Below are 144179 nucleotides of genomic sequence, written 5' to 3'. Positions count from 1 at the left end.
TTTCGCTGGATTTTTTAGAGACTAGAATATGTGAAAGCATTCAGAATTCAACACACCCACACATATATACAGAAAAGTCAGCAAATAGCATGTTTGTGTAAAGTTTGTGCAAATTTAAATCATCTTGTGAGACCTCCTATTAACTTGGCATTTCTAGGCAGATCCTGTGCCATTGTACGATTTTGAAAAAATCATAAATTCTTTTGTAGTACTTGAGTTTATTTTCTAGATTATTTTCAGTGTGTTCTTCTTCAAGCGGCAGACATCTAATAAATCTCTTTGACCATCAGGGAGAAACATGTGAACACTGGGGAAAGCATCTGAAGTGTAAATGTATCATTTTTGAAGGTGTAAAGGGCAACGTCAGACACTACTCCGGCAGCATTTTAAAATGATACTGCTTGACTCAGGTTTTCTGTCTCCTCTCAATTTCTCTCTCTCTCTGTACTGATAACTATATAGCCCCGTGGTTCCTCCGGTATAAACTTCAACCAATTCACACCAATCTGCTGAACTCAGCAGGCTCTGGCAGGGGAAAATGGACCACAACTGTGCACCTGCAGGCTACTCAATGGCAGAGGTTGGAGGACTTTATCCCATTCAGGCTGTTCAAACTCTCTTTGTTACACTTGTTCCTTAACTTACTTTTTTACACTTTACAAGAAGCATTTCATTTAATCCCAGATATATGATTTATGGAGAGCGAAGCTCAGGTGGGGGCATTCGCATTGGATTGCTTAGAAATGAAGATTTCCTAAAAAGAAACTGCAACATAACGACTAGCTGAAATCTTTCCTGTGTTTCCCATTGCTGAGTCATCTGTGTTATCACAGCCAAAAGAAACAAAGAAGCCCAGAGAGAGGAAAACAAGCTAAGCAATAAATATGCTGAATAAAGTGAAGATATCATAGGTAATCAATTGTACATTTTAGAGCTTCCATGTCTCATCGCTATTAATCTTACAGTGTCACACCCGGGGAATTAGTTAACACTTCTGCGGAAAATTAACAAATCAAATGAAAAAGGCTAATCCATTATAGATGTCGATAAATAAAGTTCAGGCTTTAGCCTCCTGTCTGAGTAATAAGACACATTATTCATTTTATGAAAATGCATGTAGTTTTCCAGTAAAATCAGACATTTCCACTGGTTTCTGATTGTGATCAGCTATCATCGCTCCACTTCTTGAATCCCACACTGTGGCACAACCTAGCAGAGGGGACTCGGTCTTTGCCAGAGAAATGGGCCACAGATACTAAGCAAATGGAGATGGATGGGGCTCCATGTGCAGAGCAGCAGACAAGCTGTCCCTGATAAATGGGTTTTCACCAGGACACTTGATCTCTCTCGCTCTCAGCCTAAAAAGCAATCTCACACTTTGCATGTCTGTGAATATTAACAAACCCTCAAACCCTGCACTCAAATGTCATCTATTGTGTCGCACATGGTGCCAGGCAAGAGAGCCAATTTGATGGAGAGGACTGTTCCTCTGTGTGTTTGAAATAGAGTCAGAGGGGAAAAAAAGAGAAATCCTGCTCTCTTTTCAGACATCCATCAACACAGAACAGGTATAGTATGGCTCTGGTTCCAAAACCCCATGAAATATTACTGCTGCCAAAATTCATACTAGACTCTGGCATGGTCCTTCATTGCTATATTCTTCGGTCTCCATTGCTGTAATTATTCCATTTTACTTCAACCTTTACTATTGTCATTCTAGTTTTGATTGTGTGCATGTTAACACGCTTCTATATTAATGCATTTCTGTGAGTGAAAAGTGGATAGAGAACTTTATTTCACTTGGGAAGTCTGAGCACTCTGTAGTAATTGAGTAATGTAATAAATCTAGGCTGGCCTGAGCACACTTAAGCTTATCTAATATCCAACATTTCAACTGACACTTTATCAGCTAGCAGCTGTGGCTGTCACCATGCAACACGGCACGGGGGTTAATCCCACACTACTGTCCAACATTGACAGATATGACATTCATCAAATGGAGTCATTTCCTTGTGATCTGCAGCCAGCAGCTTTGTGAATGAAAGCATGGAGGAGGGTCAGGTGCGGGTCCATTCCTCCCTCCATCCTTCTCTTTATCCCCTCCGCCTCCTCTCTCCTCCAGTCAAAGCGACAGGTTGACCCATATGAACCATCTGTCATTGATGCAGTGCCTCACACCTCTTAGTCTGGCCCCTGAGATTAACGGCATATGCTACTGCTGCTGTGGGCAGCAGGCTGATGTGGGAATGATAACCTGGGACAAACCCAAGGTGTGCAGCCCGGGGTGTGAAGACTGGGGACAGGTCATGGGCTCCACCCAGTCTGGATGTCGAAATAAGACGTCTGGATTAAGGAAGAAGAAAATCTCACACGCTACTTTGATGCTGCACCTTTGTTCAGACCCGTAAAATTTTATTGCATGAGTGTCTAAAAGAAAATACACAGCTTTATCGCTGTTTAAACCGCCTCATCCAAAAAGAGTTTTAGTGATCTGGGACACATTCCTAAATGAAGAAGGTTTTGGTGACATCTAAAACTCATTTTGGCAAATGCAGGCAGATGAAAATTACCCGCTGATCAAAACAACAGATGAAACAGATGCACACTCCATTATGTTGCCATAGTTTATTATAGCTTCCACATTTTAACCAAATTTGAAAATAAGGTACCAAATTATTTCAAAAGTCAAGTCAAAGTTGTGTATGCTTTGCACAGACAGAAACAGCTGTTGTCACTTACACTAATTACACGCAACTATTAAAGACCTGCTTATTCCTTTTTTTTTTTTGAAACCTCTATTAGGCATGGATCTCTGCATGGTTGATTAGGTTGCTACAGCTTAATAAAAAATATATAAACATGACGAAGCATGCAACTGAAGAAAAAAAGCATCTACTCTTAAAAAGGCAAAAATATAAAAATGATACAATAATACTAACAAGACAATAACTGGGTGACCAAAGTGTCCACAATGTGTAGGTGAAATTAAACCACCCCCATTTTGGACATTTCCAGCAAGTTCTGGAGAAGATGGTGCTGCCAAAATCTATTAATATTTCCATCCAACTCACCACTGCACAGAATCTGCAAGTACTGCGTGTGCCCCTTGTAGTCCGCAAGAACATCCACCTCCTACGTAATCGCCCACGTCTCCTGATAAAGAGCCATGAGAAGCTGCCATGCAAGACTAAATGTGCATCTCTGGTGTGTATTCTTCTGCTCCCTTTTTTCACAGCCATGTGGAAGAAAACAAAACCAAAGCCTCATCATCAAAGATTTAGGCTCAGTTCACAAGTAATGAGCCCTTTCTTTTCCCCACCTTTGGCCTTTAGTATAAGGCTAATCCTTGCACCATGTCCAGATCCAAATCAGAGCACCGACCAGAGATTAATACAAACCAAACCAATCATTTTTATGATCATCCTAAAAAAACAGAGCTGCACGTGTATCTGCTACCACAGGATAGAGTCACATCACCATAATGACATGACGTATATATGAAAAAACCTCAGGAATGTAAATCACAGCAGCTTGAGAAAGCAAACTCTCCTGCTTATCGTCACTATCAAAACACAAAGCCACAGCAACACCAGTAGCGAGGCAATGAAAGTGGGTTTACACTCTTGTACACAATCATTTACAAAGTGCTAAAATTTGCCTACAGCATGCAGTGGAGTCTCTGTGGCTATATATTCCAATAACAAAGAGAAAAATAGTTTACAGAGCCGCCAGAGTAATGTAAATCAGGCAGCTCATTACTTTGCCATTAGGGCCTTCTTGATTAATTTAAAATTGTGCAGTATACAACACATCCCACCTTTGTGTCATTCCTCTGATGTTACACACAGGCAGACAGAAACTGCGACAATGAGCTGGCTTTGTTGCTTTTTCCAAACAACAAATATGTCTATGAAACTGTGACAGGTACGTCTTGGAATGCCTGTGACGTGAAAATCAGGAATTCCGATCTAAAAAGCTCATTGTACATACTGTAACACTCACGTGGGTGAGTGTTCAAAATACTTAAACTATTCCTGGACTCTGAGGAGGGAGTTTTTCTAAACGGAATGAATGCCTTCATACTTTTCAGAAGAAAGGAATATTCACATTGTTGACTTGATAAATCCCTCAGAGAAATGTCTTGGCGCTGCATGACTTTTCCACTGCACGATGCCAAATCCCAGGGGTCCAGGGTGTCGTATAGTGCCATATGAGAGTGCCCACTGTGATGATAATTTTATTGGGCTGCCAGATCCTGCCTTCTGGTGTGGCATTGCTATGTGTGATTTCTGGCCTTTTATTGAGCAAGACAAAGTGAGAAAGATACAAGGTATGATGAAAGAGTGGGTGGTTTGGGACAGGACCCATCTGTCCCTGCCCTCCGTCCCACAGAGCCATGGGCCCGGACCGGGCCAGAACGGGCAAAGTCCAACCGGACATGGTCAGCTGACACACCAGGGCTTGGATGGCGAAATGCCGTATGCTCTAATTAAGCTTATGCTGTTTGTCGACTTTCTCTGCATGGATGCCAGCATCGCAGCATGCCAAAGGGTTGTGAGTCATGCTTCCTGAGTGGAGAGCCATGGACACTTGCTACAGGGGTGCTCTAAGAGGGGCGTGTCCTGTCCTGAGAGTACTGGGCCCGAAGCATGGCGATACGGTGATAAGAAAAACAACATGAACCCTGGACATGCAGGCCTCATGGACAGAAACAGCACCGCCACAGGGCTCTGACATTTCGGGATAGTGATGGTGCTAACACTCGTTTTCTTCTAGAAATCGACATTATGAACAGAAGCCTGTCTGGTAGTGTGAAATTGCTGTGTCATTGAACTGAAATGAACACATCAGGAGAGACATTGTCCATTTAACATGGTGACACTAATAAATTCATCACCAAATATCCTCAACTCTCGGACTCTAATATAAAATGAGGGGTGATTCAATACGCCAGGTGTAATTACCATGTGCAATAACGAGCAATGGAGAGAGTGACGGCAGAGCTTTTCTCTGCCAGAGTAGATTATAGATTGTAGTAATTGCAATTCTGCCTGAATTATGGATGTAGCACTTCATGCAACAAGCAGAGACAATGTCTCAGACGCCATATTTCTTGTATCTTCTTAGCTGTGGTGGCAAACATCAATCGATATGTAATTACATTTTGGGGCTTTTTATTATACAAATTAATTATAGAAAGATTTCATTGATAATTATGCTACTAATTTATTTCCAGCTTCCTCAAAATGTGTGATGTGTGAAATGAAAGTTTGGTGTAGTTTCAGTGCCAAATTGTGAGCTTCACATTCCTTAAATACCTGTTTCAACAAGTCCTGAGTTGCCACTAAAAACAGAATCATTGCTCGAGATTGTTTTACTGACTGTGGCCAAACTGTTAAGCAACACCAGAAGGTGATGGGTGGAGTTGGTGTGAATTCACAGGTCCTACCCCTCTCTGTTGTCCTCTTCATCCGGGTTGGAGATGAGTTGGGATCCAGCAAGGGATATGTCCAGGGCAGCTAAAGGCAAGTCTCGATAGGCAAAACTGACCAGCTGGACAGGGGCCACGCACTGGTTGTCCTCCTCCACCTGCTGGGAGATCACCTCTAGCTCGGAGGCTCCGGCCTGGGGAGGAGCCCTATGGCAAACACACACACACACACGCACCACAAGAGCAGCATTAGAGTCAGAGGATAGACGTGTTGTGAGCGTCATGGATGTTTTTGCATCATTTATCGCGTTATACAGAAGCTTAAATGTCAACCTGTGCAGTTGGGTGAGGTCAAGTTGCAGAGCAAGCTTGTGTGGAAGTGTGCTGTTTGTTTGAATTACTCAGTGCACCTACTTGCAAAATGCTCCAGGTAGCAAAGTGTTATAATAACAACTGGGACTGTGCTTAATGTTGATGAATGAAAACACAAACATGGTGTGAAATTCCTTGTTTCCAGTGTTTTCTGGCAGCCTCTACAAGGACACATCTACCGGGCAAGTGATACTGATCTATATTTTTCATTAGCTGAGTATGTAGTAAAATACATTAGGTTTCGTACCACATTAAACTTGGTCATTTGCATTCCACACATATGGAAATATTTATCGTTTCTTGATGAAAAAGATTACAGATATTAGCTTGAACTACAAATCACATATAATTTACATTCTTTCAGACTACTTCCCTCATTAATAATGACAATGATTTTCCACTTTCAAAGCAGGGATAGGTTTCCATTTATCACCACACTTTTTCTGTTTAAATTAAAATTATACTGCCAGCAGATGGACTCAACGATGTTCTGATATTTAAGAATGTGTTGCTAACCAAACTGATGACTAAAAAAAAGGTTGTTCCAGCTTTGTTTGTTTTGTTTTTTTCTTTTGGCCCCTTTTTGATTTATTCACCGTATTTCTTCTGTGACATTGTGATATCCGTGATATTTGGCAGAACCAGAAAGTGTAATTTTATCTGCCTCTGAAGTCCTAAAACTTAAACGTGTAGAGGGGGGCTGTGTTTGAGCCTGCGAGCTCAGCCAATAGCGGACAAGGAGAAGTCACCCTGGAACAGGAGTCTCACACGGCTTGGCAGCCATCCCAGTGCAGCCGGTGTGGAGACATCAATAACTCCAGTGCTTAACAGTAGAGGAAGGCATTGATTACAAGACAGAGGGAACAAAGGCCATTGGGTTGGTGAGTTCTACAACCTCTGTGCTGGAGGTGAAACAGAGTGGGAGGAAACAGTTAGTAGAAGATCACTGAGCAGACCCACCTTCCTGTTAAATGTTAATGTAGGCAGGGCTGGAAAGGAAAGTAGGTCTTCCTTTTCCTGACTTTCTTCTTGACTAATCGCTGTTTAATGAACTCCCTTGAAAGGTTATTTTGTTATTCTCATAGGAAACCAAGAATCACTTGAACTATATTGTCTTAACATGCCACAATATGAGCTCTGAAACACATAAAAACATAAAATCCCTTGCCCTTCCACCCTTTAGTTATGTGTGTCCTGCTAGATGTGTTATTTAGCTTCAGGGTCAAACGCCCATATATTAACAGGCTTGCCACGAAACACGCTTGCGCATCCCACCGTGGACTTGGCACCTCTGACAAACCGCAACAAGGACGCTAATCAGTCATGACAGACACAAACTGTTTAGTGCATCAAAATCACATTTCCAGACAATCACAGAGCAGGCCAGGAGCCATTATGTGCAGAGACCAGTGGAGTGGCTGGTTGCCATCATAGGGAGGGAGTGGAGGCTTCACATCTGAACACTTTGCTCCCTTCAACAATGCAGGCAAGGACAGCCAGCAGCACACTAAAGGCTGGGATCTTTGCAGAGGCATGTGATATTAGCAACTGCCACGAGGACGCAAAAAGGTTAACATAGAGCATGCATGGCTAGAGGGAAAATCTTGCACCCATACAGGGTATGACCAGCACAAAATGTGCAAAATGCATGCTTTTCCACTTGGTAATATTTCTAAATGCTGATCTGGTATTATATTAGAAAGCACTAAAATAAAAGTTTAAAAGCTTTCTTTATTATCATCTGTTTATTAATTATACTGGTATTACACAAAAACAGCAGCTTCCACTAGTGATTAATTGGTATAATATGTTGTTGAGAATTTGTATTTGTGTGTTATTATAAATTATAAATAGTTTTAAAACCCAGTTTGTGTTTAAAGGAGGTTTTTCGCTCCCTCCCCCCCCCCCTGGCGTGTTTACATGACAATAAGTCAGGCAGTGATCAATAGATATATAAAAATATAATAAACTGTTGACATCTCTTATTTCCAGTTCTAACTAATCGATTAGACACGCTAGTGCTGTTTGTCACAACATGACAGTCGTAATAATTATTTACCTCGAATACAAAACTAAGAGAATATTTCATTACGTAGTTTCATTATTAATATTCTTGATAATGTGACTACTCATTTGTCGCCACCATTTTCATTTAGAACAAGATATAACCAAGTGACACCCTCCATACATACACACTCCACAGTAACTCATTTCCTGGAAACATGTACAACAATGCCCTTTTTTCGCTTGGACAATTTCAATAGAAGAATTTTCTTGGCAATACTAAGATGTTCCATAGTTCTGGAGTTTGTAATTGAATTTCACTTGTAATATATTCTGGTCTCAGTTTTCTGCAGCTTTCTTTGAGAAAGGTAGAAATCTTTTCTTTTTTTTTCCTCCAACACCAGTGGACATTAAGAAGGTTCAAACACTGACATAAGATACACCAGGAGGGAATATTTTAAACTTCCAACTTTTTGTAGTAACATCTAAAGTTAAAACCAGTTTGAGACGAGGCCTATAGATATATTATTATGAGTCTTACTTATCGATGTCATTTCATTCTAACTTTTCTCTCTGTCTGTATTGGCAGATAATAGCCTCTTGTTGGAAGAAGCAGTTATGGCTGAGTGGTCTTTACTTCAGATTCCTAGTAGCTGTGAAACTGTAGCTAACATGTCCTATAGCTCTGCACTCAACCATCACCACCCATGTGTGACTACACATCAAGGCAGAGGAACGTGTGCGAGAGTCAACGTCCCATGGGTAAATAACTGTCAACATTAAAGTAAAGTCAAATTAAACATTGCCACCAGCTTATGATCATTATAATACTAAGTCATTGCCTCACAGAACAACAAAAACAATGATTAAATACAGTATAATATAGGTATTCTATCAAGGTGATAAGAGGTGAGATTGATGCCTTTCACATCATATTTTAAAACACCTATTCTGAGCAATAAATTTCCTGCCTCTGTCACTTCAGTGGGTTTTAAAGTGCTGCCTCAGCATGAACTGGTGGTTTGCAGAGGGCATTGGTATCATTGTCATTCTGAGAGCTCACTGCCACGGTATTTCTGGCCAGCTGTCTACAACACAGCCGCTCTGTCTTACCCAATAAGTTTGTATACGGACACTTGGCTACCCCTCGGTGCATAGCAATTCACTGTCCTGATATCATCAGAAAAGCGGGACCAATGTGCCAAATCACTTATATGGGCACCAGCCAGATTTCCCAGCAGCAGCAGCAGCAGCAGCAGCAGCAGCAGCAGCAGCAGCAGCCCTGACAGAAGCTCCTGACACAGTGGTACATTTGTAAGATCAGATCTTTTCAGCAATGCCTGCTCTTTCAAGGTCCAAGGGGAAATTACAGCAGTTGACAATTCCACTGCATCAATGAAGACCGAATGTGTTTTGTTTGTCTTTGGAGTCTTTACTGTTGATAGAGAAAATGCTTTAACTCTATATCACCTCAATTAGCAGGCAGAGAAGCTGACGCCTGAAACATTGAGATTTACTCTGCAGACATCACAGCAGCAGCCGCTTGATCTTTAAAAGCAAGTGTCAGACGCAAGCATTAAAGTAACCGGCTGTAAGGATGTTAGATATAGACACACCGTTAACACTTTAAAGGCTAAGCAAGTCATTATTGTTTTCACCTTGTGAGTCTGTGTGTGTGTCCTAATGGCAAAACGTGCTCCTGTGGAGACATGACACCTGCTGTAGCGAGAACTTCCATTCAGTTGATTTTCAGTACTTTGGCAGGTGTTTATATGCCTGGTATGGCTGATGTGATCCCATTGCATAATAAACAACAGCAATGTTGCAGGGTACAATGATGCCATATATATATATATATATATATATATATATATATATATATCTCTATATATATTATATATAATAAAAAACTAATTATATATTATGTATATATATATATATATGCATGCTGTCTGTTTAAAGAAAATGGCATTATTGTGGCCGGAGCTAACTCTGAATTGCGCTTGGTCAGGTTTTCATCCAGATTACAGAGTCACTGGTTTGTATGTGGGTGCAGTTTGCTATTATTATTACTACTATTGTTATTGTTGGCAATAATGTGTTAGTTTGTTTCTCCGTTCTACTTTCCAATCCTGTCTGTGGCACTCATTACATATATCCATTCTCACTGAAGATGTAAGGTTTTAAATGAAATGAAGATGTTTTTTTTTCTTCTAAAAAAGCTGGCCACTGTAGTGTTCAGCAAAAGTTAATCAAACATCAGAAATGGTGCTTTTGTAAGGGACTATTTTACACGTTTGTAAACTATAAACTACAGTGCCTATAGGTTCATGATAAAAGAGAAACATGTCATCTGGTGTAACAGTGTGGCTTATTAATTGATGTGTTTTTAGGAGTTGACAACAATAGAAGCCTATGGCACAGAGAAAAAAGAATAAATTACATCATTATTATTACATAAGGTTTTGGCTAAAGAGATAATATTTTAGATATTTTTTGTCTTTTTATGGGATTTGTTAACACTTAACACAATATTAGAATATTTCCAAACTTTGTTTTTTCTGTTTTATCTTAAAGGTGTTTGGGATTATATTTAAGTCCCAAACACCTTTAAGATAAAAGAAAAAACAAAGATGTTAGTAGGAAAAATCATAAAATTTTACTTTTAGAAGAACTGACATTCATTACCAAATGTAGGGCATGGCATTCAGAGCCTCTTATTAGTCTCAAAACTCTGTTTGAGCAAAGTTAGCATCCATAGAATCGTTTCAAGAAAAGCTTCTCAATAAATATCTTCAACTAGTTCATAAACATAGTGTATGAGCACAAAACTAAGAACCACAATTGTAGATTTTGGACACCAAAATGAGAATGATGACATAAACATAAACATAAAGACAATAGTTGCTTAGCAGTGACCTGCTAATCAGCAGATGTTATTCTAGTGACTGGAGAGAGAGCTTCAATATCCCGAGAACTTAAACTCAGTGTGGTGCAGGGTCGCGTGACACTGAGGTTAGTTACAGTAAATGTTAGCTGACCTGTTTCAAAGCCACTGGGTTCCTCGGGGTGTGTGATGTTCCCTCTTTGTGTACTGAATAAGAAAAATATGTACAAACAGCTCTATGTGTGAACAAAAGGAGCACTAACTCATCAGTGTTACAGCATCCTTTGTGTTATAATTCATACTTTTTTTTTTTGCACACACTGTGTTTTGAATGTAAACCACATCATTTTCCCATCTTGTCGGCCTCCCACTGTTTCCATAGCAGAGAAGTCAACACATTCTTTATATTATGTGGTTTGATTGTTTGAACTTACATTCAAATAGACTTATAATCAACCATCAACTGCACTAATTGCTGGTCTGATGTCCAGACAGAGATCTCTGTTGGTCGGAAGCAGCATCCTGTGCCTTTAATCAGAAGATGCAGCTGACTGAACCCATTTTGCATTCACCCTTCACTCCACTCCACTCTACTCCACTCCACCTCCTCCCACTCCACTCCATTCCCCTGCTCCCTCTCTTTTTCCCTTCTCTTAGCCCCAACCCTGGCTGTCATCAGCATGCAGGCTCTGTCTGGAGGACCACACACAGAGTAATTATTAATAAGAGAAGATGACAAGTGAACATCCCTCCTGAATGCTAAGAGATGCCAGTGGAGGCTGGAGATGGCCGGCCACTCTCTAATTCTCTGAGAGATGCCGGACAAGTCCGAGCTCGCTTTCGCGTTGATCTCTTCTCAAAGTCATTCACAGGAAGGGCATGAGAATATGCAGGTCCCATTCTGCTAATGATATCCCACCACGCTGAGATGCCCTTTGCGTAAGACTGCGTGTTCATAAATAGAGATTTAAGATTTCATGCTCTCACAGACACGGTTTCAAACAAGACTCTGGCGGGTTTAATACTTACTGGGGGTTGCTCATGTCGAGGTCTTGTTGCTGCAAATAGACATCCACACTAAATGACCCCAAGTGCAAAATGTGATTTCACCACTGCAGAGACCTGGCTCCTACCACACCTACAGAAAACACAAAATAATAAAGAATTACTACAGAAAAAGGAAATCATGAAGCAAATCATGGGCAAACTCCATCTGTTTGAGAAAGATTGTGTGATTGTGTGAGCTCCAAAACAGCAATCAATAGACACTGAGGGGGGACTGTTTTGCGTGTTCCAAGGTCAAAAATTAACATTTAATCACAAAATATATACAGATGAGTAGGGTAACACAAATGCATGAAAAATTATCAATGAAGTATCAGTGCTTTCCGTTTTCCTGAAGGCGCTCTGTCCTAACTTCAGCTTTAGCTATGCTCCGTTCAACTATTTTCCTGGGGAGCACTAAACTGTAATGGATTTTAAATCTCCTCCAATATATGCTCCGCTCTGTGAATCAGGGGCTGAGGAACATCACACCTCTTGCATAGCAAGTACAGCAGGATGCTAGCTCTTTGTGCCACAGGATAGAGAGCCATTGATGTCCGAGTCCAGTTCAGTGAAAGCCCACTCCAGCTGCTTTGCAGGGAACAGACATGACATGTCCAGACAGGAAAGTCAAAACACACAGCTTTAACATGAAACGTCCACAGTTACCAAATCTCCACCAAGTGCTTATGAATTATAACTGCAACGATTACACCTTAATCATTTACACAACATTTCATGGAACTGGGGTTGTGTGTAACACACGGATACACGGCAAATAAATAAAATAAACAATCCTCGGACATGGAGAGGTGAGGAGTCAGCATTCACAGCCGCAGGAGACCACAGCAGAGTAATGTAGTGATGCACGGCAGATTAAATGCTACTCAGAATAAATCAACCCAGGTCATCCAAGGGCTGAAAGTGACACTGTTTCACTGCAGCACCCAAAAAAAAAGTGCTTATTAGCATAAACCTTTGAAAACACAAAGATAATGCTCTGACCATAAGATAAGCAAAAAAATAAATAAATAATCAAAAACATTTAACAAGGTGCATCGCTTTCTGTGTGGAGAAATCACTATAGAGGTGACCAGAAAGGCAAGTGGGATCAAAGGTGTGTGTATGTGTGTTTGGTAATTTACTGCAGAGCAAAGTATATCTGGACTTCATATGTGAAAATCACAGCATCAGAGAGCTCCAATTTCACAATCGGCATCTTGAATTGCCACTTATTACTTTAAGCACAGTCCACAGTAAGTGCTTCATCAGCGGAGGTGGTTGTCCACAAGGCAGCAATTTTTATTTATATATTTATTTTTTTTACTATTTCATTTCACCAAACGAGTAATGTGGGCTATTTCTGTCCATGGTTTTCTGCGTTTAACCTAATCATGCATTTGCAATCATTTCAAATGGAGCTACATAAACAGATATGGTGCTGTTAACATTTCCCCACTGTGCTTAGAGGCCACACAGTCTCACGCTTGTTTAAAGCAACACAAATACATCAGCTACCCCCAGCGCAGCAGAGTTAAATCATCACCGAGTCGAAATTCAGCACAAAGGCACACTAACCTCTTGTGTTTTGGTGCTCTACATTGTCTAAAGTGTGGTCGTGACTCCTTTGCCCTCGCAGTGATGATGGTAATATCTCCCTCCTCGCCGATGATGATGATCAGTGTGAGGGATGCTCGGATCTTGCTGTGTGTAGGCTGCGATTCCCCTTAAATTTGCGTTGGCCGAGCACCCGTATCGCCTCTCAGAAGACAGTGCACGACGAAAACACCTACTCTGGACCGAAAGCACCATCCTTTAGCGGAGACGACGAGGCTGTCACTGAATCAGGATGATAACGACATCTTCGGAAGGAGGCATAGATGTGCTTGCAGGGGCTTCCCCCACAATCACACAGGGGACTCCATGTGCCCGATAATAAAGAAGAAGAGGGTTCACGACCGGGGGGAGCTGTCCAGGTGCTGAAAACGGGATTCCAGCGGCGACAGATGTGTGACAAGCAGCGCCGTCAACGCGGAGGAAACCGGACTAGATGTATTGAAAAAAAACAAACAAACCCCAAAACAAATAACAACAGCAACCCCCCGCCCCCACAACAAAACAGACTATAGATGAAATAATATATGTAGTCTATATTCCCTATTAAACCACAAGTCCCCGTCCCTCTTTTACAACCCTCTTTTCTATGCCACCCTGGATGCGTCGACGTAGAAAAACACTCTCGCTTCACTTCACCTCTTCAGAGTTCCTCGCGATAACAACCCACCCGCACGAAAAAAAGAAATAAATAAAAAAATCACTAATAACTCTTACAGTGACTTCAAGTGTTTTTTTGTGGCGCTCAGCATTGAGTTTAAATGATGATTGAAGTGTGCTGTATTTCATGTCATTTATCAGTCTGCACTGTCACTGTAATATTCACAGACAGACCTGTTGAGATATACAGAAATGCAATATCTGTAGTTGCCATTGCTATGAGATAAGTATAAGGTAATAAATAAGATAATAAATAAATAAGTTGTAACTTATAATAAATAATCGGTGGGTTACACTACTTAAAACAGGGAATATTTCCCTTCTGTTCTGTTTGGTAACAATGCAGTAAGAAAAGTTAGTAACCCATCAATAAATGCTCATGGGATACTCGATTTCCAATAAATCATCAAGTTGATATATCTGAAATAAAGGGTGTGCACAATCATTTAGCAAGTCTGCAGGAGATAAAATGATGTATGAACTTTGTCCAGCGTTTCTGGTCCTAATGGACATTGGTGACTTTAGATTTTCTATTGATCATTACAAAAAAATGAGGGGGTCCAAATAGAAAGTGACATTAATAGCTATCTTAAATATAACTATGATAGGCCTTTTGAAGTGAGGTAGCCTACACATAACACACTATCAAATGATCAGACACTAAACAGAAATGTCCTCAAAATCAATTTTGCACCTCCACAATGTTGCATGATTCAAGAACTGTGTAATCCACAAAAAGCCTGGCCCCGGTTACACAATCACCCCATGGTTCAAGACAACACAATTTCTTAATAGGAAAGCTGCAAACAATTTAAAAAAAGGCCAGTTGATGAGTCAGCTAACGGTTCTTAGCATACAGTAGTAATTATAAGTCTGAAAGAAGTGGTGTGATCTGTTTTTAGACTACAAGTCCCTGTGATTCCATTCATGCCTTCTTTGCATACCGACCATTCACTTGTTTCTTACCAAACCCAGACACGCTGAGCTCACGTGCACAACAGGTGATTTCCTCACCTACCCTCAGCCTCATGACGTAAGGCAACTAAACCTCTGAGAACAAAAACAAAATGTTATTTAATCTAAGACTTTATCTTTGTCAAAGTGACTCCTGTGTCAGTACACACAGACCTCTCTTAGCTCTGTGTGTATTGCTCACATACCATTAAATGACACCATGACACACATAGAAATTACCCTACAATCAGTCGGTAGAATGCAGAGGGTTTAGCTTGCCATTTACAATGTGGACAAACTGCAATCACAACATTTTTTTTAGGCCAAAGGGAGGAACACGCCTACGTGTGTCTCCTCTAACAAAAAGCAGTTCCGAGTTACTTAGAAGTGTCACTATGACTCACCTTGGGAACCTACACTAACTAGCAAAAGCTGGGAACTCACAGGCTGGTAAGGACAAAATCTTTCTTTACTACATTCAGGGTGATGATATGTTCCTATTACAACCCCATATGAGTGATTATTACACCTTTAAGATTCATACGTGTAGTTTGTTTTCATTATTGACATTTTAAACCTCTTCCTGTGACATTCTTTCTTGGTGGTGAGATTATTTCCTTTTTGTGAGACAAAAATTCCTCTTGTGTTCTCAGGACACAGCAAGAAAAACAAGAAAATGATGGCAGGTAATTCAAATCTAATCATTTTATAAACTGATTAGTCAGTCCTGGAACTATTCTTCCTAAAACGTTGTTATGTCAATGTGTGTAGATCATGGAGACCTTTGTGATGGGCAGGACGCCACCTTTTGCATGAATGGAGGGACCTGCTATAGAATAACTTCCATGAACGCACTCTCCTGTGTGTAAGTTAAACCTAAAACCTCATTTTCAAATCGTCTTGCATATGTCCCATGGCAATACTGTGGACATTTCTTCACATTATATTTTACTTCAGGTGCAATGAAAATTACAAAGGCAGCAGATGTGAGCAGTACCAGCTCTCCAGCATTTCCGCCAATGCAGGGGAGGCAGGGTTAATTGCAGCCATGGTCATTGTTGCCCTCCTCATCGTTGTGATGGTGACGGTTGTTATCTATTACATATGCAAGTAAGTACATTGTGGATTTGGGATTATCAACATTCTCAAGGCATAAAAATAGCATTAGGATATGAAAGTGTTTGTGTTATACAACCCTACTGTAGCCAGAATACATTCTTTTAAAGCTAATAATCATTACTTGTGTCCTCATGCAGGATGCGGAAAGCCAAGCAGCAGAGCCAACAGAACAATCAGCAACAATATTGGAGAGTAAAACCAAGAGTATGAGCTTTCTTCTGCTATGCATTTGTTTCTCTTTTGATTGGGAGAGAGGGGTGTCACTCGCCTTATTGTGACTCGGATACTGTTTTGGATATGCTGCACGGATCTTAACTCAAGTCAGGGCAGGTGAAGAGCTTGATTCATTGTCTCATGAGATTTCTGGATTCCAGTTTTAAGAAAGGTGTAACTCATTAACACACACAAACAAGGTGTGAAACAAGTGTGAGTGGGTGGGAATTGAATCACACCTTGCACAGTAGCCTTTTTAAAACAGCTACGAAGCAGGCAATGGTGTTACTCGTGTTAAATCACATTTCAATCTATGTGCTTTGTCCGAAATGTATTTAAGTATAGTATATAATATATATATATGTGAAATAAATAATATAATAAATATTTAACTGGTGATATGGAATTATGAAATAATAAAAATTGTGTAAATACATGCAATGATTCCCAGTGAATGATTTGACTGTGTGATTTATGGTTGGACACACATGCACAAACACCTAGACACCCACACACATATTTGTATTTGTGAGGATCCTGATGAACTAGCCATTCCCGATCCTCTATGCCTAACCATCCTAACCTCAACCTTTAGCCTATTCTTAATCTAATCCTAAATCTAATCTTAACCCTAAACCATAATTGAAGTAGTCAGGACTGGTCAGGATGACCTCACTTTTTAAAAATGTCACACACACACACACACACACACATAGAACTTGGTGATACACTGTGTGTGGGAGTCTGTATAATTAGAGTATCCCAGGCCATTCATCAGTCTCCTTAAAGCTAAAAACAGGGGCACAGGAGATCCCAGGAGTTTCATAATGAGAATAGTGGCATCAGATATGATTCAATTCAGCGAGCTTGGGAGAGAATTAAAACTCGTTGGACTGCTTTGCCAACAGTTTGTTAGTCTCTCTATTTTGACAAACTTCCAGAATTCTCCAACAGATGCCAACAACCAACTGTGGAAAAAAATGTGTTGACAACTCCCTAAAATTCTTGTCATCATTAATCACACAGTTTTGCACTCATTCACTCATTCAGGCATTACAATCTGGAATTGTTTTTGTTTTGTTCAATTCAAAGACTTTTAACACAGGTATTATATGAAAATGATCACAAAGAATGGCTGAGCTCTGATTGTGTTGCAAAAATGCATGTTGCTATGAGGAAATATCTGTACAGGGTGGGCCCTAAACATCACTACATGTGAAGTAGAAACTTTGGACGTGTACCATGCTGCTTTAAATAGGAACTGACAACTTTCCAGTGTGTGTGAAATGTTTTTATTTCTCTTAAATACAGAAACATAGAAATTAAAATGTTCTTGTGCTTGCTTTTAAAAAAGGGTAAAAATGGATGAAGCCAACAAATTTCAAAAAGACAGTGGCCTTCCTTTGGTGGCTGAAATGCAGTTATTTGCTTCCACCTAGTGGCAGTATAGCTTCCTTGCCAAGTGTAATGAAAAATGTAAACAAATTTATTTTAAAACATCCTCTGGACTGATTTAAAATATATATATATATTTAAAAAATACTTAAGATCACAGGGTTTATCTGAAATGTAAAGGCATTTCTGTAAACAACTTACTCTTACAGACTTCTGGCTTTGTCAAACTCATGTGCAATTTTGAGTGCTGTGCTGTTGAGTCCTACAGACTGCATGTTAGTGATGATGGTGACCACCACCCCCTGTGGGAGGATGGGGGTCTGTCCTCGGTGCTGGTCTACCTCCTCCACTGGTAACACCAGGAGGACACTGCTAGCCCCCACAGCTCCTCCGGTGTGTGACACGTAGTGTCTGCGCTTCCTGCACTGGCCATATTTCTGTAGTTTCTCTACTACCAGCCAACCTTGGGCGTACAGTCCATCTTTATCCCAGCTGGCCTCTGTCCTGTCAACGGGTGCCCACAGGTCTATGACGGTCTGGGGTTTGAGGAAGCCAGGGAGCAAGCCCTCGGTGTCCTTTAGGTGGGCCACCTGGTAGCTGTACAGCAGAGCATTACCGAAAAGCAGCAGGTCACCCACAGTGGAAAGGAAGCCGCCTCCTGCCCACTTGTACGAGTTGTCTACGTATGGACAGTTCACAACACGTCCTCTCTTGTTGAGATGATAAAATCTGTGGAGGAGCATTAATGATTAAAGGGGTATATTACAGCAGGAAATATTTATAAGCTGGGCTGTCTGCGTAGTAGACAGACAGAAATACTTTTGAATCTGGTGCAACAAGACCAAAGGAAGCTGTGGTAGGGGCTGTGGTAGACCCTTTTGCTCAGAAAGGTAGAAAATCTACAAGAAGCAGAACGCACTGGGCCACACTGAACCACTAAACTCGCCAGCTAGTGGCTGACATACTGTGAGCTGGGCGGTGGTTGTGGATTACGGCTCATTCGAGGAAGTGCCATGTATAGTTCCAACAACAGCTTTATGAGCGAAGAGCTCTGGGTGCAGGCGACATGCTTATTTGCATGTACTTGTTCATTTGCATACAGTATCCACATTGTAATGATACAAAGCTGGTTGGAAATTTCCTGTAAATGTGGACTCACTCGTGGATTTTTAATTAATACCAGATCTATACAAAGTTCTGACATCACTGATACACCTCCACTGTACTCAAGCGTGACACACCACAGTAATTTGAACATAACTTGACACTTGTGGTTATAGATTACCTGGAGCGGTGGTAAATAATAGGGTCATTCTCATCTGGCACAGTGTTGAGCATTCCTAGCTCACGGAACATGTTCATCATGAGATCCAGGAAGCGATGTCCAGCAGCTCGCTCTACAACAGCACTGAGCAGGGTGAAGGCGTGGGTGGAATACAGGAAAGTGGTGCCTGCGAGTAGGAAAGGAATTTAATCTTACTCATCAAGAGATGTGCAATTAAAAGATGTACCATTTCAATGGATTAACAAGTGAATATGTGCTTTACCAGGTTTGAAAATGAGCGGGTCATCCTTAAAGAGGTCCAAGGCCTGAGTAACACTTTCAAAGCTGTTCTTCAAGTAATATTCCTCGTGCTCAAACTCTTTTTTCTTCTGAGCCTGAGTGACTTCTTTGCCCTTGGTGTTGTGTCCTGCTGCAGGTTTGTCTTTGTTTTCAGATGAGCCCTTTTCATCCTCTTTCTCTTTCACCAGCGGCTTTAAAAGTCGCTTAGCTTTCTCCTTGTCCTCCTTCACTTTCTTTGCGTCTTTTTCATAATGACGTATGCCACTCAGGTGGGACAGAATCATACGAGGGGTTATTGTGACCTTAAAAGAAGAGAATAAAATGAGCCGAACACATAAAAAGGAACAGCATGATATTATTACTGATAATTAGAAAACTGTGACATTTTGTTCAGGTTACTTACATCCTGTCCATCAAATTGTTTCTGGGGAAATTCTGGGACATATTTCTGGACTGGGACATCAAGATCTAGTTTCCCCTCCTCGCACAATCGTGCAGCAGCTGCAGATGTGAGGGGCTTACTGATGCTGGCGATTCGCAATACCGTTTCTGGGCTGCACGGCACACGATTCTCCAAATCAGCATAACCGAGCCCTGAATTAAATGAAGGATTTAAATGCATCGCATAAGAATATTTATGTATTCAATATGTTTCTTGTCTTGTGTTTTATACTAATTTACAGACTATCACTTCTGTTTTTTTAAGACATTTCAGTGAAGGAAAGAGGGTTATGCTTCATTTCACTTGCTGTGCTGTTTGGTCAAGATGGCTTGGTCCACGACACAAACAAAAGGCCATTTTAGTTTACAACTGGAAGTGGGTCACTTGTTTTGCAAAGCAAACAGAGCTAAAGCTTAAAAGCTATTTACTTTTTAATAATTGATTTGTCTCGTGGTTTTTTTTTTCTTACTTAGTAAGCCACTGCTGAGGCACGGTTAATTTGATCTGAAATCTTAATTTTTCTCCAAAGTGACATGACATCAGCAAGAATGGCAGATCTGGGATATTGGCCAATTTTGTGCCCAAATCACAAAAGGCACAACATTGGCAACCATGCCAGTATTGATATAAAGCATTTATGTGCCTCGTGGTTACACACTGGTCCAGCCAGAGTGGAGACGTGTAGGCCACAATACAAAACATTATGCAAATGTTGGCATGTCATGGCAAGAGTGGCAACTGTAACAACAACATTGTGAGAAAACAGAAAACATTAAAGCAACATTATGCAACTTTTCCACCTTCAAAAACAGCTTCACTGTCATTTTGATGCTACAATGACTGAACAGTGCCTTCATCATTCCCACGCTGGGCTTTGTACACCTGTTACTGCACTGCAATGACTTCTCACTTTTGCATTTGTAAGTAATATTAGCTGGCTTGCTTTGTGTTGTGCTGCTGCACTATGAATACTTAAATCAATACAAATGCATGTATACAGCTGTTGACATTTAGAACAGTGGAGTATAGATGAATCGTACTCTGAAACTGCGGTGGCCAAATTGCCAGTTCTTACATAATGTTGCTTTTATCAGCAGTTTTTTTTTTTTTTTTGAGAATTAATTAATCATTTAGTCATAAAAGCAGAAATTAAACGATAAATATTCTTCAACTCAAACTCCTCAAACATTTGGGATTTGCTGCTTTCCACTTTGGGTTCAGTAATTTGAAAACACACCCCAGAGTCTAGGAAATTATGAGGGGATTTTAAAAAAAAAATCAACAATTACTAATAAATCAATTAAAATAGTTGCCCACTAAATATATGATGCGATAGGATAAGATGAGGTAGACAGCTGCTCATAATACACAAGGAGGTTTACGCAAAGTACTTATCAATCATATAAAAATAATCTAAGATATACTAGAGATGGAAACAATAAAATAAAAGTTAGACACATTATATACATGTCTATCTTTTTAGGTCACTTAATAATTGTACCACTGCTGGCTCAAGTTTGTTTGCTTTGATACAAAGTGTTATCACACATTCACACTTTAGACCAGCATTAGTCGTGTTGTTGTGTTGTGGGCCATTGTTGCACCAGTCCAGTATTGTCTCCAAAAACACAGACTGCTGGTGAACAAACCTGACTAGTCACACTGCTTTCATTGTATTTTTGTTGTTGTTGTGTGTGTAAATGCTTTGAAGTGGACTTTGTATGCACCAACCTTCACACCAGACATGAGCACCATCCACAGAGACCCCAACCACCAGCCCTGGAGCCCCGACCTCAGCCTGAGTGACAACAGATGCACACACTGAAGTTAAGCAGGGAATATAAACAGAAACAGAGAGAGTGGTTGAAGGTGTTTCCACATGCCTACCTCTGTGCCTACCTGTATCCGCTCCAGAAGCTCCCTGCTGACCTTTATGGCCTCACTGTATCTGTGGGTCAGCTGTGTTTCTGTTTGTTTACCACCGCAGGAGCTGTCCGCTGAGTCTCTCTGATATTTCAACCCCACAGCTAACGCAACCCCCACACCGAGCCCACATATCCACAGCGTGGACTTTGCCCTGTGTGCATTAAAGCCTGTGTTTGTTCCTCGGACGTGTTGTCTCTGTTGTTGAATAAAAACACTCCGCTTGGCTCGCGCTCCGGCTCCTCGCGGTGTGAACAAAACAGACTCACGTGCTGTTTGCAGTGTAAATTTGGCACAAAAACTATTTTGCAAAAACAACCGGGACATTGTTGAATATCCTGCTGCTGCTGCTGCTGCCTGTGTTTCCTTTTGTTGATGAGCTTCCTGTTTGCATCGTCGAGCCAGACCAAGTTAATCAAACCACGTTTCGGATCAAATCGAGCTGCGTTCATGGCTCCACTAAAAGCACAACAATGGTGCAGTGTAATGTAGAAAGAGTGTTTTTAGTGAACAAGATTTTGTTTGTGCATTCAACAAATTGCACACACAGCTAATAACTGAAGAAAAAAAAAAATCAATGCACATCAAGTCTTACTGTCTTTGAGGGTTGGTTTCAAACAGGAAACTCGTTGTAATTAAATTAAACTTGTTCTTCCAGAAATGGGATGGTGATCATGTTTTATAACTCTACCTTAAAACGGTCCTTTTTTTTTTTTTTAAATAATGTGTTTTATGTATTTTTAATTATGAGTATTATTATTATTATCTATTTATTTTTCTTTTCTTATGGACTTAATTACCTTTTTTCCTCCGAGAGAACTGTTGGTTAAGAGAGGGTGGGAAGGGATTGGAAGGTTTGTTATTGTTTGTTGTGTTCATCATGTATTGTTTATTGAAAACGACCAAAATACAATAAATAAAGTTTTGAAAAAAAACTTGTTCTTCCACATGCTACTGAGGCTCCACATGCCAATATGTTTTGTTTCTTCAGATTTCAATCATCCGATCCACCAAACAACCCCAAACAAGAGTCAGCACCAAAGAAAAGCTTTTCTTTTCTTTTTTTTTTGGCATTGTGAGAGAGAGGATTTGGCAGATTTTCCATGGATGCAATCCACATACTCATCCCACAAATGCATGTCCCTTACAAATGTGGCACCGTTTAAAAGGGAAATGAACATGCTTTCCAATGGTATAAGTTTTTATTGCCAAAAAGCACTGTTATACAACAAATATATAATGTACCAAACACAAATTTCCTTAGTTTTTGTGCATTTAGAAAGCGGGACTAGAAACAGAAGAGAGATGAAGAGTTCTTAACTGAAGTATTTTGTTTGGATCAGTCAAATTTTTCATCATTTATTATGACAGAGGTGCTGTGGTCACACATATTTACTGAATATTTACTGAAGACCACAAAGACAGTTCATCTTCTGACACCTTTGCAGCTAAATGAAGATATTAACCAAAGGTCTGATCAATAAGTGTGAGGATCACCACCAGCATGATGATGATGTGCACAGAGGACAATTTAACATACATAATTCTGTATTTTAATGAGGAAGATGCTTTGAGGGCTTCCCCTTTATCTGGCATGAGATTTGTAACGTGCAGTTATGTCATAATACAATACTTCAGCATTGAGGAACAATCAGGTTACATTCATGATTTTACTGAGAATCATTAAAAAGTTTCAGAGCGTCCCTGTAAACCACACTAACACACAGTGCCAGAGGGGAGAGAGAGACGCTGTGCTGCTGCCAGAAGAGCCGCTCAGTGAAGGCTGAATGGAGGGCCTTTTGCATTTTTTGTGCGTTTTTGAAGCCATTTCAGTTTCTACTTTATGCTAGGAAGGGGAGGATGATGTGAGGGGGTCGCAATCAGCAACTACACAGCTAGATGCCACTAAATTCTACTTATATATATATATATATATACCGTACCTTGAGGGTCTGAGTCACTGGAATTTTGTTTTTAAAATTGTGTTGATGAGTAAAGTGATGTGATTTTCATTAACACATTTGTGGTAATTCTGACATCTCACTGACTAATTCTCAGGATGCCAACTTATCCTTAACCAGAAGACACACACATACAAATTTCTCTCTCTCTCTCTCTCTCTCTCACACACACACACACACACACACACACACACAGGTCACTGGTGCAACAAAAAACCAACAACATACTGATAACATACTGATAAGTTACAATAACTCAAACGAAAGGCACCTTGACGAAGAAGTAGGCTTGCCTTGATAAATACTATAAACTTAAACTGTATGCAATACTTCTAAGTTACTGTACTGTTGCTTTTATTAAACCGAAAACATTTAGTAAGTTTTCCACAATTGCTACATCTTGTTTATTTTGAAACTGAACTGATAAGGTCCAGTAGTGCCTAGTAAACTCCAGAGAACCGAAGAATCACATGACAATGTTTTTCCCCCAGCTGGAAGTTAAACTGAGGGTCAAGCTAGAAAAAAAATGAGCCAGGAGTAATGTAATAAAGCTGCAAAATGGACAGATCTTCATTTGTGCTGCACATTTAACAGATTTTACATGTCTGCGGAGAAAATGAATTCTATTAAATAAGTTTTCTTTTCCTTTGCAGAAAGTTTTATTCAATCACGGCAGAATTTAGGTTACCTATGTGATGGATTTTAAAAAAAGCGATGCATGAACCACAAATAAAGTTAGAAAACTTTCAAAACGTGCTTTTATTTATATTCATATTCTGTACATTTCAGATATGATAAACACTTGAAACATCTACATTAATACAATGCACAACCAGATGACTGAAATCATACTTTATAGACAAGATGAACAAATTTTGAACCAAATTACTGAAATGCATTTGCATTTTCAGCCATTGTTTAACTGAATAGTAGCACCAGTATACATAATGACAGGCATAGCCAATGTATACTTACAGTTGTGAGGAAACTTTGTGTCTTTTTAAACATAGTTTGTCTTACAGACTGCAAAATGTGCGCAATGTTGAGGTTTAACTAAGTGCAAAATTTCTCCACTTTGTCCTTTAGTATGTGCATAATCAGGGTGGAATGGAACGTATCAGATCAGCTTTAATGCAGATGTAGAAAAACAATCTTTGTAACCAATGGCACATGTCATTTCACCAGATGACTTGTCAAAAGAAAAAGGAGAAAATAAAAACTTAATCTTAAGGATTGCAAAATGCAGAAAACATTACAAGATAAAAACTGGCTTGTGAAAACAATCTTGTTTCTCTGTTTAGGCTTCATCAAAGGGAATGGTTTAGCTTTATTTCCCCTTAGCTTTGCTCCTAGGTTGACTTCCAATGAAGGCAGGACGGTGCAATCGGAAAAGCATCTGACTGTTTGATCTCCACCATGGGCAAGGTACGAGAAGAGGGGTTTATGGTAAGCAAGGTGCAAGTACAAAAAGCCAAAACGACAGTGCGTGTGGGGTCAGACCGAGCTTTCACAAATTATTCAGTTCCATTAGAGTCTGGTCCAGCATCTGGTGCATATCGAGGTTCTCTTCTTTAGCATGTGACAGTTTCTCTGTTAGAACATCAAATGAAGAAGTTTTAATCTCACACACAAGCAAGCATAAGTAAGTCAATTGGTTAGCTTGCATTAATAATGAAGCTGGCTACATCATTCAGGTCAGGTATTAAACTCGAGTACTTTTAAACCTAACCTACACTTCACTGACAAAAAGCACATTGAGTAAACACGATTGTATTATGATATGCAAGCAACCATGCAAACAGGTTACAACAAAGTTCTCATTAATACACATGAATACAAAAACAATCCATAAAAAGCATCTATGTAATGTTGTAATGCTAGGTTGTAAGACTTGCAAATGATATATTTAAAATAATCCCTGATTTCCACTGTATTTGAATTACATTTCCACAAACAGCAACACAAATTTCAAGCAGTGCAGGATCATATGTGGACAATGCAAATGGAAGAGCTTTTGATGTTAACACTGGATTAGATTGTCATACACACATTAAAAACAAAACCGTAACCAACATTCACACAATTTAGTCCTCATTCAAGGCCACGCGTAGTTCATTAGTGAGAAGGCGGTTTTTCTCAAGTTGCTGGTAGAGGCGATCTTTGCAGTCAGAAAGCAAGTTGAAAAACAGAGAGAGGACAGGAAATCAGAGGAAAATAGGAGAAGTGGAAGTGCCATGCCTGTTCACACCTACCTTCTCCAGAACAGATCACCGAAGCCTTTTTTTTAATCTTTATGAAACATACTGATCTGAATAGCCTTTAAATAACATGATCAAACAGTGTTGTGATGTTCTTTTATTGACATGGGGCTTTAGATTGTTTGCCTGCAACAGGTAAAGCAAGGCAGAACAGTAAATAGTGTGAAAACATAGGATGAGCAGATTTAACCAAGAAAGGTTGAAAAGAACCACGGCAGCAAACCTTAACTTTAAAATAAAGTCTGTAAAATTTGAGAGCAACATGGAAGAAATAATATCTGTCATTGCAACTAATAAAATGCGGTGGATCAACATCAGAACTGGATAAACTGTTCCTCAGAATCAACCATTTTTAGCCTCAGTCTGGTCTGACATTCGTAACAGTTTAAGGATGCGGCTCAACTATTGTTCTGCAGTCCTATTTGAATCATGAAGTCTTCTTATCTTTCTGTGTTTTAATGTATGGGAACAACTTTAATGAAAACACTCAGGATGTGTGATTGTATATTTATTGAAATATATGACAGGATACTGTGTATCATACAAAGCCCATGTGTCGTAATCACTGATAGCAGTTTCATCCATTTTTTCCAGCAACCAGATGAGGCTCAACAAATCTTACATTCTCTTCTGTATTCTACCATTACACCCCATACTGCTCTACTATACCACAATCTTCCTGATAACAATCCAACACTAATTCCCTCCAATTCTCAAATCCGTCCAGTCAGTCAATCCTTCTCTCCTGTCACAGTCGTAACTGTTGAAAAGTGCTTGATGCATCATCTCAAATGCTAAGAGAGAAGACAACTTGGCTCAGCTTTCAGTCAAGTAGTGTACCTGTAGATGTTCTAGGCTTCTGTGCTTATAGCACAACTGTGATATTCCTAAATATCTTAGCTTCAACAAAACAATCTTTGAAGACAATAAAAAGAACAATGAAATCTATAAAACTACACCAAGGAAAAGCAGGATGAAGCTCAATTAATGGTTTGTGGAGGTGAAGAAACAAAATCAAAAACATTACGTAAAATCAAGGCTTCCTGGTTTTATTAGAGCCACTTGAAAATAAATAGAAATTAAAAAGAAAAAGAAAGGACAGAGTAAAGAGATACAGCTTACATAGAAGGAAGGGTGTTTATTTTTTACACAACGCAGAAAGTTTCTAGGATTCTGTACAAGAGATGGGATGCGATTAACGTTGGTGTGAGGATGAAGACATGAGGAGGAAAGGAAAGCAAAGACAGAGAGGGAAAGGAAAATGGCGAGAAGGCTGGAGAGAGCAAACAGATATTGCTCAGCCGGCAGGAGACATCTTTGATGAGGTGTAAAATATTTATCTGTGTGGGAGAGAGAAAGTAAAGTGAACCGGTGGGGTTGGAGCCGCAGCTACGCAAATTTTAGATGTGTGCCACAATACGCCAGAATCACACGTCTCACGTCACAACACTACAAAACCATAATGCAAAATGGAAAGGAGGTTTGACCGATTCCTCCCTCTAAATTACAACAAGATCTTTCTGCTAAAGTGCGAGGAGCAGCGCTGGACCAGACAGATGGTGGTGTATCTCGTCAATCTCCCACAGTAAAACCAAATGGTAAGGAACTAATTTAGCAACCACAGTGATGCTAAATTTGTCTGTTAACCTTCAACAAAGGGGGATCTCACAAACACACAGAGGGCCTTTCTTCTAGACAGAAGTAGACCATGTTAGTAGAAAATAACAACACTCAATATATCTTGTGAAAATCGCTCAATAATTCGTTTTCCCCAAAAAAAGTAATACAATTCACAGTTGATTCAGCGAAAATAATGTCAACTCATGCTGAGCCTTCATGCATTACTTCAGTTATGTTTACAGTAGTCTCAAACAACAATGATACTGATACAAAGGTATCGTACAAGTATCATCATACACGCACCAGGGAAGTGTGAGTAGAAACCACTTAGAGTGAGTTATAATTATTGCATCAATTATTATTATTGCTTCAATTACACAGACACAGAATACAATGTCTGTTTTAAGACACTAAACTTTAAGACTATAGAGAAACATAGCTGTATAATCATTTTAAATGTAGGTACAGATACAAGGGTTGGATGTCGTAGTTATGGTGGATACAAGGAAACGTAAAGGAGATGATGGAGGTGAGGCAGTTGGTGTACGGAGATGTAAGGTGTAAGGAGGACAGGTGCAGGGAGAAACAAACAGGTGCAGTGAGTTGAAAATTACATGGAAGTCATGTCGTTGAGGGCGTGGTCCAGCTCCTCGCTGATGGCCTTGTACTTCAGTTTCTGGGCATACAACTCATCTATTGGTGGGGTGGGTCAGGAGTGCAGGGGGGAAGGGAGGTGCAAGGAAGGTGAGCAAAGGTGAAGAAGCACATAACAAGGAGATGGAGGGTGAAGCATCCGGACCATGACAGACAAGAGAAGGTGACAGAAAGATTGAAAAAAAAAGAGGAAAACAAAGTTACACCAGAAAATGATAGAATAAGCAACAAAAGTCAGGGAAAAATCATCAGCGCCTGAAGAAATGAAAATCTTCCACTGCCATACGGCTCTCAGCCTTTAGCCCTCACTATGACTCCGTGAACACTAAGTCAACATTTAGCCCTGATATGTCTGATAAACATCAAAGCCATTCTTTCCTACCTTGAAACTCTAAAACAAATTAACAAGACTTAAATGAGGATAAATGTCCCCACAACAAAAGTATGATGCTGACTGGAAAAGAAACCATGATGAGATTAAGAGGGAAGCAGAAATAAGAGTTCAAAAGCAAAAGCAAAGAATGGGCTTAGAAAAGCACTGAGCACTTACCCAAATACCACTGACACAATAACAATTTCTAAATAACCAGAGAAAAAAAAACATACCTTCCAAGTCATCAATGGTCTTCTCAAGCTTGGCTACTGATCTCTCAGCGAACTCAGCACGAGTCTCAGCCTGTGTTACAGAGACAGATTTATGAGTTAGTGTGTGTGATACAGCACCCGTGACTGTAAAATTATCCTGGACTCAGCCTGCAACTCCAGATAAGGCCTTCGGAAACTTTACCTCCTTCAGCTTGTCGGTGAGGACCTTGATCTCCTCCTCGTACTTGTCCTCCTTCTGTGAGTACTGTGGGATGAAAACAATGATAGGTGTCAAACAGGTGGCCACGGAGTTGAATGTCCTAGTGCATTCAAACTGATATGACACATTTTACTACATATATATGAAATAAAACTGAAGTGAAGAGATTCCTCAGGCTCTTCTGCTCCCCTTCCACACAAGCTGAGGTGTCTGACAGCATGCAATTGCCAGAATGTCACGCTTACCTTCTCAGCCTGGGCCTCCAGTGACTTCAGGTTGTTGGTCACAGTTTTCAACTCTTCCTCAAGCTCAGAGCATTTGCTGGGGTTTTAGACAAGGGGATAAAGTTGCAAAGGAGAAGAAGAGGAGGAGGAGGAGGAGGAAAGCAAGGGTGGACAGGACCAGAAGTGAACACAAAACAGAAGGAAAGTAAGAAAGAGGGGGGAAGGAAACAAAAATAAATAAGACCTACAGGGTTTAAAACAAGGAGGGAACCCAAAGTATCTTAAAAGTACCCTTAACAGAGCAGAAATGTGAGAACAGCAATGTGACTCGCACAAGAGTAGTGTGTTACAGTGAGGTCAGTAATTTGGTAAAATAAATAAATATCATGCTTTTTTTTTTTTTTTTTTAAATGTGACGTGTTATTCTTGCACAGTCTTTGCCATGTTAAAGGCGAGGAAGAGTTTGATTTACCCCAAATAAAAGAGCATTAAAAAAAAAAAAAAGGAAACGAACAAGCATGCAAGCAAGGCAGAGACTCAGCAGCATAAACGACAGTGGGAAGAGCCACTCATCAAAGAAGTGTAAGTGTCAGATTTTGTTTGTAGTACCTTTGTGACTGAGGAGTTTAGTGATTTCATGCTTTGCTCCGTAACCCTTAGCTCTTCCTCCAGTCTCCGACATGCTCTGTTAGTGGGCGTGACATATGCGCAAAAGCCATAACCGTTCAAACCATGGAGAGCATGCAAATAATCAACAACATACAATGAGAACACAGGACACAATGTTCACATGAAAAGTGTCCCACACTTTTGTATATAAGTGCTCAAAGCTCCAACTGTTGAAATGCAAGTGTACATGCAAGTGTACGTGCGGATTTGGTGCATGTAAAGGTTGAAACCTCTTACCCTTCATTCAGCTCAGCGCGCTCCTCTGCACGCTCGAGGTCACCCTCAATGATGACGAGCTTACGAGCAACCTTTAGGTGCAGCACAACAAAGTGTTACAACATGAAAAATACCGCGTTAAGATGATGAAACTACACTCAACATTTAGCATTTACTGTATAAACGTGACATAAACCTTAATTAAATGGTTTATAACTCAAAACTGTGTCGTTGTAAGTAGGTGTAAGGACATTTTTGGCATCAATGTACAGTATTTGTCATTTTGTATTCAGATCCTTAAGTCCTTAATAAAAATGTATTTTTTTTTCCAATTAATTTTCTGTTGACTAATCTTGTAATGTTGTTTTAATTGTATTTCAAATTCAATTATATTTACTGTTAGTTAATGTAATCCATATATCTAAAACATAAAATGGATGTACTTATGTAAACTACAAGTACTTAGATACATCACTTAAATAAATGTACTTAGTTACATTCTACAACTAATTACAACTGTGTTTCACTATATTGTCATTTATTATTAATGTATACACCATTTAGAGGTGCCCACAACAGTTATAGTAGCTGACAAATAGTTAATAAATGCTCATATCTTCTTACAAATACATTCTAGGGTATTATGACCCATCTTTTAAAGGTTTATATACTTGAAAATTAAATACTGAAAATTAAAGTGTTGTCTTTTGAATGTATTAACAAATTGGTCATAAATGGTCATAAAAGGGTAAAAATGCTACTAGATTAAGATATTATTAAACAAATAATAATATCTATGAATATCTACTTATTATCAATAACTTTAACAAGTCTGTCTGATTGCAGTAATCGAGCTACTGCATGTTTGGTGTTGCACAATTGTTTTGGTGTGGCTGCCAGTGGCTGAAAAACTCGCCTCCTCATATTTGCGGTCAGCCTCCTCAGCGATGTGCTTGGCCTCTTTGAGCTGGATCTCCTGCAGCTCCATCTTCTCCTCGTCCTTCATGGCCCTGTTCTCAATAACCTTCATTCCTCTGTGTGATGGAACAAACAATCATGGGATGTTAGAAATCAAGAGATGAGACCTGGCAAACGGCCTACAGTCTCCCTAAGGACACAGTAGTCTTTCTTTAATCTTTAAAACATTCTAATAAGGTGAACATTTGATAGTTTTATGTCATTAAAGAGGGAGAAAATACATAATTTGGGATGTTGACAGCACTTTCTGACACAACTTGTATGACAGTGAACTGTATGAGGCTCTGCTTGTACCCCACACAAAGGGATAGTATGCAGTCCAGCCACCTGGTCTCTGCAGCGAGAGAGCGGCAGAGATCAGAGCTCTGAGTCCACGCTGTTCATAAGAACCCACCTCTCGCTCTCATCAGCAGCCTTCTCAGCCTCCTCCAGCTTGGTCAGGGCAGTGGCCAGACGCTCCTGAGCACGATCCAACTCCTCCTCAACCAGCTGGATACGTCTGTTAAGGGAAGCGACATCTCCCTCAGCCTAGGGAGAGAAGAGGAGCGTGTCAGGACAATTTGGAGGTCACCATCTTTAACACACTGTACAACCTGGAAATCACACAAGTGCACACGTACGTACACGTCTGCCCAAAGAACGCACAGTAGGTTGTTTTGTGTGGTGCACGCCAGCATTGTTTTATGCCAGGCGGGTGAGTGTAATCACAGTCAGTTCAGAAGTGTTTTTGTGGGACACCTGTTGGGAAAAGCCCTCCCAGGAGGCTCACCTGTGCTCCTCATTGACACTGTATATAATGATAACAATGCCCCAAGCTGACAGAAGGTTGAATACCCTGCCTTATTACTAGGCCCTGTGGAGAATATTAATAAGTCTCAAGCCAAAGGCCCTGAGACTATTATACTGTAACTGGCTGCTCACATGGTACACGTACAACCACAGAGGAGACTCCCTGGATAGCTCACATCCGTCAGAGACATTTAAATGAAAACAAACTGGTCACATTCGCAACATATCGGACCCACATTAGAGGATCTGAATAGGCTGATGTTTCGATGGTTATTCAAACCTGTAGCTAGTTCTGCTTTCTAAAATGTATTCATCGGTTACGAGAGTTGCTTTGTCTTAGAAATGCTCAGTGAAAACAGGCTACTAGAACACCTGTTTCCCCCCTTGTAGTTCATGTGCAAGTGTACACTGCTGGACCAAAGTGCATCTGAAGTTGCAGAAGCGTGACAAGGAAGTTGGTAATAATCTCTAAAGTGAAGCAATGGATTGCCAGCTGCATTTCAAAATAACCTCATGCTTGATGAACATGAATTAAAATGAGCTTAGGCTCAGACTTCTACAAGCACCTGCACCACCACCACTATGGTTTATTTCCCGTCTAGATAACTGCTGTTATGTTCACACAGGGAGGGAAATCACTCTGTGTAGCTGTGAGAACCTGTTGGCCTTATAAGGGCAAGTTAAAGAGGAGAAACTCACAGTGCAGTGGCACCTTAAAAAAAAAAAATGTTGCCACAGTTTACTTGCAACTTCCTGGTTGCTGAAAATAATTCTATCAAATGTTACTACACGTCTGCAAAAACACATAACAAACGGAACTTCCTGGAATGCAGGTTGCTGCAAAGTGCATCAAAGGAGGAAGATGAGGCAACAGAGCTGACACGATGTGCACACGGTTTGCTCCAACTGCTTTGACTTGTGCATCAGCGGCCTAACGTTACCAATTATATGCGCTTAGCCAGGGCGCAGCAGAGCTTACCAAACCCCCCCACCCTTCAGCAAAAAGACTACTTTGTGGTGGCAGTGCACGGAGCCATGTAAGGCTCAGTTTGCAGCACTGCGGTGCATCAGGAGAAATCCCGCTATCTCACTGTGCATCAATTCACCCATGACCCATGATCGGAACACATTTACGCAGGAAAGGCTATTACAGGATTGATGCCGAATATATATTTGCGTTTTTTTTTTAATTATTATTATAAGAAGTTACTGTCTGTCTGGACGCGCGATAAACATGCTTACTTGTTCCCTTGCTTTCCTCTCCGCAAGCAACTCCTTCTGTAATCTCTCGGCTTTCTCTTCTGCACCGTCTGCCTGCTCTTGCAAGAATTTGATCTTTCGTTTGACGGCCTCCAGCGATGTAGCCCCGGCCATTGTTTACTGTATAACTATTTTCTTTTTTCTGTTATCTGTCAAAACAAAAACAAAAAAAGAAAAAAGGGGGGACTGTACTATGAGCTGCAGCACAATTTCCGAGAAATTGTCAAGCAGCGAGATGACGTCCCTGATTGTGCCGAAAGCTGCGTGCCGAGGCTGGACGGTGCGCAAGCTTTCTGGAGGCGCACTGTGCAATACCTCCTTATTCGTCCAGGAAGTACCGCTCATTTCAAAATTGGCCAAAAAAATAAATAAATAAATAAATTGAATTATTCTGCAGGATTGTGTGACACATTGCTGCCACATGAAATAATAAAAATGTGATATTGAATTGATAGAAAATAAGAATGCATTTTAATGATAGAGCCAGTTATCACACGCTGTAAAGGATCACGTTTGTGACAGAGCCACAGCGCCATCTGCGGGCGGATTGTGAGCAGTACACATGGCTTTTAAAATACTACAGGCCATCCAATAAGTCTTCACTGAATACAGTAATTACAGGCTACCTTTTAGACTGTGCAAATATCACAGGAAACCCTCCATGGACATGAAAAAGATAGAGAGAGGGGGAAAAAAAACAAGACCATAAAACACTAAGTAGTAGTTAAATTCAATTCAGCACTAGAGACATATTTAAATATTCCTATAGGAATGTCGAGGGGGGAAAAAAGCATACAACAGTATCCAGGTCTATAGGGAATAAACTACAGCATCAAGAATGGTAGGCTATAATTCATTAGACTCTAAGGTAGTCACACTATGCTTAACTCTTCAGGGGAATCCAATTAAAGGATTATTTTCCTGAGGATAACTGATAAGCCACGCTATAAATTGATTCCTCTGGTTGACTCTTGTCGACAAAGATGACAGTGACCTTAATTCGGAATTAAAGGGATTGTTTGTCGTAAAAAAAAGTTTATTATGAGGATCCAAAGTGTTTTTTTTTTTAGTTTTTCTGCAATCATATAAGTGCACTGCGAGCAGCATGTTTTAAAAAAAGGTTTGTTTCATTTAACTAAGCTAAATGTATGCTTTTAAAATTAGTACGCAGCCTTGGACGTTTTGTTGGGGAAGTGTGTTTTTTCCTGTGGTAAGCAAAGAGCGCAGCCCGCAGATGTGAGCTCTATCTTGACCATATAAAGAAGTGGGCTATATTTATCCAGGCGCTTGCTCTCTGTGCGCTCCTTGGAAGACTGGTTGGCATTAGGTTACTACACTTTTCATTCTGAAGAAGACTTCTCTTCAAGACCTATAAGACTTAAGGGTAAAAAAATAAAGCACATTGAGGTAAATAAGGTAAATAATGAGTGTGTCAGTTAAACAGACAACCTGTTTTTCTTTGGGCAGACTTGTAAGTGATTGTGCATGTGATCATTGACAAATTATAAAGCGACAGTTCAACAATATTTGGATTATTTGTACTTCGAGGGGCCAATTTTAGAGGATGGGTGGGTGTGCAGAAACCCACCCACATAAAGATCAAATCATTTCAGTGACAACAGATGGGGCCAATTTGCTGTTGAACAGTCGTTTTCCCGCACTCAACCGTGATGAGAAAATGAAGATGTGAGGAAGCATGGTGCAGGAATGGTGCCAACTGTGAATCCCTTCCTTACTTACATCGGCAGCTTTCTTCTCAGCCAGCTCAAGTTTCTCCTGGGCATCTTTAAGAGCCTCGGAGTACTTGTCCAACTCATCCTCAGTTCCCTTCAGCTTCTTCTGCAGAGCTACCAAATCGTCCTCAAGCTGAGGCGAGTTTCAGTGCGCAGGCAAGTTTCAGAGGTGATCAACAGGGAGTTGCGTGAACGCGCACAAGGCGCAAGAGCGCACACACACACACACACACAGAGACAACACGGGACAGGAGAGGACAGGACAGGACAGGGGAAAAGAGAGGAGAGAAAAGTTAGGAGAGCTCATGCACGTCAGGATCAGATACCTTGGTGGCGGTCTCCTCGGCGATCAGCAGCTTTTCCTCAGCAGTTTGGAACTCCTCAAACACTTTATCTCTTTCGTCTTCAGTAACACGCAATTTCTTTTCCAACTCTCTTATTTCGTCGTCTAACTATATACATGCATATGAAAGACATTGTTGAGTTAAGTTAAACAGAATATGAAACAGACATGCAACTATCCAATCTTTTGTTAAGCGATCTCTCCAATTTAGATTATCAAAAATGGTAATTACCAACACTTTCTAGTCTATATTTACATCACCAATTACCAAACAGTTGAGAGGAGGATTTGTAAAAATCCAAGAAAATAAAAAATAAAAAATCAAGAAAGATGAGTTATTCTTAATTTAATCCTTATTTGGGATTATCCGTGAAAGTAATTAATCCGTTTTTAGGAGGCGATCCATTTAAAAGGGAGCAGCTTTAAAGCTACTGGTGTTCCTGTTTTTTTTTTTTTTCTATGGGATTTTCCACAAAAGAGAAAAAGAAAAAAAAAAACTCAGCCGACCTGTTTGCTTTTGTCCTCTGATGCTTTCTTGTCTGACTCAGCCTGCTCAGCTCTGTCCAAGGCATTCTCCTTGTCGAGCTTGAGCATCTGCATCTTCTTCTTGATGGCATCCATGGCTGCTTATTGCTTTTCGGCTGCACCGACAAAACGTCCAAATGAAAACCAAGGAGAGGAGACGGGCTAGGGCGTCTGTGCCTAACTGAACGCTAAGCTGGAGTGCAGGCTCTGCCTCACTGTGCCCTGTCAAATATGTACTTTCAAAGGGGGGGTGACTGGATTCTTTTGGACATCCAATACTTTTTTGGAGGAGGCGTGTGTGGGTGCCCGGGCGTCCTTTAAGGATCTGCTCGGCGATTCGTTCCTCCCAAACATTTGACTTTTGATACGCCTTTATATGGGGTGTGATGGACAAGCAGGCAGTTCCCAAAGGAAGGACTTCCTAATGATGATGTAACAGAAGCCATTTAATGTACAGAGAAGATGCAGATGACCATGTCTCACTGCATGAGCAGATCATCAAATATCTGCATGTTACTTTGTGTGCAGTTTATTTTACCACTGTGGCAACACAGTTAAAAGCAGCACCTGTGTGTCTTTGCTGTCTTTTGTTACATTTCCAGTATTACTCAAACACGTTGTCTTGATTAATTTTGTAAATGATCTTTTCTGATTTCACAGTGACACTATTCTTCTGTTCCTCTGGCCCTGTGACAAGCTGGGACTAAGACCAAAGGCAGCTGCCATAACAGTTTGACCAGGCTTTTGTCAGCTTGCAGCCACTGTGTCTGTATTGTATGACTGTCTGTGAGGGCGGGTAGGTAGAGTGTAAGTTCCTCTGGGATAAGTTTTAGTCATTCATGGCGAGCGGGCTGTCTGAGAAGGGATGCTTTCGGTAAGCCTAGCAAGCCCCAGAGGCATTGTTCAAAGTCTGAAGGGCTCAAGACAGGGAAGTGTTTACCTGATAATGTATCTGATATCCATCATGTAAACTGTTGATATGGCATGACTGTGACAGCACAGCACCCAGGAGCAGCCAGACAGGATGGGTTTTAATACAGCAGCTGAGCCGCTAATTGAGTTGACATTTGAGAAATGATAACTGTTTTACAAACCGTTATTAATTAATAATATTATATATTCTTCTGTTAGATATAGTATATATTATATATTATGTCTAATACATTGATTATATGATTTCAATCTGAAGGGGTAATACTGTGTTATGTTATATTCTATAGAATTGTATATATTCTTTAATTACAGGGTATGATTAATAAGTGAATTAAGTAATCCCTTTTTGAGATCTTTTTTAAATTACTAAGCCAGTGAGAAGCTCAACTATGCAACTGTAGCAAGTGGGGACACACCAAGTGTCTTCAAGTCTCCGCAAAGATTCTTAGGGATATTTTTAGGATCGCCTTCTCTTTCATGCACCTGCCTTAGTCAGTAATATAGATCCAAGACTCTGTGCCAAGAGTCCAAGGTCTAATGCCATTAGATATGTTCCCTAAAATAAGCCTTGTCCTGCTCAGGCTTTGGTCTGTTTTATACATTATTGTTGCTAAGCCTGGTCAGTTTGTTAATGCTTGTAGAATAGAACTGACTGCTCAGTCTTCACTCAATTAGTAATAAATGTGACCAAGAAAATACCAGAGAATGGTCATATCAGGAAGGGTTTTTATTGTATTGCTTTGCTATAACTGAAGGTATTGTCCTGGAAATTCAGCCATCATCAGCCTTGTCTTAGACTTTGACTGACAGGCACAGTAATAGAAAAAATATTTTGGTAATCTCAAGCAAGCCCAAGTTCTAATAGACTGGCATGTGTAGCATAATTGCGAGTGGCATTAAGAACATTGGTCACCCAGATCTGGCCTTATTTCTGTCTGTTTTCATCTTGCATCAGAAACAGTCTTAGGTAATACATATAATTTTAGGATCACATGTCTGGGAGAGCATAAGGGTGCATAAGGGTAAAAGATTTAACCTCTTTTTAAGGTTGTTGCTGTACAGAAATACCTCTGAATATCCCAACATACTGTATTGCCTTTATGTGCTTTATTTAAATGGTTAGTGTGTATATGAATGTGCTTCAAACATTTTACATAGAAAACTTGCTGCTGTATACATATAGTTGTAAATAATGTATACACACGGTATTTTACGCTTTTTATTGCCAGTGATAATTAATATTTTCAGAGCCATTTGTCTTCATAATGCCCTTAGCACTGGCAGTAAAGCACTGGTTTAAATCTCAGTTTGCAATTTGATCTTAATTATTATCAACGGCATTTTGCCCTTAATGGACTCAGGGGAGGTTCGTGATGGCACACTGGATTTGCTCTGGCATGCTGGGAATGAAAATAGGCTCCATTATGGTGTTTTCCTTTAACATATTGCCACAGTAAAAATAGCCAGGGGTCCAATGCGCTTGCTTTGACTAAAGCGGTCACAAATCTCTGGTTCTGTCCAGACATTATCGACAGCTTCTACATTCTGACTTACTTTACACTGGAAAATTAAAGGCCCTCACACAGAGAAAAAAAAAAAGCAATAACAATTCAATATGTGAGGCAGTTTTTGGGCTGTGGTAGCGTTCTGAAGACACCACAGCTCCAGAAAGAGTTTCTTTTTCATGGCTGCTGAAGTGAAAAATCTCCAGACATATAATTTTGTACTCCTTGGAAAAAATCCGCTTCTCAAGGCCTCTGAAGACTCCCATCAAAACAGCTGATGAAAGCCTAACTTAACATTTACATTTTGTAGCATTTGAATCGAGACTGGAACATGAAAACTCATTATATCTTAGTAGGGTACATACTTGTAAGAACCATATGAGCCATGAACAAACAAATGAATGTGAATTTATTCTTGCTATACTTTCTTCTGTCCCAAATCTTTGCCAGCAAGAATTTATTACGTACAGAAGGCTGGGTCTGCGTTGAAAACAGCTATTGCAAACAGCTGAGGGGATGTAGTCTGACTTTACTGAATGAGGACTTCATACATACAGTGACTCATTGCCATCAGACAACTGCTGCCCATTTTCAGGTCAGATCTTCTCATGTCATGTTGGAATCCATCTCTGTCCTGATTCAGACATCGTACATGAGAAGACAGCTGAGTGAGACAGGTGCAGCAATGAAAAGAATTCATATTCACATATACTCCGCTATCATCTTTACTTTCCTACCATGTCAGATTTTTACGGTGGCCGGTGGTTATAAACAGGGTTGTAAAAATTACAGAGAAAGAACCACATGAAAGCATTAGACAATTCTATGGGCCACAATAGTGTTTAAAGTGATACAAGGAGTAAATATAGACATAAAAGGGGAAAGAAAAAAATTCGGCAGACAAGGTGTCAAATAACCAAATTTCACACGGATATTCAGGAAATTCACAGCCTTCCACAAAAGAGCCCCTGAACTCTCACACTTTTAACTCTGAGGTCTTGAAGTGGTAGTGTAGTTTATTGCCTTGCCAACAGAAATGAAATAACAGCCTGTCCAAGTGTCTTAATGCTAATACTGTGATGCTGCGTTGGTTAATCTTTTAGGCCAACAGTGACAACCCACTATGTATATGGAATGTCCGGTTCTCCTTACTTGCCGCTCAGGGAGGAGTTGAGCTTTACTTGCCTGTTGTGACTGAAATCATGTTTGTATAAGAAGACCCTCGGGAGAAACATTTAGAGTTCTCTCATGGATACAATGTTACTGCATTTAAGAAAGTATGTCTCTGCCTCTGTTGAAGCTCAGTCACAAAGAAAGAAAGAAGTAAAAAAAACAACAACCTTAAACTATGTGCTCTTTACTAAAGATATGTTGCATGTTGTGAAACTAGTATTCTAGTATTCTCACATGTGTATGGTTATTTTCTGATAATTACAACTGACACATAACAGCAAGGAAACACTGAGGGTAGCTCTCCCTCAGTGTTGAGTGCACAGCCACTGGGTGAAACTCTGAGAAGCACAGTGCTGGCATGCTCCTTGTCAAATACCATCTGAAGATTTCTGCAGACATCATCCAGATATATATATGGAGAGAACTCCTTGGCTCCTTCAGACGGCACCCCTGAGACTAGATAGCTCCATGCAGGGGCAAAATCATTTAGCATAGCAGAAACGGAGAGGAGGTAGTGGGAGGTTGCAACCCAAGCTGTAACCCAAGCTTAGGCGATGGCCTACTGCCGCTGGGTTTATTCACTGTAATGTTCCACTGACATATACTGGTAGTCGTAATACTCAAACTAGGATATTAGAAAGCACAGGTGGACACATTACCACAGATACTGTACAGAGTCTGCCACAGTATTTTACTTGATGGATAGTTGCAATAAGGTTGTGACACTTGGACTCACATAATTTTGTGTGGTGATAAATCTGTCATTAAGGTTGTAATTCACACAGAAGTTCTGCTGGTTCCGTTGTAATTCCATTATAACTTTCTGTTTAGACGAAGACTGCAACACAGTGTAACTGCTTAAAAGTCACGATTTTCACCAGACAGATCATTTCAGCAGACAAATTCCAGAGGTATGAAGGGCAAATATTTCAGGTGCAGGTGCTTGATTGAAGATGGGTAGCATTCCTCTTGTGCCAAGTTTTTGCTACTGTACAAGTAGCTGCTGTTAAATGAAAGGATCTGTCATCTCTCAGACTGTAAAGACTTGTAATAAACTTTACAGGCCAGGAAGGGGGCTCAAACCTTTTCAGTCCTATATGATTTTAGAGAAACCCCATGATTGGAGTGCTTTAAAAGTTCTGCTGGGACTGACCTTAGGGAAAACTGTAAGAAATATACTCTTTGATATTACTAAGTGAATGTCTAAAGGGAAGTTGTGATGCTCATATGTTGTTCTTGTAATTAGATGTAATTAAGTTTAAGAGAGGAAAAGCCTCAGTGACAACATGCAAGCAGCTCAGCTCATTGAGAGGAAACGAGCTGAGCTATGAAGTAAAAAAAAAAAAATCCAAAGTGAAGGGTTCCAGCACTGCAAACACAAATGTGGGATAATGGAAGAATATTTGTGGCCTCGGCAGGGCTCCTCCCAGACTGTTTGTTTGTGTTCCCCCTCTACAGATGGAGACGCACAGAGAGGCGAGAATGTCAGCCATATCTGATGCTGCTCAGTCAGCTCAGACTAAAAGAGGGGAGGAGAAAAAAGCATTCGGGGGGAACTGTCATGATTCATTTGAAACTCATGCGGGATGCCATGCTAGAATTGTGGTGTGAAATTAAATTTTCAAAAAGGCCAGACATGTCATAGCATGAATACTGGAACCAAAAAAAATCAATCTGTCTGACATTCTGCAATGCATATATGTCTTCAATTTAAGACAACATCACTTTTATCACTTTTTCTGTGTTTATTTGTACACACTAAAGGGCAAGTCCAAAGGGAAGTGAGGGGTAAATGATTGTTTACAGGCAGCTTGAATGTCTCCCCGGTCCAGATAAGAGATTTCTTCCAAAGCATCAGGATTGTATCCTGCCCAGAAGTCCTTCCCTCAGGGTTTAGAGAACGTTGAAATCGCTTTCTAAATTGTTGCTTGCTGATATCTTCACCGTCTTACAGCATAATAATGATCGCTTGCTGATTTTGTATCTCAGTCCCCAGCTGGCCAGCATCTTGTTGATAGCCCTCTTTAAATATTTGCCTTCAGTCTTTTGCCCCTTGTGTCACAGGGGTAGAAGTTTCCGTGTTTGCACACGAAGGGAGAATCTTTCATATATGTGTCCATATATGGGCCCTCTAGTGTAAGCGAGTAGAGGAGACAGAAGAGAGGGCTAAGTTGTGGGGGCTTTTTGTGAGGTCCAAAGACGTACTTGATATTTCTTTCCATTCCACACGACTATAAAACTTCTTGGTATGCACTTCTAGCTCAGCCACTGTTCTCCCTGTTACAGTCTTGCCTGTCAAAACTCCCTGGCACAGAGAAATGAAACAATGGCAAGAGGAGGAGGAGGATGCTGGACTTCTATGGTAGTATGTTAGTTTCCCTTTCTTTGTTTGTACAAACAAACTTCTCTTAATACATCCAAAATCCAACTAGGCTCTCCTTGAGGGAGAATAAACATCATCTAAATCTTCACAGTTTCCATTTCTGGTAAACAAATAGTCCAGTTTTCTATCTCTGACAGAGAAAGTGAAGGTCTATATCAAACTATGTTAACTTCAAACCACAAAATAACCATAGCTCGGCTGAAGAAAAGCCATTATGTGGAGCGTGTGTGAGAATCTGAGGTGATGAAACATTCCAGTGTGGTTTTGAGCTGCTGAAAAGCTCGCAGACTATGTTCACTGTGACTGGGTCACAGTGGTCTCTCTACAGTGAGGAATGCCACAGGAACCCACAGCACAGCAGCACCTGCATTCTTATACCAAAGCCTGTCTGCACGTTTGATCAGATGCCGTGACTGTTTTCCAGTCAGGCTCAGACTCACCACACAACTAGGCAGCTAGATAAAACAGTTGTACAAAGTCAGTCATGAAACAACTGAGACACTTTAAAAAAATAGACATCCACCTGGTGCGGTCTGGTTAGATCCTGCCCTGAGGCCTGGGAGGTCTGAGATAACAATGTAGAGTATGATAAAAGGGTAATTGTGCTGTGAAGCTGCCCAAAGAATACATCATTCCCATCAAAAGACTGTAGTAGAAGAAGATCCTTTTATTAGGTAAACACAGCAGTATATTAATCTAAAAGGCCTGCATTTACATCCTACATAAGTGAAAGTATAGAAGTATTTTATTCCATTTCATTAAAAGTAAAAAAATACCCTGTAAGTAATATATTATTATATGTGACATTATTAAATTTAATCAGCGAGTCCTTTTGTTATAGCTATGGAGCTACTTTTAACAATTTACAGTTGGGTAGTTTAGTCTACTGGTTTCCAGTCTCAAGGGAAACAAGATAAATGTGAGGGATGGAGATGAATTAGTGCAAAAACAAAAACACAGTTCTCCAGTCTTTGCTTTGAACTGAGCTATCTGAGAAGTTTAGAGGGGAAAAACATTTTTCATTTGGTGGAAGTGTCAAACAACTGAAATGTGTAAAATCTTGTAAAGGGTCACAAGCTTTAACAAGGCATTGTATTTAATAAAAACATTTATTTTTATTTTTTAGATTAAATCTTCATCTGTATGAACTACAGCTGTCAAATAAATGTAGCTGAAATGGAGAAAGTGCAGAATAAAGTAACAAAAGATAGAAAAACTCAAGTAAAGTACACAAGCATCAAAACTATCCTTAAGTGCAGTTCTTGTGCAAATGTGCATAGTTACTCTCCACCGTTGGGAAAGACTGTGAAGAATGTTTTTTTTTTATCACTGCCTGGAGCCATCAAAGGTAATCAGCTGAGCCTTTAGCTGAATAAATACAGCAGAAGAAGGTCAGTCTGCAGTCATAGCCCATGTAGGACATAATAGTATGCATAAAGTCACACTAATTAATCATTTTGGCTGTCCCTACACCAAATCCTCTCATGAAAACTGGCATCGGTGTTAAGAAAAATTCTGCTGAGCACTGAGTGGAGTGTTTATTCAGCTTTAATACAGGGCGGGGAGGCCGCAGGACTGTGAGGAGAAAAGGAGCCAAGGACTTTTTTTCTTCTCTGCATAAATGCGGCCTGTCATCTAACGAGTGTTGAGCAAAGTTTCCTTATTAAGACTGAGGGCTTGGATGGACGAGTGTTACATTTCACTCTAGACAGCTTAAATCCCAGGAGACACTGCAGATCAGTTCCAGTCGGCAGCACAGTCTGAGACAGACGGTTCCCCTGTTCCCCCAGCTCACTCTCAACACTGTTTAGGGATTGAACAATACCGAGAAAATTCACCGTAGATCAATGGAAAACATCTGACTTAGGAAGAGCGTGTGTTGGAGTCAGGCGAGATATCCTTTGATAGATCTTCCTAATGTAACTTGTGGTGTTGTCCAAAATTAGCACCAAAGGTTTAAGTCTCAGCTGAGACCCAATATAGCCCTGGTGTCACTGCTGACTGAGAAATACTGTGCCTTCCTTACATGATGGTTAAAGGAGCTGCTGTATCGTCATCAGAGAGAAATAGACAGCAAACACTGTCACTCAGCAGTGGATGGACACTTTAAAGGTGACTACAACTAACTTGCATACTTTGCATACAGTAAAAGCACCATCCACCTGTTATCTCTTGGAAATTGGGTGAGTTCTGTCATGGCATTGCATAAAAGGCAGTTCCTGCAATCTGACACTCTAAGTATCACCCTCATGACATTTGGCTGTCACATGGAATATGTGAGCCAACTCTGTTTGTCATTTTACAAAGAAAGCATGGTTTTCATTTAATCCAATCTACCCCAGTTGGTCTCAGGCGGCTTCCATGTAATGAAAACCTGTCAGATATAAAACGATAAAATCAACTACATCATTTAGAGCAATATTACTGTAACCTCTTGGTTTTTAACTCTATAAAATCACAGCACATAGACAATAATCAGTTCTGAGTTATGTAAGCACAGAAGTCATCAGACTCTGTTTACTATTCTCATTAAATCAGCAGCTGTACAGTGGATACATTATGGAGCCAGCATGTTGAGAGATGACCTAAAATAGTCATGTGTTCCAGACGTGAGTAAAAGGCTCTCTTAGATCCATCAGCTGCTGTCTCCCTGGTTTGTGTTAAGGAACACTGTTTCCCAGAGCAGGCAGAGGGGAGGTATGTGAGTATGAGTAAACAACAGGTAACCTTTTAACATGACGATCAAATCACTCCACCGTGTTTCTTTTCTTCAGCCTTTTTAGACCATTGGAGTGCCAACACAGTGCACAATGTGTTTACACAAAGTCCATGCGCTACATGTACACTTTGCACTGCCAGCATCCCTCCAACATGGAGCGCCTCAGAGTCTCGTTGAAGGAAACTTGGATGAAGAGGGATACAATAGCTGCTCAGTCATGTTCACGTACAGAAAAGTTAACATAGAGAAAAAGAAAAAAGGAAGCTGGGTGGAAATTTCTGGAAGGTTTTGGTAATTAATACCCTGCAGTTTGTTAAATTCCGTCTACCTTCTCACTACCATACCTTTTTTGGGTCTGAGTTATGTGAAACCTCCTGACAAAATGGACTGAAGCCAAACATTAACTACATCCATTCAAACCATGAACAATGCTGCTTTCCACTGTTTTATCAGTTTGGACAAGCAGAACATTTCTTGGCTTGACATGGCTGCCGAAAGACTGAATAAAGAATAAGAATAAGTCATTTGCTTAGCTTTCACTGAACTGTCAGTCAATCTTTATAAGAATATTAGTACAGAAAATGTCAGGAAACTTTTATAAAACTCTTGACGAACAAGTGTGCTTGGGAGGTGGCCAGAGAAAAAAAACAAGTATGAAAACATTTCACACTTTTTATTCCAGTTGAGAATGAAAGACATTGTCCATAAAAAAAATATTAAAGTTTCAGTAGCTTTGGACAGATAGTCCAGCCCACAACCCAAAAGCATTTCCTGGTGTGCATTTTTTTCCCAGACCTCACTTCCTCTTTCATCACTTTTTTTTCTAAGTGAAATAAAACTGGCTAGGGGCAGTTTCCTGTCGTCTTTGCTGTAAACGATCATGATGCCCTCTCAATCTCTTTTAGAATTTTAACTTTATAAGAAAAAACAAACAAACAAAAAATACCCTCCCTAAAAAAACAAAAAACAAACTAGTCAAGTCAGTTCACATACAGGTTTTTTTTCTATAGTGAAATGTACTTGCATTTTTTCTTTTATATATATATATATATATATCTTATATTTATTATATATAAAACATATACCACTCTTTAGTGTAGTAATATAATATTAAAGGCAAATTAGGAAACACAGAAATTTCAAGGAGTATTATTAACATGCTATAACTGGCTACATAACTCTCCAGTGTGACAACTCTCAATTTCACTGAGGCTGTTCTTAGCACAGGCCATGACTCCATTCCTGCACAGTAACACTTCTGAGCATACAGTAACTGGCCTGTTGTCCACACTGGAAAATACACAAATTTATGGATTTTTTGGATTTTTTTGCTGTGTCATGGTTTATTTTGATATTCTATATTGAAACGGGTTTAGCCACGGGTTAACATGGCTTCATTTTTGAGAACTTGAGCGTGGAACAAAGCCTGAACCCAATGGCTGCCAGGCTGTAGGGATTAGCCACAGCACAAGTCACAGTGACTGCAAAACAACCTTTCAACACAGCAAATATAAGACGTTGAGGACATAAGGGATATACACTGTTGGTGCTAAGGATTACTATGTGTTACGAAAAATAGAAATACCGCCAAAGGTCTTTGAAGTTGAGGAGGTTAATGACATGACAAATGAGGCCTAGTTGAAACCCAGTGATAAGTCCAGGAAAATTATGTGACAGGAAGTCTGTTTAATGCCAACCAATAGAAAAAAAAGAGAGAGCTTAAAAAATAGATAAAGCTCGATGTGAATAGAGGGGTATAAGAAGTGCATTGGAGAAGGCTTGTAGTTTTTTATTGCATCCCCAATGCCCGACCATGGTGCTTCCTCTGCCAAATGGAAATGGTGCAGAAAAAAAGCTATAAATGCAGGACCTTTGTGGAAACTTGACAACAGCCTTAACAGAGTGGTTTCACTAATTAGTCTGAAATCATGAAGCCAAAGAGAATAAGAGGGCAAACTCAACCAGACCACATCTCTGCTTTATATCATTCGTGTACTGAGGTTTTGATAGCTCCATACAAATACCAAAGTTAACCAGACAAACATCCTCCTGGTCCATAGGACTGAAGGGAGAGAGAATGTAGTAGATGGGCACTCCCAGTTAAACACATGGCTTCAGTTTCCCCTCTTCACTGTGTGGCCTAGCCTTGCATGAGACCAAAACACTCAAACAACCAAATATGGTGTTCATTAAGACAACTCTGTGTATTGAGCTGGCCACTTCTAACCATCCTTTACACACTCTGTCCTCATATACTATTGAAAGGATCAGCTTCAGAGTGAAATAGGTTTTGTGGGAGAAAAGGCCAAACTCAAGTTCAAGTCTATTTTATCGCCAGTAGCAAACCAACAAAAAGTCAACATGTGGCTACTTCTAAACAGCCCCACAAAAGCTTTCAGCTGTGCAACTGTGTAACCCAGAGTGCAAAATTAATGTGGACCAAAATATCTAAATGGGAATCACTGCATACTTCAAGGGCTGGTCTGTGAACCAGGAGAAAAAAGAAAGCACATCCACTATGTCCATATTTGGTCTGGCTAACTTTGCCAATCCTTCCACTAGAACATATTTCTCCAAACATCCACTGACCCCTCTGACTGAACTGTGAAGGATAATGCTGACATCTGCTGGAAAGAATGCAGGATAACCTTGTTCCTATGAAACATCTCTTTTGTGTGCCGCATGCATTGATGTTAAAAAAGTAAACAGAAATAAACTTAATGGTAGTGGTTGTTTGAAACTCTTTATTTTTGGTGAATACAAAAAATACTTTTGTGACCAGATAAATATTATACATACAGCATCAAATCATAAAACTAATGCAGTCTGTTAAAGAAAGCACAACACCTATTCATAACAGAGCTAGTAACTTTTTCTATTTCCGTTAATACTCGCACAAATCAGTTAGACAATATAGTTCAGGGTAATTCTTACATTTACTGATAAAAACATATAGATTTTTTTATAGTGGTTAGACAATGAAACAAGGGAGTTATTTTGTCCAACTTTTAAGAGGGACTTGGCATACTGATTTTAACAATTTCTCAACTTCAAACACAAATTGCCACATGCTCATGGAATGCAGTCTAGTGTTAGTCTTCTGATATGGTCTCTAAATCCTAAGGTATCCACAGATGCCCTTTTATATCAGCATTATAACATGGTAGACAAGTGGGCCACCAGCCAAGGCATTGTATTGTATGGCAAAGGACTAGTTTATTAAGACCCCGATTGGGATTAGACTGGCATAACGTCTGATCCAGAGAGGACAAGGCTCAGGCTTTCACCCAGCCTGATCTTCAGCTGCTCGCAGGGCAGACTCAAGTAAGGCACTAGTACATAATGCAGTCCTGACACTGGCATGGACAGACTGAGGAGATGAATTGATTCGTATTTCCAATATATCATACAGTAATATACTAAAGCAAAGAACAACAAAAAAAACAAAAAACAGTCAGTCAATTAGTTTCCTCAGTCGAAGCTTGAATCTTTTTCCTTCTAGTTTGCTAGGAGAAATTCCTACATTTAATATAGTGGAAGCTTTAAATTGCCTTCTTCAGTGCGTATGTTTATAAGCAACTTCAGTGCATAATGTATGCTTGTTTCATTCCAGAGCCCAAAGCCTAATATCATTGCACACAACCAATCTCATAACCAATAACAGCGCAGTCTCTCATTACGATCTTGTTAGAATATTCAGTGTGATGTATTGCTATAGACGGTCAATCTAAAGTAAAAATGCCTTTACCATGACAGGGCAGTGACTGGTGGAGAATAACTGTATCAGTGTGTGTATGTGTGTGTGTGTGTGTGTGTGTGTGTGTGTGTGTGTGTGTACAGTACAGTGGGTACCCGAACAAAATCTGGCCAGTGTTAATAGGGAGAGGAATTAAAACATGAAGACAAGGGAGAACAAACATGAACAAATAATGTAAACATATATATATATTTCTTACACAGCTCTGTGTATGCGAGGGAAGAACTAGTGGGGTTATACATGAAATGACATGATGTACAAGCAGCATGACATATTTGGTCACATGTAGTCCAGATTCTCGGAATAACATCTGCCATTAAGAAAGACTTGTTTCTTAAAAAGAAATCAATCAAGAATAAATAACTTTGTTTATTAGTGCTGGCCTACAGAAGCCGAGAATGGCTGTGCTTGCGATTTTCTTTTTTTTAATGCTAACAAGAGGTTGTTTCCTCGTATTGATTAGAACGTTTGGCCACTATAAAACAAGACTGTCTGCTCTAATGACGTAACTACAGCAAACAAAATAAGCAAACATTTATACCTTGACTTACTGTTACAGTTATGAATCCTTCCTGACAGTCATGATCTCGTTTAAATTAAATTTGATCTCATAATTATTATGAGATTATTATAATTACGCCTTTCATTATCTCAAATATCAAAAGAGTTAAATGAACCTGCTAGGATGTGAAAATGAGCTTTGTTGTCTCGAGTTAACATTAACCTGTGATCTCAAGATAACTGCAAAAAAAAAGAAAAAAAAAAAAAGAAGCACAACCATTCTTAGCTTCTGTTCTGGCCGGTGGTCTGCCCTGTTTTATTTTGACATTTACTCCAATCAGGACCCCTCATTGTTTGGCGTCAAGCTGAACAACATAGTTTAGATTTGCTAGTTTAACAACAAACCCCCCAGTTCACATTTCTATTAGTAAAATACAAGTGCCTTTCCACTTTATACTACTCTATTGGTTAGTAGCTTCATTGATATGTATAGACATTATGGTGCATGCAAGCCAGTGGTGAAATGAGCTTCCCCTCCCAATCCCCCCACCCCATGGACCCTTAGATTTGTTCTGCCAGTTGCAGCGATATCATCAGTTCATTTCTATTTGCTCTAAACCTTCAACAATTATAGAACATTCAACGATTATAGAGGATTTCTCATGTCCGTAACATCTTTGATTCATGATTGTAACAGTCAGAAATGCTCATGATGCAGTAACACTCACAAAGCAATGATACGTTTATCATACAACTTTATCATACTGTCTCGACTTGCTTCTAGTGACAGCTATAACAACCTTCTCCATGTTGAACTCAACTGAATGTCTATGCCATTTGATGACTAATACATACGCACATCACACATACACGCACACACACGCACGCACACACATACATACATACATACAAATACACTACAGAGTACAGGCACTTGTTTTCATCACCAAACAGGCCTGTTTCAAGTGCTGTATATTAGAGAATAAAGCAGCCAGTTGTACACTGGCAGCAGCTCCCTGTGACATGAGGGTCTCATCAGCACGGCGCACATCCAACGTCTGCTCAGCTAATCAGCCCTCATCCTCCCTCAGCTCGCTGGGCAGGAACTTGTACTGCTGCTGTCGGATCTGAGCCAGCTTCTTCCGTGCTTCCTCCAGCTCTCGCTCTTTCCTCAGCATCTCCTCCTGAGCCGCAATGATCTGAGGAGAACGGAAACAGCTGACATAAAATGTGCCGTCTACACTTTATAATCCCTTTCCTGTGGATAGCTTGGTATGAAAAACCAACAGCTGCACAGTACTCAGCTCACACACCGTACAGCCTGGAACTCCAAGTACAACACAATGAACAAAATACAGCAAAGAGCATTCTTATAGTGCCACATTATGTGTCCTAAAAATGTCTGTTCATTTCCTTGGAGAAAATAGTTTTTTTTTTATGTATGTAGAAAAAACATTACAGCAAAAACATGAAAAGGTAATTTAATGACAACTTTTGGACTGCATGTGCTTAATTGTTGTATTAGCTATGAATAACTAGTGGTACAGATTTTAAAAAGTAGTGTCTAGGATTTAGTGGCATCTAGTGGTGTATTTGCTGGTTGCGACCATCTCCTTCCCAGAATGAAAAAGAAACTACACTGGTAATGAAACGCCTAAAGAAAACACGATAAGCCCTATCAAGAGCGAGTGTTTAGTTTGTCCATTGTGAGCAAATGTGGAAACATGATGGTTCAACATAGTGGAAGAGGACCGAGGGGTCATTCTAAGGTGACAAAAATATAACAGTTCTCACTATTTATACACTAATGAAAACATAATTATGAATATTATATGACATTCCTTAAATATAGTCCCCTAAATCTTACGTACTGGTCCTTTATGACAACATTTAACAACTAAGAATATTTAGCATTTAGGCTTTTGTAAATAACAGTGTTGTTTTGAGCAATCACAGTCTAAAGGGTTTAAAGAAACAATGTTGCCCAAAGCTCTATTCAGTGTGACAATTATCACACATCAATGCGACAGTCAGCCTCACTGGTCAGATGGAAAAATTGACAAGCTGGCGCCCAGCTGGGGTGAACCACTGACTGAGACTGAGAACTTAATCAATCAAGAAGAAAAGTAAAGCTTCCCTCAGCACCCTGGAGTTTTGAAAAAGAGACACTCACTCTTCAATTACTGTCATTTTTTTTTTCTTTTACAAGGATGAAAAAGGAAGCAAGTTCTCAAGTCTTCAAGAGATGTGATATTTTGCAGCTGTGGGTGTCTGATAAACCCGGTAAACAGCTTTGAAATGAAGCTGATGGGCTGTTTATCCACAGCGGCTCATCACGATTTCAGAAAAACAACATTTGGCATTTTGGCATATCAACGAGAGGTGCAAACATTCAGTGAAAAGGGCAAACCACACAATAGGGATTATTTCAGTTCCAGTTCTCACATCAACATTTTCAGGATTTTGTCTCACCTGAGCTATGCCTCCAACAAATTTGGTCTTTACCACCACACTGTCATCTTCAGACTTGTCAAATGCCGCTTTCTGAGCTGCCTTCACCAGGTTGTCTGATGCTCGCTTCACTGCATTGCCAGCAGCCTACAAACAAATCATCTTCAAAGTCAGCAATCCGTGTCTACACACTTTTATTGGAAAAATTAAAACTGTGTTTTTAACAGTGTTACCTGTAGTCTCCTCATGGCTTCAGAGTCCTGGTCAGCCTTCACTTTGCAGGCCACCAGCAGCTGGGCCGTGGAGGCTGCAACCTGTTTGGCTGAGGAGATGAGCTTCTCCTCACTAGCGTGCCCTTGCACTGAGGCGTTTGCTGCCTCACACAGGTTACTGGTGGCAGCCGCTACCATACGTGCCTAAAAAATACACACATGCTCTTAGGTTTGGTTTACATTGTGTTTAAATCGGGGTAACGGTTTAAAACAGGGATTAGAAAAAGTCTTCAACTTACAGCCGATATGAGACCCTGAGACCACTGTCCGTCATCCACTGCATTGGCTGAATTGGATCCCACCTGAGGAAGACAGTAGGTCAAAATATAATGTATATATTGTTTTATTTTAGCAGTAATGTATAGTATCTTGCTGAGTGTCTGAGTAGGTGTGTTCACTGACCTTGCCCTGTGCCACCAGTTCTCTCTGAGCAGCTGATGCAGATTTAACAAGAGCGCTAGTTGCGGCAGCGATGGACTTTGCTGCTTCTAAGATCTGCTCCTCGAAATCCAGCGTCTCATCCGCCTGCTGAAAGTAAAACCACATATTAATTAAGACTTCAAACTATAGCAACCTACAATGAGAAAAAGATCGTTACAATTGAGTCACCAAGTCAAACAGGACTGTAACCAGGATTTGATAAATATCCTGAGTTATGATAACCAAAAAAATGACATGGATAATATGGATTTAAAAACTATTCATCTATATTGTCTGTAAATTCTATTACCCAACATGATATTCTGTTTTTATCATGTATTATGAGGCCTAAAATAAAAGGAATTTACATATAGATAATATTAAAAAAATACTGGAATCAGCTTATAAAACACCTAGTTGCAGTATTTATTACATAATACAACCTTCTTCATTTATTTTATTTTATTTTTTACAAAAAAAAGCACTAAAAACTGTAAATGTTATTTTTCAGTCACAACAGAGTGGCAGCTAGATATGATGTCTCATTTCCCAAACCTTAACTAGATACCATTTTGAAGATCATAGTGCATCATTTCAGGGACAGTTAACAACAAATGGCCATATATCTGCCTCAGCAGTCATCAGCATGTGATTGACCTCCATAAACACATAAGGCACACGTGGCTGGAGACAGGGCGGGACACTGTAGGAATATGTTTGATATATAGTTGGACTGAATAACAACCTAATATATCAAACATATCAGACAGAGCCCTGCAGAGAAGGCTTCCAGGTCTACAACGGCTCAGAGAGGGTGGGGTTGGGGGTGGGCAAGGCAAAGAAGCATGCTGGGAGCAGGAGAGCCCTCCCTCCTTACTGGGTGGGAGGGACGAAGGAGCAGAGAGAAGACGGAGTAGAGAAGAGGAAGAAGGAGAATCCAAGCTCTTTGAAATTAGTGAATAAACTCTGTTTGAAACTCTGTCTCTGTAAGTATTTCACATCACAATCATAAGTGGTGTAATTATTTCAAACTACTTTGTAGACTGCAAGACAGAAATAAATATTCTGCACGATAGTAATGTGTGCACAATCCCGAATACTATATGGTCAGATCTCTGTGTTCTATAGAGAACAGTAAGGCATGTAAATATGTCCTCACATGAAAAAGTAAAATTCACTGGTATTTCCCCCTTTAAACGCTATTTGGTAAAGCTTGCATCCTATTAGGTCACTAGAGGGAGACACTGATACCTAAAAGAGGAAAAGCCTTTCACTCACTAATCCCCTTTCATAAACATAAGGGTCCTCATAAATGCAGTCTGTAGCTGTGGAATTATAGTATGAGACAGAGCATTATATGGTCTTTATTAAAACCGGGGTAACCCAAACATGCTTTCCTTTAAATCACACAGGCAGAGGGTTGGACTGACAATCATGTGTACAGGAAGAGGTATAGAAAAGGGGGAAAGCACTACAGGCACAGAAGGTCCAGTCTCCAGAGACAGAAACAAACAACACAATCATGCAGTAAAACACCACAAACACAACCTTGAATTACACACAAGACAACATAACAGTCATTTCACCTCCCAAAAGCACTATAACTTCTTCATCTACCATGTTTTGCCAATTACGTACGATGCGGTAAAGTTGTTTGGTTTTTTACGCAATACAGCAGCATGGGGGAGATGAATAACACTGAAAAATCCTCCCTAAGTATTGTTTAGAAATGACTGCAATAAAACAAAGGAAATAAGTTCAATAAGACAGAGGGCCCTCTCTTTCGGAAAAGGGTCGCAACAGTTCATCACACATTTGAACTCATTCCAACATAAGCTTGAAGGCACAGCGGTGTAATTGCGTCTCCTGGCAACACAACTCAAAATAATGTAGAGAAAAAGGCTTTGAAGAAAGTTTTCCGAGCATCATATGTTAGCTCACTGGACCAGCTGTCTGAGTCAACGTGTTGTGTGCAATGAAGAAACTCCTTTAATGACATCAAGATAGCAGCTCAGTCACTGAAAAAGATGACTCCACTTCAAAGTCAACGTTTCCTACCTTTGGCCCACATCGTCTCCCTGCTGATTAATAGCAAAAAGCTGTGCGTGGGTTTGTGTGGGTGGAAAAAGGTTGAGAGGGGCACTTATACCTTTGGCTTGGCTCTGGGTTTCAGCTGCTCTAGTTTCTTGGCTGCAGCTTCAATGGATGCTGCTGCTCCGAGAAGTTCGGTCTCTGCAATGACAGTGGGGTCCTCGGGGTCCACGCACTCTGATCCTGAACGGGAACATCATACATCAAAATGCTGGTTATATTACATGATTTTCAAAAGAAACACAAGTAGTATATAATTCTGGGGATAACATTTTGTTTCTTACTTTTTTTATGCACTCAATTCAAACAATCCAGGGATCACAACCTACTTCAACTGCAGCAAAAGTCATGAGCTCTATACACTCCAAAGAATTGTTTGCACTAATGCCTCGAACTTAAATAAACTAAAAAAAGTTGAAGAAATGCACATTTGATGGATCATTGTCTTTTTATAGGTTTTTAAGTGCCCATAAAATGGAGCTGCTTGGGAACAGCTTGGTAAAGCAGATGGAACGATGTTTTCATAGATTATGTTGAGCTCTGGGGAAATCTGTTCTGCACCCCCGCCCCCAAGCCGTCTAACTCCTCTACCCCCTTCTGACTCTATGAAAGGTGATCTGGAGGAACAAAACACAGCATATCCCACTTACCTCCATCTGAGGCAGCAGGGAAAGAGGTGAGGGGGAGGGAGAGGGAGGGAGGGAGAGAGCACATGGGACATTAGAGAGGTGAAGTGGATAGCCCCGCTGGGTCTCGGGCTATACGCTGAAATCTAATTCTCTTCCAAACACAATCTATTACTCCTGTCAGATGCGGCAGTGTAGCTTCTAGAGGAAACACTCTGGTGCGTTTGTGTCATAACCATCATGCAGAGCTTAATTTGGAACAATTTGCATAGCAATCACTCTGTGGTACAATTTCAATATTCTAAAGTGGTTTTCATGACCTGTCTTTATTACTGACGCAGACAGGTTTGGTGGCTTGACTCAAAACCATGATAATATTACTCATTCAAGCGGAGTAGGACTCCTTTGACTAATCTCTGACATCTCCATAACCCTATCATGATTTTTATATTTTATCAAATTGAGTTGGCTCCTGATGGGAATCCCCTTGCTTCAAATCGACTGTATTCTGCAATCACAGCTTTCCCAGTTTTACACCACAGTGGCTATAATGTCTCACAGTCATTCTAAAAATCTAAAATCTGCTGCCAACGATTTTTGGACAGCACACAAGCTCGTAATAAAATGACACTATACTGCTTCATAAGGTATCATAAACACTTGGAATACTAAATATACACCACTTTCATGTGCGTTAAACGGTCCATATAATCTTGACATCAGTCAGAACGGGGTCACTGGTAAGTAAAAGTTGTTGAGCGTAACTTTTGTTTTTGCGCGCATTGTGTAATAGTGTGTATGAGCAGTGTGTGTGGCCTCACCCTTCATGGCCTCAGCTGTCTGGACGAGCTCTGTCACACACGCCGCCACATGCTTCGAGTGTGCGGCCAGCTGCTGCTTCTGCTCAGCTATGGGCCTCTGCAGCACCTAAGAATACGAGAGCCCAACACAGGCACACGCATGAACAAGAGGCACCGGTAAATGTAATATAAAAGACTAATGAAAAGCAAAGAATAGTCATTTTTAAAAGAATGCTTTGCTATTTTCACAGCTTTGCTTATAAGGAAGCAGCATTTACATTGCTGCCAATGATAGGTGACAAAAAAGTCATCTGTTCTGCTGCTCTTTGAGCCTACCTAGAGCACATTTTAGGTGAATACTATCTTGGCAACACTAATCATTGATTTAGGGAAACTGATTAGAATTGATTTGATGAATAAAGCCTGTTGCTCGAGCTGCTATTTCACATAGCGGCATTACACTCTTTATACGAGACAACAAATTATCAGACAAAGTATTTTTAGTAGCCTAACCTCCTGCCAGAATCATCGTGATGTACCTGTAACTAATTATGCAAGCGAGATAATTAATTAAGATACCTAATACATTAATTAGCAGTTGTTACATGTCAACACACTTGTCTTCTTGTAACACACGGGGACTGTTATTATGAACTCAGGAATATAATGAAAATAAGTTTTGCTGATTAATATGCAGATTCATGCAACAGGGTGCTCAGAAATGAAATCAAATCTTTCGTAGGGAAACACTGTAGTGTAAGATATAGAAAAAAGATGTCACTCATTGGTTAAGACTTGTAGTCATGACACTTTTTTTTCAAGGACTAGTGTTCGGTATTCATTTCAAAGCCTATTTGTTGCTGCACAGACATAAGTGTTTTAAAACAGGTCAACAATACATAGTTTCATTTTTAAATAAGGCTGAGCACTGTAGTTTTTAACAAACATTACTCAAACAGGAATAAATAGTGCATTTGTTAGGGACTGTTTTCAGCCGGGGATTAATACACATTCGGTGTCCTAGTGAGTATTTACAGCAGCAGAGCTGTGTACAATATGTGGGATTGGTCCAAAATAAATTACAGCAATAAAATCACACAGTGAAGCGGCATAGCTCGTTGTGTTTATTTGTTTTTAATAGTTTCTGAACAGCCAAGGTCTGTGGCATAAAAAAATAAGCACAGATAATATTTGTTAGTAAGATCAATATATTGTTGGATTTAGTATTTTTTGGGATTTAATGCCATGAGAAAAACAAAGAATATCACCAGCCTTATTCTTTTAGTTAAGGTGATGCTACAGTAAATGCAAGAATGACTGCCAGAAAGCCAGAAATGTATCGTATGTATGTAAAGCATCAGAGAATTTAATCCTGCAGATAAGACCTGTAAAACCTCACTTGGTAACAGTAAATATCAGGATCCACTCTTCAGCAGTGTTGCTACAGACACACACTACACACACACACACACACACACACACACACACACACACACACAAATGCAAGTCACTTCCATCCTTTATTTATGAGACACGCAACTGTCTCATTCTAACCTGCAGCACTTGCTCCAGAAGGTTGATGTATCCGGTGGTGCACTCAGAGCTGTACTGCAGGGCCTTGTTCCTCAATTCTTCGCCCACTTCTGGATGAAAAGCTGCTTGCTGGAAAAGGACACAACAATTGTTCCCACTTGCATGTTAAGATATAGCACAGGTCCTGATAGAAAGGTGAAAATGTGCTATGTGCAGAATTCAGAATTCTACATGTGACTCTGCACATGTTATCTAGTGCTGATCACACTCAGATTCATAGCAAATAATTATTTGCTCATTTATTTGCAATGTGTTGATATTCAAAAGCATATCCTGCAATGCTCCTTCAGTTCCTGTCTTACTACAACTGCCCTTCAGTTAATAAAGGACATCCTGACTGATGCTCCTCTGCACGACTTTGAAAAGTGACTGAGTCACTACCAGTGGGAGCAGCCATAAAGTAGACTAGACTCTAATGTCCTATCTGCTCTCAGCAGGCTAGGCTCACATGTTCCCTGGCAGCCTGGTGATGTCTGTGTGAGGCCTGTTCTGGCAGGGCGGTGTGGATTAGCACCTTGCAGGTAGTCAGCATATCGGCAATGGCTTTGCGGCTCAGGTTGGCAGTGGCGATCACGTCCTCCTGCTGAGCAGAGTTGCCTGCAGCCACCGCTTTGGCTGTTGCTATGGTGATGCCCTTTGTCATACGGATGAACTCTTCGGGTGAGGTGGACTTGTCTGGGACGTCCTTGGACTGGAACACCTGATATGATGAAGAGCCACAGACAGAGGCAGGGGCTCGGTTATGTTCTTAATATAGATGAAACATTGTCAGAGAAGAAATCAAGTCCATGTCGACTGTTTAGCAGCAGATAGTACAAACAAGTGAGGAGCACAGGACGCCTTGATATGGGTAGCAGGAAAATTAGGAGTTAGATAGACTGTGTTGAATTTGGCATTGGCTACAGTCTTGGCTGGGGGGGCCGTCTGATAAAGATTAGCAGTAAATTACAAAAACAACAAGCTCTTGAAATTGTCTTCCTTTCTCACTCTGCTTGCACCTGCTACCCAGACCCTGATAAGAGCTGTGAGAAACCTGCAGGGGCTGAGAGGGAAGAAGAAGAAAAGTAGCTGGACAGATAATAAAGGAAAAAGAACAAAAAAACTCCCCTATTTTGTTCAGAATAATAGACATAGATATCCATGACCCTGTTTGAACCAGCTTTTCAGAGAGGCTGTGTCTCATCAGTTGACGCCATATAGAAGAAGTTTGGGACAGTGAAGTGCTCTTACTGTCAGCTCCTGCTTGATGCACTCAATGGTGGCCTCCAGTGCCCTAGTCCCACGAGTCGCTTCATCCTCCACTGCCTTCACCGTTTTTAGAAGAGACGTCACGTTGGTCACCATGACCTGTGAAATAAAGGAAGTAACGATGAGGCTCACAGTCAAACCAGGAGGTGGAGCTCTTTCTCCTCAGCTGCAAAACATTACTTTACAAAACGTTTTTTTCCCCCCCTCCAATCTCACTGATCTGATGAACATTAAAGACATCAGCTGCCGAAGAAAGAGAAGACTGAGGGGTGCATTTCTAATTAAAAGAGGGTGATTTACTGCTGGTAATACAGTTTATTGTATGACACCTGGATGGAAAAAAAAAAACCCAAAACAATTCAGGCTTTATTCATGGTGACACGTTTTGTTCCGTCTGTGCCGCATTCAGCAAAGCGTACATTATTAGGTTAGGAATTTCAGCAACATGATCGCCAGGAGTTTGAGACGGTCCCATTTAGAGGTCACCATATGTTGGAGGAGCAGAAACAATCTGTCAACATGCCCAGGTCCATGGGTGGCCCTAATTCCATTTAGATGAGAAAACATAAGAAACCGTTCAGAGTAACATGCTCTGCTCAGGGTGATAGTTGTGAGAAAAATAAATAAATAATATAAGGAGGTTTGCAGAAGGCTTGAAAATCTTTGGTTCAGAGGTGTCTGAGGCTCCGTCACTCACAAAATCCTTTGATCTTTGTTTCTCTGTTGCAGTCACTGTGGCTGCACCAAGGTTAAATGTAAAGGGTCTGATCTCTAGTCTTTATTCTTCAGTTGTTGGCAGGTGTGACAGTGGTCATGACAATCAAGAGGAGAACAACAACTGTCTTGCGTATGTACGTATAATTTCACAGCCTGGAAGCTGCTCAATATCTTTTCTCTGACGCAGTCTTTATTTTAAAAAAAAAGACTATATATTAATCTGCATTTGTATCACGTTACACTTTGTAGCTATCTTTGTTTCATCATAATGCATCTGTAATGGAATTTGAAATCTATTTCTGTCTACTCTGTTCATATGCCACCTATTGGATGCCTGTATGTTCTCAAAGAAGACTTTTTCCTTCCCTGAACCAACAGTTTAATAACAGGGAGTGTCTTGAACAGACTGTAAAGCACTTAGAGACAAACCCGCGCTTTTGAGCCATATCAATAAAACTCGCTTGATGTGACAAATAGAATTGTTAGGCTCAGCTTTACTTGTATCAACTTTTGACAGTCAAGCTGATTGAGCCACAATACAGAAAGTCCTATGGTGACATATAGTTGCCTGTGAAGCGCCCCAACCCTTTCTCTCTCACACACACAAACACAAACACAAACAGAAGGTACATCTTAGTGATGGGTCTGACAAAAAAGGGAATGCCTGACAAACCCTGATAAGGACTGTCATATCATTCTTACTTTGTGTTACCAGATATGTCAAACTAAGCATAGCAATAATACAAAAAGAGCATTTGTAGTAGTACACGTCTACATGCATTCATCCCAAAGAGGAAGCATAAGCTGAATGATAAACTGGAGACTCACATTGATGAAATCAATACACGGCTAAACCAGATATGACAGTCATTTGTTTGAGCGGTCGATTCCTTTACCTTGGCAGCACTCTTCAGCTGATACATGGACGGGTCGTCAGCTGCCTTGCCGGCGGCACACTTGGTGGCACCAATGAGTTCGGCCAGAGCCTTGGCCACATCTCGCACCGCGTTTATCAGAACCACCTGAGGAGATAGAGCTGATATCAATACGGCACAATGGTCATGAGTATAGGTTTATCAGTAACACCCTGGGGAGAGGATTTAACACTGCAGCCCTTATCACTCCCACCTAGTCATGACACTTCAGACTTAGTGGAGGGCAGAGATAGAGGCATGGACACAGGGGGAAAGAGAAGACGACACAATGTGTATCAGATGAAACTGCAATTACACAGAGGATTTAACACTGGGTGTACAAAAAGACATCCATTGTAGATGATTTATAATAATGGATTATAATAACTGGATAAAGCACAGCACTGCTGAATTAAAAAGTAATAACTGAGCTTTGTTGATAAATATAATAAAAGCCATACAACTGTGACTACATATGGCTGCAACATCTGTGGCTTCATTAGACATTCTTCGGTATAAATATGTTTTGGATTCTCATCACCTGTGTCTCTGGGTCCTCAGAGCCCATGCTAGTCGCTCCCAGTTTGACCACCTCAGTGAGCTGGGTGATGGTCTTGGCTGAGGACTGGGCAGCCTGGGCTAGTTTCTCCTGGCTGGACGCAGCTCCAGCCACCAGCAGCTTGGTGTCCTCCACCAGCGCCTTGGCTGTCTTCAAGATGCTCTCCCTGAGGGACGAGACACATTGTGTCACAATCTGCTCCACAGTCACACTCAAGTACCAGCAATATGAAAGGAAGCTGTCGCTTTTCAAACAGAATGTGTGTTTAGTGTGGACGGTTTTCATTTTTGTTCATTATGTGACATGCGCCTGAATATTCAGCTTTACTGGCAAACCGCATTTCCCCTGAGTGAGTCATCAGGAAAAATGAGTAGCAACTGAAATCTAATTATTACTACCCTTGTGGCCATGAAACCTATTGATCTATTGCCCATTTTGTAACATCATATATATATATGTGTTTGTTTGTGTCTCCTTTTTTTGTGATTTTTCATTTCGCATCATGTCTGTTATTTTGTGGCAAGGTCATTGCACCTGTGGTCAGCAAAAGACTCGTCATTCTCAGGGTTCAGTGTTCCAGCTGAGGCAAACATGATGGTCGTGTCCAGGTCAGCAATGATGCCAGAAACAGCGCTGGCTGCTGTGATACAGGCCTGGGTGCCTTTGTTCCCCGCCTGCAGTGCTGACAGTACCAAGGACACCTGGAACATAAAGCAATGGACGTGCAGAGAAATCCCTCAAACATCCTGTTTTCAGATGTGTAAAAAACAGATTCAAATGCCCTCGGTTTCTGTATGCATTGCACATGTTTACTGGTTAAACGGCAGCTTTTCATCTTTATAGTATGCTGGCAGAGGCTTTCTAAACAAGGTGAGTGAGGTTGTGAATGTTTAGAGTGAAAGGTTTGGACAAGCCAGATTAAAGCAGGACGCTGGGAGACAGAAAAATAGAGCACATGGTTACACATGCATTAAAATCAGAGTCTGCTGCACCATCACATTAAGTCAATGAGCCTGACTCTGCAAATCACACATCTCCCTTGAAGACTGCTCTCTGCCCATCCCTCATAAACAAATGGAAACTGGGAGAGAGGTACATTTCAACGAGTCACAAGCTTCACATATCAGCAGGCGTAAGACCCCAAATTATTCAAGTTTGATATGAGCCCTGAATCAAATCATAGCCTCAGAGTGGAGAGAAATTCTAATGTGCGAGCAGCATGGCAAACTGCTGCCAGGGTCACAGTAGGGAGACATTTGTATTATTATTAACTGCACAGTGTGAGGGTGGTCAGGAGCGCGTGCTCTCATGACCCGCATGAATGGTTCAATAATGATAATACAGTAAAGCACCGGTTATTACCACCTAAAATAACCTACATGAAACCCTGTACTCTTTTGATATTATACAGGTTAATCATTAAGGTTCAAGCTAAAATAATAATAATAATATAATAAACCATCAAACAGCAATCCTGTCTACCACAAGATCTAAACTGTGTCCTATTAAATCTTGTAATTGCACACACTTCTATGTTCTCTGTCACTTTATTTAAACAGGTATATATATACAGCAACGTGCATGAAATATACTTTCATATAAATGCTAATGCTGAGTTGAGGCTGCTTACAAACAGCACAGATGCCAAATTATGACAGCAAAAAAAAGGACTTCCTTTCAAAAATACATATAGCTTACCTTCTCCGTGACTGCCCGGGCACACTCAATGAGCTCCCTTTTGGAGAAGCTGTCTGTGGGGCTGAGCTGCAGGGCTCCAGCTTTCTGAACCAGGTAGATACAGCCATGGCCCAGCTCTTGCACCCGTGTCTTTATCTGGAAGCCAACCTGAAAGCATAACCCGGCACTGACTTACACCGCATCCATCCTCTCATTTGTGTCACTGTGCTACACAGTTACAAACATGTCCTAAACTGGCATCTCTCCTATCCAGCGAGTGGTTAAAAAATAATTCCAAGCACCCTCAGAGAGGAAATGCTGGCACTACACCTTTAATTTCCAGACTGAGATTCATGGGTGGGTGGCACTTCATTATAAGCATCACTATAGGCTTTTAGACTTGTAGAGGCACAATGTCGCTATGGAAACCAGCCGGATTTCTAGAAGCCTGGTATATACAAGATATTGATAAGAACTGTGTGCTTATTAGTGCAATGCTTCCACACAATGCTGGTTTACACAGAAAGGATTTAAGATAAGATGTGGGTCTTGTGAGTGATAAATGCTGGAGGGGGTTTATTTCTATCTGATCTCACACTGTCCAGAGCAGCCTTGAGGAGGGGGTGTCATATCAAAGAACAGCAAACATCTGCTCTGATCAGCGTGTGAGCGGATACATCCGAAAACGTTCTTAGCTTAAAATGCAGAGCGTAGCTGATATTTCTGTCTGATATTTCAAAGGCACATGTATCCACATACTCCAAAAGGACAGAGAGCATGGCTTCTCACCTCTTCTGGCTCTGCAGTGGCAGCAGCAAGGCGTCCTTGATGTGCTAGCTGTCCATAGTCCACTGTCACCTGAGAGGCAAGGCCACCAAGCTCTTCAGGGCAGGTTACTGACTTAGTCATCTGCAGCAGAGAGAACATACATCATCAGCAGAGGCGGATTAACGGTCCTGTAGCACTACTGACAAAAATGTTCAATGTAATAGGTAAATTTAATGGAAAACACCGAGGCAGGCACGTTAGTGCACTCACCATCTCCTGTGCAGTGATAGCGATGGCTTTGGAGAACTTCACCATTGTGGTCTGGTAGTCCACAAAGGAGCCTTCAGGTTCAGGAGGTGTTCCTTCATCCACCTATGAAGATCAACATATTTATATGAGGCTTTTGATTTAACCCGTACCACCTCACAATAAAACATACTACTAAGGAGTTTGAGTTTTTAATGAATTGTTCCGTTTTTTAAGGTCTGGTCTAATGGCTTCATTAAATCTTCAGTGAGAAGCTATAATTTACAATGACGACATGCTATAAATATGAGAACCAAGGTTTTGGTTTGACAGATTGTCAGTGTGTACTGAAGTGAAGGATTATCTTGGTTGATCACCTACCAGAGCAGCTTTTGATCGCCCTAATCTTTGGAAGATGACTGCAGAGCGAACTACAGCCTGACCAGTAAATCGGCCCAACATTATCTTTTCACAGCTATGTGTATTTAAAATGAATATTGATACATCAAATTTTCGAACTCTCAAATAAAGATGAGGGTATTTAAATCATAGTGAGCCAGGCTACACACCAAACATACAAAATTTAGTTTTCAGTTTTTTTTTTAGGGTAACCCTGATGGATGTCCCGAGTAAAGGGTTGTAATTATTTTTTTCATTGCAATAAGCAATCGAGTCTGCAGCTGCATTGTTAACAAGTCACTTGTAAATGGTTGGGCTCTTCTAGAGGGAACATTTTTATAGCGGTTCAGATAGTATAATCTTAGGGTTATTAATTTAAGAGACTACTACAAAGATAAATTGAGCTATGCTGGAAATACCAACATTGGATGTGCCCCATCAGGCAACCCAACGTCTTTTTATAGAACTTCTTAATTGATATATAATTTCTTAACAATTAAAAAGCCATTAGTGAGAACATATAAACCTTTTTTATGTATGCATTCTTGAAGCGCTCCACTTTATACACGCTAATGGAGTTTTAATGACAGTTGCTCTTATATGTTTATGTTGAGAGTCAAAAAACAAACAAAACTAAAAGAAAATAAAAACCAAACAAAAAAGACTGTATCGGAGCTGAGCGTATATGTCTGAGGGTGTGCAGATCATTGTCAATTATTAACTGCGCTGTCAACACGGTGACATGTCCCCCAGCAGGATGAATGACAGCTAACATCACCAGTGGGCTGTGGATTTAAAACTTGTCATCTACTGGACTAATGAGAGTCACTGACAAGGACACATGCTCAGCACATCCACTGTGGAATTACTCTTACAGTGGGGGAGCTCATTTTACCAAACAAGATAGGAATAGGTGTCAAGCTGAAATCTATTCAAGCCACCTGAGCAGACTTCTCATGAAATGATATCACACAGAGTACACACACACACAACACATCCTTACTCACCCTGCCCATGGCCTCAGCGATGGATTCTACCATACCCCCTACCATGCCTCCTTCACTGGCCGCTTCATTCAGAGTCACCATGATGTCATCTACAGCTTCCTTCATCAGCTGGGCTGCCTCAGAGATGGCATCGTGGGTGTGGGACGCCTGGGGACACAGTCAGCTGATTAACATTTCTGTGACACTGTCTTGGTCCGGCAAGAAGGAAATCTATCAGCTTGACAACAGCTCCAGAATGTCCCTAAAGCTGGTAAGTGCTCAGTGTCTCAATAGAGGACATGTCACCAGGGTTGCTGCTTTAAGGACTTGTATCATCCAAGTTTATAATGCTATACAGTATAACAGTAATATGTAATATTTCAAAGAAAGGGGTATGATTTGCAGGCCACATTTCAACACTGCTGTATCTTTACGAGAGTCAAAAACATTTCTCTGTTTGCACAATTAAAGGCTGCAAAGCAATCAGTGTGCTCTCTTTTTTCTTTTGAAGGTTGCTGTCTGATTCAGCTGCTGGAAGATGCACAGACAACCCGGTTTCAAGTAATATATATACACAATTGTAGGAAGGGGTCATGTGAGACAATATTTTCTGGCACCAATTATGCTTGAAAAACAGCAGAATTACGCAGGAATAAGATTAGAAGTTGTGCAGTGAACGGGTTTTTAAAAAATGATTACTGAAATCTTAAAATCAATTCTAACACTAAGAGAGCCATAAAACAGTAGTGAACTCCTGTGGCTTTGTTCTGAATGAGTTTAATTCGAGCAGATGAGTTATAGCTGAAAGACGAACATATAATAGAGAATTACAGAAGCTGAGGCCAGAGAGAATTCTTCATGCTCAGCAGATAAAGGCTTAAATGGCTTCTGTTAACAAAAAAAAAAAAAAGGTTTACCTTGGAAGAAAAGGCTGCATTACTGTCGTGACCTGGTGAAATTTAGCTTACTGTCACAGGTCAGATTTGAAATAGACACACTGTTTCTATATGAGCTTTTTAGTACCTTCGGGTTTCCCCCGCCTTCCTTGGCAGCGTAGAGCATCTGTAGTGCAGACTCAGACAGGGTCTTGGTTTGGTCTAGGATGGTCATCTGCTGCTGGTGGTCATGCAGCTTAGAAGCCAGACCCACTGATGCCACAATGAGTGGATCGAAGTAACTGGCCAGCTGGGTCACCTGGGAGAAGGGAGTGTAAGAGAGTTTGAGGAAGAATTGGATCACAGGATAGAAAATGGACAGAATAGGGTTTTTTTTTCTCTTTCTAAATCCGCTGGGGATGAGGGGGATATATGGCCAGACCAGCACCTTGTGTCCTAGTTGGGCAGCTTCGCCTCGGGCTGCTGTGGAGACAGGATCAATCAGATGCCCAATCTCCTGCACAGAGGATGTCAGCTGCTCCTGGAGCGCCTGGTAAGTTACAACGGCAGGGAATTACGTTATAAGTCACAACAGAAAGACCACAGATCCCATTAAGTTCTTCATCTGAGACAAGATAGAGCTGATGGGGTACTTGAACTCACTTCCATGGAGATATCATCTCTGCAGGGCAAGGTCTGTCCAACTGCAGCTAGGGAAGCTTGCTCAATGTCCCGGATACACTTATTGATGTTATCAATGGAGTAATCACACTCCCTTTGTCCTGGTGCCTTGTCCCTATCATCAGAAATGTCATAAAACACGCACATGAACACAATTATATATTATATATTATATATTACTGTGCAAATGAATATAAAATGCTAGCTAATTGGCTACTGGCTTTAGCTTCATATTTAGCATACAGACATAAGAGTGGTATGAATCTATTTTGATACAAGAATAAACAAACATATTTTGAAAAATGACAAATTATCCCTTTACTGCCAGCCAGGTTATAATGAAATGCAGTCTATTCTGGGCCTTAGCAGCTGTGAGAATACATGTGAGGAATGGAGGAGGATGATGATGATAATGAAGGCAGATAAACCATAGATCATCATCTCATCGCTGCTCTACATTACTTACTAATCTATTACAAGGCAGCAGGAATCTCAGCAGATACAAAGTGATGTGGCAATTTATTGCCGAGCTGAATAAGCTGAACAGACATCACAGAATAAGCCTTTTGGTTTCAAGAAACAATTTTTTCCACTAACTGTGAGCAAACAATGATAAATCTTGATTCAGTATAATCCTGCAGAGATGAATGTGGTAGTCTGTGGGATTAACATTAACCTGATGGAGGTGATGAGGCTCTTGATGGAGTCAGAAACGGTTCTGGAGTGGCCAGCTAGTATGGACCAGGTGGGAGGATCTTTGGGGTTGAGGACCAACGAGCGGGCTGTTTCTAAAAGGTAAGTAGAGCTATCGAGCATGGAACGGGCTGAACGCACGATAGGCTCCTGGGCAGCTGAGCCCTGTGGAAATGAAAAGGTTAACGCAGGTGAAACAACAGCCCAGGTAGAGCTCAACATAAGATAGCCACATTGGTATGACGGAGTTGTTGTTATTCCTTTACTACCTTGGAGAGATCAAAGGTGCAGTCAAAGGAAAGGATGAGATTAGAAAGACAGCTTTACACACATGCGAGAAGATACACCTTCAGTCTTTATGATCCGAGCCAAAGCCTCCCTCGACAATTAGATTAACAAGCCGAAGATTAGAGCAGCTGTGCTGAGAGAGAGTGCCGTTAAATGCTGCCCTCCAAAAGATTACAGCCATAAAGCTTTTAGAAGACTGTGTGAGAACTTGTTCTTAGATTGAAAAATAAAAATCCATCTTTCTCCTGGAGTCTTTTCTTGACATTAAAAGAAAAAAAAGAAAAATTTGACCTCAATCCACCCCCGTTATGTTCATTGTATAAACCTTTCTGTGTTGGCTCATATAAAGAAGCTTGTTTTAAAAGGGATGGAGTGTAGAAATAAACATTCATTAAATCTCTGTTAAAGAGTAGCTTCAAGATTCTCAGTAGGATAATTGGAAAAAAAATGGAGAACCATTGCCATTGCAAACAAGCATTAAGAGAGATGAATACTTCATACCTCATTGCTGATTTGAGCTGGGATGCTCGCAAACTCAGGGTTGTTGGCAAAGGCTGACAGGTTTTCTACAGCCTCGAGGAGTGGTGTCGTAGCAACCCGGCACTTGTTTCTGTTCTCTTCTGAAAAATCTCCATCTAAGGCCTGAAACAAGACAACTACATATGAATGTGTGTTTGTATTTCTGTAAAAGGTTTGGATTATACACACAATTACAGCTTCCCACATGACGAAAGAATTCTGTACCAAATTTACACTCAACGTTTTGATCAGTTGGGGAGTTGACCTTGATCGTTTTGACAAGGTTGGCTGTGGTGTTGGCCACCTCTTTGGCTGACTGGACAAACTGTCTCCGTGCCACAGGGTTGGAGGTCTTAGAGGAAGCCAGACGGCAGGCGTTGCAGAGAGCTGAGGTGTGCTTGGCGACAATTGTTGCCGCAGACAAGACCTGATAAACAAAGAAACACCAACAAATAGAAAGCAGTGTTGTATAAAAACGAGGCATTTGTGTGAGCAGTGTAAAGTGAATTATTTGTGACACTCAGGTCGATTTTAAGGTTTTCGAACTTAATGAGCCATTTAATTCAAGTCATAAGAGCTCTAGATCCATGACTCTCCCAAGTGCTTCCACATATGGCAGGAAATTGTCCTGTAATGTTTTCAAGCCTCAAATGGACCCTCTTACCTGTGAAGGACTACTGGCTGGGTCCACTAAGCTCTGACAAGCCATCTGTATAGCCTGGTGGGCCCTTGCAAACTGGATGGGATCCACCAACCCTTCATGGCCAGACTGACTATTGGGATCAGACACACCTACAAGATAAGAGGCCTACAGAGCAGAAAACAAAAAGTTATACTGATGTATCAGTTTGTCACTAGACAGGTTCTTTATTGTCCTCCAAGATCCCATTTGTTGTCGCAGACAAGCTTACCCCCCCACATGCAGTCCAAGTGCATGAATAGATACATACAGATTCATATTGTATACACGGTGCATAACAGGGGAGCTTTCTGAAAGCAGATAAGAGGAGGAAACAAAAGATCTGTCAGTGCGTGCCCTTTTGCAGGCGAGGCAACCGAATATTGCATGGAGGTGAAGAGCTTATTTTACAGCTTCAGGGGTGGGAGTCTGTAAAACCTCCAATGAAACCTGACTCACCCTGCCTCACAGCCATGGTTTCCAATAGAAATCATCCCGCTTAGGTCTAAATGCACTTTATGAATGGATTCCACCTCATGAAGATGTTTGAATTTTTTTGTCATGTATTGTTTATAAGGCTGTACAAACCTTAAAAAAAAAAGCTTAACAATTTGTTTTTCCTTTTAAATCTAACATCTGCACATATATATGAAAAAGCAGAAAAGGAGACCAGGAGAGCAGAATCCTGAGATGAGAGCAGACTCATGGTAACTTAGAGTGAGTTCGTACCAGTCATGCTGTGAACTCACCTGTCCTGCAGCCTCCGTCAGCCCACACAGAGCTTTGGACGCCACACCCACGCTCTCCCCGAAGGCTACCACATCACCTGTCTTACAGTGCTGAGAAATACCTGCCATCGACTCTCCTAGGACCTGAAACGTTTGAAAATAAAGTATAAATTAGATGTTCGGCTGCTTGCTACGCAATACGCCTCTGACAGTTACGGTATATAGTTCACGCAATTATTTTGAATGTCTGTACCTTTGAATTCTCCATGACACTCTCGATGCAGTCAAAGTAGGAGAGTTCGTTGACAGGCTCGTTGGGATTATCTAGGAGGCCTCTGACAGCCTGTACACAGACAGACATGATAATAATATAAACTACAGCAGGAGACACTGCTCACTGAACTTTCCAGCTATGATTTTACAATTTTATCAGTCACTGAATTAAGATTAGAAAAAGGAAGATAAAGCTAATTAGAATATACTGCCTTGATAAAAATCAAACCTTTGATATGCATGCCGTTATTGTCACTTTTAGTTACTTGAGTAGAAGCGAACTTCTGCAAAATACTCTCGTTAGTGTCACTAATGCGGTTATTGTAGGCCTGAACTGAAAGTCCATCTACAATGAATAAAATGCAAAATCAATGGAAGGAAAACAGGCCCTATGAGGAGGAAGACTGTGTGTGGTTCAGTGTATGTGAGGACGGCTACCTCCAACTCCCTCAAGGCGTTGTCACACTCCTTTTGTCCTGCTGCTTGCTGGGTACAGAGCGTGATCAGCTGGTTAATACTCTCTGTCACTGCCCTGAAACACACAGGCGGTCACACAGGCTTTTTAGCTCTCACATGGTGTCCCCTGCATGCATGCAAAGCCCGGCTTCAGTCACACTCACTCACACATGATTTTAGCTGCCCTGCTCGAACACGGCACTGCTGGCCTCTCATCGCGATAGGCTAACGCAGTGGCACAAGAGTGCAGAGATTGTCTAGAGTTTGTGTTCAGCCTTGCTGAGCACAGACGGGCCTTAGCCAAGACTTCCATCTTCCTAATTAGACAGAGAGAAGTCAGTCAGGCCCAAAGCCCTGCGGGACCAGCTGCTTGGCTTCTCACTAGGGGAAGGATACATACTCCCTCTAGCAATGCTGAACAGACACAGCTTATAAGTGGCATACAGATGCAGCAGGGGGAGACTTTTCTACAGGTCTCGATCTAGATCATAATCCATATTTAGGACAAAAGGCTTCGGTTTTCAAACAAACTCTGTATGATAATCATTAGAAACAAATGAAAACATTGTATGACTTACATCATCGTCATGTTATCTGCATCTTATCATACCTTGCTGCCACAGCGAGAAGACTCTTGGCGTTGGCTGCACCTGGATCCACAGAGAGAGATTTGGCAGCCAGCAGCAGTTTACTGGACGCCATGGAGATGTTCTTCAGATTACCAATGACTTGGATTTGGTCGTCCTTGCTCTGCACAGGCAAGAAAAAAGAAAAATACAGGTGTTTTTTTTAAGATGCTCTGTTAAATATTGTGAAACATACTGTATCAGCAACAGCTGTCAAGGGATAAAGTATTGTAAAGAATGTACTTATCTCCCTACCACCTATATCCTCTTTCCTCACTCTGCAGGCCTCTTTGAGCCCGATTAAAGCTCTGGTGTCATGCTACATCAACTCCAATCCCACACAATCTTTCCAAATTAATGAGCAAAATAACCAGAACTAGAACATCACAAGATCTCATTACATCTGGCTGTGTTAGTGCTCATGGGTACAACCATGTGCCTAAGTGAATTAGATGAACGGTTCTAATTAACAAATGACTTAAATAGCTTAGGTAATAAAGTGACACAAAAATATGAGCTCAGCCTCTCGGCATTTACGATTCTGAAGGCTTGAGGGCTCCCCTTCACTGGTGGCAGTGCATTACCACTGAACCGTTTCAATGGAGTGTGGAGTGGGTGTATGATCATGAAACCTACTTGGGTGTGTCCCGCCATCTCAATGCCAGCATCCAGGAACTCATCAAAGTCCTGGCTGAACTTCCCAGAGGCCGAAGCCAGCTGGCTGCTCGTTCCACGAGAGGAGTGGACGACCTCGCCTGCAGAGTGGTTGAGTTCAGCTGCTGTGTGGTTCAGATCAGTCTGGGCCTCCTGGAATGTCTTATTGCAGGGAGGGAGCTTCAAACACAAGACACACGCCAATTAGTGCATACCGTAGAATCTTATCAGAAATGAAGTCAAGTGGAAATAACCTGTTCAATTATGGGATATTTTTTAGATGTTTTTTTTGCATAAATGCGAACACAAGACAAGAAATCCCCAAGTAAAAGTTTGACTCACGATGTCCACCAGCAGCTTCTTGCTTGCCTCTCCGATGCTCCTTAGGGCCATGTCAACATCCTTCTGGCCTGGCAGGCAATTCACACAATTATTTAGGGAGTGCGACACTGCTTTGGCCACCTGAAACCAAGAACAACACCTAGTCAATGGATCGCCATTTGTCATCCTAACAATGTGCTGCACAATACAAAGTCCCACAGCGAAGCTATACAGGAAAAAAAACATCTCAAATGCAAATTGGGCTCACAGCAGTGCACAGTAATCCATGTCACTAATTTATGCTGCTGTCACAGATATATGCCAAACAATATGTTTATCCCTGGAAGGGCTGCAGGAGAATGAGCAGTTTTACTGTGGCACTCCTGAGAGAGGAATACCAGGCGAGAGACTGAGCAGAGAGAAAATAGCAACGCTTAGAAGGGATGATGGTTATGCATAGAAGAAGTGTTTACATATTGGTGAAGAGAGAGAGAGAGAGGAGAGAGACATGGACCTGAGAGGAACAATGTGATCACTATGTGAATATCGCTCCCTCTGGGGTGTATATTACTGGGAGCTATGCTACCTGTGCCAGTCTCTGCTGACTCTCAGCGTCTCCTGGATGAACCAGGGCCTGATGGGCCTCATGGATCAGCATGGCTGAGCCTTCCATGACATACTGGGCTGAATCCAGCATTGCAGCTGCAGCCTGAGGCTCCCTGGTGCTGGCTGCCACTCCTCTGGCTGCTTGAGCCAACGTCCTTAAAGCCTGAGCTGTTTCTCTGGCAGCCACACCTGCGAACAAACAGCCACACATTAGAAATGACTGTAAGTAAATTGAGCGTAGGGACATAGATAAATCACAAATCCAAACAAATAATATCACTATAATAACAGTAGATACAGCCTGACTGTTTCATGCGAGTAACAGACATCTACTGTAACTATGAAAGCTACACAGGTGTAATTATTTATGCATACGGAGGAAATATGACGTTTATTTCTGTGCTGAACATTGTTACGTAGTGAGAATAAGTAACCATGTTTCTGCTATTAAAACTGACGTTTTCTGAACGTTTTTAAAACAATACAAACTGAGAGGTATCTGTATTTCCTAAATTTACTATAATTATAATAGAATTGTGCAAATCAGCTTGTAGGGGCTAGCCATAGCCCACTGCGAACAAACCGAGATACTGAAATGCCCTCATTGTTTAAATAAACGAGTTAATATAATAAATATGTCCCCGCATTGGAGGTGCCCTTAACTTATTATACACAGAGCCAAGAAGAAAAGCAGCAAATTGCATCAAATTGCATTAAGCAGCCAAGTGGAGCCATTTGCTGATGGAATGTTAAATCTAGTGAAAATAAGATTAATGAGTAGCGAGCAGTACCCTGGGCCACAGCATGAAGTGTTGCCTGGGAGCGTTCATTGTTAGAAATGCTTTTCTCTATCTGTCTTCATCTCTCCTCCCCTGAGATCCCCCAATTGAGACAGAATTGACAGCAAAACAGCCGAGCCAAGCTGGATTCAAAGGGTTCAGATTAAGGCAATAGCGATGGCACATATAAGGGAGTCATAATTTTTTCTTCCTGATTTGTTTTCCCTCACACTCTGCACAGTTTAAAGAAACAGCTTTTTTCAATAAAATTACAGCATTCCATATATATTTTTCATATCTATCGACCCAGGAGGCGTAACTACTCTTTAACTAAATAGCTACTTAAGCTTCTGAGACCTGCTCTCACTGTAGAAAACACTTTTCTTACCTGTATAATGTTCATTGCCCTGCGCAGCACATGTGAGCAACTGGGCCATGGAGGAGCCCACAGCCTTAGATGTACTTCCTAAATCCTGAGCGCACTTTTCCAGCTGTGTAAGCAACAGAAAGCACAAATAAACCATTTGATTCATAGTTGTGATGTCCTCGTTATGTTAGTATTTTTACAGTTGGATTTCCACAGTATAATATTTCATTTGGACTTCACAGTAGACCTTGCTATGTACTGTACTGACCGTTTCCCCAGGAAGAGGTTTGAGTTGGGCATCAATGACAGACATCTTGGCATCTTGAAGCTCACTCTTGAGCGTCTGTACAGTTTTGAGGGCTGAATCGATCTCCAAAGGACCACAGGCTTCATGGGCCTTCAAACAACACACACACACACAGACAGCATAAATGTTACTCGCATGCACCCATACATTATTCAGCACAGACAGGATGCAAGCCTATGCTGCTGTGCTTGGTATCTCTAAATGGGATCAAAGCACTGGGTTCACCCAAGTGCAACAACATATCACAGATATAGCAACATTAGTTAGATGTATCCTGCTATCTCTAACAGTGTTATGTAAAGATACCTTTTGGGTGGCAGTCCTGAGCTCGGCCAGGCAGGTAGCCAAGTTCTTGGCACACTGGCCCAGTTGCATAGCAGCAGCCTGATCAGCTACTGTTGGAACTGCTGACTTTGCAGATGTCACCATCTTACTTCCAGGCTGAGGCACGGTGACAGAAAAACAACAAATTCACAAAGGAGCAGTTTTTGAGTGTATTTCTGATAACAGAGAGTGTGATAGTTGCTGACTGTGTCAAGGTGAAAGGTCTGACCTGTAAGAAGCTCTGGCTGGCCATGATGAGGGTAAGCTGGGCACCAAGCTCCTCTGGCTGGGCTTGGCTGCTCCTCATCCCCTGAACCAACTGGGGAATGCAATCTGCTACCGCCTGCATTTAAACATATCAACCATGTGTGCTTAATATCCACATCATCATGATTGAAAGAGAAAGAAGCGCTGCTAAGACAACCAATACTTTCTGACAATGTATTGCAAGGATTGAGTTTTCCAGTGCAATATTTAACATTGTCTTTCCAATACAATAAAAGAGTACATGATCATACCTTGCAGCTGTGTACTAGCTGTTGGTGTGAGACAGTATTTTTGTTGGAAGCAGCAGCATTTTGGGCCGCTGCGATGGTCTGTGTAGCAGCAGCCGCTGCCTGCTTAGCAGCTATCTGTTCAGGAGATGATACAAATGGAAATCATTTAGGCTTAAGTATGAGAGTGGTGCCTGGCTCAGAGTAATATGCTAACAGTCTATGCAGTATTATACCATCATGTCCTGTACTCAGAGTTGATCTCATCAAACTGAGGGGGTTACAAACAAAATGTTTTCTAAGAAGAGGAAAATGGATGGGGTGGCACTAACTCAGTCTTTATTCCATGAGATGTTCAGCGGTGGTTTTCCCTTTGCTATAGTATGTTTCTAAAGCTAAAGCACACACACACACACACAAAAAAAAAAACTGCTGAGCTCACATCAAGATTGATGAGATTGAAAACAGAGGGAGAAGACATTCCTTGTTGAGTGGATAAGGAGGATAAGACATAAATGAAAGACAGAACACATGATATCATTATACTAAGGGAAAAAAAAACAAGACTAAACCACATGTAGAATTGACATGATAGTTAGGAGTAACATTGTATAGCACCTAAAGTGTGGTGTATTCACTATATTTTAAAATATACTACAATATACAAATCAGAAGTATGTGCACAGGTTAAATTAAGATTAAGGACTTAAATGTGACTGTGATAATTAGGACACACACACTTGCAGATTCATAACATTTTGGTCTTCTCTGGCTCACGTTTCCTTGATGGAGGTGACTATTAGCACCATTACTGTGACCATCTGATGCAAGGAGGCGGACTGAGATACATGTCTGATAGCAGGCAGATCCCAGCCCTGGGTAATGCATAGTTTATGTGCTCGGGAAATTGAACATTGGACGCTTTGGAGCAGAGAGGGGCTAGTCATTAGGGGCAAACTGATACCAAAGGCTAAACACAGATCTTTACACTCAGATAGTTCACTCATAGGACTAATGGGATTTATAGCTCACTGCGACGGGAAAAGAGAAATAACACCAACAAATATACTAAATGGGCCAAATATGTACAAAAAACTGCTGAGGCATTTCATTATTTGTGTTCTGTCAGGTGTTTCCTTAATCCTATTGTTGAAACTTTTATTTCTACAGCATATCTACTATGTTTATACTACAGGGATGACATAATGTGGGAAAGAGATGTTTGCATGATGTTGTTGCTGGTAAGGAGAAACAATGAGCAGAGTGATGTTTTGATCAAGGTCAAACAACACATAGAAGACAAGATGTTGACTCTTATGACTCACCTCCAGCCTGTTGACCAGCTTTTTCTTTATGGCGTTTTGAGCTGCAGCATTAGTGGCTACACGAAGCCCCTCAGCTGCCTCTCTGAGCCTCTGCTGCTGGTCCTCATTCTCTGGGTAGGCAGCCGCACCCTGTGAGCACATAAACATAAACGCAAATGACCATGACACATGCTAATTAAATAAATAAATAAATAACAATAGCTATTAAAGCTCAGAAATGATAAGTTTAACAACTTATGCAATAGACACAAACAGGCAATTAGCTCTATCTGCTTTCTGATAGTTTCCAAGGAAAATGTCAGTGTCAGAGTCCCACTTCCTCTTTGGCCTAATGGCAGTGATGTGTTGATTAATGTGTCACAGATCACAGACATCTAACGCCACACGTTTCACTTCACTCAGTATTTCACACTGATAATATCCCGCTCAACAGCGCCAGGGGCTTATTGAAGAGACAGTTTGACTCTTTTATTTTCAGATGAGAAATGATGCGGGTAGATAGTGCATCAAGTAATGCCAAAATATGGATTCTATTAAACTCAAGCATTTCAACATTCGACATGACATTACACATGGAAGATCATCATGACAGTGTTGATTAGGGTTTCAAAGGGGTGGAAAATTTCCACAGACTTTCCATGGGAAATTAAGCTGTGGAATTTTGTAAATATTCCAAATTGGAAATTTCTATGGGAATTAGGGAAATTAATGGGAATTTATTCAAAACTGGGGGTGATTGGCGGTAAGCTGACATCATGATAAGATAGCCTCATAAATGGTCAATGAAATGATGATGAAATGAAAACGTATCAATTAGCTATCTATTGTATGAATACATTTTAATGTGCTATCTGCAAGTTAAACATACATCAAATATATTTAACCCATAATATAATCAAAACTTACTTAATGTGTTGAGTTAACATGTTATACTCTTACCTTAGCAGCCTCCACCATCCGTGCTGTGGCATCAGCAAGAAGTTTGGCTGCAGCCAGCAATTTCTTGGAGTTATCAACATCAACTTCAGCCTCTGCATCAGATCTCATGGCATTGACCAAGTCAGAGGTGGCCTGGGCTAACACCCTGGCTTGACGCACCATCTCACCTGTTCACACATACAGACATGCAGTATGTACATACATAAAGGCAGAAGTTTCACACGAACATTAAGAGTATTAATGAGTATGGCAGTAAAAAGACAAGTCTGTGTTAGAGCTAGAATTCAGTTTGGGCTGTAAAGCTGTTGTGGCATTTCTGTCCATTTACATTTGTTTTTAAGTGAGGACTGTCTGTTTGTTGGGCAGACTATTGTAGAAATGGAGTTTGAATCTATTTTGACAGCAATTAAATTGAAAGTGATGGTTAAGTTTCAGAGTTGTCATCATCTATTTAGCCATCAAACGAGAATGTGCTCCTTATGACAAAGGAATTCCCAAACAAAGTGAGACAACCAGCAACACTCTTCGAATCTGTGTCAGGTCAGTATTATATTCGTAAGTATTTCTAGAAATGAGCATTTATAACTAAATAAGACAAAATATGACACCAGAATGATGAAAAAAATGTAAATTTGAGAACATTTTAAAATTAATTTCTGCACAAACATACACATGATATAGATCAAATGTTCTATACTGTGTTATATTATAGTTACATATATTTTCTGGATGAAAAATAACCAATGGAAAGGTCTATTTGTGACTACCTAAATATAAAAAGATGCGTCATCTAACTGACGTGGAAATACTTTACTGTCTTGTTCTCTGATTTGCAACATTGCCCCTAGCAGCCTAATACAACTCGAGATATTTAAGAGATAATTATTTCAGTAGAAACCGTGTGACAGGCTGTCCCGACAGTTGACAAATTAATATAATATCATCATCACATCAAACCTGAGTGCAACACTAAGACATTTCTCTAAGTGTCCTAGTCTTGTGGAGACACTTCATTTTTTTCACCTTCATGAACTTTTATAGCGGAAGGTTTCCAGTGAGTCATCTTCTCTCACACAAATGAAAGTCTTTGGAATATATGTAACATCTCCCCACACACCTGCTATAAAAAGCTGTGTTTCCCAAACACCCACCTACAGCTCAAAATAACTCACCCAGAGAAGTGTATGAAAGACAAGACATCTAGGCGCTTTACAACCTACATCCAAGGGCCTTGGGAATTAACCAATACACTGTATGTAGAATGAAGCTGAATCACTGAATGCTGATCTACTGCTACAGATTTTTTTTTTTTTGATTTATGGAAGGTAAAAAGTTTGTCCTTCCAAAACTGCCCAGGTCATGTGTTTCTTTTTAAATTTCAAAGCCTCCCTGATGCTGATTGAGACCAGATTGGGAGCTCTGTAGTGGTTTTGGATGACATGTTTTCTACAACCCCTTGAGAATTGGCTGGGTTTGGAATTCTTCAGCCTCATGGCTCGAACCATAACAAATAGCCTGAGCTTTGAAAATGTTTCAGCAGGGTTTTTTTTCAGATCACTTAACATGCACACAAATATGGACAATATCTTAAGGCCCTGTTATGCAGTCAAAACACAAGCAAAAGCAGGTATTCATTAAAGATCAAGTGACTTAATATTATTTAGTCCTTGCTGTGAGTAAAAATATAAACAGAAGAGACACAAACCACTTTAAATGAAAGCTGTTTTAAGTGAACTTCCTCCACAACATTCTCAAGCCTTGACTACTTCTTGCTGTACTCACCAGCATCACCCATGGAAGTGAAAATGTTTTCCGTGACGTTCATGATCGTGTCTGTGGCCTGGTCGTAACGTCCAATGGGCTCGCCACAGCTGGCGTAGTGGCGGACATGTTGTAGCAGGTCGCTGAGGGCCTGGCTCACCACGCCAGCTGCTGCCCCGACTTGCTTCAGCAGCTCGCCATCATCGCTGGCCGAGCGGCAAGCCTTGACACAGGTTTCCACGGAGCGGTCCACCAGTTTCCCAGCCTCGACAAGCTGCTCTTGACACACTGGGGAGCTGATGGTTGGACTCACCACCTGCAACACACATAGTTGTTGGCAGAAACAAAGACGAATTACCAAAGTTACCAAAACATCACTTATTTTGTTCAAGATATGACACATTCCTGAATTTAATATTGCATATTTCCATGGCAAATCGTAAATAGTAAATAACAGTCAGTATCATTCATTCTACTTGGATGTTTTCCTGCCTGTTGCTATGTCCTTTATCTGTTTGGCTACTGAGATGAACAAGTTTTAGATCAGTACCTTGGTGCAGGCTACCAGCTGCGAGGTGGACAGGGCACACTGAGTGGCAGCTGCGATCACCCGGTTCTGCAATATGGTGTCCTCGGCCACCTGGGCCACGTTCTTGGCCTTCAGGACTAACATAGCAGCTGCATTGGCCACTGCTTTGGCCAGATTCATCAGGGTGTCCTGCAACATATTAATCAACGTCCTTCACTGAAACACAGCACAGCTGCGCACATGTGACTGAAGGGACCAGGAAAGTAAATGTTTGTGACTCATTTTGTTCAGTTGATGTAGAATAAATACAAAGAATAGTACAACAATAAAGGCAGATAGTGATTTTGAACTTTAGGAAGAGAATATATATATGTGTCAAGCAGCTGGATTTAAAACTATATTGATCTTCATGCAGTAAAAGACTCCATGAGACCCAGAATATGAACATATGAGACCAGAGATGGGTATCAAGGCTGTGAGAAGTCATTTAGGAACCAAAATGTGTGTGTGTGGACGGTAAATGAGGCAGATAGTGAAGGCAACAGATTGTGTTAAAGCATGTCTGACACACTGTACTGTCATTTTACTACAAAAAGCTCTCCTACTGTTATAAAATCCACATAGTAACAGTCTAATAATAAAGCCTGACGTGGTCATTTAAGTGTGTATTGACATTTTTAAAAGGGGGGCCGGGAATCTCTGTGTGTGTGTGTGTGTGTGTCTTCCTGTTTGGACAGCAGTGTCATAGAAACAGTGAGTGGGCGGCGTCCAACCTGGAACTTCTCATCAGTCTCGCCCTCCCCCATGTGACGGAGCAGGTCCCCGCTGGCCTGTCCGATGCTTCCTGCCGCAGTCAGCACCGTCTGTCTAGGCTGTACGAGGATGACATCATCACATTCATTACACTGGCTTGGCCTGTTCTCACATAGGCCCCCATGAATTATCTAAAACAGATTTCTGGATCAAAAATCATCTTCATTGGAACACTGATGAAAAGAAAAGCATGCAGTTCAATACTGTTTGTGGCTTTGTGGTTACGGGGATTACAGTGAAAGATGAAGTCTGCATAATAATCAGTGGGCGCCTCACCTCAGCCGCTGCAGGCTCAACAGATCGGAGCAGATCTGACACAGCTCCTGCCAGCATCCTGGCAGCACCCATGAGCTTGTGTCCACTGCCCACCTCATCGTCCATTAATGCCGCTAGCAGCTTGACACCCTTAGACATTTCCGTGAGGTTGGAGGAAATGGTAGTGATGGCGCAGCCCACTGCTGTGTAGTCTGTGTCTGTGGGCTCACCTGCGGAGGATGGATAGCTGTCATTACAAACTACAACCTCTGCTGTGCATCTCAATTTGTTGCGCGCCCTGCCATGTTGATTTAACTAATCCACGGGGCAGCTTGCGTGTCACATGCTGTAACACACGCATCAGTGTCATAATTAGAGCCCATTGGAAATGGTTCCACGGAGATGAGCATGTTGACGGAGCAAGTGGCCGTGAAGAAGAAAAACTTTGCATGAGCTAGTGTGGGGAGTATAAGTGCGACCAAACAGATGGCGAGGTAAGATTAAAACCCTGAAAAAGGGCTGGCAGGAAGTTGACTGGCGTTGTGCCAAGAAACACGGGGAGCAGAGAGAGAAACTGGCAGTAAGTTGAGCTTCAGGACGAGTTCAAGATATATTTATTAGCAGAAATATTTATTGGAGAAAATATCAGGTGAATGCACTTTTTGGGAGCAGCATACGAAAGACATAAGCATCATCAGTGAGTGCTTAACACTGACTTAAGACATTTTATTGATTACCACCTTGGGGTTATAATAATGTCAGGGTAAGCAATATTTTAAATAACAGGGCAATTTCCTTTAGAGCTTTGTCCAGCACAGATTTTGTAAACTTTCTGTCTGTTGCAGAAATAGATGAAATCTAAAAACGATAGCCTGTTCCACCCTTTAGCAGTTTAGTATTCTCCTGGGCACTCACCTGCAGTGAGATTGACCACAGATGCTGTTCCAGCGGTGATGGCATCAACTTGTGAGTGGATTTCATGTTTGGATTCATCCACTTTGTTCTGTACCCAAACCCTGGATGCCTTTCAGTGGAGGAGGAAAAAGAGAACTATTGGCTTTCATCACAGTGGGTGATTTTCAGCTCATATAAACTTTCTTGTGCAGGATTAAAGGACTAGGGTTGCACAACACCTACAGCTTCGGAAACACTCAAGCATTAAATACACCCTCCATATTTACAGTCAGTTCTATATCCTAATTATATTTGAGAAATATGATGGACTTTGATGTGATGCGAATGCTTAATTCTATTTAATCTGTCTTTGCTTTGCAAAGCCAGCGGCTGCAAAGCACACATTAATGAGTTAGAAAAGTGGAATTTGAGTTGCTATAAATGATGGGATGTGGAGGAGTATTGTATCTAACCATAGTGCATCTTAAATATTTCATATAATATATTCTCCTAAACTATTTTTAAAAATCGTGTTGTAAGTAGAAAGGAGACTTACTAAATCGTGGCCCAGGGGAGGCAGATTATCTACATATCCCAGGTCAGATTGAGCTTGCTGCACAGCCTGCATACTGCTGTTGATGGTCCCCATCAGAGCTTGCTGGGCCAGACTCTGGCGATAACAAACAACAGAGACAAACAGCGTAAAGAATACTGAACACAAGCAGTCGAAACACATGATATGTATTGTATGAGGGTGCAAAGGTGTCCAACTCTCAGTCTTAAACTCTATAAACCGCAGGAGACAGATGGGCTTTCAGCAGAATATGAAGAAGGTTGTGAGCATGTTGACAGCAGGGACCACAAGCACAAATGTCAGAGATCAGATATACATAAAGAAATATGAGGATAATCTCAACACTGTGTTCTGATAATAAAAACAAAAAAGAGAACTGAGCACAGCGGCAATGCTACATTATTTCTTCACCCCTGTGCTTGCCTGATCACGTCAGGCTTTCAGATAGGCCCATTGCTGAATGCTATGCTTTTACTCACCAGTGGGGGCATATGTCCTCTGTGCATCTGCCCTGTAGTGATTTGCTGTTGTGCGGAGGGCATGGTGCCTACATTGAAGGTATCAGGACCGCCGATGGACCCAGATCGAATTATACCTGGAAGTGCTACTGAGCCGTGTTCCACGCGACCCACCCGATTGAACTGCTGCTGCAAAATTGTGGACCTTATACAAGAGAAAATGAGATAAGAGGTGGATGCTGAATTTTATAATTGAACACACACTGAAATGATGTAGTTGTTTTACCATGTGCATGCAGACGGTTATGTGGAAAGATCTAAATGAAAGAATCTATGTAGTGAAGGGGTCAGTGATATAAAGAAACTAAGTGAAGTATCATCTATTCTTTTGAAATCTAATATTAGATCAAATATAAATGATCATTGAGCACTGTGCTTCGCAAATGGACTTATGGAGGTGTTCTAACACTGACTAATTTCCGTTGTGTTACTTGTGAGTGGATCTTTGAATTGTAATAATTGTTCCAGATGACAAAGCAACTGTCACAAAATTATAATTAAAAACTATTATCATGCTAACAACTGTTCCCACAGTGAGTAGACATTGTCAGAAAAATAACACTGTCTGGAAAAAAAAGTCTGTTTTTCTGCCCAGCTCAACAGATGCTCCTGACTTCATTGGTTAATTATGGCTTATTTTGAGCGGCAGCAATTATGTTTTTGTGCTGAGAACCACAACATGAGTCAATTGGCCCATAAGCAGCAGCAGGAATATGATGCCCTATTCTGCCAGAGAGTGGTTTCACTAAGAGCCATGTGGATTTCCAGTGACAACAAATTTCTAAGCTCTGTGTGATAGAGCCCTAGCCCATCAGCATTACCTTCATTTCCATCAGTTACTAAGCTAGATTGGGAAAATCAGAAGACGACAACCAACTGAGAGATAAGCATTACTGAATACGACAGCTTCCAACAAGATGATATTGTAACCTACATGATGGCTTAACTTCCAAATGATGCAGGTTTCTTTTGGGAAATAAGGCAAACCCCCGAGGCAGGTTTTTGTGTTTAGGTATGCAAAAACAAAAATTGTACAAGGAAGCAATTCAACAAACTGTATTCTGTAATATCAGGAATGGGTGTTAAAATTCAAAGTGCTGTTGTTGTGCTTAATCCTGCCATTCCTTCTCTTGGGGGTACTGTGCTGGGCAGGCAGAAATGTAATTACATGCACAATTAAACAGTGAGGTTTACATTCATGAAGAATAACTAGAATGTGTTCGCTGAATCACAATGATCAGCATACAATACAGTAGATAATATGTGAGTACTGCTCACTTCTTAGGGGACACAGATTCTTCCAGCATGGTGGATTCCTCATCTCCCTCAAGGCCAAAACGATCCTTACTCTGCTTCTATAGAAAGAACAGCAACATGACACAGTTAACAATGTAGGCTGAACGTATGCAGAATTGGATGTATTTTGTGTGTTTTATATTGTGTTTTTGAATGACTTGCCTTCTTAAGAATGATATCAATGTATCCAGCAATAAGTTGGGAGATCTGCTCTCCCTCTGTAGTTTGGACAGAGTAGTAACTCTCCTGGTACTCTCCGAAATCCTTTGTAATTCATTGAAAACAGCAGAGATTCAGGGCAAACTATTTCAACATGTATCCAGTGTTGCTAAAACTCATGCCTAATAAGAGCCTTACAGACAGCGCACAGATTAAAGAAATGCCTCACTGGGTTGAGTTTCTGAATACACTTGACAACATCTTCATTATTTCTTCCCGTACAGAAAATAAAAATTGACTGTCTTCTATGGCACACCCTATTCCTCCAAAGAGCTGATTGAAAATTTCAACGTAGTGAATCTCAAAACTCAGTTCAAAGCATTCTCCTGAAATGCAATGATGAATATTTTTTAGCTTAAACCAATGTTGCCAAACATACCTTGGAGTATTTTTTTAAATTTGCATAATCTATTAATCTTTAAATGGAGTGCTCCTTTCCAATATGGGGGGGAAATAGACACTACTGTTGCCAACAGCTGGTAAAGAAAATTGAAAAAGCTTTCAGATAAATAATACATTCAAATTCTGCACATTCTTCCCCAGGCATCTATTGTTAACTCAGATGAAATAGCTGGCTAGCATGCTGAAAACATTCAATATTGAAGTCTGAGGACTCAATAATTTTTAGGATGCTGTTTGTGTTTAAAAATGAAAACTGGGGGAAAAGACTGAATATGTGATGCAAAGCTGCTATGCACAGAATAACTGAATATGTGCAGAGGATTAAGAGAGCATAACAACTGACTGTCTATGTAATGTTGAGGACAGGATGCAGAGAGACACACAGTACCAGGGTGAAGCTCTTGGGGGAGGCAGCCCATCTCTTGACTGTTGTCAGAGGCCACTCCTGCACCACATCCTTCGTCTTCTCATCCACTCGCATCACTGACTCTTTGGTTATCCCCAGCAGCCGTGGGACCAGCTTATTTTTACCCTTCATCTTTTCCTGCCAGATAGGAAAACATCAGACAACATTTATGTCTGTACTAAACACCTACACAGATGATTCATTCAAGGCACGGACGCAAAATTGTTGCGCCATTCTGCTTGTGCTGTCTTTATACACACGCTGTGTCAATGGCTTAAAGCCCCAAATGGAGGAGGAGAAGGGGCAGCTGTGAAGTGACCCAGCAGAGTTCAGGCTTGTTTAACTGCTGCTTTATTGAACAGGGTCTCCACAGGCTTTAGTCACTGTCGGCACACCAGCATGGTGCTTCCACCAGCTCTCTGCCTGACCAGCTCCAGTGCCCTCCACTCTCTGCCCACTGAAAATCTATTACAGCTCACTTCAGAGACTGAGCCTACACTTGGCCTTCCTCCAGGAGTGCAGAGGACGACACAAAAATTAGTGGTTTGTAGAGACGGGGGAGTTCGAAATACACACATTTTATGTCTCCCGGTTATTTATCACTGGGTCAAAATAGAGAGCTGTGAGAATCACATGAAGGCCAATAAGTAGAACACATTCTCAGTTGAGGGCTCTTTAACACAAGGACAGATAACATTATTCCAGGGTTCATGATATCTTTATACAAAGGTTTATTAAAAAACTCCATTGTTTTAGGTGACGTTACTTGGACGTAAGAGATATGTAGCAGGAAGTTTAATTCTTAATCTGAAGTGGGCAGCTTCAAACTGTTTAACCTTGATTATTATTGGAGACAATCGGATTGTATATTGTGCTTGTGTGGGGGCTTTTTTAATTCACGCGACTGCACACATGGCTGCAGAATACACGCATACTCATACGGTCTTATTTACTTTTCATGTAGAGCATTTCCATATCTGTGATGTTTACAGCAATAGAGTGCCTGCCAACATAAAACCTGCATTGATTAAAGACGGACAGAAGAGAAATACAAGGCTACAATAAACTCTCAGATGTGCCAGGTCTGTGCTTTTTGCCTTTGCTAGCATCAAGAGAAAAGAGTGCAGCTGGAGTGAATTATTTAACAGAGTCTTGAAATGGCCATCACTACGTCTCTTCATCGACAGCGGCGCTCGTGCGCGTTGATGCACACGCACTCTTCCATATTCACACACCCGAACGCGAGTATAATCGGAACCCTGCAGTCTGCTTTAACTACGAGGCCAAACATTACATTTATCCTCCATTAAGACCCCAGCAGACAACTGCACTCCTCTCCTTTTTTCCTATTTTTTTTCCTGAAAGTTCATAACCAAATGGGCTGCTATCAAGAGAGCTTTTATAACACCTGCTGGTGCGACTTTATCCCATGCTGCACTTCCATTCCACTTTTGTGTTCACCAAACCAGAACAAAACAGAATTGCTATTGTCACAAGTATTTCACAGCACTGATTGTGCTGCCGAACTGCAAATGCACAAGCCTCCACTCCGAAGCTCTTGATTTGTTGTGATAATGGGTTTTCTGGTGTTTTCAACAAGCTTTCATACCTGTTTGACAGAGCGACGCATATCAGAGCGGATTTCCACTCATTAGTACAGAAACATTACATGACTGTGTTCCATAACCAGATGCGTTATTTAATTGATATTGCTCAGTGAAAGAAAACTCTGAGTTCATATATCCAACATTTGTATCTGTTATGGTTATTACTGGAAGTACTGGAAGTTAATGGCTTAGATCTGCAAATTTGGCAGCTTTAATACAATAAAGTTAAACATGGCAAGAAACACAAGCGGCCTGACGATCACACCTAATGCAAACATTGTAGGTCATATCAACTAGGAAGTCTTTCTGTAAACTGTGACTATCATCTGACTGCTTGTGTCTCTTCTCTTCACTTCTTTTTAGCAATGTGATTTCTAGATCTCTTAGAATAATCTTGTTGAGCACTGTGCTATCTTAGAAAAATAGAAATAATGATAAGATGCATGTCGTAATCATCTTTTAATGGCCAAAATACTTTTTTTGTGAGATCTTGTTCCCATAAATCCAACACATGCAATACATTTGTGAACATTCTTTCTCACAGATTTATCTCTTTGCTGGCGTAGATTTGCGTTATTTTAGTGCTTACCTTGACCAGAAAGAAGGACACTCCATATGTCTGCAGGGACCTGGCGAGCTTCACATACTTCACTTTTGCCTCAATCTCTGTCATCTCTCCACAGTTTTTATGTTCCTGGACAAACAACACCAGTTACACCTCCCCCTCCTTAGATGTAATACTGTATGTTACATCTTACATTACATGATGTGATGTTTTGTATTTTCTCAATTTATAGCTAACAGAGAACAAATTACTGTTATTCCCATGGACTGCCCACAGTTTCAAACACATTATTTTCTTTGAATGCAACATTGGAGCACCGTAATGCACATACTTGGAATATTTTCTTCTCGGACCCTCTCTGCTTGATGTACTCTTTAGGTAGGAACTCCTTCAGGCTATGGAGATAAATGACATTTTTACATGGTTACCCTTTTGAGTTACAGGCATTTCCTTTTCTATTAACATACCTCTACATATGAGGTCATTCTTGCCCTACTGCCTACATATCAGAAAACAGTTGTAACAGCTGACATCACCCTTGAGCTTTCCACTGGAGGAAATCCCTGAAGCAACAGCCTGTGCTGAAGCAAGAGATAACCACTGTATGTGCACAGCTGTGAACTCAACATATGAAAGCACAATACGTCGTAGTGAGTTATTGTCAATGTGGGTGTTAATGCATATTTTGGATAGGAAAAACTTACTCCAGGAATCCGGGTTTGTGTTTGTGCTCCACATGGGGTCCGAACTGGATTTGGGCCTGGATCCCAGCGAACTCACAGGCTTTATCAAAGGACACAGGGTGGGATCCGTTCAATATATCATCCCTAGCCTGGAGGAGACATGATGTGAGGGAGGGGGTGTAAGTGAGAGGCGGAAACACATATCTAGCAGAAGGATAGAACTACAAAGGCATGAGAATTATTCAAAATTCACCCAACAGAGCTCAGTAATGAGTATTTCATTGTGTGCTTTGAATGTAGGGTGGCTTCAGAGAGGATGTCTTCTCTAAGTGAATGACTAAGTGTATTTCTAGAGTAGGGACATCATAACAGAGAGTCATCCACACAGGGGAGCCAAATAAGATTTGTTTGTGACAATAAAAGCCATTCTGCTGGCTTTCAAATGTAGCAGCTCCAACAATTTGTCATCACGGCCCATTACGTGTTATTAAAAAGGAAAACACATTACAGAAATGTATCGGTCTTTCACATTATCTCATCTGCATTACAGAATGGTCCTTCATATGCTGTTTTTTTTCCCACAAAGTTAAAAAAACCTGTTTGCTGCTGCTGAGACATCACTTAGATTTCAATGCATTTTCAGACAGGCTGTCTGCATTATCTTCACTATTTGGGAGGATGGAAAAGGAGAAGACTTTGTTGACATCTTTCAAATGCTTGTCAGTGTGGGCTTTTTTCTCCAGGGGGCAGTCAGCTCTGCCTCTCAGTCACTGCTTTCTAGTTCACTGCTGCAAAATTAATGGCCCCAAAAGCTGAGAGGCCTTGCTTGACAGTGAGAAAGGCTCCATCAGTGCTTTTAGCATTAGCATATCGCAGTGCAATGTGTGGACTCCAGTTATTCTTACGTCCCCATTACATCAATGAAAAAACTAAACAGCAGCTTACTGCTGTAATGAGGACAACAATCTCCTCTACTCACAATCAAGTTCTCTCCCCAGTGCAATTCATAGTGGAGTACATAAGCTCTTGCTGAATACAAGACGACATTCTAAAATTAGCCCTCGTGTGTGCCATTCACCCTGACTACACGCTGTTCATAAGATTGCATTATTGTGGAGTAGTATGCTTGGAACAAGGGGAGCACAGTATGTACAAGTTTAAATTTGAAACCAAGTATTGCTTGGTGGGTTCAGATTGGTTTTAATGGATATAAATATAATGAATTTACCTGAGCCCCATTTAGAAAACTGATTTACTGTTTGCAGTTTATACAGTTTATACGCAAAGAGGTATAGTACAGCACATCTACTGTGGATACCCATGCTTTAACATCTTGACATATCACAGTTGGTGTGTTACAGAAACCCGGACAAGCCTTGACACAAAGATGATCAGCAGCTTGGATACTGAGAGGACAATACATAAAGGAGATATAGAATCTGTTTCTCTTCAGTGTGTTGCATGTGAATATCAGCCTATTTCCGTCAAGGAGTTGACGTTTTTTCTTTTAGCAAATGGCTATACAGGCAGAAAAGCCTCATTGTGGCAGCAGCAAACTTTGTTGGTAGGAGTCTATCAACAGCGTAACGTGAGAAGTGTCAGGTTATAATGGCCGCACAGTACACCTGCACAAATAGTTAGCTGACAGCTTCAAAGCTGTGAATAAGCCGTATGATGTTTAGTTTGGCACTGCACACACAGTCTACAGTTAACAATGAATTAAACGTTGGTTTCAAACCAATCCGGAAACCTCTGATTAAGCAGCAAACTTACAGTTACATGTCACACTAATGTCAAGTGACTGTGGCCATTTAATACATGTCAACAGACAAGACAGTGAGGACAAACCCGGCATTTCTCATAGTGGATACTGTAAGTGACACAGGTGCTGGTTCGTTTTAATGGAGCCGCGTGAGTGGAAGTGAAGCACAAGACATCGGAAGCTGTGACACATACTGTACAGCCTGAGGCTACAACACAGAGGTCAACCAGTCTACCACAGCCCAGCAGAGCACACAGAGCATAATACAGCCATAAAAATAAATGCTGACATAGGGATACAATAAAGCAACTAAATGCATTCAGTGTTCGATCAGTACAGTTGGTAATAAATCAGTGAGTAAACTAATATTTAACAGCTTTATGACCTAGGCAACACAATTTTATGAACAAATACTAAATATTCCAGTTTAAACAGATGAACTGACGGCTTTAAGGTGGTCCAGTTAGCTCTGTAAGCTCTTACAGAAATATTGCTGGGAAAAAAACAAAAAAAAAACACATGTTTTTCAGTCTGTGGGATATCAGGTCCTTGGTTACATAGGGTTTATCTGTACCTGCTTCAGGCAATGCTGTCTTGTGGAACAAATGAAAGTACACTTTCATTTGAGAAAGTGAGAACAAGTAAAAGCAAAAGAGCAGGACACACAGGGTGATGCTGTTGCTACGGAGGTTTATCCTGGCCTTAGCACAAATACATGACAGAGAGGGAGTGGCTGTGTAGTAGAGGAGATTAGTCTGTTACTGGCAGAGCTCCCATTGTGTGTGTGTGTGTGTGTGTGTGTGTGTGGGTGTAGGGGGGCTTCAAATCATTAATAAACATTTGAGATCATAATTGATCATCGCAGGGATGCTCTATTAAAGAAATGCCAGCAATAATGTCATCATCTGCAGCATATGAATTCAATTATTATTAGTCATTGTGAGAACGACAGGAATTGTGAATGATGAAGGAAAATGGAGAGAGTAAAAAGCTTAAAAAAAGAAGAAGAAAAAAAAAAAGCCTGGGGTTTGTTCCATTCAGCTAAAGATCTCTCTTCTGGCTATGTTTGGCCTTTTTAACACAGTGACAAATTAGAGCCACTGCTATGTGAAGAGTGCCTGTGATCTGCCAGCGTTACAATCCGAGTGTGTGTCAGAGACAGAACGAGGGAATGATAGATGAGAAAGGGCAACAAAGAGGCATAGGGAGGCGGGGGCAGGGGGCGGGGTTGTTATTGTGAAAGGAAATATGAGTCTGCGTTGAGAGGAGAGCAAGAGCATGATATGCACTGTACTGTAATGTGTGCCAGGGTAACAGGGTGGGGATGTGCACGATTATGTCAAAATGTGTAGGAGATGGAGAGGGAGTGGAGACAGGCAAAATGGAAGGGAAGGAAACGGAGGGTAAGAAAAATAGAGGCAAAAACAGGAACAGACAGATAGAAGGGAGGAGAGCAGCAGAAACAGACAGGGTGTCTTTTCTGAACAGATTCAGGAACTCCCAACGCAGCAGGGACTGAAAAGATGAAGAGAGTCAAATACTACACACGTATTGCAGCCATGGTGTCTCTAAGTGGGGGCAGAGACTGTGTGGGAGAGCATGAAACAATCTCATCGTTCATGCATCCTTTTTTTGGAAGTATATTAATTATCTCCCATACACCCACAAGATACATTCTTATGTGTGTGTATGAGTGTTTGAGTGCAGGTATCAGTGGGGAGCTCCACTCCACCCGACTGGAGTGGCTAATGGGAATGCTGTGATGTGTGCAGTAAGCAAACCCTGATGAGTGCAATAGTGGACTCAGCTGAACCCCCTCAGGGAACCCCCTGGTGCCAGCAGGGCTCCCTCGATTAAAAAAAAACTGGTTGAACTAGCAACTTTTGAGGTATAGGCACACACACCAACAGAGAGACAAAAAAAGAAAGAAACTTATTTAACAAGCACACACCAGCTCATTCAGACGTGACCCCACAAAGAACTATAGAGAACTATATCTCTTCAACCAGGTATATGCTGAATTTTGGACAGATCTGCAGACATCAGGAAATGTGTTGATACTGACATGATCCCAGCTTCTAAAATATAATAGTTTGGAGCGGGAAAAAGCTGATAGCTGATTAATTCTGAAGCCTGATATTATGAATGGATGCAAAACTGTGATGGATAATACTGATTTGCCAAATGTCAAATCTGATAATATTTTAGTTATCAGTAAACTCTACAAAGGACCCATGCTTTTCAATACATGGCCCTTTAACAATCACAAACAACCTGATATTTCAAAAACCAGCACCAGCAGAGAACAAGAAGCACGATACACACAAGAATTTGAAGTCTACCTCAGTGTATTACGCAGTCAGTGCTCAACACAAAACACACAGTTCTAACCGACAATGAATGAGTTCTCATCTCAACAAAAAAAAAAAAACTCAGGAAACAAACAAAAATCCTCTCTTTGAGACTCAATTCAACCTTTGGCCTAATAGACAAGCTTAGAGATTCTCTGACATTTCCGAGGGTACATCCCACAGTCCACCAAGTGTGCTGCTGTCAACTCCCTAACTATGAACTACAGTTGTTTTGCCAAGCTAAACAATGATCACCTTCAGGAAAGACTGGGCCTCTTCCACTGGTGAGTAGATGCACCCATTTTAGTTGTAACCCAAAAGAATCTTATTTTAAGTTACAGTGAGCATCCTAAAGTTTCCAAATACGCCATTCAGAAATGATGCATTAAACATGATGTTTCCATTTAGAATAATGGTGCAGCCATGCAAAACATGGAGTTTAGGTTCGGATATTGGATTTAGTCAAAGCATTGTGAATTGAAGAGTTGGAATAAGCTGATACAAAATAGTGTGGAATAAGATGGTCATGCATCTAATTATATGGTTTAGTAAGTAACATTTTCTTACGATAATTTTTTTACCGTGTTCTTTAAAGTTGAAAATCAGAAGACAATTCCATCCCATTGAGTAGTGCATTCATACAATCCTGTTGCCAATTGTGCATTGTAATGCCTAAGTGAAATGATGTCAGTGTCAATCTAAACCCTACTGAGCTTGCTAAAACACAAATAACAATAGGATGGTGTCGGAAAGCAAATCCACATCCATATCAAAACATCTGGCTATCTGAAGGTTAGAGCCTAACAATGGGCAGCAGTGGTACTGCGATGATGGAAATCATAGAAGAACTTGTTGAGCTGTAGTAATCAATAATAATCCATGTGAAAGGAGTCGCTTGTCGTGCCAAATCCACAGAGAATTATCACCTGACTCTGCAGTTCCAACCAACTCTATGGAGCACTTTAGTTTCTTTCAGCTCCTTGTTTTGATTTTTTGCGACCCGCAAATGTACCGTTTTGGTTCAATCTCACGGGTCTCAACAATCTCGTTTCCAGCAACAGCAGCAGCTTTTTTCAGTGGAAAAGCTCCCATCATCCTGCTGTTTGCTACTTGCTCAACGCCAAACGACAGACAGTCAAAGTATACATATACAACATATCAATGTTGCGTTTACAGATTGATCTGCATTCGGCAGCCAGACAAAATGCAGCTTTTCTCCCTGGAACAAAAGAACTAAAGCTTTGCTTTCATGTGCACTATGAATCAAGTCAAACCTGTCTGGACCACATCTGAGCAACCCACATTTCAGTCTGTCCAGACCTGGCCAAAAGTTAGATGCCTGCTACAACATAGTTATTGAGCCTAATTACACTGTCTCGTGTCTCTTTTTAAAACATTTTTTTTTTAAAAACAACACCCCAAAAATTGCAGGGTGATTCATATGTTTGCCTGCTTGGGCCTGATTTTGCAGGTTGGGCTATAAAAAAAAAAAAAAAAAAGTGGGAGTACAATAGGTCATCCTATTTCTCCTTAGTTTTTTGCTACACCAGCATAAAAGCTATGTGTACTTGGTTTACCTGAACATAGAGCAGGTTTAGCTGGACAGGGTCCCTCGAGTCCACATTCTGGTCTGAATAGAAGAACTTGCGCCTGAGCAGCAGAGTCTCACTTTCCTCCACTCCTTGCTCTCTGAATGTCCTGCTGTGGTCCAGCCAGTTCACTGTCCAATCAATACACACACTGTTATCACATGCACTGAAATGAATTGACATTCACTTTACAAAAATGCCACCAGAGGAGGATACTGATGGTGAAATTAACCAGGCAGCAAAGACAGATGAGTTTAGGCAGACAATCTACCAAATTATTCACTGGGAAAGTAAAAACCTTGACAGGGCATAAACAGTGTCATTTGCATTATTTTCTGCTGAAGCTAGTTTTCATACAAAGTTGAAGAGTGATTTATATATTCACATGTTTCACACTTTAATTGGTGTCCTCTGGGGGAAAGATAACACTAGTAATTTCATTAAACTTTGATATGTCCATGCAGTATATTAGACTTGGGTGATAAAGCACATGTCCACATGATGGTGTTGAGTCAGATTCATTAATGTGAAAAATAAGAAATGGGCATAAAGCCATCAAGATATGAGCAACACTTCTGGAGGCTTTTGCAAGCTAGCACTTACAGTCATCATCAGTGTGGAGTTTGGCTTTGAGCTTTTCCATCTTCCGCTCATCTCGTAGCAGCAGCGTTCTGTCTTTCTTCAGCGTGCCCATTCCATCCTCCTTCTTTTCCTCCGTTACCTCTTGAATGAGGGAGTACTCCTCATAGTTGGTGATTCCTGAAAGAGGCACAAGTTAGGCCAGAGGTGGAGATGCCTCGAACCAGCGAGATAACTAAATGCTGTGATAGAGAAAGCATTCTCTCTCTTTTTATTTTTTATCTCTCTCGCTTTAAAACTGAAGTGAAGGAAAGCTGGTGCAGAGCCAGCAAGCTAAAATGGAAGCCGAGGAGGAGAAGAAGCCATGCAGAAAGACCTACTATGAACAAACATTCTCCAATAAAGCTATCTGCCAGACACACATCTTTTTCCTCCTCACCCAATTGAGCTTGATAGCAGCCCATTATAATTGAAATATACTGCTTAGGGAACACTTCTGTGACAGGCAAGGATGGTATAGTCTGGCCCTTAGGCACTTCAGCATTTATTAGAAACGAGCTTGTTTGAGCTTGATAAATCACGCCGACTGCGCTCTAAATAAAAAGTCATTAGGGCTTTATCAAGCATATATAAATTCTTAATATATAAGCGCTTATTAAATGCTTCTGTTTAAATATGAGCTTCATAGCACATAATAACACAGTAACATAATGCATCTCGGTGGGAAATCAAGTGGTATGTCTTGGACTAAAAATAAATACCTATTCTGCTGCATATGGTGACAAGCAGCTCCCCGACTGTTTTTGAGTCATCCACCATGATGGTTTTAACTGCACCGTCCAGCATTTTGATCTTTTGTGGCCTTTGTTTCTTCTTGTACTCCAAGATATCCTGAGAAAAACAGGAGAAGCAGCACAATGACAACCACAACGCTGCAGATCATTCCAGTCTGTAAACTGTAGTCGCTGCCAGCAAGCAGGGAGCCATAAACATCTCAGGTCCCACCAGGAAATCTAAATAATTTTAAGAGATTATAACTGACAGTGATAAATCCCCACGACTCCACTCACTCCATTTCGCAGCATGTAGTAATCCAGGGTTCTTCCAGACTCGAGCCAGATTCCTTTCCTGGGATCTTCGTCAGACAGGAAGAGGCCATAATCTGACGCTGAAACAAAGTGAAACACAGCATGCAAATTTTAGATACCTAAAGATTTCTATTATGTATATGAAATGTTCTAAGTTAGCCACCAACCTTGTCCTGTCTGGGCCTCTGGGACTCTCTCTCTGATGATTCTGCAGGCATCGTACACAGGTGTGGATGGTTCAAACTGCATAGTCTTCACCACATTGCACTGGCGTACACAGATCTTTAGCGATAAAGCCACCATCTTGGTGGGTAGTATAATGGCCTCAACGACCTACACACCTGGAAAATACAGAAGTAGAAAGATTATCAAGTGTCAGAGTGTGGGAAGTCACACTCCTGGCTAATATCCCAAATAGATGGCCTGTGCTGTGGCCGGCATTAACAATCCATTAATAAAATGTCCCCTGATAAAAGAATCACGGTTTAAAGTGTGAAGAAAAACTGGCAGAGGCATAAAACAACACCAGAAGGAATTAAATCCTCACAATTGTCTCCTTGGGGTTATTTTTACCTGTGAAATTTAATGTGTGTTATGTCGTACCCCTGCTTCATTCTCCCCTGCTGGTATGATATTAAAAGGGTTCAACGTATAAAAGGTTGTGCTCAATTGCAGTGTGTGTAGAATTAGCTTAATGGAAACAAGCGACATAACCTTTCAGCAGAAAAAGGGAAATAAGAGCAAATCTCTCTAATCGTCAGGAATAACAGGAGCTGAGTCAAAACACAGAAAATGACATTCCACCACCACATCATTATTCACTCTTCTCCTGGCTTGCACAGGAGACTTCACTGTGAGACAAAACAGTGGGTGTTCTGTCACATACTGCAATTAGGGTGAATCAATTCAGGTATTCTGAGACTCATATGCGCAAAAAAGGGAAGGAGACTGATACTGCAGTGAGTGTTTCTCCTCTTCCTTGACCTTGACTTCAACAGGGAGAGGGATGAACGTGATAAATAGGGCTATCTATTCCCAAGAGGTGTCCTGCTTCTTATTTAAAGGCATTAAAAGACCAAGAATGTGCTTATAATGTTTTTGTGAACAAAAATTAGTGTGTAACACACAGCAGCATAGATCAAGTTCCAGAGTACTGATGTAACTTTAGTCTAGGGCTGCAACTACTGAATATTTAGATTTTCTAAATTAACTGATTAATCAATTAATGGTTTGCTCCAATATAATTGTTTAAGTAAAACAACTAATTTTCCAAAACCCAAGCTGGTATATTTAAATCACTTGTTTTATCCAACCAGTTGTCCAAAACACAAAAATATATAGATTAATATCATTGCATTGCAGATAAATTGTCAAGCAGTCTACAACTAATCGATTAGTCATTTCAGCTTTTCTATATTCCAAATTCTACTTCAGCACTAAAAAGAATTTAAGTATTTCTGCCCATGGCCGGATATGAAGGCAAAAGTTCAAATCGTCACACTGACACGATTCAGATCTCAGACACACTCAGAAACAAAGGGTTTTTTTGTGCTCAGAATTCACAGCTCATCCACAGGCCCCTTTTTGAGCGAGAGAAAGTCTCAGAAGTAAATTTTCTATAATGATGGAGTCGTGAATGAGCCCGCCTCTGACTGAGGCTCAGTCATGGCCATGTGTTCCTCTTCACTAGCCCCGAGTTTTTGTACAAAGCAGGAGAGACAAGCACAAAGAGGAAGGAGTAATGGCGCCACATGAGCTCTCCTCTATACAGGCTAGGAGAGAAGCCCCACCGTGTTTTTGTCATCCAGCTCTTCTTCCCAGACACTCTCTTCTGGATGAGTAGCTTGACACTCTAGACTGACAACATGGCAGACTCACGATGTAGATTCACAGGTAACACACACACAGACACACACACATACACACAAAATGATTGTATTTTTGTGGAAAGGTTCTCAAGATTTCAGACACGTCCATAGCTGCCAAAAAAAGTCAAAAGTTACTTCTGACACCAGATATTTGTCAGTCTACGGCTAAAGCAACAGCCACTTAAACATTGCGAGTTGCATCATAGAGTAAGTACTGAAGAAAGCAGATGATGAAACTCAGGAGGATAACGATAATCCCTGAGCTTACAGTATTGTAAGAGCACATTTTTCACAAGGATCCTCATGCAAACACTTCAATGCAGGCAGCTCATTAGCTCAGCTTACAAGCGTGAATGGATCCTCATCTGAGAGAGGAGCGATGAGAAGCAACTCACCTTCTGGTGATCCACTATTTGTTTTATTACCCATTCGAGATCACTAAGTAGACCTGAAAATGCAATTTCAAAGACACTATCTCCCGTGACATAGTCCACCAGAAAAGAGCCCTGCTTTGAATTTGATTTGTTAACTACTCTAAATATTAAGACATGAAAATGGCTAAAGAGCAGCTTGCTGGGGAGTCAAAACATGGACAATTCAATAGAGACCAGGGAAGGCAGGAGCCATCTGGAGAGGATACAGCTCTAATGACTGACTGTAATACCAGCAGCAGTGCACAGCGCGAGAGCAACAACTGCTGCGATTACTGCACCAGTCTGTCACGCAAAGACCAAGGAAGAAAGTTGCACAGTGTCGGTCCTGTCCTGTATAGTTTGTTTGGACCAATCTTCTAAAATGGTTCTGATAGAACAACAGATCTGAAGGAGAATGACCCCTGAGAACATAACAGGGTGTGGATTAGAATGAATAACATTCCTACAAGGACACAATGCAAGTGCTGTACAGGGGTGCTTCAGTTTTGTGGTTTTTCTTTGACCAATACCAGAGTAAATGCCTGTGTGTTTCTCATGCAGTGTGGAAATAAAGATGTAACGCATGCAGAATATAACAAAGATAGCAAGAGGTATGTCTGGACTACCTGAAGACAACGGCCATTATTTACAACTGTGAAGAGCATACAAGCTGTTTACAGCCACATTGAACATGTTCAATGCAGACATCTCATCTAATGGCTTACTTTACTGCATGTGTCAACTTTCCTGCACAAGCTTTTTTCACAATATAAAGAGATGTTAAGGGTACGGGTGTGTATTAATTCAGTTCTGGATTTGTATTTTGCGTTATACAAGATATGGATACAAGAAAAAGCTCCAGGAGTACACAGTGCAAACATTGTACTCTGAAGTAATTAGGCATTAATTAGGTGAAAAACCTGACAGAATAAAAATGAAAGCAACTTTAATTGGAATGGTAAAATAACACTATACCTACTTGGTGCATCTCATGGTACAGCACCAAACCTTTGGTGGACACACCAAACCTCTTTTTAATTAAGCAGTATTAGTGCATAGAAACAGACACAGATGCAAACACCTCTAGAATTACTTAAACAATCTGCAGTGATTATTGTGAGTATAAAAACAGCTACTCTGGGATAAAAGGTAGATCAGGATGGCAACTCCGAAGCAAGCACTACTATTGTAAAGGATGACAATTAGATTTTAACAAGCTGTGATTGCAATTGTAAATAACCCCAAACCTCAAATGAAACAGTCAGTGAAGCAGCAGGAAAATTCTGTAGCTGTATCCTTTACTGATACACTCAACGGGCCTTTAGTAAACCATATTATCTCCAGCCTGGTGTACCATTATTAATGTATAATTTAAGCATGTAGTGTGTCAATGGCATTGAATGGATGGCTGAAATTAATCCCGACCTCAGCAGTTCTCAGGACTGTTGAGAACAGCAGGATTAAAGCATGCATGCATTGAGAAAATGCTAATTGGCTAAACTGCTGCACACCACACCTCCTTTTTCTCTCCTCTTTACATCTTGCACTGACACTCCACGCACAACATGAGCCTTTTATCCCCGTCTGAACGAAAAAGCAAGGTCAGTTTCCTGCAGCACCACGTGTCTCTGGAGACCACTGCGTTTTCCTGGAACACAGACCAATGGTGGGTCACATAACAGAAAACAAGGGTTGTTGTTTTGATTATCTGTGTATTCAAATCCAATATTCCTGCGACCCAGTAACTACATGTCTGTTCAACTCCGCAAAGGAGAGATGTGTCAAGGTTAGATGTGTTATTTCCACCAGATGTGAAAGCTGTTTCTAAATTTAATGACTGCTATATTATCATTCTGAGCGTGTCACGTCCTAATTTGAATTTTGTAAATCAGAGTACACGAGAGGTAGGCATTAATCAACCACAACAAACATATCTTTATGTGTATGTGCGTGTGTATAAGTGTGAGGCATATTTGATTTACAACTAACGTACTGCAAATTATTATACGTCTATTTAATAGCCCAGGGCTGTAATCTAAGTAGTACATGGAGCCACAGAGACATTATTCTGTCAGCTTACCTCCACCACATCAATAACATGAGGAGAATATGATTATTATATTACGCTACACTAATGCAAAAAGTCACATATGCCAAAAGAATGATGGACGGGTTTTTTTTTAAGAAGACTGTAAAAATACAATTATTATACTACTGCTTATAATCACATTTTCTTTTCCATTCAGGTTGTTACATGTGACATCTTCAAATGTCCGCTTTCTTCCAGAGACTTTATCCTTTTTTTTTATTTTAATCAAGATGCCCTTGTGCTCATTTCCTCTCAAAGAACACAGACTGAATCTGGAGTCCACCTGAATACAATTCAAATAATTAATAAGTCAAAGGCTTTCGCCCCCACCCTTATCACTTCCTCCATATGTTTCATAAATTAATTAATCCTTGATCCGGCAGAACACAGCAATCACCGGACATTATTATGAAAGAGAACTGACCCTTGCTATTTTAAGTTCACAAGGATTACTATGATTAAGATATCGTGCTATAAGTGGCTTGCTTGGTATTATTTCACTTAATAGACTGTTGGTGAAGCAGTGGTTGTCGAGATAAAAAAAAAAGAAAGGCTTTAAACCCACACTGAATTCAGAGCCACTCACAGTTCCACTCTTTAAAAATGAACCTTGCTGCTATGACCCGCTCTTTGGACTACAGGCTTTGCTCCTGAGCGAAACACTCTGCTGTAATGTAATTTGCGGGTATAGATACTGACAGAAATTATGAATCTTGCCCTTGTCGCGGGGAGGGAGAGAGCTGCTCCTCTTACACTAAAAATATCCAGCGAAGTAGAGCGTCCTCCAGCAGCACCACTTTAAAAGCATCTCCAGCAGAAGAAGCGCAATGAATGTAACCTCTTCTTCCTAATCGTAAAAGACAATGGCACTCACACCTACACTTGTTTTTCTTTATATCTATTCAATTAACTCTTAAATTGTAATTGTTGAAGATTAAACAGCAAATCCTTCAGGAAATTGAGACATTATAAGAGTGAATATAGAACGCTCTTGGCTCAGTTACATTATGATTAAGATATTATTGTTCTAGATTGCCTAACGGTCCCACAGTCAATAACACTGAAGCTTACAACACACAGAGCTATCAATATGTACCATCCCTCATCACTCCTTTACAGATGTGAAGAATGAGTTTCCTAATAGATGGAGACAGAAGTAGCTACTCAAGGAGGAGAGCTCCACCCAGCAGCTGCAGTCAGTCCACCAATAAACTGGTATTTCAGTCAGTTAGTCAGCCAGTACACCGACTGTTGGTTGACTGAGTCAGTCCCTTGGTGGGAGTGGTGGTTAATGGCAGCTCAGACATATGTTATCCAAACATTTTTAGTTCATTACATACACTGGTGCAGATCAGCCTAAGACAACAAAGGGCTGAGTCCATGATGATTTCATTATTATTATTATTATCAACTACGTTTTAAACCATAAATCTTATTTGCAGCATTTACAGTATGCAGCCTCTGGACTACACTAGCCTACATCTGGTTTTTGACTGATAGCTATGCCAGAATAAGTGATGTCATGATATGAAACAGGACACGCGTTTGAAGTCAAGAGTTCAGTGTTTTGGACTTTAAAAATAATACAAGTCGGATGATTAATTTGCTAAAAAAAAATGAAGGTGTTTTATAATTAAATCGAGTATCTAGTGTAAAATTTGCTAAACATTTTTTTGTTCTTAGCTTATTTATGTATAAGGTTATGTATAAGATTACACAAAAAACTTTTTTTTATCATCATTGTGGATTCTTTACATATTTATCTCAAGTCACATTAAATATATGGCTGTATTTGTAACTATTATGAGAAGAAAATACTGAACAGGTGCGTCTCAAGTAGTTTTATCTACTCAACCCGCACACGTTTGCCTATTATATACTGTTCAGTAAATAACATATTGGCAGTTTGATCTCAACATACTACATAGGTTTCTTCCGCACAATTACATCCAGAATTGAGTTTTACATCAGCAAAAATGTAACATATTTAAAAATGTTGTTAAAAAATAAATATCATAGATTGACTTACTTACTGAGATTAGTATAAAGAGAAAAAAAGGGCAACCTCGTCTAATAACACACGAGCACTCACACTGTAACATAAAGCTGAACCAAAAGGTGAACGATAACAGCCAACTTATTATCAATTATTATACATGTCACTAGTAGCATGCTTTTCAGGTCAACCAACACACAATTTGCACGTTGAGCTGTTGCTCACAGAAACACACGCTGTTGCCTCTCCGCTATCTCGACTGCAAAGCATAAACTGTGATATAAGCTGCATGCAGTACATTTGGGTTGGTGTACCATAACTGATGTTTCAGGGACCAGAATTCCCATTATGGGCATGTGAATGACAGCAGGCAGAATTGGCCGTCATTCAAAACATCTTTGTCAAACAAAAAGGACAGCTTCATTTGAACCTTTTTTCATGGGACCCCCTGAGGTGATTGAGAGCTTTGGCAGTTGGCACACTGGACATGGTTTATTTTGCCTTCTCTTCCTCCTCTCAGATGCATTTCATACCTATAGACATATGTATTGTAAATCAAATGACAAACAGACCACAGTTTGCCTGTCATCTAAGCTGCAACCCGTGTGCAATCAGTGAAGTGTACTCAGCTCCTTTATTAATACAGGTGGATCACACAAATCACAGCAGGAGCTATGATGAATTGCGGTGATTGCACATTCTGCTGTGTTTACTGAAGTTCATTTGATTTGTGAGGGCCAGTTCAACATAGAAATGATTCCAACTCTCAAAAGCAGGCACAGATATGTGCATGAATATTAAAGAAATGTTGAAGGTGATGAAAAGTAGATTTACAAAACCTGACCTTGTGTGTGCTACAGAAATCAAAACGGTGTGAGAGAGTTGTGCTGAATTAATTCAATAAAAAGATTTTAACGAGTTTTTTCTAGACAGAAAACAACCAGTAACAACAACAACGAGCAGACAATAATACAATAATAAGAAGAACAGCATCTGATCTGTTGATAACATGAAACAAAGAGAGAGGAGTCATGTGCTCATTAAATGCACTTCAATTACCATTTAGCAGTTCTGATTTATTTGATTTAATTACTTGTTTAATTTAGTATTACTTCATCCTCTTGGAAAATGAAAGACTAGGTGATCTCAGAAAAAACTCACTTTTCATGCAAACTGTGGTTGCACACGAGAGCCCAACTGATACCAGATTTCTGGGGTTGATGCAATAAACTTTATCGTCCAAAATGACATCAATGTGAGTGCAATAATTATAGATAGCTATACATAAAAAGCCCAACAGAACATAATTAATATATCTATTTATTAACATCATCTATGACAATATTTTCAGAATTGCGTCCTGCACATCAGTACAGATATATCTGCTGCTATAAGCAGCCTACTGATATATCAGTTGGGCACTAGTGCACACTGAAAAAGGATAGAGCTAATATATATTAAAACTTTCATGTACTAAAATGTATGATTTATCAGTAGTAGCACAACCTACCCAAAACAGAAAGTATTTTAGTAGATGGCAAAACGAGAGATTAGATTTGTTCAGCCATGTCACTCAAACCGATACGGAGACTTGCAGTAATAATAAGCCTTCTCCTCTCTACAACACACATACACGCAGGAGTACGTGCCAGCAATATGGTATTACATAATGGAAATGCTATTTTATCAAATGTAGACAGACAGGCAAAGTGAGATTAGGGGGTATCAAGAAAAGACTCCTCAGATGAGACAGTAATTAGTGCAAGAATATGTAAGTACAAGGCAGTCGCGGCTCGTGAAATTGTTGCATCACATTTCCAAAGGTCACAGTTAAGATGCCAGCCAAGCTCTCAGTAACTGTGACCATCCAACAAAATCAAACTGTTGCAGAGCCTTTCCCTATGAAACGCAGCAGCTTGCGAGAGCTATCTGCCAAACACGACTTTATTATAGAACAGAGTCTGACAAAAACGAACATGAACAACGCAATCTTTTATTAACTGTATAATAAATCATGTGGGAGTTAATGTCTGAAATTTCGAGCACAATAGATAGAGGTGCATGTGGGAGTTTGCTTGCATGACAACACAAATAGGCTTCGTTGACTTAAATAATCAAAATGGATCATCCTGCAGGCTGTGAGCAAGCAGGAGACGTCACTTTCATACCTCTGGCTCCCACGATCAGTATATTCTGCCTGGAGTGTCATGTCCTGTAAATCAGGCAACTCCAATCTCCAGTCTGGGCTGCCTCCCCGGTACTGAGCCTCTCTCTCATACTTCAGTAGCCGACTGCCTACTACCACTTGCATGCTGATTACAGTATCAAGAGCAGTGGAACGGAACATACACTGGCTTCTCTCCAAAGTGTGATACAACAAGGGACTCTATCAGCATTTTATATCCTCTGGCATGCTGTAAAAGGAAGAAACTTGACACATAAAGGCGGAGTTTTACTGTTCTGGCTCTTTAAGCAAACCAAACATTTAGCTAAGAACACCACAAGCAGACGTATTACTTTGATCGTGAAGTGCATTCCTATTAGTTTCTCCTGTACTATGTCTTGTGTTATTATCTGCTCTCTTAGTAAGCTCAGTGGACTGGAGCACCAGGAAAGGTAACACTTACCATCACCGTAATCTATAACCGTATCAAAGTGGTCTTTGTAACAATAAAATCCCCTGCTGATGGTCACTAAAACCATGTTGTTGCATGAGAGGAGGTTCAGGGAGAGGCCATGTTTTTGGCCCATTGTTTCCAGATCAGCAACTCTGGCCACAGTTGCCATGGCTGCTGCTGTGCCCACCTTTTCCTGGACATATAAGGCTGGACGGCAGCAGCTGCCACATGCACATGCACATGCACTGACCTCGGGCCTACAGCTGCAACTGCTTCCAGGGTCATCTGGATGTAGGGTACGCCCTGCAGTGATTTAAGGATTTCAGCTAAAGTCAGCTTTTAAATGTCAAGTAGACAAGGTCAAAGAGAGAGTGCTTTAAGGGCTGCTTTATTTGTTTACATTATGATCCAAGCTCAGTTTCATCCAGAAGGCCTCTCAGCTACACTGTCACAAGAACACAGAAATGCACAGCAGAAAAAGAGATTGAGGGAGTTGACTTTGATTCACTTTGATAGAGCGTGTCTGAAAAATGAAAATACCTCTCTGTTAAAGTGTCACTTCAGCTTCACTTCGCTCTGCTGAGAAACATAATGTAACATTTAGTGTGGAGAGCTTACACTGTGAGAACGAGAGACTGTGATATCGTGTACTGGTGCATTGATCCCCACAGTGTATTCAAGAAGATGAACGTGTAAAGAGACGGGCAGACACAAATTGTACAGAGAACACTTGAACAAGAACCTTTTCCCTCCACTTAATTAACCAAACAGCATTCTAGAGTGCTCCCCCTTCCAAAATGATGAATGACTGGTCAACATCTAAAGCAAACAATAAAAGTTGAAAGCAAACTGTGTAAGGCCATGTCAACCTCCATTGAAAAAACTCCATTATTCAGTTAACTTGGGAGTGCATTCCAAGCACAGTATCATTGTGCGACTCCTTCCAGCTTTGTTTTTCCTCTCAGTGAGGACTAAAAGCACCAGAGAATCAAATGTTTAAATTGGCCAGAGAAGGCGTATACAACAACTTTCCCTCTACTGTACACTTCAGAAAGTTCTTCAAGCGGAGGCTGTACACAAGAGGCCTGCAGACAAATTGGAAGCCTTTTTTGAAACATCTGAAATGGAAATGTTTCAAAGTAATTTATCTGGTTTTCTGGTATAATCTACTGCTACAGACCCCAGGTGAGGAGAGGTGTTAGACAAAATAAAAACATTCCTCATTTGTGCTAGCATATTTACAGTAGATCGGCATATCCTTCTGAGAAAATAACATATTTCAGGTTTTTTGAAACATTCATGGTAACAGTAAAAAACTTGATTGTGATGCTCTTTTCCTTACACAAAAAATGAAATAAGCAGAAAAAGTTCCAAGAGCAAATAATATATCCTGATTTTGAAGTCAAAGGTTCATTTGTAAAAATAGAAATATATCATTCTTATTTATTGTCCTAAATCATTTTTTGGGTGCATTCCCAGAAATGATAAGATATCTCAATTTTTTCTAATTTTCCTCAATAAGTTTTTTGTTTTTTTTGTGTGCATACCAGAATGTATCAGTCAGCTAGTGTTGGTTTGTCCATTTTGAAAATGGGTCTTATCTCTTTTTGGAAAAACAAACTCTTTAAGAGGCGACTACTCTGATGGTTTGTTGAATGTATATTTAATTCAAAGTAAAATTTCTCATTTCTGAATATACTCAAAAAAACATAATCTGGCTAGTGACATAATTACACAGCTACATTAATAACAGCGTTTCTCTCTACCCCTGGGATCTAGGACATCTGGGATGAAATCTGTAAGACATACATTACAGCAAACAATATCTTCAATACTGGGACAAAAGGATCATATAATGAGAAATACCTCAGCTATCAAATGATACTTATACATTGTACTGGTTACCCCCTATCACTGGATATCCACGCCTAAACTGCATCCAAGTGTTCCTGATTACTAGAAACAAACATCTCCGGCTTAAATCTGTCTTATAAACATCTGGTCAACTAACCACCCACCCACACTCAGCATGCATACCCCTAGCATATTGCGCAACAGGGTCAACTGAAGAGCCGACTACTTGAAATTCTTTTTCCACATGCTTCATCCAGTGCAGAGTCCAGAGATACAACGCTGGACACATCATGCTGCTGGACCTATACCGTGATAGAGAAGTGGCATGATATGGAGCACACCATGTAAGGGATGCTGCCATGCTTAGTTAAAGACTCACAGGCTCACTATTTCATGCTCCACATCTGCTGGTTACCATAGCAACCCTGGTTTTGGGCAATTCCCAGGTCAGGTGGCTTCTGTCAGCTCCAAAAGGGAAAAAAACAGGGCCTCTCCTAAGCAGTGCAGTTTCCAAAAGAATCCAGTGAATGATAAAAGGCTCTGACTTTCATTAGTGGTTCTTAAGATGGTCACTGAAGTTTCTTCGATGGCTACACGCAGTCAGTGTTGAAAGAGACAAGCTGTCACTGCTACGGATCAACTGAGGGGTGTCTGAATCACTTTCATTGAACTTACTGCGCAGTTTCTCACGAGGCGAGATAAAAAAGACTCAACTGTAACTGTATTTCACAAAATAACTCAAAATACAAAATAAAACCAATGCACATACAGGGAGGGGCATTATGCAAGACCGACACTATTATTACTGCTGAATCACAGCTTTTGTGACTCAGCAAAATATAAGCTACAAGACTAAAAGCAACAAAACTGAACAAAGACCTCTCCCATACACAGTCATGCTACATTTGTAAATACAGTCACTGTTCTATGCAGTTTCACTACGCTTCTTCTGCAGTTTTGTGAAGACAAGCTAAAGGAAAGACACATCTGTTTTTGATCTGTGCTTCATTGTTTATGCTTCATCCATGCAAAAACATAGTAAATTGCAGAGGATTTGGTATAAACTAAATGCATTAGTGTGAACCACAATAAATGGATCAGAAACTCAGAGAAGAATGGCTGTATATCGAAGGGCTTTACAATTACAAGCTGGTCATTATGACAGCATGGGTGCAGTTGAATGCCCCAGTGTGGGTTGCATACAAACAGAAGCAGCGGGAGCCGATCATTAGGTGCAGGCGTCCACAGGGCCGGGTCCCAGTAGCTCAGCCGGAGCCTGTGTGAGAGGTTCTCTGTCTCACTGGGGAAGTCCAGAGGAAACATGCCGCAGGCCAAGCACTCCCCAGTTCCCCTCTTTTTAACCTGATTACTGTAATGAGCTTAGAGACTGTTGGATGCACAACATCTAATGTGGATGCAGACAAACACACTCTACTCGCTCTCACTGGCAGCTGAATGCAAAGCGCGTCATCAGGCTCAAACTCAGCATCGCTCGATGGCTCGTTGACCATAGAAACCGTTAGGGTAATGGATGTGAACGGGAAAATTGCAAGGTGAAGCAGGTAGCTCAGAGAAAAATTGAGAAGAAGGTGATGCTATATATATAGATAATACTATATATCACTTCTTTTGAGTTAAATACATTTGACCTTCAGACCTTGATTTGAGCACAATAAGCACTGTGCGTCCTGCAAACAGGTGAGAAATACTTAAATCACAGTTTATCAAGAAGGTTCTGAATCTGTGTCTGCATACTAATAAATGCTAAGGATATAATTGGATAGTCTGAGTCATATAACCTTGAAAGTAATGATTTCGGCTGTGCAACGCTGCCCACTGGTCCATGAATAGTTGGTTGGCATTTAAAGCAATCTGACAAACGTCAACAACAAAAAAACACCAAGATGACCCCAACCCCTCATGTTCTCAGCAGATAAGTGCATCATAACATCTACTGTGGAAAAAGTTACTAGCGCACATGAAGGATACCAATAAATGGTCAAACAAAATGCAAACGTTTAAAATGTGAATGTAATATTTCCACATAAATGGGACTTCAGTACATCACTGTCTGTATAATGATGATCTTCCTATTAATGCTTGTGCCAAGCATGGGGACACCAGGACATCGTGCCAGGTTGTTGCACCTGTTGGTTGTTACAAGAGTATCAAGAGGGAGTAACATGGGAGTTACCAGACACAATGTGTGAAGTTGTATGATTAATAGACTCATTACATTATAATCCTAATTGTGTATGTTGACTGAACAACAGCGAACAGCTACAAATAGAACCTCTCTCTAGTTGCAAACTTACCAGTTTTCAAGGTAGCTAGTTAATAGGGGTGCACAACAGCTCTAGAAGAGCAGGACAATAAAACATTTCAATCACACTTTGCCAAATTTGCATCCCAAAGTTTAGATACATTAAGCCACTGGTTCTCAAACTTTGGTATGAGAACCACATACTATCAAAAAATGACACATTTTCAAATTCAAATAAATTATTATATGTGCTAAAATGTGACAGAAAGATAGTTAACGGAGACGCAATCGTGGCTTCGGAGAACTGCAGCTCAGGAATACCCTTTTTCCACCAAATAGTTTTGGTTCTTGAATTGGTTCTGTTAAAAAATGAATCTTCTTTATGGGAATAAACCTGCCTCCTGTATGAACATTGGCCAAAGCTGAATAAAGTGGGCTTATGCTGCTGTATTTTTAACACCTGTCATGATGGTAGTACTTGGAGACCCAAATATTTGATATTATATTAATATCTGAGGTGGTACACGGTGTAAATAGTTTGAGAAACACTGTGATGCAACTATACCAATAGTATAGTAATAGGCTTGTTCTCAATACAGTTGACACTGAAAACTTTTGCTCTAAAAGTATATTTTATATATGTATATAAAACATATGGCAATTTTTCACAAGTTTATTATTGCATTTGTATAATTAATGTCCACGGAGCCTTTAACCAACTCAATATTCATGCAGTTGCTTCTTCTGAATTAAAAAACTAATTAAACTGTACATATTTAATTGCGATTCTATAGCAAAAACACATGAACATACTATACCAAGAAAGGTGAAAGAGCATACCAACTCATTTTCAAAGCTACTGTGCACATTACCAACTCTGCAAAACTGAGCGTAGATTTAAATAGCAACGTGGTAGGTCCTCCACAATCACTGTATTTATACATATCTTTCATAATATTCTCACTTACATTTTACAGAATATAAGTAACTCTAATACCAAGGTTTCAACCAATTATGTTTCAAAGATCAACAAAAAAACAGCATCAACAACCCTCCGGGAACCTGGGCAAAGTATTTAGATGATTTAGTGACCAAACTATACTTTACAGGGGCAGTTATTTTCCTCCCTGCAATCCGAGTGCAATTAAGTCTTTTACACTGCTGGTCAAAGACCGAGCATTTAGTATAGGACAAGGCGAATGTAAGAGCAGTCGTGTTTTCAAATCGACAGAAACTATTCTGTCCTTGTAGAAAATATATTTTAATGGCTTACACTGTGCTGATTAAAAATCCATGAAATTGCAATATTTCAAACAAGGCCCAGTCAGTCTCGGTATGAGCTACATAAAGATACACATAGAAATTCCTGTAGGAGCTATTAGAGGAAGATGAGGTTTGATTCATGCTTACAAGCAAAGCAAATTTCTTACCGACTGAATCTACAAATCTCTCATGGGTATGCTGCATCCCTTGAATTACACCGTCGTTATTTCACATATCTGCAGGTTTATCGTTGTTTTCTTTCAAAAGAGGAACAGGATTTCCTTAAGTGGCACAAAAACACTATCCATTTAGGGTTTGTGTGTTGGTGTGCCTAATGTATATACTGTAACACAAAACCGAGTCTGGAGCCAGCATGTGACATCTCAAGGTTAGTGAAACTCAAGCCCATTAGAAAAAAAGAGAAAGCCTTTCTCTGTGTTGTTTTACCTAAAGTCCACTCAGTAATAGGTGAAGGAGGCGTATAATGAGGGAATGAGAAGGATCCCTGGCGTGCAGTGCAGACTCCATTGTGATGTTTGCAGAAAAAGACATTCTACCTTTGCATCACAATACCTACAAACCACCAACCTTCCCTTCATTTTCAAACTTGCATCTATATTGAATACATAATGGCTTATGACTCTAATACCTGTAGTTCTAATACTGTATGTTGGAGATGTATGTTCCTCCAAGAGAACAAAAATAAAACATCTACCTGCCACATTGTCATGCTAATCTTGGTTTTCTTTTACAGTGTCCTCTCCACAGGAGAACACGCTCATTTCAAGCTCATCTAAGACTCTTAGCAGCTTTAAATAATATTTTAAGCCTGATGTCTGTACACATCAGTTAGCTCTCTCTGACGACTATTCAGCCAAAGAAATAAAACTGTGGGAGAGGTAGTCTTATCATTTCAGCCTGAGAACCATTTTTGCACCAATTTCAGGCTCTGTACACGCTATAGGGAAAATAAGTACAAAGAGAATACAGTCTTACAAAACGATGACATTTATAATACACAGGGTATACTGTGAAAGAATGTATTCTCGCCTATTTTTAGTCATGCTAGCAGCATGGCCCTAGGGAGTTGGTGGGTTGATCCACCATTTTGGTTCAGGCTGATACAGTATATTTCAACAACTACTAGATGGATAATGAAACTCAAACTGGATGAATCCCTGTGCCTTTGTGATCCCCTGACTGTTCTTCTAGCCCCATCACTGGGTCAAAATTCAATTAGGTTAGTATTTTGGTTAATGACCACATACCTGAAGGCATTCCCATCAGCCTCAGCTCTACTTTGTGTTTAGTGCCAATTAGCAAAAGTTGCCATGCTGGCACTTATAACTAAGATGATAACAACAATAAATACTGAACCTGCCAAATATCAGCATGTTATTGTGAGCATTCAGCTCAAAGCACCACTGACAATGTAAAGCCTCACAGAGCTGCTATCATGGCTGTAGACTCTCAATCTTTTTACATATTTTGGGATAATGCAGCAAAAAACAGCAAAATACATCCTCTTCATTAACGCTTCAATATTGCGTCGCAGAAAACATCTGTCAGATGTCGAACTTTTTTGAACTGTACGGTCTGAAGAGCTCATTCAAACAGTCCGAATACTTCACATAACTAAATGTGACTTTGATGTTGAGGGATATAAAAGTCTCTTTCATAACTTATTCTCATCATCTGCTCCTGATTTCTGGTTATGGCGAGTTAATTAGTCGGCTGAACATATGCAGCAAAACAGACTTCACACTTCATAATATCATTTTATACAGCATCGTACCACAGTGTATCAGCATAATGGTAAATTTAACATTTTCATGTGGCTGATTGTCACATTCTGTACACCAGAGGTTATTCTTAGGGCTTATTGCTCAATGCTGTCAGTTATGCGAAACCCAGCTACTGTATAGCTCAGCGATTTGATCCACTAATTGCTTCAATGAATTCTGCGACCATAGCACTCAACTCGCTAATGCTGACACAGACTTCTAATTAGTTAAGTGGGGGCATTCAGCCAGCTGATAACTTGAATTCTTATTATTTCTGCTTTTCGAGTAACTATAATAACATTTTATTATCTACACTAAACACAACACCTAAACAAATGCTTAGCATCAGCCTCTTTAAATGACACCTATGGCAATCTATCATTAATAGGAGAATGTAGCGATAGCATGGATCCAAACATGGCAATCATCTGCCACAGAGAGAGTATGTTGGTTTGAATTTCAAGTAAAGACATCAGGTGAAAACAACAGGACCTTAGCTGGGCTGAATGACACCTGGGTGCACTTACTCAATCAAAGTGGCCATGCTGTAAATTATGCGCAACTTTAAGCCATAATATAATTTAAACAAGTGAGTAAAAAAAAAGAAAAGAAAAAAAGAAAAAAGTACCTCCCCTGTACAGACCAAAACAGTTTTTTGAAGCAGGCTGTGTACATGTTTATTTCTGTGTGAAGTTGGGCATTTTTATATATATAGTCGCTTCATTCCCCAGCCATGGTTGCTGCTTGCTTCTTATCCTAGTCAAAATATTTATCATCATATCAGTTATCACTGATATCAGTTAATGTCCTCAATTAAAAGCCTAACAACTGCTGGTCTCTTTATCTATTCTGAGCAACATCTGGGTATTATCAAACTATCATTAAAAATGTTTTTTTGCCCCTTAGGGATCAATAAAGTTTGTAATTAATAGAATTAACTAAGTTAATTGAAGTGGCTCCTTTGTCCAAAACATTGTTTTTTTTAACAAACTTTTATGTTCATTAAGAGCCAGAAAGGGTGCTCAGGGTGAACTGTGTTCACAAGGTCAACAATCTTCTATCTGATCTATTAAATATTTGAATTTTAAATTCATGAGTGCAACAGGCGTGGCCTCCTATTGCATGCATTAAATTTGGCTATTTAGGCTACATAGGTTCTCTTCAAAGCTGCGAAGAGAACCTGTGTAGCCCTCACAAAATGGAGGAGCATGTTGTGTATTTTGGATTCTTTAGCAGAGACACGGTGAATCAATTCAGCAGTGTAGTTTAGGATTTTTCTCTCTATCGACCAAACGATTGATTGAAAAGCAGCTGGAGTTTAGTTAACCATGATTTTCTTTGGTTGACTACGGCCTGAGTTGAAACTACACAACAATTCCCCAAAAGAGCAGCACATGGCTGCTAGAAAAAAACATAATGGCATCTCTCACTGTGATTAGTCATAGAAGATGGCAGAACTACTGTAGAAGCGTGCGAGTATAGAATTTTCAAATGTCCCAATGGTTTACAAAGAAATACTCTTAAGGCATTTCGATAGAAACTTGATTGTAAGGATTAATCAAAACTCTGGTGTTGATGCTTCAAACGCCCTGTCTGCAGTGTGCCACAGACAAGATGCATCATATGATGCACTTCAACATCACAGAACCTTGCAGACAATCCAATGTATTGATCATTCAGTCAGAATGTGCTCTAGAAATTTGCACTCTATGGAGCACATGTCTGCACGAGTCATCTTAAAGGATGTAGAGAGGTTTAAACAGGGACTTTTTAATACATTTGTGTGTTATTTGATTGTAAAAGGTCTGCAACGAATGATAATTTCTGTTGATGAAATGATCGATATGTTAACTGTGGGCTGGTAGTTCACTGGGTGTAGACCCAATGTACTAAGGCTGAGTCCTTATTGTGTTTAATTTCCAACCTGTGGCCCTTTGCTGTATGTCCTCCCCTCTTTCTCTTTCTCCATAGTTTCCTGTGTATATCACTCTAAATTATCACAATCGATAAGCAACAAATTCTTACATTTGGGAGAGTGTTTGCCATTATTCCTTACAAATTACTGACCAAATTAAAAAAGTAATTACTGGATAATCAACTGTCTGTGTCAGTAATCCCCTGTTGATCAACAAATCGAAAAAATAGTTTCAGCACTGGATTATAACACACTGCACTCATTGAACAACACACTGTCCCTGTGTCATGGAACTGACTCATAACTCATATTGAAAACAGCAGATTATTAATATTTGAAACTATCCAAAGAAAGGTGCACAAAAAGGTAAACATAAAATTATTTTAGCTCTTATGAGACAATGAACTACCAAACAAAGACTTCTTTATCCATTAAGGATACGGTGTAATAAGGGCTCAAGATATGCAAACGTGGAGAGATGGCGGAATAATGGGCAGCCACACAGAGCAGCACCCTGGGAGCCCTGGGAGCCGTTAGGGGTACCTTGCTTAAGCGCAGCTCTGCAGTGCCCAAGAGGTGAACTGGCACCTCTCCAGCTCCCAGTCCACCTTCCATACTTTGGTACATGTTGGACTTGAACTGACAGACAGAGCTAGTGCCACCCCAGTGTATTTGCTGATAGCAACTCCCTCCTCACTCCACCTCACTCTCTCTTTTCTAGCATGAATGAGAAACTACGTTGAGTGTAAGTGACAGAATCCCCATCTACAGCCAGCTGTAGAAACATTGCAGTTCAGCATGGTTCATTTCCAGGTAACAAAAGCATAATGATTCTTATTTTCAGGTGATTATGCACCGCATCCATATTATCTTCCATTTTTTTGCCATATACTGTACATACAGCACCCTAAACACCGGACCTTTAAAGTAGTTAAAAAGGGCACAAATTATTCAGTAACAGTTATATTCACATTGTGTCTACCCTTGTTTTGACATTGATAGAAAAGTCAGGCAGAAAGAGGGGTACTGGGTGAGTGCATAAGTATGAAAGCAGGCAAGCATTCAAGCAGGCAGGCAGGCAATGAATTGTGCCCTTCTCTGTTCTCTAATAACTGGACAACCCATCCATTTCATCGTTGCCTTTCTGCAGATCTCTGACAGGGGTAGTATCATCCGAATCATTGGCAGAGATGTGTGGGAGTGAAAAGAACCTGCCAACCTCCACATCCAACTTGGGTTAACAAGACAAAAAGTTCCGCTCCAAAGATCTGTAGAGCAGCAGAGGAGGCCCATGGTGCTGAGTGCCATCTCTGCTGCTCTCTCTTAAACTTCTGCATCTAATTGTAAGGCTGAGCACACAGCTGTAAGATACAGATTCTTTAATCTCTCCTTTTATACGACATCGTCATGTAATCTCCATCTAGCTACCCAGGGAGCAGCCATAGAGGCAGGAAATGAAATCAATGCTGTGTCTCTGCGCTGGGTGTTACTTCATTAGCATGGGTACTACAGATGTTGCAGTAAATCTGATTTATGAAAGGGCGACAACGAAAGCACCGCAGACAGACGGAGGGATTCATAATAGCGGATGATAGGGGCACCCAATGTCCTACGTTTCACCACAGCTTTACCAATGTGTGACAGAGGGCGAAGAAATGGGAACAATTTCCTTGCTGCAGCAATTTACCATTTAGATCCAGGGTTGTAGCCTACAGTATGTTGTTGAAATACTATGAGAGTCTGATTTTCTAAGCTTGTAAGTGATTTTCATTACCTCAATATCGTGACAAAAAGTAAAGAAGCTAGAAATCAATTTACTAGGAACAGAAAAGGCAGGTAAAGTATGTACATCACGAGGCATGCATTACACAAAAATCAATTAGAATTTTAGTGCACTCATTTCCCCTGCACTCAATGTGTTAATTTGTTATGTGTTATTTTTGCACTCGCACAATACATCAGTTTCATAATAGTGGCTATAAATTGCAGTGCAGATGCTGCTAACAATACATAAGCCAGCACAGTTAAGTAAACTGGGTTTAATTGGGTTCATTGTTAATCTTCCCTCCATCCTTTGTCACATTATTAAGCTATGAGCTTAACATTTCTGGCAGGTTTGACATTTAACGCTTGCGGGCTTTAGTGCAAACCTCTCCTTCACACCACAGGGCAAGGAAAGGTTCATTATCCTAATATCTAATCAGCAATATTCCATTCATAACAAGATGTAAAACAACAATATATCCAGACACACCCAAACCAAATAAAAAAAAAATCACAACAACATTTTACTATATCTAACTGCACCAAAATAATTAAGTCTAGTAAGTGAGTGTACTGTTATCAGCCAACTTCCTTAATTGGACCCTTTTTTTCATTAGCGAACAATGTTGTGGGGTACATCTGGGCACCAGCTGTGGCAGCACAACAGCATTCACAGGTCAATAGGTCAAGAACCTTCTGGAGTGACGACATCTAAAGCTATGGTAGCTATGGAGAGATTACGGAAAAGTAAACGACACAGGATATACTGTTGGCTGCCTATAGGAGAACCACTGATACACTCTCCCCTCCCCATTTCTGAAAAACAGAGATTCCAAATGATTAGTTGTGCACTCCCATGGGACAGAGAAGCTAAGGAGGGGGATGTGTAATTCAATTAGTCCCATGGTTCTGCACCAAAGAAGGCAGACAGATCCATCTCATTGAGACATCCAGGATGTGCAGGCCTGGTGTATGCACAGAAGATATTGGCAGGGCATCATTAGTGCTGCTGGTTTGAATTAAAGATTGTCTCACTCACTAAAGGACTGCTGGGAATATATAAACCCACAAATCTTAGAACTAGCACCAAGTAGTCCTAAAATACTCTCAGCAATCCTTATCTACACAGCAGAGCTGGTGAATGAGGAGGCCTTGCAGTCTGAAGCTAGTGTAGCAGAGAGCAGAGTGAATGGCCTAACATAACAGGCCAGCCACGTTCTTACCAATGTCTCTGAGCTTGTGCCATGTGTCGAGGATGCCGTCTCCCACTGAAGTTGCATACAGATCGGCTTTTCAGAGCAGAGCCTCCTCCGCCGTCTCTTTGTCCCTTCTCCCAGCGGGGAATTTATAAAGCTTCACAGTGACTCGCTCCATGAGATTCCTGTAATTTATGACAGCCTTTTCCCGGGCACAGAGAAATCTAATCAAACTGTAAATATAGTGCATGTTTCCCAGTATGAGCTGTTCACATACGAAGACCATATATCACAAATAAATGCCAGAAATACTGACAGTCATTAAATAACAGCATCAATAATCCCACATGTGGCAGCGCTACATTTGATTTTGGATTATGATAAGGGCAGAAACAAATCAGAGGAAATGAGGGAAGTACCAGAGGCACCGAGCGGCACATCATCCACTTTATACTGTCTTTTAAAAGGGAGGACCGCCAGCCGCGGTCATTAGTACCAGAATGACCCTTGACCTCAGGCTGGGAAACACACCTGGCTGTGTTATACGACTCCATCCCAGCCGGGCTGGAGCAAGATGGTGTCATCTTGTGGGCATATAGCCTCGCAGGGGTAACATGTCCACTGCGAGTGAGCAGCTACCCTTCATTGGACACAGGTCCATCAATCTCCTGTCTGACGAAACTGAAGACTCAACGGAGAGAGAAGCAAACATCTGCCATGTAGTGGACTGAACAGATGGTGATGGTGGCAAGGAATTAACACTGTATCATTTTAAATGTAGACACAGCATCTCCATTTGGGTGAGAGAACAGAGACATATATGCAACTTCAACACTTTTCTAATAATAAAAGAGCATTTATTGATTGTTATTTGTCTCTTTTTCTTTTAATGAGGGTGCATCATATATTCTTTTAGAAATACTTAGAACAGCAATCTACCTGCTGCCCTTGCAATCTGTTCACATCCATCAGTATGAAAAAATCTTTTGATGTTTTCTTGATAAAAGGGAATACCGCATATTGTACAGGAGCATTCTAGTAATGACAGTGGCGAGTATGCAATAGCTAAGGCAGGGTCTTTCTTATTCAGCGATGCAGTATTGTCATGGGCGAGTTCATACAACATGGAAGTCCTAGATGCAGCATTTCTTGTGCTAACATATATAACATTTACCATGCTTTTATATATTCTGTTCCCACAGAATCAACAGAAGATGAAAGAGAGATTGTATGTGCACTGTGTGTTTGCATGTACGACAGACGGGGAGAGAATAAATGCTGTGATCCATGTGTGCTAGGCCTGCAAGTCATCCTCAAATGCCATGGAATTAGGCACTATGCGACTGTACAAGTGTCCTCGGTAATCCAAATCAACGGCACCCTCTTCCCATCCACCTATGCCATCTACATTGACAGAAACGTGACACGCGCTTCAGTATTTCATGTGGATTATAATAAATCCACAGAGGTGCTAGCAGTGTTTCAGCTGCAGCAGTCAAAATTGAAAATGTTCAGACTCTTCTTTCTGAAAAAAGTGGTCCAAGTGATGATGTTCTTCAAGGTACCTTGAGATGCTCACATTGGTGCCAAATTTAACAGTCTAGGCTTTATGATTAACCTTTAATATGCATAAAATATCTCTTTTCCACTGGGACCACAATATTCATCAACTATTGGTAGCACACAGGATTGCTTTTTTCGCTACAGATCTCATGTCTGTTCATATAGCAGAGCTCATTAAAGGTTTGGAATCAAAGCATCTTAGCCATTACTTTAAATAGACACTGCTTTATCCAATTAATATTGCATACAGTTATTAGCAGTCCAGATATGCTTTTACAAAATGAGATAGATCAATTCTTACAAGCTTGAATGCTGGGGAAGCTGTCTGTGACAACATGCTAGCACATGTAGGGACATAATGGTTGCTCTATTTAGGGCATTTTCAACATAATGTCCCATCTTACATAAAGCACTGTCCATTCATGCAGTAACAAGAAACAATGACCACTTGTTTTGATATCTAACTGACTTTGATGCCATGAGTCAGAGCTGTGGATTAAATTCAACAATGCTTCTAGAAATAACATGATTATTCTGCTGAATGACTATTTCACCGTATGGCACATTTTCACAAGCAGGTTAAACCAGTGTCACGACAGAATAGCCACAGGGAGAAAATTAGAGAGCTTAATGGAAGGGAAAAAAAATCAAACACATGATGTACACATGATATAATATTTTTAGATGTTGTGCCGACAGCTTCTATAACCTGGAGGCCCTCCTCCCCTGTAAAGGTCAGAGGATGTGATCGTGATGATGAGATGTATGTCCTTATTTCAGTCCCAGACAGCAAGAGAGATTCAGTCTTAAGATTCTCCGCAACTAATCGAGCATTAGATGTCACGCAATGTCACCAACAGACCAAGATGTATGGATATAATGATAGCAAGATGAGAGATTATATTTGAATCTGCTTCAGGAGGATGTTGATTTCTCTGTCACATCAGTGGCTGCTGACACAGTTACAGGAAATTAAATAGAAACTCAAATTCAGCTTGTCGGTTCTGATTCGCCAGACAATGCACGTTCCGAAGAAAGTCAGCATTTATATTCAGCTCTCAGTCAGCTCTAAGAACAACAGCATACCGACAAACAAGATTACAGTATGAAACATCAGGATTCTGTATAATCAATGTGTGACTTGAATTAAAATTCCCTCCTTTGCTAATGATTTTGTGTCAGGCCAGGTGACCTTATTCCCACTGAGACCATTTAGAATTTATTTCATACTCGACCCAGGGGATCAGCATAACAACTAAGGTTGAGTCAACACATTAAGAGGGCAGAAGAATGTAACAGTTATAAAAATTAACAGATGTTAGATGCTGTAATTCTGAAGTATCATTTGAAACTTTGATACTTGTACCGAAGACATATGAGTTATTTTTTTATACTTTAAAGGTTTTTTTTCCCCTTTTACTTTGTGTAAGGAGACAAAGAAAACCAGGAGCCTTAATAAATTGTCTGAGTAAAATAATTCTGATTCGATCTAAAGCAGAAATGATCTGAACATAGTTAAGTAAACAGAATAACAAATCAGTAATTGACAGTTGTCAGTTGGGTTTTTATAGTCTTTAAAAGCAGCATTTTAAATATTATTGACATACATCAATTTATAAAGTTGTACTGTAGCAGCTAACCTGTTAGCAACAAATTAAATCCTCTCCCTCTCTCTTTTTTTTTTTTTTTTTTTTTTTGGTCTCCACCTTTTCCTGTTATTTGAATGAATGTGGCTCCTCAGTGGCTAAATGATCCGCTCGGGTCACCGGCTAGGCAGTAACTCTGTTGCTGGGCAGGTTGTGTACAGTGTTGTTTTAGAGCTTTGTCATTGAAAACAATTGTCTGCTGCAACTAGAAGCTGTTTGGGTTTGGCATGACCCCTTTCACGTCCACACATGAGCCATCATTTAGTTAATACAGGAAAATTACAAAGGTTTTGCCCTTAATACGCACTTGGTTTTGAGAGATCTGTTTGCATGAGCGCATTTATCTGTTTGACTGATTTTTTTAGTTAAATCAAGTAATCAATTTAACAAAGAATGACAGTAGTGTATATCTACTAAATCTAGATCTTCCAGGTACAGTTCATCCAAAATGAAGTCCAGCTTTAAATGGTCGTTGTATGAAAAAGGTTTCTACAGAGCACCAATAAAAATCATGCCATTGACTCCTGAGTCAACTTTATCATTCCATCTCCAAAAACAGAGCAACAAATGTAATTCTAGATATTGCTTTCCACTGAGGGTAACCAGAGAGTCCCTCTGCCCTTAACACAAGGTCAATGCACTGCTGAATATACAAAGCTAAAGTAACACAATCACTGATACAGCACAGCCTAAATTCTAAATGCACTTCCGCCAGGCCAATATGAAATCATTTCCACAAGAGTGTGTCAGAGCAGTCCACAGTTCTTCAAGGTGCTGACACTACATAGCCCTGAGGAGAGAAACATAGAGACAGAGAGATCTCGCTCGGTCAGCAACCCTGGCAGGCTGCAGAGGATCAGAGTAGAGGATAGCGGTGATTTCAGTGCTGCTCTTCAGACAGTAGAGTCCTTTCCCTTGGGCAGTCATGAAAACAGCCTGACAGCTGCTATACACACAAAGGACCTGATGGCCCTCAATTAACCTTGATGTGAAACTAGTGCCTTGTCAATTCTCCCTAAAACAAGATCAACGGAGCCATTTAGCAGCAATATCATTTTGTTCATTTCATCTGTCTGCTATTCAATCTCGCCTCTGTCCTAGTGCAGCTCGCCTTTGCTCCCTCTTTCTGAAAATTGTACAAGCCTATCAACCTCTGGATGTCTCCCATCATGGGCAATTTAAAAACTGAGATTACTTCAAATGCTGCTTTTTGATTTTTCTCAGCACGTTGTACCATACGTGTAAAAAAAAAAAAAAAAACGGTTATTCGCCTCATCAAGTGATTGGTTAATTGTACTGTGGTGCAAGACCCCTACCACTTAGCTGTATTTGGCTGTGATGTGTCATTGATGCAGATCGATGGCAAGTGGCTCGATCACTAGGATCTCTGCCCCACTGTCATTGACCTCTGGCTCCTGTGGCGCTCCTGGGAGACCCCCTGCCAGGGAAAAACACTCCCAGCATGCTGATGAAAACCATCACAGCCTTTGAGAGTGCGCCTCTAATGTGCTTTCTTTGTGATGCCGGAAAGAAAAAACACTTTGAAGAGCAGAGAAATAATGACGACAACATAGTACACTAAAGCTCTAAATATATATAGTCTACTGTATCTACATAGAAGAGTAAAATGCAGCCATTCAGAAGACACACTGCATGCACAAGAACACTTTATTTACAATCTTCTTTTGAGTTTAACTTCAATTACATTTCCCATCAAAGAGACAGTTTCTGGCAGTTAGATGCTCCGAGCACTAGTACCTACAATAGAGTAAAAAAAGAAACTGGGCATGTTACAACGAGCAGCCATTATATCTTAACAAAGACCACCAAGTGATAAACTGTGTTCTATGGAGTCTGTGACGATTAAAACCAAAAGCAGCAGTTTACACTACAAGAAGAGAATGGATATAAACATCTGGACTGACAGAATATACATCAGCTCCTTGTGTACTCGAGTTCAAGTTGCCATAAATTGCCAAAAAATCTAAACTTGTTTTGAGACGTTAGAAACAAAAGAGCTTTAGACCAGCCGCTCTCCCCTTTTTAGAGAAGGCTATACATCACATGATCTTTAGCACACGTATCACATGATCTTTACCACTGATAATCAGTTTGCCTCAGTCAGAGCAGAGCGGGCCGTGTTCCTGATCCTCCCAATGTTCGTTCTCACTAAACTCTAAAGTGTATGTGCAGCAGTAACATCTTTCCTAACAAAATGAAGTAGCCTTAATAGCAAGCCTATTCACTGACACATCGGTACAATTGGATACTATTAAAGTAATTTACAAAATTCGCACAAGGGCAAACTATTTAAAATCTCAGCCCACATGCTCACCAAATTAATCTTCGACAAAGTAGCCTTATCTCAAAAACACACATACACACAGGGATTAGGTGGAAGAATCTAAATGTAATTAAATACAAGTGACAAAATGTACCTACAAATTAATATATAAAAGCAGTGAGGCAGCCAAAAGGTAAGTTACAGACAGCTATTTACTTGGACAGCTGGCGCTCAGGGCATATCTTTCATTTTATGCCACTAACTCAATTTGAGACCATGTATGCACAACAGTGAAGTCAGACCTGTCGTCTGCTACTTCAAAATGGCATTTCATTTGACCCGCTGATGAGAGGGGCCACAGGCTATGCCACTGTTTCTGACCTGAACCACAACCGGCATCCACTGACCTACTTCTTGAGTCTGCTTACGCATCACTAGCAAGGCCACATCAGTTTAGACCACATGTACAGTAAGCACTTGGTAAGTACTGTATCAACCTCTGCTGACAGCTCTGTGAGATCATGTTCAATATAGTTCCACTTCACCTTTTAGTTGTTTTTATTTCATGCTTAATTATAATAAATGATGTGATGATCCGCATACATGAGGTCAAGTCAGCTGATCCGATTACAAATGGAAAGAAGAAATAAGAAAGCTTTCTACAGGATCAACAACTGAGAGACCTGCGGATGCACCGAAATTAAATGCCCTGATATTAATGACCAACAATTATTAATCAAGCGTGCAGTCAATTTCATAAACGAGCTTTAATTACTTCAAATCCAAAAGCACATAGGAAATGTGGTCAAGTGTTCACTGGTGAAAAAAAAAAGGGCACATCTGCATTAAAGCTCTCACATATTGACTGCCTGCCACATCCATCTGTTGGGAAAAATACCGTAAATGATGAATTCATATTGATGTGCTAGTGGAGGAGTGGCTGCCAGCTTAAACGTCTACGTCTTGTTCTATAGCAACGCATCTGGAGGCGATCCGCTGATCACAGTGACAGCGGTGAGAAAATACGTAGGAGAGATCTATTTCACTGGTAAATATGAAACACAAAGGCTGGGTCACAGTGACAGCATGGGGTGTGTTTTAGTTTCCACCTCCTACATGCTCATGCATTAAATATGGTTCAACAATCACACTCTCCAGTGACTCTCAGTGCCCTTACTTCCCAGCCTCCAACTGAACATTTCCTGGGGAATTCCGACCAGGAATGTGTTCTTGATGACGGAGCAACTTCAACAGCTGTGAGGAAAATCACTTTCTAATGAGCGGCACGGATATACAGTTGAGACATTTAAGGACCGCTTGTTCTCAACACTTTGGGGATCAAAATACTTACTTGGAAGTGTTGTTATTTGTGGAACCAGTCTGAGGACTGCATTTTTCTCTCTCTGGGTTGCAGACTAAAAGCACTACATTTCAAGGCCATGTCTGAGACTTGTAATTCCCTGTAAATTAGGCGCTGAGTTGTCTCTGCTACAGCAACTAAAGTTGTTGTTGCAGAGACACCCTTAATAGCTTCCCATAATACAGAATCACTGTGGTAATGGCCTCTTCAATAGCTGGCAATGAGAGGGAAATAGGCACCGTTTAAATAGTGGTTGGGTTTTAATTACCACTGCAAAGCAAAATTGCAGTTTTTAATATTTCAAAAGCTCAGACAGGAAGAAATGTACAATCTTGACAATATCTAGTTTTTTAGTTTTAAACTTCTCTGATCTCTTTTGGCACAAGCTTACAAACTGGCAAACATTGTTCTTAATAACCTTGGGTCTTGTGAATAGCGTCCAGTGTTTTGTTTGATGGAACACTAACCCTTTATCAGTTGCCACTGGTAGATTCATGCTGCATATGAGCTTGTGACACTGTTGCTGCGATCTAATTATATCTCTGGGAAAGTGTACAGTACTCATTGTAGATTCTCAGGCTGAGAAGGTCTCAACCTCCGTATTAAACATAGGCAAGCAGAGCTCATATTGTGAACCAACAGTGTGCCACAGCTGAGATTTTCATAGCTACAGTATTCCCACAAAATAGCATACCTGAATACATAATGTTATTTCCTCTTAATACTACAAACATTGTGTCCATCCATAGACACAAAAACAAGCACATACTGTATACACATTCATATATTGTGCACACACAATGAGCACATCTCTCTAAGCATAAATACATTAATCCTACAGACAATCCTGCTCAATTCCGTTCATAAAGACTTTCCAGGACTATGTAATCTGGAGATTAGTCTATATACTGACACATTTTGCTAATCTAAATACTATATAAGACGCACATGTGACCCTATCACTTACCCTCTATCAAAAATACATTGTTATACATTACAGATACAGGGAAATGTGCAAGTCATGACATGTTAGCTCCAAGGTCAAGTGTCAATACTTCTGACAACAGAAACATTTCATGGCTTTACAACCTCTGTTGAAGTAAAGCAATCGACTGAGACATCTGTTTCATCACACATGAAGCTTGACACCTCTAACCTACAAAATCTTGAGACAGAGACTGTATGTACAATGTAGAGACCGAAGACTTATCAGAAAGACAGGACATGTTAAACTAGGGTGCAGCCAACTAGCATTTGAATGCACATCAAGGTAAGACAGAGATTCTCACTAGAAATTAGGTTGTAGAAATTCAACAAAGCTGGAGCTACTGAGGAGCCCATATATTAATTCCCACAGTGTAGCTGGGGGATGCTTTTATCCTACACTAAGTGGTGCCTTACAGTACCAGCAGGGAGTGCATTCTTTTAGTATGGCTGCACCCAGTTGGAATCAAGCCCCTTAGCACCCTCAATGGTGCCTTACTGTATAAAGCCATCCCGAATCACAGCTGTCCACTCTGCATCCTGCTGATACAGCTTGACTTTTCTAATTACATCACTCCTCGGTATCAGTTTGAACCCCCCCCCATCCCCCTCTCACCACAGTATCAATATCCTTGAATTGACCCTTAATATCTGAGATGCTCTTTGGAGAAAATGCTCAGCTGCTCTATACTGTAAGAAGGGTGGGGTGGCATTTTTCTAACAGTTGGTCATACAGTAGCTGCCAACGGCTTCTTCAGTAAATGAGAATGTCAAAACTGGCTGATGTGGTGCTAATGTGGTCTGGCATAGCGAGTTAGCACAACACTCATTCATTTGTTCCACAAACTGATGTATGGACAACAAACCTAGGAATATATATATATGAGGGTTTACTCTGTTGCCCGTTCACAGTCAGTTAATGCCCTTTACCTGTGTGAAACAACCACATGTCACACAGTTCATAAAATATGTCATTACGATTGCAGTGCGTACCAATTTGTATGAGGCAGCAGGTTTAGGGAGACATGTCCTTCAAACGGGGATCAATCAGGGATTGGACAAAGTAACAGAACTACAGCTAGGCAAACATGTACTCTGACCTCTTTTGTAAAAATCAGGAATTTTCCAACTGGTATCCATGAAATAGCAGATTTTTATCACTGGGGCAAAGAGTCAGTCTCAACAAACTTGACCAAACTGACCACTACAGACCATCTCCTGACCTATTCAGCCCACTGTATAAATCATCAGTGGTTACATCCCCATGCATGCACACTACAGTCTCACATCGTGAATGCAGCTTTGATGTTGAGCCGATCCAGATAACATTCAGGTCAATTCCAAGTTACTGTACAGCACATTTCTTTGCAGAGCAGCAAGGATGCTGGAGCTGGGCAGCAGTAGTTGCTTATTTAACCTACTTTTTAAAGCAAGAAATTCGAGATCTCCTCATGATTTAATATGCACCAAAACAAGTAGGTCAATGAAATATTCATCTTATTACCTCTTATCTGTCAATGTCAGCAGCAGTCAGTCACATATAAGGCGATGAAAATAGATTTGACAGGCTTATAATAACGCAGCACATGAAGCAAATCGACTGATGTTAAATCCAAAAAAATAAAAAATAAAAAACAAGAGCGAGGAGATGGTGAAGTGGACCACATAACACTGATCATGTGAAAAGGTCGTCCGCAGGGTGTTAATATCAAATGTTTTCAGCGCTTCTGCTGAGCCAACATCGAGCGGTCCGCCTCCATGTAGTGAGCCCGTTTGGGGAGGATCAGCAAACGGCGTCAGGGTTTAAAAGACATATGGGGGGGGGGAAAGAAAAACAGCTTATAAAACATGAAGGTGAAATCCTACCTGATGTCTGTCACTCGTTAATGCATGCGACCTGGCTTGGATGTAGGCTAAGCGACATACACCGCAAGCGGGTCAGCTCAGCCAAGCCTGCCTTGCCTGCCTGCCTGCCTCCTCCACGGCATCAAGCCCCTCCTCGTTTATCGTACAGTGGAGAGAGGGATAGAAGAGAGAGAGAGAGAGAGAGAGAAAGAAAAAAGAAAAGAAAAACGACCGCATATCTATGCGCCGAAAAGAGGAAGCGGCGTCACGCTCATCCATCGCTTCTGATAATCATAGATGTAGCCGGATTAAGACAGATTGAAAGGATCAGGATTAAAGAGATACTGATTTGTGATGAGATATATAAAAAAATAAAATAATAATAAACCCGAGAAAAGATGAAGATTGAATGAGTTTTCTCTTATTTTTAAAAATGCTTTGAATTTGTGCATGCAGTTACACCTGCTGAAAGCGTGTCAGCACACCGACATCAGACCGTGAGGTTGGGCTTCATTCCACTTTGAAGTCCAGTCTACAGAAAAAACCATGCAGTGCATGTCAAACTAAAAGCATCCAGGAAATAACTTGTTTGTTTTCATACATGTTTTTAAGGAATACAGGATTTATAGATCACACCCTCTAATTCAGCATTTGATATCATTTTATTTGGATTGACAGGTTTGCAAATCTTTAAATGAGAATATATAAAGATTATATGGAATGTATTGCTCAGACTAACACCTTGCTCTTAGTTTATGATCTCAATGGGTGGACTGTTGTTTTCTAACCTGAGTCTATACTGCCCCCCAATGGAGATGTACAAGCATCCATGCAAAAGTAACGCTCACATACAAGGAGTTGGATATATATGATTTATATTTTAGATTATATTTATATTATATATTTTATACTTCCCTTCCTCTTTCTCCACCTCAGAAAATGCTGAGCCATTTCCTGAAATCTACAAACAAACAATGAACTTATTCTTCTGCCAATTAATACATATTTAATCAAGTTATGTAAAACTGCAATCATTATTTTGATGGCTGCAGGTACCATGCACAAGCAGAGCAGACTCACACAGAGACACCACAGTAGGCATATGTGTGTCTGAGTCATGTGTGTGTTGATTAACTTCAGTTTTCAGAGGAATAGTTTTTTCCTTTTTATAATTTTTATGCCTTAAATGAAAGATGTGAAAAAAAAAAAAACACTCTGAGAGTTACGCCTGAATTACTGACGTGACTTCAGTATTTTGGAAAACATTCAAGTTCCCCCATTTGGGACACTTTCCGGGATGTTATTAGCGCTGACATCATTCTGTCGTTCAGTGTCTGGTAACGCATGGTTACCAAGTTACTCCACTTGAACCTTGCCCAAGGCAGAGTGGAGCTTTTTTGACAGGATCCGTCCACTTTCCCTTATCGCTTCTCAATGGAGAGCAAAGGAAAGCCAATTGACAAAACTAAAGGGACTGACCTTGTTGTGTCAAAAAGGTTGGAACAGGAAGGCAGGGGTGAAACAGCAACTGCCACAATCGAGCTGTTCAGACCCTCCACAAATACAACATCCTGGAGATCATTCACAATACAGCTGCTTTATGTCCCACCACAAGAGGGTAGCACTGACATGATAATGTTTTAATAAAGGCTAAAGACCTAAAGCACAATATCTAGTGTATTTAAATATAAAACACTGGTCTCATTGTCCATAGACGGATGTTGACTTTTCAAGAACCACAAACCACACATATACAATCCTTTATTTAATCAAGTAACACCCACTGAGAGTTCTTTTTTAAGAGAGACCTGAGTGCGTCTGTGTACATAAAGATAAAGAGACATTATGACCTATTTTGCCAACTCTGTGGTTCTTCTTTACTGTTGGTTGATGAATGAATATACTATACTCACATAAAAAAAAATCTGGCTGAATGACTTAGACATATGTAAAGTGATCCAAATTTAATTTAGAAGTGTAGTCATGGTGGAGGAATAAAATGTGTCCTTAATGCTTCTTTTCAAAATGAGTGTGATATATGCATCAATGAAGCACTAACATTTGAAACATTGTTTTCACTAGAACACTATTTATGCAGAGGCCTGATTGACCTGTAGCTCTCCTCAAGTCAGTTAAGCTTGGCTGGCTGCATTCCTTGAACCTTTGCCCCTCGAAAAGGTTCAATAAATACTGTTCAGAATTATTATCTTATCCGATCACCTTGTTGCTGTTCACACAAAAAGGTCATCTAATTTAAATAAATGGAAAAACGAACACGTGACTTAAAAGCCTGTCATTTGTTTGTGAGCACTTGTTCTATAGTTGTAGTACGCTTATCTTGCTAAACAGTACGGTGGCTACTACAGGGGCATTAGGCTCTGTTGTGGTTTGGATATTTCCATGGGAACCAGTGGCCAAGGAGAGAGGGAGGATCCTGTTCGAGCAGCACAGGGGGCGTGCATTAGATTCACTGGTTTCCTGCTTCATTTAAACTGTCTGTGTCTCTCAAATAGCCACAGATGTGCGGGTCTTGACAAGAGACAACCTCCATCTGCCGTGAAGCGAGAGAGATTTCTCACAACAGTCTGAACTTCTAGCTGGATCTGTCAATCCATCCTATTCAGGACAACCTTGTGGATTATTCATATCTTCAGAATATAAGGTAAGAAAAGCTTTCTTCAAAGTTAATGATTATAGATGATGACCCAATTTTCTTTTATGCACTTTTTATCTGTTTGCTTGATTTCAAAATGCAAAATAGCATCTTACAAGCATATCCTGTTGATTTTACAGAGCTTCCTAATTTCTACCAGAGGACCCATGTGGGTGGTAGAGAAGATCCGTGTGTCAGTGGAGAGATCTAACCTGCCTATCCCATCAGCAGAACTCAATTTTAGAATTGGCAACATCATGTTTGGGGAAAAAAGTGACAAACTCAAAAGGGTTTCCCGTTGTCCTAATGTCATCACCCCTGACAACATCCCAGAGTTCTGCATCCCCCCAACAATCCCATCCCTGCAGGAGATGAAGAATATGGAGCAGAGCAGAGCTGCCCGCGTTATCAAGGTGTCTCCCTGTGAGAGGGTTAGCCCTGAAATAGAGATAACACGCCATGAGCCCATCAACCCACACATCATCCAAGTGGAGAGTGTGGATGAGAGCCCCTGTGATGGCTGCAGTGATGAGGAGACCACCAATGCAGATCCCCAGAGCCAGGCTGCCTTGTCCCTTCCACACCTGGCCAAAGCTCAGACCTGCTATGGCTTTTGCACCTTACTGGAAAGCCCCCACACCAGGAGGAAGGAGTCGCTCTTCCATTCTGATCCTGGCTCCTCTCCCCTGCTGCTGCCCAGGAGTCGATCCAGCATGTGCTCCAAACTCTCTCCATCCACCTCACCATCCTCTTCGCATTCCTCATTCAGCCTTAACACCCTGACCTCCAGGCTTTCCCCAAGAGGATACACCCTGAACTGGCAGGCCACTTTGGACAGCGATACAACTTCCTCTACTGAATCCTCGCCTTTCAGCTCACCGCTGCTGACCAGGTGCCCTGCCAAGTCTTCCCTCTTCAAAGCACTGAGCCATGAACTGCTGTTGTCAAGGAACATGAGGAAGGCAATAGTGTCCAGGAACAATTCCCTGTCCACAGATGAAGGCAGCTCCACGGACAATAGCCCCAATGTTATGAGGAGGGCATCAGAGGGGTTAGTTGAAGGCCTGCCCAATAGCTACAGCTTGGCACCGCCAACTATATTCCCAATGGACTTGACTCTGCACAGAGAGAGGGTAATGAAGGAAAGAATGGTACCCATAGGGAAAGATGGCAGCCTGAGACTCTCAGCAGAGTACTGCTCAGATAACCAAAGACTTCGAGTTCGACTGATCAGTGCTGAGGGCCTCTATCCTCTCTCTGTAGACCCCAAGATTATCAACTGCAGTGTTAGTCTTTCACTGGTTCCTGGTAAAGTGCAGAAGCAACGCAGCACAGTCATCAGAAAGAGCCGTAATCCAATCTTCAATGAGGATTTCTTCTTTGATAGTATCGCAGAGGAAGACCTCAGCCAGCGGTCACTTCGTTTTAAAGTGGTGAACAAAATGTCCACCCTGAAAAGAGACTATCTCCTGGGAGACTGTGATTTGCCTCTTTCTAGCATTGTGACATAAACTTTAGTACTTCCTTAACTGTTTATTTATGTCTTTGAATATTTATTTCTTTTTTTTGTATTGTAAAATGAGATTTTATAATGATTAAATTCTGAAAAACACTGAGTTTTGTTTGTCTTTTATACATATAAAAAAAAAGAGTTTGCTAACAAGGTTTATTAAAATATTATAAAGTGTGTCTGTGTAGACTTAAGATGTTAGGAAGTTAATTTTAGAAAAACAAACACAGCAAGATTAAGTTTATCCCCACCTCATAATTGCTTAAAAACAAAAACAAAAATGTTAATAGAATGTTTTATAAACTTTTCTTTCCTTGGTGTTTTAATGTGGCTGCAGCCTCAGCTTGTGTGAGACAACCGCCGTCTCGGATTTCTCCTAAGCCTGTTGTTTTCTTCCTGACCTTTTCAGTGATTAAACATATCACTAGAAACCAGAAACCTTAGAGGGGAGTTTTCGGCGTTGAGTATGCATAATTTTAATCAGTGCACAAAAGAAGCTCTATCCTACTGTTACACTTACTGTGATATTTCACGGAGAGTGAATAACAACTGAAGCTGAAACCCATTTCGAGATTTTTTAGGTTTATTTGTCATAAAACAAGAAAATGTTGTAGATAAAATTCAACAGTAGGTTAGTATTCAGCTTCAGGGGCAGATTTGATAAATACTATTTTAATTTTGATAGTCATGCACTTAGGTGACAAGAGTTTGTTTTTGATACTTTTGCTAATTTACAAAACACTTAAACCAGGCATGACAATTTACTAGAAAATGAAGAAATTTACTGTAACATTTCAGGATAAACTGCACTTTTCACCTTATAATATAGAGTATGAACTATTTTCAGACAGACCTATTTTCAGAATACAGAGCCAAGCATACTTTATTTATGTTGAGGACAATACCAGCATCTCTCTATGCAATATACATGTTTACCCAAATGAACAGATCAGCAGCCCTTAATGTGGACTTAGCAATAAAGTTCAGGCTTAAAAGCACTGGCTTCCAGTATAGCTTCTAGTTAAAGATTAATAGGTTTCTCAGAGCTGAGAAAAGCTCTGATAGGAGGCTAGCAACTGCTGTGTGTTATGCAGTGTACTGTATGACAAAAAACATACAGTAATGTGGAGAGATGGGAAGCTTTCACAAATACATATAAATAGCTATTGCAGTCATAATAATAACCTGCTGGGGGATTATTTTTAAAGATCAATGACTGTAATGACGCACGGTTTACAATGTAAATATTTCACTACATTTTACAGTTTGGATTGTGCCACCGAGAAAAGCCCTTGGACAAATACAGCTCATAATCCACTTTCAGTTGGAGCGACAGATTCAACATAGCCACAAAGACCTGAAATCCCCTCTCAATTGTTTTGATGGAAATAGGGGTTTTGTGTCTACAATACGTGACCTAATACACAGGCTTTTGTGCTACTGTAACACATAGAAGCATCTCATGTCAGACAAAGAAACCTATAAACATCCCACACAGACGAACTACATTTTTCGAAAATATCTCTCGGCGCAGAATGTGTTCCAGATCCTGTGAAGAGCCTGACGCTGTTGAACACTTTTGTATTGAGTGTTGACTCAGCTGTGAAATACCCTGTAATAAATGAGAATTACCCGTGATTCCCCTTGCTGGTCAACCACTGATAGGATTTGTAGGGATTTCCGTTGATCTATCTCCATTCAAAAAAGCAGAGGCGTTGGTTTTATATAGCACATTGGTTACAGCAATGCTGGGGCCTTGGTCCAAACTGATGGTGCCCATAAAAAATGTTTATCTATCAATGGGCACAGAATAAATGTATTAAATACTGTCTTATTAGCAATTCATATTAGCTTTCAGATCATAAGAAACAGGCACTTAAAAATACTACTTCCTGGAAAATAGTACATCCCTTAGATGTTGACCTTGTGCTGCACTGTTTTTTTTATCATATAAACCAAACTGCCTTTCTCTCCACTACTAATAGCTCATAAAAAAACATATATAAATATAAATGTAATGTACTCATATAAATGTAATAATGATCCCTCGCTGATCTGTTTCAACAGGAAATACATGACTACATTATTAAAAAATGTTACATACGTATTGCAATTTACCATTTGCATTTGAACATAACATTGCAAACATTAAAACACATTTGTACAGAATTTGCAGAGTTTGTAAGTTACCACTGATTACTAGAAGTGATTTCATATTATCTATAGGAAACATCTGTCTCCCTAAGAGCTGTGCATCATGAATGTAAATGCACAACAGGGGAAGTGCACTGGCTTAATCTCAAGTGTCTGAAAACAGTTGCCTGGTTACTTTCATTCACCAGGATGCCTTTGCCCAGCTAATGCACATTTACAATTTCAAAGTAATGAGCTGGAATTGACAACAACAACTGAAATGAAATGATCAGGTATACTTAGATAGTTTCAACGCCCTCCTTCGGTTCACCTCTCTATTTGCTACAAAACCTATTTAGTGTTCTTTCTTGAAATGGAAAGAAACTGTTTTCATACTGAGAAATGAAAACTATCCCCTTCCCCTTTTATCTCACGTCTGTTTTACAGCTTCCTATGTAAACGAGTCCGTTCTAACCAGTTTCCTTATCTTGTTTTCTGTTTTACCAGGCTCTTATATTGTGCCAAAACATATAACCTACATCTTCAAATGTCACTGCGAACATGTTTGACGAATGTAGTCACCGGTAGGTCCGTTACCCCACCTTCTTATGTTCTCTGGGTAAGAACTGTTTTGGAATTGGAGTGACGTAGGCTAATGGATCTCTTTTGTAGCGTGTTCTCCACCGCCCACTGCGACCCATAATAGTCCCTTTAAAATGGCCTTCAGATGTCAAAGGCATAGTGTTGTCAAGACAAAGCATTCTGATGTCTAACACTGATACAAGAGGTAAAGAAGATCCACCATTAAAGGAGACTGTCTTTGTCCTCTAATAGTCAAGCATTATGCATATATACTCATATATATTTAAAAGCCAAATCACATCTCTGGTTGCAATATTAAACAACTTTCATCAAATTACCACATTAAAAGAGGTCAAAATATTCCATGATGTCAGTGGTGATGTTACAAGTGATTCAAGGCCATGACATCACTGTTTATGGCCCACTGTTCAAATTGGTAAACACTGCCTTCAATGTTCAGCTTGTCGCCAGATTAGTGGAAGTAATAAGCAGGCTATATTTTAACTGCGTCATTAGTTTGTGACTGGACACATCACGAGATGAAACCAGATCTGACAGAGTGAAACAGACACTGACACGCACACTGGCAATGTCTGATGATGCTCCAAACTCACTGGAGTCTGCTGTATTTAACTAAAGTAAGACATTGTAAAAAGTCACGTGAAAAATTGACTTGGTTTGTTTATAAAATGTTCTTTTGAGCAATGTTGTCTGCTTTGCCCAAATGAGTGAATGACACAGTACTTGTGTGTTGAAATGAGTGACATAACTGAAAAAAAAGGCTAAATACATCCCCCTTTATTGACATTTCCAGTGTTGCACTAATCATCTATTTAACAATGGTACAAAATCAACTTGATGTAACCGCCTAACATATTGTTATCTGTATAGAAATCCCCAGTTTACGATAAGTCCAAGAACAAATCATGCTGTATCTGCACGTAGCAGACTCATCACTTAGCCTGTGCACCTGCCCTGTGTTACACCACCCACTCAATCACCTCAGGCACTGCATGGAGCTGAGTCCAAGCGTGACCTGTTCAGTACATAACAACCAAACATACTGTAGGTTGGACTTCCTCACATCTGATCAGACTTATATAAACAGAACCAAGGTGTTTGGTCTGGCTTGGGTAAGCAATTACTCACAAGTATGGCTGTTTGGTTATTGGATATCCTGACAGCACATCAGCAAAATGTGGGGGCTAATAATAACTCAACATGAGGCCTTTTGTAACACATCAGTTTATGTACCTTCATTTCTCAGTTGCCCACAGGGTCTGATCACACTTCTGAACACGCACATGCTGAGGGGATGGTTAAATGCATTAGGATAATCAGGACAGGTCTTGCACAATATTGTCTGAATAGCCATTAAGCAGTTAGGCAAACAGTCTACCACTGCACACGTCATGGCGGGGTGGACTCAGCTGGATTTGTTTGATTAATGCAAATTTTAGACAATCTTAACAAATCTGAACATAATTACAGTGATTAAATAGACAACATGTAGTATGAAATAATATAACCTTTGAAGAAAATGTATGAAATAGCACCAGCATATTCAAATTCAAGGCAAAATAAACTGTGCATGATTAGGTAGAGTACATGGAAAGATGACACTGTCGTCTTGCCTGTCACTCTGTGCTTTTCCTCTTCCAATAGCGCCTTCCACTCCCATGGCAACGAGGCCCAGCACCAGGGGAAACCATGGAGATCCTGCCTTTCATGTGTGTGATGCTTTTATTTCGACACATAAGTTGATAAAGGCTGTCCCTGTCTGTTTGATTCAGACGCATCTCAGCTTCAGTCATGCTGCTGCTTGCATCCAAAGCCAGCTGTCAATAGAACCTGTGCATCAAAAATGAAGGGAAAGGCAAAGCACAGTGAAGCATTGTGAATACTCCATGCGGTTCTGAGACAACCATGCACATACATATAATTATAACTACTTTGTCTGGGCATTTAAAATGATTTGCTACAATCAAAATGCTCTATTCCAAAATAGTTGTAAAATTCACCAATCATAGTGTCAAGACCCAGTCAAATGTGCTATTTGTTTCAATTAAGCGGGGGTGTAATGTATCTGTTGTCCTTTTAAATAAAATTACACTTCATTATAACATAACGAAGAAGATTTTTTCATTTCAGATGGATGAATTCACATTTTAAATCAAAGCTCTTTGACTTGTACGGTGATGGTCATTAGCCAGTATACTTTGTCTGCCCACTCCACACATAGTCTGGAGCTTGACCAGTTTCCCTGAGAGGGAGAGGCAATGAGACACATTTAGGTCTGTCTGTGTCATCTTAGCTGTCCTACTTACTATGATCCACTTACACAACCAACATCTAAACCACAGAGGGGCTTCACAGTCCCGATTCTCTCGACTTTGTTTGTCCTTGAGATATTATCAAAGTTGTGGACTGTGGAGCCAATTGTTTATTTGGGCAGAGTCGATTTATGGTCTCATCCTATGACATTTGTCAACTTAATTATATTTATATTTAGTATATATTTATTATATTTGCGGGGAGTAAATCCAGTGCTGTGGTAGTTCTACAATCATTCATTGGATTAAATTTTCATTATAATGAACCAGGGATGCAGATAAGTCTTATTCAAATGAATGCATGGTCTCTTCTGCTTGCATTATGAGGAACCAACAAATCCAATAAGGCGTAATTATAATTTCAAAGCACTGTAGTGTTTTATAGACTACTTAAAAAAAAAAAATGGAAACCTTCTTCCTCATTCACAGGTTTGAAGTGCCATAAGGATTTCAACTCATTTCCTACCAGCACTATTATTTAACCCAAATTGGTCACTGGTTTGGTGATTTATTAATGTTTACATATGATGAAAGGTCTTGAGTAATGGAAAGGTGGAGAAACATGTCTCTTATTTTAGTGTACATTTAATGCCCTAACAAAGGAGGCTATGATTTTCACATCTTTAGCATAGTGAAGCACACAGACTGGGAAAATCAATTCCCACTGGTACATGGACATGCTGTATCGTCATATAATTCATAAAAGGGCTGTAAATATAACAGTGCACCAGGAACAACAGATAACAAATGCTCCACAGCCTCGAGTCACGTTATTTGACTAGGGGTAAACATAGAAGCTAGGTGATGGGTCTTTGTTTGCCAATTTGGTGTACTGGACAACTGGCTGATACAGACCAGGGTAAATCGCAGTATCATTTTGTACAAGTGCTTTATAACTTGTGGCACAGAGGAAAGAGTTTGCCTTAGGGAAGATGGCTGATTTTAACCATGAAACATTCACACTTCAAGCCCTCAGACTGCACTTTCAAGTTGGCATAAGCCTCATTTGCCATGGTAGTCAAAGTCAGAGACCACAGCTGCAATAAATCTGGTGTGGGGAGAAGCGGCTGCTTCTGAAGCAGTGATACTGCCTTAATAAATGTCTCAACATTGGTTGTAAGCAAGGTGTAGCTCCAGTTGTTGATGTTAAGACTGTGCAGACTGAGGTTTCTTGGGGCAGGTTATAAAAGCTGAGAGCTCGTGCAGCTTTTTCCACTCTAATTCAAGTTCTGCTTCAGACATGTATTCTTGTCACAAAGTGTCAGAATTATGTCTTGCCCCAAGGGACTTATGAAATGATAACACCTTTTAACACTAAATCCTTTATATCCTCTGTATTATGAATATAAAAAGGTACGCCATTTTGGGGCAGAAATGTTTTTCTTCTGCCTTTATTATATAATATCAAAAGGTGCAGTACTTCAAAATATTATCCAGATCTTTGTCAAACAGGTGATATTATAATATCACGTAGAGACTATGAATAGAGTTTAGCCTTTCATATCTGGAGGAAAAGAATTGCAATATCAAAAAATAATCTTGGATCGACAACTGCTGTCAAAGCTGTGCAACCCCCATTATTCCGAGATCTGAGGACCCACGTACTGTGCAGTTTGCCAGATAAATAAGGCCTTTTTATGAAGTCAGTGCTTTGTGAAGCAAAGTGTGTGGGTAGTCCAAACGAATGAGAGTGAGAGGTGGCAGCCATGAAAGCCTGACATTTTATCAGCTTTTTCATCTATCGGCTAATTACAAAAATCCCAGGCTGAATTTTTTTTATTTTATATTATAATATAAAATATTATATGAATAAAAAAATGGAATACACTTGTAGATTCAAAATATAGAGGATATAGAGGATTATTCTTACTTGGAATATGTACACCAGCCACATTTGGTGCATCTGTCTAATCTGATCCAATTGGCTGGTTGCATAGCAGACATTTTGACTCTCAAACAGGTGGACTTAATAGCAGTAACAACGGCTCGGTTCCATTAAGTGTCCCAGTAACAGTGATAATGAACCAGCATGCACAATAGCAGGACCTCCACTAAGTGGAATGTATCTATCATTAATACGCCTGTGGGTTTTCTGCTATGACAGGTTAGAATGTTTGCTCTCCATTATGCTCTGCCATTAATTCTACTTTTACAAATCAGTTCTTGTCGGCAAAAAAAAAAAAAAGGTCCTAATTGCACTTTATGTTTCTGAAAATATGACCCTCTCATTTTCAAATGATGCATTGTTACCTAACTCAAATTTCCAAGACATTAATCCAACTGTAATTTCTTACCTTACCTTAATTAGTATTGCGTGGAACACCTTGACCCTGCTGTTTCATGTCGAAATGGCTCCTGCGGAAAAGGTGTTGTTGCACATTTACAATAATAAAAAAAAAAATCCAAATCTCAGATGCTGGATATCACTGCTTCAACTAACCGAGGTAAGCATTTGCTTTTTGCGTTAACTTGTTGTTGTTAATTGTTTTCACTCTTTTCTGCTGTTTTAGTGGTTGCTTAATGATATCATATGAAATATGTGTGGTAGTGTGAAATGTTTGCTTGTAGTTGAGCTAGTTGAGGTTTTCTGGTTGCTGTGGTTGTTGTTTGGCACATGCATTAGCTTTTATGTTGTTGATTGATGAGGTGGTGAACTTTAACATCTTTCATGTTTTAGTGTTATGGGATGAATTGCTGTTGTTGCTGTAGATGGCTTTGGTGTTTACTGGCTCTTCAGTTGCAATGTTGCTGTCTATTAAAAAGTAATATTTTGTGGTGGCTGCACATTTGTTTTCTTGTAATATTTAGCCTAATGGACACCTTGTGGCTGTTTGTCATACACATGCACTGCAGTCACATTTACATTTACATCACAAACTTTATCATTTTCCTCATTTCAAAGTCTAAATAGCTGAGCTCCTGTGATGCAGTTGATGCTGCTGCTACACTCAGTTGCACTCGCTGTCAATCAATCAATGCCACATAACATTACCTAAAAAAAAAGAGATTGCCTGTTCCCATTTCTGTGATTGCTTGTATGCAAATAATAAATTGCACCGTGCTGAAATTAGAGCTGCGACTAATGATTCATTTCAAAATCAATTCGCCAATACTGTTTTTCCATTAATTTGTTCATTCAGTCATTGGAAATTTTTAGAAAAGTGAAACATATCCATAATTAACCAGAGTCCAAAGTTGCATCTTACAATTCCTTCCTTTGTCTGAAACTGTAATATTCAACACGCAATGATATAAAACAGCAAAGGCAATAAAGATGATATAACCAACTAAATGGTTGGCATTTTCCACTTTAAATGATTAAATAAATGATGAAATTTGTTGTCAGGTTAAATCTTCCGTCACTTAACTAATGAACAACAATTCAACCATAACAATGAATTAACTAATGGCTTCAGCACTACTTGATATTCCCTAGCCAGCTGCTACATTTTAACAGGTTTGCTGGGTTTTATTCAGTTCAGTTCATTCCCTGCAATCATGGTGCTACTACAGTAATATCCAGGACAGTCCACACATATAAAGTGTTCATTATTCCCCTCACAGGCAGTAGTAGAATCCACATAATAGGGACTGGCGTCATCCTCTGTATTTTAATATCTCAGCCTTGTGTATGCTTATGGGAAGTGATGAGGTCAGAGCCTAGCTGGCAAACATAAACTCTATACATAGTTGCTGTTCACTTGATTAGAAATCTGGCTGACCTAATCATAATCACACAAGGTAATCTTATAACTGTTTGAGACTTCAATCACTGACATTCTCATTGATGTTTTATAGTTATGGCATGTATTTGTAACCACTATTTTGCAACAATGAGTTGGCAGTGAAAGTAAAAACCAAACGACATCCCAAGCTGTGACTGTAGACTGATTGAGTCCAGCAAAGCCTTTACACTACATAGTCTCCCTCACTACTGTGTCTGTGAAGTGTTGGATAATTATTCGCTTCATTTGCTGTTCTGCCCCACTGTCACAATGCACAATGGGGGAAAAAAATAGTTTTGATTAGCAATGCAGGAATCCTAATCTACTGGAAGCTTAGTGAATAACTGCTTTGCTTCTCTGATCAAAACCTTAATTGATTCAGTCGCTGAATCATCGCCCCTAGTTTCTCTCTCAGAGCTACAATAATGCATGTTTTCCACAGCTGGGCATCCTTTGCCTCACGCAGCGAGTTGAAAGCGAGAGTTTCAAAGGCCACAAAGCTCAGATCTCAGCAGGGCACATGTTTCTCACCATGTGAGGCTGCATGTGTTGGTACACATGTCAGTGCTACAGTGCGGAAAAAAGGGAATATGTGTGTTTGAGTGTGTGGTCTGTGTTATAATTCATGCCTGTGCTCCAGGTTGGGGTAAAGGGACTATGGTTGCTTCTGAGCACACATTTTGAAGTCAAAGGAACTGAGACAAGGCAGTTACTCGTGAGGATTTTTAATGGTTAAAAATGAACAGATCATATTCCCATCCTTGGTGTTGCAGCTCTGCTCTCACAGTGCACAAATCTGTTATCTCTCCTCTTTCTTCTAAGCAAAGCAAAGGGTACAAAACCTTCAACGAGCAGCTTGTCAAGTCAGCACTGACAGTCATTTTGGCTGGTTAAATGACAAATTGAGCAATATTATGCATGCCGGCTCGGTGGGACATTTGAGTAGAACGGAGCCATCGTTAATGTTATTAGTAACACCTGTGTTTTTTTTGTGCTGTGATAAGTCAAAATGTCTGCTGTAAGAAAGGCCTAATCAGCTTACAGTACAGCTGAGCCTGAGTACAGCTGAGGCTGTCATAGTGCACCTGAGGATGACAAAGTTTGTCAGCCTAGACTGATGAAAGTCGGGGGGCGGTTTAACAACGAGGATCTGAGCCTGATACGCCGCAACTAACGTGTCCTAAAATGGCCACCATACGGAGGACGCACTTTGGATCTAATAAAAGCACTGTTTAGTGTGTGGTGAATAGTGCAGCCTCAGGGGACACTAACAGGGCTACAGACTTTTAGTGTTGTTTGCTTACACCTGCAGTAACTGATTTTTACGGCCACGTGCAGGCAGCGGAAACAAACTCAAACATTGACAACCATCACCTTGTAGCAAACCAGTTGCTTATTATTTACGCATCCATCAGTCACTGTGTGGAGCAACATCATTATTAATTTGCTTCTCATACTAATGCTTCACTAGCTTGCCATTTGTTGCAGCAGATCAAATGGGCAAAAGGACAAACAGAGAGGAATAGGAGATTTTTTGAATATTTTGATAAGTGTATAAATAAATAATGATAAATATATTTGGTGTAAATCTCATAATTGGTTAGCATCAATAAATCCCCAGATGTCTGATTGGCTAAAATAATCATCTAGGTGGTGAACCCCTACAGCTGGCCTCTTACCACAATGTTCTGTGCTCTAGGTGAATATTGTCCTTAACTTATGCTCCAATTAACAATGACATGAAGGTATATTACTTTTCCATGTTGAATATTTATCTCATCCTTCTCTGTTCTGACTGGTCCTTATTTGCTAATACACACCCACACGGCCACATCCTTATTCTCCCAGGCTCACACAGGCATTGTCACAGTTTCCATGTCCGGTTTTAGTGAAGCCAGAGTACAGCCTCGGGCACCACAGCCCTTTATTTCTTCAAAAAGGAAATGACCTGCATCTTTGCCACATTAGTACGAGCCTGCACTGCATACTGAACTTGTAACACACACACACACACACACCCTTTTGGTCCAAGAAAATCTGTATGTAAAGTGTTTGGCTCAGAATAGCAAATTGCCACCAACATGGCTCAGAATGTTCCATTACTCATTGCTACCGGTTTGAGTGCATTTGACTCATCAATAATCAAGCTTAAAGTATATTATGATGCTTATTGTTCCACCACCTGTTATAGTGGTTCCTTGGATTTAAATGTATTTGAAATGCAATGGTTCACTTAGTATTTGGCACTACATTATGCAGACGCATATGTTTAGAGTTAATCTCAATAATGATAGTGTTTTAATTAATCGCAATGCTTTATTTATCAGTCACCTGTTAGCAGCAGAAACTACTGTGAACAGCAGTATGTTTTGAGCAGCTTGATGTGTGCTGCCATCTGCTGGCGATTTTACCTCACTTCAGTCTTAACCAAAACCTATTTGTCTTTGTGGAAGCCAAGCATACAAGGAACATGTGACAGGATAATAAATGTACTCTAGCTGCCCGCTAAACATCTTTTTAAAATGTTTGAATATTATCATTTTTCCTCAGCTATAGCTTATTTAACTTCTACACAAAACCAACCCTACTGTATGTTCAGGCACATCTACTCTTGGACTCACACTTAGACTACATACAAAGGAGTAAACACACACACACTTATACACATAGGCAGGACTGGACATGTACCAGCATACCCCCTGCACGCAAATTCACTCACCACCCAGAGATGTCTTTATTGATGTGCACAAGCACTTCAAAGAAAATAAAGGGATGTGCAACTCTGTTGTTTTACACCGTACACCTCTAATATCACTTTATTCTGGCCCACAGCAATTATTTACAAGTGTTAACTCAACAACATGACGTACGGTCTCAGGAAAAAGACACGTGTTTACGCCCAATCACAGAGACTGGGCTCATGAATGTTAGGATACACAGTGTGAGACCCTTTCTCTCACCATGCTATTTTTAGTAGACACCAATGCCTTCCGGCAAAAATCACATGAATATGGATAGTGTGCTCGGCTGTACAGAGTGGTTTGCAGCAAGAGAGCAATGATTCAGACAGACAGCCTGCACATACTCTGTGTGTGTTCAATAAATACTGGACCAGTACTGTAGTATCATAAGGCTTTTAAAGATTAAAAAAAACATAAGGATTACTGGATTCTATAATTTTTTTTCTTTAGATCAGAGACATGTTTAAATATGCAGGGTAGAAAACTGTTTTTATTTAATACTTTGACAGGCTACTTTTGAAATAATGTTGACATAGTTATATTTCTTTTATTACAGATTACAAAAATTACACTTGTTTCTTTGGTGGTTTGGATTTTCCGGGTTTGTGACAATACCCAGTCAAAGATTATGAACTGCCTTAATTCTTAATTATTGAAAATATAAAAATATGAAAATCGCATTTAGTATCAGAAAAGACATCCACGACCAAATAAAACAGCCTCAGATTCCTCAGTTGGTAGCACATTAAGGTTTTGCAGCTTGCTGCAATATTTTTATCCTCCTCAAAGCACATAATTCTTGTGATCATTAAAGCTTGCAAAAATAGCACCACCACACAATGAAAGTAATAGATTCATGCTGCAGAAATGTACGGCCAAAAAAAAAAAAAAAAAGAACACTAATTTGCTTCATGTATAAAATTTAATTAATTCCTAAACATGGCAAGTAATTATTTGAATATTGATTGAATTTTACTACAAAATACAACCACATATTCATAATTAATGTCTTTGTTTTTCTTGTGAGCTTATCTTCTTCATACCAGAAATCCAATCATTCATTATTTGTAAAAATAGCACTTGAGTTCTTGACTTTTTTACTTTGCACCGGTCCTAAATGTATCTGGTTTACTTTCCATCACTCTTGTGCCAACTAACATGGTCTAGCTTCATGTCCTTGACCTGAGTATAGTTTGCAAGTCAATATTATTCAAAGGCTGTCTATGGTTATGCCTTTAAATAGGCCAATTTAGGCTTGGAGCACATGCATCTTGGAAGACAGGTTTATTTTGGTGTAACTCAATTTTTCTCAAGTCTCCTTGGCCGTCGGGATATATCCTTGAGAAAGAGGCCACAGGCGTCTGTACTTTTCTAAACATCTAAAATCAAGTAGTACTCGGTAAAGCAAAAAACCTCACAGAGTTTACCTTTAATAGATTACAGGTCCTGCAAGTGTAGCAATGTCCAGCAGAGAGTGCCCTGACTCTGTTTAACACTAGATTGTGTAGCACCACTGGCTGAAACTAGCAAGACACACATCTTGTGTTTCACAAGTTAGTGGATCAAATATCTGTAGAGATATTCTTTGTTTTATTTATTTTTATTTGTATTGTGAACGCGTATGCAATACAAGCAGATAAATGAAATATGAGGAGCAGTTTGCTTATTGATGCACTGCAAGTACTCGTTGTGTGTCTAATTATTTTTTTTCACACCTAGACTAGACGTGTTCTCAGGGGAGTACAGTATTCACTTAGCAAATCTAAATGATTCATTTGTCATGCAGTTTAAAGCTGGAGGCTATGGTAAATCATTTGGCCAAGACATTTTACAGAAATCAGTATCTCAACTCTGCTAGTTAATGTTTCAATTCTTCCGATTATCATTGACTTCACCAGGGGAACACCAAGGTGTCTCCTGAAGCTTCTCTTCTCCTCTCTTCTCTTCTCTTCTCTTCTCTTCTCTTCTCTTCTCTTCTCCTCTCTCCTCAGCCTCCTCCCCTCTCTTCTACAGCATTCTCCCTTCTCGTCTCCTTTATTCTCCTCTGCCTTGTTCTCTTCAACTGTCCTCTCCCCACGGAGTGGTCTTGTTCTCCTCACTTGCAGATGATGTGGTTTGGAGGGCTGGAGCTGATGCAAAGTGACGTGTCTCCCCATCACAGGAGTGGCGCTGAGGCTGGGCCTCACTTCCCCCGCACTGGGCTGTTTTTGTTCGCCGCAGCTCATGCGGATAATTTGCCGGGATGCAGTGGAGGGCTGTCACAAGGACTTGGCTCAAGGGGTGTGGGAAAATAGCAGAAGCGTCTTCCATGCTCAAACCCTGCCTTAATGATGAGCATTAAATATGAACATCTTGTTTGTGTAAGCGATGCATTAGGCACCCTACATGTCCCGCTCCTTGCTTTTGCTTTTTCTCTCTTTTGGCCCCTTCCTTCCCTCCCTGATTCTTCGCAGCCTTGTCCTAGAGTCTCGTTTGAGAATCAGTTGAATAATCTGACTGACAAGCAGCCTTTAGGTCATGGCATCTCTGTTCAGAAAATATTCTCAATTCTTTGTGAAAGCACACCACAAACACAGCTCTGTGTGACTGAGCTAATGTTCCTCTATGAATGCAACTGAAATGACTAGGGAAACAACAACGGCTTTGTCTTGGCATCCTTTACTATTCTCTTTATAATATCTATTTGAAGGCTTTCCCCATAGTGTGATTGCCTGGTTCAATGTATTATACTGTAGCGGTAGCTGTTGTGTTTCGCGACTACATAGAACAAGTCTATCTGCATGGCACTGCTAGCATATAGTGGGACCAGACCAAATGATAAATTAACAGGCAGAAAGCTCCTTCATACCTTACTGATCAGAGACAGCAGTCCCAGTTCAGTTGAACAAGTCTATGTAGAATTGTTACAATGACAGTTACAGATAAAGTGATCTCAGGGAACTAAGGAAGAAAACACACCACCCTCCCTTAAAATAGACCTCCCTGGGTACTGAAGCAAAGGACAGAGTGACATTGTGAATGCTAACATCTGTGCAGAACCTTGCAGTACCAAATGCCCCAACCCCAAGTTTGAGCAGACTCTACCGTCATCCTCTAAGGAGCAGCCATTTTGGAAGGCTCTCCCGGCACAGATGTTGCATATTAAAATGTAGGGCTGTTTTAGCAGAGGAAATGCTGTGGAGAGAGGGGGCTGTTCCTCTGTGGGCCTCACCTGTGCCTTCATCCGAGAAGCCAATCCAAGAGAGGGTACTGTCTAACCAACCAAAAACAAAGTGACATTCAAGATAAAGTCACCCTGTCGCCTCTTTGACCCTGGGAGGCTGTGGACAAATTATTTCACACATGAACATACCTTGTTTACAACAGAGACAATTGGCTCATATGCAAATTTCCAGAAAATAATTGCTCTTACCGTATAGATACACTGATATACCTCAGACGTGTGTGTTGCCGCAGCCTATATAAAGGTTAATAACTGTATTAGTCAACAGCATAAAGGGAATCAGTGCTCTGACCCTGCCTGACCAGTGCTTAAACAGACAATGAACATTTGCCCTACAACATCTCTCATCATGAA

General features: G+C 40.4%; 6 protein-coding genes across 22 annotated transcripts in view; 2 read left to right on the top strand and 4 right to left on the bottom strand.

The window, feature by feature from the left end:
- tmem266 (transmembrane protein 266) overlaps positions 1 to 14027 on the bottom strand; it is a 26339-nt gene extending 12312 nt beyond the window's left edge. The window contains exons 1-3 of the mRNA XM_010729408.3: positions 13317 to 14027; positions 11724 to 11832; positions 5450 to 5638 (exon numbers count right to left, since the gene is read on the bottom strand). Of these exons, the coding sequence (XP_010727710.2) occupies positions 5450 to 5638; positions 11724 to 11737 (203 nt within the window). The 5' untranslated portion in view covers positions 11738 to 11832; positions 13317 to 14027. The remainder of the gene's footprint in view (positions 1 to 5449; positions 5639 to 11723; positions 11833 to 13316) is intronic.
- A 1319-nt stretch (positions 14028 to 15346) lies between these two features.
- nrg4 (neuregulin 4) lies at positions 15347 to 16690 on the top strand. The gene is made up of 5 exons (XM_010729409.3): positions 15347 to 15416; positions 15620 to 15652; positions 15738 to 15831; positions 15924 to 16076; positions 16223 to 16690. The coding sequence occupies exons 2-5, from the start codon at positions 15643 to 15645 to the stop codon at positions 16293 to 16295; spliced, it is 330 nt and encodes a 109-aa protein (XP_010727711.2). The 5' UTR covers positions 15347 to 15416; positions 15620 to 15642; the 3' UTR covers positions 16296 to 16690.
- Positions 16691 to 17580: 890 nt separating this feature from the next.
- Positions 17581 to 22069, bottom strand: lactb (lactamase, beta). 2 transcript variants are annotated; one of them, XM_019272280.2, is made up of 6 exons: positions 21587 to 22069; positions 21431 to 21497; positions 19661 to 19851; positions 19241 to 19559; positions 18979 to 19144; positions 17581 to 18422 (listed from the first exon to the last, which is right to left on the bottom strand). In XM_019272280.2, exons 1-6 carry the CDS (start codon positions 21947 to 21949, stop codon positions 17897 to 17899), a joined length of 1632 nt encoding a protein of 543 aa, XP_019127825.1. In that variant the 5' UTR covers positions 21950 to 22069; the 3' UTR covers positions 17581 to 17896. The 2 variants fall into 2 exon arrangements, with proteins under 2 accessions (XP_019127825.1, XP_010727713.2); XM_010729411.3 differs by having other exon boundaries at positions 21599 to 22068.
- Positions 22070 to 24335: 2266 nt separating this feature from the next.
- On the bottom strand, positions 24336 to 35879 carry tpm1 (tropomyosin 1 (alpha)). Of its 12 annotated transcripts, none has more exons than XM_027272700.1 (10): positions 35640 to 35877; positions 35116 to 35241; positions 34797 to 34922; positions 31402 to 31535; positions 30946 to 31063; positions 30051 to 30121; positions 29166 to 29241; positions 28903 to 28965; positions 28722 to 28791; positions 24391 to 25173 (listed from the first exon to the last, which is right to left on the bottom strand). In XM_027272700.1, exons 1-10 carry the CDS (start codon positions 35751 to 35753, stop codon positions 25091 to 25093), a joined length of 981 nt encoding a protein of 326 aa, XP_027128501.1. In that variant the 5' UTR covers positions 35754 to 35877; the 3' UTR covers positions 24391 to 25090. The 12 variants fall into 12 exon arrangements, with proteins under 12 accessions (XP_027128498.1, XP_010727715.1, XP_027128500.1 ...); XM_019272287.2 differs by lacking the exons at positions 24391 to 25173; positions 35116 to 35241 and adding exons at positions 26464 to 27181; positions 28076 to 28154 and having other exon boundaries at positions 35640 to 35875; XM_027272697.1 differs by lacking the exons at positions 29166 to 29241; positions 34797 to 34922 and adding an exon at positions 29754 to 29829 and having other exon boundaries at positions 24336 to 25173; positions 35640 to 35879.
- An 11218-nt stretch (positions 35880 to 47097) lies between these two features.
- Positions 47098 to 125090, bottom strand: tln2b (talin 2b). 5 transcript variants are annotated; one of them, XM_019272292.2, is made up of 58 exons: positions 124947 to 125090; positions 94388 to 94561; positions 94203 to 94300; positions 93894 to 94023; positions 93157 to 93312; positions 92542 to 92684; positions 86873 to 87000; positions 86500 to 86563; positions 86193 to 86297; positions 83979 to 84134; positions 83132 to 83233; positions 82952 to 83028; positions 81635 to 81818; positions 81138 to 81251; positions 80603 to 80711; positions 79709 to 79917; positions 79393 to 79491; positions 78641 to 78808; positions 78112 to 78406; positions 76330 to 76496; positions 75391 to 75519; positions 74090 to 74203; positions 73801 to 73914; positions 73554 to 73688; positions 73209 to 73337; positions 72962 to 73064; positions 71775 to 71983; positions 71210 to 71329; positions 70850 to 71047; positions 70198 to 70337; positions 69570 to 69663; positions 69112 to 69201; positions 68880 to 69002; positions 68116 to 68259; positions 67693 to 67878; positions 67434 to 67574; positions 66628 to 66809; positions 65934 to 66066; positions 65719 to 65820; positions 65419 to 65589; positions 64417 to 64563; positions 63035 to 63136; positions 62786 to 62905; positions 62018 to 62164; positions 60854 to 61020; positions 60302 to 60485; positions 59743 to 59868; positions 58112 to 58228; positions 57396 to 57581; positions 56843 to 56950; positions 55310 to 55415; positions 54513 to 54518; positions 53921 to 54045; positions 51754 to 51879; positions 51591 to 51653; positions 51313 to 51495; positions 51101 to 51226; positions 47098 to 49827 (listed from the first exon to the last, which is right to left on the bottom strand). In XM_019272292.2, the coding sequence occupies exons 2-58, from the start codon at positions 94521 to 94523 to the stop codon at positions 49699 to 49701; spliced, it is 7665 nt and encodes a 2554-aa protein (XP_019127837.1). In that variant the 5' UTR covers positions 94524 to 94561; positions 124947 to 125090; the 3' UTR covers positions 47098 to 49698. The 5 variants fall into 5 exon arrangements, with proteins under 5 accessions (XP_019127837.1, XP_019127840.1, XP_019127838.1 ...); XM_019272295.2 differs by having other exon boundaries at positions 67717 to 67878; XM_019272293.2 differs by lacking the exon at positions 124947 to 125090 and adding an exon at positions 124585 to 124903.
- A 2370-nt stretch (positions 125091 to 127460) lies between these two features.
- c2cd4a (C2 calcium dependent domain containing 4A) lies at positions 127461 to 129100 on the top strand. Its single transcript, XM_010729417.3, has 2 exons — positions 127461 to 127587; positions 127719 to 129100. The coding sequence occupies exon 2, from the start codon at positions 127746 to 127748 to the stop codon at positions 129087 to 129089; it is 1344 nt and encodes a 447-aa protein (XP_010727719.3). The 5' UTR covers positions 127461 to 127587; positions 127719 to 127745; the 3' UTR covers positions 129090 to 129100.
- Positions 129101 to 144179: the final 15079 nt, after the last annotated feature.

Source organism: Larimichthys crocea, chromosome XXI, assembly GCF_000972845.2.
Source record: "Larimichthys crocea isolate SSNF chromosome XXI, L_crocea_2.0, whole genome shotgun sequence".
Taxonomy (NCBI): domain Eukaryota; kingdom Metazoa; phylum Chordata; class Actinopteri; family Sciaenidae; genus Larimichthys; species Larimichthys crocea.
This window is presented reverse-complemented; position numbering and strand designations above follow the sequence as displayed.

Bases quoted from the DNA above. Each gene is read 5' to 3' on its own strand.
- nrg4 (XM_010729409.3), top strand. The intron at 15,832-15,923 runs GTAAGTTAAACC...ATTTTACTTCAG, and splicing joins ATGAACGCACTCTCCTGTGT to GTGCAATGAAAATTACAAAG. The intron at 16,077-16,222 runs GTAAGTACATTG...GTCCTCATGCAG, and splicing joins GTTATCTATTACATATGCAA to GATGCGGAAAGCCAAGCAGC.
- lactb (XM_019272280.2), bottom strand. From the start codon at position 21,949: ATGTCCCGGTTGTTTTTGCAAAATAGTTTTTGTGCCAAATTTACACTG. The intron at 19,852-21,430 runs GTTGGTGCATAC...CATTTAATTCAG, and splicing joins TGCTCATGTCTGGTGTGAAG to GGCTCGGTTATGCTGATTTG. The intron at 19,145-19,240 runs GTAAAGCACATA...TCCTACTCGCAG, and splicing joins CCCGCTCATTTTCAAACCTG to GCACCACTTTCCTGTATTCC.
- c2cd4a (XM_010729417.3), top strand. From the start codon at position 127,746: ATGTGGGTGGTAGAGAAGATCCGTGTGTCAGTGGAGAGATCTAACCTG.
- tpm1 (XM_027272700.1), bottom strand. From the start codon at position 35,753: ATGGATGCCATCAAGAAGAAGATGCAGATGCTCAAGCTCGACAAGGAG. The intron at 35,242-35,639 runs GTCGGCTGAGTT...GCATGTATATAG, and splicing joins CAGAGGACAAAAGCAAACAG to TTAGACGACGAAATAAGAGA. The intron at 25,174-28,721 runs GTATGTTTTTTT...ATGTTCTAACAG, and splicing joins GACCATTGATGACTTGGAAG to AGAAACTGTCACATGCTAAA.
- tln2b (XM_019272292.2), bottom strand. From the start codon at position 94,523: ATGGTGGCTTTATCGCTAAAGATCTGTGTACGCCAGTGCAATGTGGTG. The intron at 73,915-74,089 runs GTATGATCATGT...GTTTAAATGCAG, and splicing joins AGCTAGTACACAGCTGCAAG to GCGGTAGCAGATTGCATTCC. The intron at 69,202-69,569 runs GTAGCCGTCCTC...GTCTGTGTACAG, and splicing joins ACGCCTTGAGGGAGTTGGAG to GCTGTCAGAGGCCTCCTAGA.